This window comes from Photinus pyralis, unplaced genomic scaffold, assembly GCF_008802855.1.
Source record: "Photinus pyralis isolate 1611_PpyrPB1 unplaced genomic scaffold, Ppyr1.3 Ppyr1.4_LG1, whole genome shotgun sequence".
Classification (NCBI taxonomy): Eukaryota; Metazoa; Arthropoda; class Insecta; order Coleoptera; family Lampyridae; genus Photinus; species Photinus pyralis.
In genome coordinates, this window is record NW_022170249.1 from 10,325,046 (window position 1) to 10,469,224 (window position 144,179).

The 144,179-nt window shown below is 35.9% G+C and overlaps 2 protein-coding genes and 1 long non-coding RNA gene across 3 annotated transcripts in view; 1 reads left to right on the top strand and 2 right to left on the bottom strand.

The window, feature by feature from the left end:
• Positions 1-11,169: 11,169 nt before the first annotated feature.
• On the bottom strand, positions 11,170-12,463 carry LOC116160690 (metaxin-1 homolog). The gene is made up of 7 exons (XM_031473953.1): positions 12,331-12,463; positions 12,190-12,276; positions 12,009-12,146; positions 11,865-11,965; positions 11,653-11,815; positions 11,372-11,606; positions 11,170-11,323 (listed from the first exon to the last, which is right to left on the bottom strand). Exons 1-7 carry the CDS (start codon positions 12,361-12,363, stop codon positions 11,181-11,183), a joined length of 900 nt encoding a protein of 299 aa, XP_031329813.1. The 5' UTR covers positions 12,364-12,463; the 3' UTR covers positions 11,170-11,180.
• Positions 12,464-16,695: 4,232 nt separating this feature from the next.
• Positions 16,696-111,783, top strand: LOC116159535. The gene is made up of 4 exons (XR_004143003.1): positions 16,696-16,816; positions 53,865-53,901; positions 81,421-81,459; positions 111,746-111,783. It is a non-coding gene; the product is annotated as an uncharacterized LOC116159535 (long non-coding RNA).
• A 32,207-nt stretch (positions 111,784-143,990) lies between these two features.
• The window catches only part of LOC116158915 (probable chitinase 10), a 3,292-nt gene continuing 3,103 nt past the window's right edge, over positions 143,991-144,179 (bottom strand). The window contains exon 8 of the mRNA XM_031471784.1: positions 143,991-144,179. This exon is cut by the window's right edge and continues 177 nt beyond it. The gene's annotated coding sequence lies outside the window, so the exon portion shown is untranslated.

The window sequence follows — 144,179 nt, forward strand, 5'->3', positions numbered from 1 at the left end:
CATAATGCGAGTATATGCTACCAAGCGAATAGACAACGAATTTTCAAAAACTAATTTCAGATTCGTGATTTTCATGTTCTCCATACAAAATTTCGTCAAAATCAGAATTTTTAGCGCATCCCCATTTAGGGGTACGCCCTCTCGTGGTATCAACTTTGACAAATTTTTTGCAAAATCAGAAAAGCATATCCCGAAACCTACTCAAAGACGTGCCACTAATCTTTCTAACTCTTATGGTTGCTGAGCAAAAAAAGAAGAAATGCACCACTTTTTTGAGGGTGGCTCTCAAACGAAACACGTACCCTCGGTTTATTTGGAAACAGTGCTTGTTTTGATCTCCTCTACCACCCAATTTTCTTGTATGTAATATCCTGTATATGAGCATTTCAAGGGTTTAAAACAATTCCTAAAATTCAATTCAATTAAATTTTCGCTTCTAAAAAGTCTCCAAGTGACGCAGATGTGGATATAGGCAAAGACTGAATAGGGTAATGCCTAGGGTGTCAAGGAGAGGGATTTCGAATGGAATTAATTTCTTCATAAACCGTTTTGAGGCACCCAATATTTGGACTTCAAGAGAGATGCTATTTCTGCAAGCACTCTGTCATCTCATATTATGTACACGATAACTCTGCAGGTGTTGAGTGTAGATTCTGTGGATTACTAAAAGTCGGTTTCAGTTAGATCTGAAGTGCTGAACATTAAAGTTTTTCAAAAAGAAATAAAATGAAACTTTACTGTGATTGGTTATATAATTCCTATTAACCTTAGAAATCCTATCAACAACAAAAAGCATGACTAAGATCTTGGAGAATGTAAGAAATTTTTGGAAGCTCTTGGAATATTGAAACCGAGAACCCTAAAACCATAGGAAGTGTATAAATACTGCGTCTTTCAGAATCAAATGAAATCTCAAGGTTCCTAGAAGTCATGGTAATTTGAAGAATTGCAACAAACCAAGGAATTTTGGGATTATTGGGCAACATGGGAATTTCTGCAACTCTTTAACTCTTTGGAATACTACGAATCTGAGAAATATTGCAAAGTACAAATTAGTTGTACTTTTAATGTTAAATACTGTTGTGTAATAATGCTGAAGATAAGAGCGAACCACCCTGTAGTGAAAAATGTACGTATTGTCAACGTAATTTCCGGTTCACCATTAAATAGCAGTCGAGACATTCTGTATAACTCTCGCCAGGAAAGATTGCCGGTCATAGCAGACCTTGTGTCGATTTATATCTTTGTTTTTATTAAGATGCGAGCGACTTCTGGAATAGGATCGTGCTAATGTTGAACAAAAAGTCTTTTCGTTCAACATTGATACGATACTATCCCGAAAGTCGCTCACATCTTTAGAAAAACATAGATTGTAGATCGGGATCAAGTGTTCTGTGACCAGCAATCTTTCCTGGCGAGTTATATGTAAAATGCTTTAATTTATTCGATACTACCTGGCGGAATTTCGATCAAAAAGACAAAGAATTGGAAAATTTGTTAAATTTTCACTTTAATGTTTTTTGTAATTGTAAAATTAGAAATTGTTTGTCATTTAATTGTATTTGTTGTACTTAGTGAGTAGGTACCATAAATCTTATAACGCATAATTAAGGGAATCATAATTTCGACGTAAGGTAAAAGTTTTAACTAGCCATGTTTTATAAAGGAGTTATCGGACAAACTAATTGGATTTATTTACTAACAACGCCACGTATTAGATAACGAAGACAATACGAGTGATGAAGCGGTGTTTCAAGAAACGCCGGAGAATGGAACGGATGCGTGGAGGTTGCTTCACGGACGACGTCTCGCCGTAATGCCGTTTTCGGGTCGATTGAAAAAGCGTATGTCACTGTTGCACTAAATTATTACGGGTTAGTTTTGCGCATAGGTTCATAATTGATGGGACAAAGTCATTGTCCAGTTTTTGATCAAGTGTTTGTTAATTAAAAATCTTATCATCTGATCAGCCATGATAATTATTGGTCTAACTTCATCCAAACAGTTATTGAATTACCCAAGTTATGTGTATTTTAGAACCTATTTTAGAATCCTCTTACTATAGCAAAATTTTCTAGGAATCCCCTTGCATTCTTCTCGGAATCCTCTCACATTATTTTAGAATCCATCTAGGGCGTCCCTTTCAAGTCTAAGTAGATTGGACTACGAGAATAGTTCCCCATAGCCCGTGAATTTTGCCTGTGTTCCTGATCGTCAAGTATGGTTAAAATCATTCAAGCAGTGATCCGATGATATCAGCCGGTGTTTTTTTCTGGCAGGGTCGGTAAAAAACGCAAAATTTGCAATGGGTATACGCATGGTTCAGACTAGGATTTAAACTAAGGAAACGAATGTTACAGTACGCAGTGGATGCAAACGAATACAAAGCTGCACCTACTCTGTTGGAAAAAAATTTGATTGGCATTAATTGCTCCCCCTCCCCTTTTCGCTTGAAAGAAATTTTTAAGTTCAGTAACAGTTTACAAATTTACGGTAGATTGTGTGTAAATATAAACTTTTCCTCTTGCAAAGACAAGGGTGTGCGTACGTGTAGCTACGGGCGTTACCTCAAAAAAATATGTCGAGCTTTTTACACGAAAAATTCATTTTCACATTAAAATCATCTGTAAACAAAATATATTTGTATAAGTACTTCCCATTAAAGCAATCAACTTTATTTAAAAGCAGTTCCTGTAAATAAACATAAAGTTAACGTTTTCGTGCTCATAAAGTCATAACGATATCTTCCGCATCATTTCACTCGTAACACTGTTCAATGGAGTCACCATTTAACACTTAATTTGCAAATTTGTATTTAAATTAAAACTGACTCTGACGCAGAAGGACCTCGAATGCGACAGCATTTATTAGGGCATCAAAAACGTTCCGTTGTTTCGTGTATGCGGGGGTTCCGCTCGGATACGCATTTAGCCGGAACAAATTAATATTCCTCCTTCTGCGCTTACATTAATGTTTAAGCAAAGAAGGCGCCTACGATATGGCATGGCCCTAATAGGAAGTGTTGAAACATATTCTTGCGCGAATCGTGAAGATTGAGGTTCAACGACACGCATAATCCATGGATGGATAGAGTGGACGTCCAACATGAATTATGCATAGTGTATTTAACGTGATTTTGTTTTATCTGCTTATACTGACCTTCTGCGCTTACATTAATGTTTAAGCAAAGAAGGCGCCTACGATATGGCATGGCCCTAATAGGAAGTGTTGAAACATATTCTTGCGCGAATCGTGAAGATTGAGGTTCAACGACACGCATAATCCATGGATGGATAGAGTGGACGTCCAACATGAATTATGCATAGTGTATTTAACGTGATTTTGTTTTATCTGCTTATACTGACATACATTTATTTATTAATATCCTGCATCGCATTGATTTTTGCTGGACCATAAATTCATTCGCCAACTTGGATTTTTCGTCCTTCACGCAGTACGCAGTAGTAAAAAATTCAATTACACCGAAAAACGAGTTATTAATCAAATTCGTTCTCATAATGCCAAACAAAGCCGAACAAGAGCGCATACATCCTCGAATCTCTTACATCTTTTCATTCATATAAATATGTATAATAATACACATAACAACAAGCGGTACATTTCGCGTTCTGAAGCAATCGTACAGTTCCCGTTTATACATTTTTAAGTGTTTGTTGTTCTTTTTGTTTACATTTCTTTGCAACTCAATTTCACTCTAAATAGCGCGCCTTATTGTTAGTTACGTCACAGTTTTATATGGTAATTTGTTTCATTCTTTTATTGTAATGACTGTTTTCGGGATCCTGGCCAATTTAGCCATGGTAAATAATACAGCAGATATCGTTTACGAAAATGGAAATAGGCTTCCCGCCAAGAGGTCTATAGTGGCGTTTTACAAGACAACATAGGAGGACCTTGATAAACAGAGGAACTCAAAAGGCGTATCTGGCACTTGATGGGAAAAAATATGGCGTACGTTAAACTCTTATATGTTAAGTGTTACGTTACTGTAAACTATATAGGGTTGGTACCTACTCAATAAGGTATACGGGAGTGCTTTTCTTACTAAGGGAAGCAGTTTATTAAATGGGGTAATTGATGGTTAGATCTGGGATGGAAAAATCTACTGTAATATTTGCCATACCTACATTTGAAACGTTCCTCTGTAATCTACGCGTATGGTCATAACTCATAATATAATATTCGGTAACTCACCGGGAGGGGAGGGGGGGCAACTATACGTGTAAATTAATCCTGATTAATAGTACCAACACAAGTAAACTCTTCCAAGTCCAGCTCGAATGAAAATTTGAATGGGCTCTCTATCAACGTATTTCAGGATGTGGATATCATTGATTTTGTGGTCACCTACCACCAACGAAATTCGTTGTCCAATATTCGAGGGAAATTGAGTTTTTCATTGATCGATTGTTTGCTATTCGATTATCAAATTATCGATTAATCGCAATAGTAGAGTTATAGATTTATTACTCTGACTCTGTCATTTTACTAAAAACTAGTTGTCAGGTCAACTCTTGACTTGACTTTCCGACTATGTACTTTTAATAGTCATTGCAATTATCTTTGGTCATAGTATAACATCTAGAAAATGCCCTCTAACGCCTTTATTTTGAACCCGACGCAAAAAGTGTACAAGCCTTTTTTGTAGATCTCATCAAGAGACATCTTTTTTGTAATTAATAACAATTAACAGTTTTTTTAATTTTTTAAAAAATTTTGTTCAAGCCGTTATGGCTCTTTTAAACTTTTGTCACCCTCAACAACCATCAAGATGGTTACCGATCAAAACCAAAATAGGACGTTTTCGATTCCCCATGCACCCCAAATTTCGTACAAATCGGTTCAGGGATTTTTAGTTATCGTGTATCGTCACAAGAAATGAACCACCTACACACACACACACACACCCTCTCTCCCACACACAAACTTTTTTGGCAGAGGCGGATCCAGACTTCGATTTTGGGGGGGTCATGGAGTGATTTTTGTGACTGGGTGGGGAGTGGTGTGCACATCAGAATATTAAAAAGAAAAACATTTTTACTGCATATAAGAACAATATATTTATATTACAAATTCAGCTCGCCTTCTGGAGCTTTTCACTAGTGGTGTGCACATCAGAATATTAAAAAAAAAAACATTTTTACTGCATATAAGAACAATATATTTGTTCATACAGTTTACAGTGTCTACTTTAATACTTTAGACGGGTTCGCCGGCACCGGCGGCAGTTTTCTTTTACTGGAATCGAAAATTTGCACAGTATACATATTTTTGTATGTATAAAAATAAAATAGGAATTGAAAAATCTTCCTTACGTTGTCGCCGCCCTTTAGGCTTTAAGTCGGCCGCCTGCGTGGATTACACGCATCGCCCCACAAAATATTTGTTATCGGCTGTTTAATTATACATAATTTTAATAAAAATCAGAAATTTCGAGAATAAATAAATCAAACAATAGTTTTTAATCGATAATCATCTTAGAGTCTTATGGCCGTTTGCACCAACAAATTTAAGCAGAGCTTAGTTAGCTTAAGCATCACTTAAAATCCATGGCAGGATTATTGGAGACAATTGTTGCCATGGATTTTAAGCTATACTTAAGCTAAGTTCAACTTAAATTTGTTGGTGCAAACGGTCATTAGATTTTTAGATGGACAATATTTTCCATTAATTTCTTATAATTTAATTCCACAATAAAGAAAGGTTAATGTTTAAGAGGGGGTCATGACCCCCCCCCCCCTTGGATCCGCCACTGTTTTTTGGGGCCTGTGTGCTTTAAAACGTTCAGAAAACGCTATATTGGCGTATCGAAAATTTATCACGATTACAATACTTTCCTTTATACATACTTGGTATGTAGTCGGAATGTAAATAAAAAGCTCTAAAACGTTTCTTACGCTCCATTATAAATCCTTAAGGGTAACTACTCCTTGTCCACAGCCCCTTCGTTGTCGTGCCTACTGTAAAATAAAGACAAATGCATGTGACATACAAAAGTTTGCTTGTAATTGACATGTGCAGCATTGAATTTTCTCTAAATAGTTTAGGACTAGGTACTAAAATTTATGAGAAAAGCGGCTCTTTTTTTAAATCTTGTATATTCGAAGCGAAAACATTATATCTAAATTAATAAATAACTTCAAAGAGCAAAATGATGTTCTTGTTAGATAAAATAAGGACCTCCTTCTAAGCTTATGAAATCTTTCCGTATTTGTAGGTACTTAACATGCATAATACATACGGCCGGAGCATTCTTTTATTAGCAATATCGAGGAAATTCCACAAATACAGAGGATTACTTGTTACTTTTTATTTTGTGTACATATTATTAATAAATGTTGTAACAAATTTGCAATCTTTATACAAAGAGATTTATAGGATTTGAGACATACTCAAATAGATTTGAAGTCATTATATTTTTGCCTCGATGGGGGAAACTTTAAAATGATAAACGAAAAAACGAAAGCTCTCCAATATATCCACGTTAAATTAAAAATATTCCTCTTTTCGTTAAACTTTTGGTGACAATGATGTACCTATTCCATTTCCATCAACTCAAAGTATTATTCGCGAAAGGCAAATAATCCTTGCGACAGCTCTATGAAAATAGCAGAAGATTTCAGCATCTGAAGTCTCCGAACATACCGGTAGGAAAAAATATGGCCGATATGGAGCATTATGGCCATAAAGTCACTGCAAGAAAAATTGTAAGAAACTGTACACTCTGATGGCCTCTAGCGGCAAAATAAATTACTATTGTAAATGAAACCTATAATACTCAACGAACTACACCTAAACTAAACGGATTTACATAGGAAATACATATACGGCGCGGCGTAAGAATATCGAATATAAATTTAGAATTTTAAATTGTTAAGAAAAGAACTTTACAATATCCATATTTAAAAAATGGAAGCAGTAATTTTAAAAACGGAGACGAAGAAAGAATTTCATCCTAGATCAGATATTGGAGTTAGAATGTTCAAAAAAAAAAATTACAACATCGGAAAAGGAAACCGACCTAAGGGCCTTAATTCCATAACCCAATCTATTAATAGTTACTGAGAAAAAATAGGAGAAACGCAAATTAGGGACAAGAACTATATTCTAAACCGGAGCGTTTATCCCTTATATTTAATACTTTTGTACTTTTCTCGGATTTGTTTGGCGAAGGGGCCAAGTAAATGCCTTCTTGCTGATTAAAATGATGAAAGAATACGTCAAAGGCTTTTACGAATAAGTAGTGTTTCTAGCTGGACAATAGAACGGACTTTTTCTATTTGTGGTAACGCTCTAAAATAAGAAATTATCCAATACCAGCTTTTTTTAAATAGAAACAATACGTGCAGTAAAATTACATACACCATTCATTAGTTATAAAACTCAATTGTAGGTGAAAATTGTTTCCGAAACACTTTATGCCGCCGATTCCTCTGCTATTTATTGTATTGCTAATGCGAGACGGAATCGTAAATGAAATGAATAAAATGGCGCACTACTGTCCAATAAAATTGATTTGCTTAAAACAAAACGAAATTCGGCGTGATTTAATAATGGGTTAACCTATAGCGTAGTAAATATATAGCGGTATATAAAAGCCCGTAGACTTAGTTTTTGATTGCCGCACGTACGCAAACAACATAAATGGAAATTATCCGTTGTGAATCGACGTTGCTTGAAGTTGGCGCCGCCACCCAAGGACTAAGACAAGTGACAGTCTAATTGTTTGCGGGGTTTCAATTACTCACCCCATAATTAGGCGTCAAACTGTGAACGGAATTAAATTATTTGTCCGGTTTCCAATTCTCCTCGATCAAAATAAGCCTGCAAATACCAAACGGTAGTTAGTTAGGCTTCCTACAAAGATAATGTTTTACCTAATGTTGTTTCAGCTTAGAAATTTCCCACTGTGCACATGCATATGCAATTAATTATAATTTCGGTCGACCAGATGAAATTACTAAATTGCTGTTTGTAGTACACTCTTTCTAATTAAACTGACGAAAAACAAAAGTCCCTGCGCTTTTTCATTCGACCAATATTTCTCGTTGTCCGGTTACATGTGTACTTCATATGTATCTAATCAATACTAAATGCATTAAAACGTATTTTAATCCGCTCTTGTTTACAAATCGAGAGAATATTTTTCTATACAATAGGAACCTTCTCTTAATGTTCGAGTTATCATTCAAACACAGGTAAATTTAGTAACGCTCAGAGAGGGATGCTGCCATATTTAGGCGATAATTAGTTTCGCGTTAAGAGCTAGGAAAAATTCTAGTACCTATTTATTTTTATCACAAAAGCAAAGAGAAATATTAATTATTATTAGAAAGCGGCAGATATCTTTATTTGGTTTCTTTTCCGAATTCTTCTACGGTTTCCATAAAGCGAGCAATTAACGGTTTCCATCTTTTTTGCTACGTTGGAGTATGTATGAATTTAAGGAATGCTACTTTCATTTGATATAGGTAGCATTCTCGGCTTTTCATTTATTAATTTACCAATTTAGATCGTTTACTGCGTAGTAGCTTTTCCACCGAAATAGCTTTCTTTTATTTGCGCAAAAATTTTCCATTCACTCCTTTCATTACATCGAAAAACCTTTTTTATTTGATTAATACTTAATATTTTAGTAAAAATAAACAGACACAGTTTCATATTTCGATAAAATTAGACCATGGAAATGAGGTTTGTGCTAATAACGTCCTTATTTGGGTCAACTACTTTTAAAACGGGAATACATTTAATCTTTCAGTTGGAATCACTTTTATCCCCGAATCATTCTATTTGTTTCATTTGAGCAATGCAAAAAGCATCTTGAAAAGTTGAGTTTTACAGCCACGGTCACGTTGTTGGAAACTTTTATCTAGGTCGTAATTTGGGTTCGATTAAACACAAGACATTTCCAGACAAAATAAATTTGTATGACAAACATCAATCAAATCTGAAATAAAAATAAGCACTCAGGGCCAGATAACACATGTACCACGCAACAAGCAATCCATTATACCAATTAAATTTAAATAAAATATTTATTACCTTAAGCTCAATAGTCCTTATCATCCGGTCATGATTGCGCTTTTCAACAAATAGAAGCTCTAACACAAAAACTAGCTGATGATACCTCGAATCTTCACTTCTTTGACTTCACATACGATTTAGACGACACTGACTTAGATATTTGTACAATAATAGTATTCGCTCTTTGATGGTGGAAATACTCCCTTTAACTGGAATGCATTAAATAAAGGCTCCTTTTCAGCGACAAACGCTCGATAACCAAACCACTTCTACTATACTTCTCCGTAAACTTTATAGAGCATGTTTCGACTTTTTTGGGGAATTGGGAAATCCGTACCCCTGCTTGGCTCTATAGCGGAGGTAGTGCAGGACTCCCGCCCACTAAAACCCTTCTACTGTTTTTTCCATCTCCAACCCGCCAACTTCAGGTTGGGTGGTGTTGGGTGAAATTACTTACCCTATTCCACTTGCAAGTTATCAATTTGTGACACTGGAATTCATTTGTTTTTTATTGTCACGGCCTACTCCGGTGCATAGGCTTGTGAAAAATATTAAATAACCTAAAAATTAAGGGCGTTTAGGGACTGGGCATCCCTTATAAAAATTAGAATACATAGCTATACACAGTTGTGGCACTTTGACATTCGGAAACTTCAATGAACATCCTGTATCACTAAATCCAACTCTCTCATTATTAAAGTGTAGTCATTTACTCAATTAAAATTATTACTCAAAAGTAAACTTCAAAAACAAAGTGGCTACGATTTGCCAAAGTAAAGCTTGCTTATCGAGAATTGTTCGGAAAAAATTAATGAAGGTGGCAACATTGAAATAAATAGTTGTGGCGGTTATTTTTTTTACTTGAGCTAGGAAAGACCGGGGTACTGTTTCCCGGAAACAAACTATTTCGGAAATTCTCCAAAAAGGCGAAAAAATGCTTGGTTTTTCTAGATAAGGAGGGTCGTACTGTTTGCTTATATTTATGTACGCACATCATATTTTCCTGTACTGGCTAGCGAGATGTAGGAGGTAAACAGTACTAGTGTAATTGTAAAAGGTATCAGAAAACTGAACGCACATTATTAATCAGTCCTTGGGCAGTACTAAAGCCAGTTTGGCGTAGCCGTTTAAGACTCGGACTCTAACCCCACCGGTTATGAGTTCGAATCCACAACGTGCCAGTTTTTAGTGGTACAGAGCATCTCTTGACTACCATGCTTCGGACGGCATGTAAGCGACGGTCCCGGCAGTGATACCACGGTACTAAATAGTACTGTTGCTTGCTTACTTATATCCTGGTTATCAATTTCCCGTGTACTGACTAGCGGCATTTGGACGGTAGTCAGTACAAGGCAATCCTTAAAAGTATCAAAAAACCGTTGTGTATATATACAGTACCCAAGACGTACTAACTAGTACCATTATATTTATAAACGTTTCGTTTATAAATACAATGCTAGTACTGTTATATTATTGGTATATTAATGTGCTGGTTATCGACGTTCTTAATAGGTAGCAATTTTTCTTTTGTCATCTTAAGATACATACCCAAATTGTGCTACAAAGTACTGATGTACTGGCGCGAACCGGCTATAGTGTACAGGCTACCTTCACGCACAGCGATTATGTTGTGTTTTAACACTTCAATTCAAACATATGTCAATTTGACATCATTGCGGCGAGTAACAAAGATAGCTTTATGGAAGAATAACGCGAAATAGTAAGAGAGACATTCACTCCATAAGACCACAATATACTGCATCTGGAGGTACGACTAGTCTAAATTTCATTAAATCGACCCGCCACATATAAGATATTAGCTTTTAAAATGAGAGGATTCTCCAATAGTTAAGTTGGACTACACAGCCAGGAGGTCGGGTGTTCGAACCTGAGTTGAGGTGAATTTTTCATCTGTGGCAGAGATGGGCATTACCTTAGACCAGTTTCGAGCATTCTGCCGGCTACTGCGAATTAGGTTTTCCTGCAGCTTTCCTAATTCGTAAGGTAAATACCGGAGTAGGAACAACTCAAGACCTTCTGCAGGGACACCTCTAACAAGCATTATTCGAGTCACTCTGTAATTGGGCGAAAGTCTATTGAGTGGGGCCAATAAATAAATAGTAGTATTAGGCAATTTAGTCTTTTTTTAATTTGAAAATTCCATTGGTATGGGCATATAAGGCCATTAATATTGTCACGCACATCCCGAAAATAATCAAACACTTGGTTGACACACGATCGTATGGAGCATACACTGGATCCACATACTGGAATTGATCTAAAAATACGCGCTTGCATGCCATATTTAATAGAGAGCTCTACCTACATGAAGTGTTGGGAAAATATTCCTTTGTAATGCGGTGAACATAATTTACCAGCCATTTATGCCTATAAATAAATTGTTGCAGCTTGGGATTTTGGAGCGGCATGTTCATCGCTATAACCAGGTAACTATACACAATCGCATCTAGTGATGTTGGTATATTTTTGTATAAAAATTTACGATCATCCTTCAGCAGATAGTCGAAATCTCCCAAGCAAACTGCCGCACCCTCGTATTTCTGCAAAGTACACGAAATTAATCAGAATGGTTAGACTGTACCATACCGATGACATAAACGTGTCTGCCTCACTTGTGCGCTTTACTAGATTGAACTCATTTTGCGCCAGCTTCCTTTTCTGGTGAAGGTATAATAAGTTGAAAGGAAACGGTATAACACGGGTAAACCAGGTTTCAATTGCGTGCGTAAAGTTAGTTTCATGTATCCAACTGGAAAAGTCAGTAGATCATGATATAATAAAATTCAGAAAGAGCTAACCAATCAAAATAAAATGGACCACCAAAATGTTGCATAAAATATTGCTTGTACGCTCGTAATTTCCTTCGCTGTCGCGCATTCAGTAGTGATTCCTCATGGCACTAAAAAAGCAGTTTTCCAGTTTGAATTGCCGTGTCCGCCTACCAGTTGGAAAACATAGTCTAATATTTTTTCCTTGTCGACAATGAGCAAATTCCTCTCCTCAATACTAGGAATATCAACGAGAAAGGGAAAGAAGGCAGGGACGATTTTCACGGGAACTTTGTGCATTTTACAGACCGTCTGTAAACAAATTTAGAACCCACTGGATGCTAATGCAACTCACCAGAACAATAAGCGATGTTGGATCTACCGAAGGTGCACCGTAATCGCCGGGCCATACACGAATTGTAATCGGAGGTCTCGTGTAACTCTGCGAGTTAATTGATTAATGATGTGTAAATAATGCAGCTAAACGTAGACATACCGTTGGATATTCTGGATCATTACCGAGATACATTGTTATTTGCGAACGATAACAATTTAACAAGGAAATTAAATCTATAATAACATCTTTGCTAAAACCGTGTTGACATTTATGATGTTCGCGACTACAGCTTAATAGGTGCACCTGTGACGTTGTGAGAACAGCCTCCTTTGGACTTATAAGGGCAATAAGAAAAACTGCGTCCCAATTCTTTGTCGTCTGTAACTTTTCATCAGGAAATGTCTTGCGGCCCTAAGAACTGCTATTCAAAATAGAAGTGCGCCTGGGCTCTTTCGAAATAACAATGTGCACAAACGCCAATAGTGTAACGGACAGTTACAAATTATCGATGATTCGCCGTGTATATTCTTCTTATCCTTCATTTCTTAATGTCGACGTCGCGTCGGTGTGAAGTATTTTGGAACTTACCTTAATTTTACTTTCATACTTCCAACTAGCTCAGGTAAGTAACAAATACTAATCAAAATTTGGGTAAGATATTACTACCGAAATTGAAACTGTAATACGTACACCTAGAGGAATTACGCAATTTTCATAATTCGGTGTACGTTTGAATTTCAGAACCTTTTTATTTCTGTGAGTAAAGATTAGTGTCTGTAATAATTACGATTGCAAAAGATTACATTAATTAGAATACATTAATTTTAACTAAACACACAAAGAAAATAATTAAAATTACGATGAACCTAAGAAGAAACCTAAACCTAAGATATCTAAACAATTCTAATATTTGAAAATACTTTAGCATTTCAGCCCCCGGGTTAAATTCGAGCGTCGTAAATAAATTGTCATTAATTCTCGCGCCAAATGACCGCGAGTTTTAAAATACGTACGCCGTTGGATGTAATTCGTAAAAGGAATATAGTCTTTTACCATATGAATGAAGTCTCTTGATTCAGGGAAAGTTTGTTGAACTCGTTTCGGTCGAAATCGAACCTTGGAATTTTTTTCTGAGCAAATTATTGACGTCGTAGAAGGCCACCCTCTGGTTGTTTGGAATTCTGCCACCCTCCTCCGCGGTCAGTCTCCTTGGATCGGACTCCAGCAACTTGATTTCTATTTAAATCATCGCCGTTCCTTTTTTAAATTTGGAAGTAAACGCTAGAGATTAAACAATTCGCAAGCGATGAACAAAACGCGTGCTTTAGCCGTTGGTCTTTTCAAACTGAGCAGTTCGTGAACCCTTTTAAAAACTGGGCGTTACTGCGATCTCAATTTTAGGAAACTTTCCACCAGATATATTTACACGTAAAATGGTGACCCAATTTCTTTCGCGCTGAGCGATACTGTTAGCTGGTAATAGACCGAAAATGCACTTGCTTTGGTTTACACTTTGACTGGGCATTATTGACCTAAACGACAATAGTTTTAGGCACCTTTTAAAATATTTTGTTGTAGTGGTGCGCGTTAAAAACAGTTATAACAGTTAAAATATTATTTTGAACCCTTTGAAGCAGATCCCTAGTGATATTGGTGGTTTCTTCTAATCATTTATTGTTTCTGGATTTGTTTCATACACTCTAATTTTTGCATACCCCCAAAAGAAAAAAATCGAGTGGTGTAAAATCGGGAAAGCGTTTCTGGTGAAACTGGACTAGGGCTTCAATTTAAAAGTTTTGGGGTTATTACCTTCCAACAAAAGTCCCTAGTGTATAAAAGTTCTAAACTATCTAAAATGCAATTTTTACGACCCGTTATCTCTCCCTTTTTTCATTCTGAAATGTTCAGATTTTTCTTATAGCTCCGTCCCGGAAACCTTGTATAACTACGTATTTATACAGTGTGTCTCAGGTAGAACGCACAACATAGGAAAATGGCAATGTGCTTTTTCACGAAGGTACCATGAAACATTTGAAATTAGAATTCAGCGTACTACTCCAATCTCTTTTTAGCATCAGACAAATCACGTACGTTGAACGCTAACTTCAAATAAATATCAAAGGCTTCGTGGATCCGGGAAAAATACGCTAACTCTGTTTCCCTATTGAATGCACCATTCAACCTGGGACACCGAGGATATTATACTGCCTGAAGTGTAAGTACAAGAATTTCTCTCCATTTGTTTTAAAAGGGGAAAACTTTAAGTAGCGAATATTTTAGAAATCCCGATAGACATCGAGGCGCCGTAAAAGATTAGTCATCAGCGATGAGAAACGAATATGCGAATGTATCCGTTTGTATTTACGGTGGTAATAATGTGACGCATTCTCTCCGGGAAATATGACGTGTTTTGTTCGAGAACATTCTAGAATTAATACTCGTTCAAAAACGTTCGAAAAACAGGGGCGTATGCTATATAAGCAAATCGAATTGTCTTTTAGTCAGTTCCAATTTCAACGCCGAAGTATTAAATAGTTATAAAGTGTGTATAATTAAGCGATAAATTCCATTCCATGTTTTGAGAATGTGTTTCTTTAATAATTACTTTCAAAATAAGGTGAAACTCGACCTCCTACAAAAACTGTAGTTATGTTATTATGTACACTGATGGTTCAGAGGTTTCAATTATCGGAGTAGTATACTGGGTCTCCATCTATGAGCGAGCTAGACTGCTACGTATCTTGTCTCGCGCCCCTGCCTTACGATACGTTGATCTTTTATGAACATTTTTGATTTTTCAGATAATGTTTTGTTCACGCCTTTTTTGCGCCCCTAAAATTCCGGCGCCCTAAGTCCTGGCTTTGTCGGCTTCTAGGTTAATACGCCTCTGACAGTAGCAGTAACACTTTTTCTTACTACTTTTTCTGCCTCTTGTTACACTTGTGAAAACTGGCACATTAATTGGTATCAATATATATGAAAATTTTAATGTAATATCCGATTTCGGAACAAAATTATTGCAAAACTCGTCAGTAAAGTAACACTAGTTGCCACCTCGGAAATTTAAATACAGGTCGGTCGCGAGTGAGGGCTTCAATATATTCTCGCCAGTAATATGTCATTTTTCTGATTTTTATGTAGGTAAATAACTATTACTGTGAATTGAATTTCGCGAAACGAACTCTGTTTACAGCAAAACAAGCAATATCTAAAGACCTAAAGTTACTCAACGTTGAAGAATCGAGTGTGGGTTGGGCATTGTGAAGTGAGCCTTGCCAATTTTGCACGTTTTTTAATATCTATCGCTTTGCAAAACAAACCGTTTTTTTTTGTCAAAACAATCAATTTAACGATTCTGTAATTAAAAATCTCTTTTGGGTCGGGCTGGTGTGAAGTAGACCTGTCGACATTTCATTTAACTGTACAGAGGATTTCGCTAAACAAACGCTGATTACAACAAAATAAACAATAACTAAACTCACGAAATGGAAGAATGTTATTCAGCTTTGAAAAATCAAATGTGGGCAATGTGAAGTTAGCCCCGCCTATTTTACAAATTTTGTAATAGCTATTGCATTGCGAAACAAACGATTTTTTTTGTCAAAACAATCAATAACTAACAAAAAACAAACAATATTACCTATTGAGCGAGGCTAACTTAACTGACATAATAAAAAACGAATATAAATAATTTGTTTAAACATTGACAAATTAGTCTTTTGAATTCGTCCTTTTTGATGCAACCCCACTTTAAAAATCGGTTTTCCGGTGGAAATCAGCGGGTCGAAATTCTAATTTTGTGCGGGTACAAATTAGTCTTTAATTAGTCCTAAATTATAGGCATTATTTTACTCGCCTCTGAATATGAATCCGTTGAATTGAAAATATTTTAGCTCAAAAGGGCGCATTCAATAGTTATAAATCACATGTACAAATTTGTAGAAATTTAGTCGCATTTCCCATCATCAACTTGGACACCTTGATTGAGATTGTTGATTGAGCAAGGTGCCCTAATGCAACTTCTTATCGCTTAAGATTAGATGGGCATTCCGAAGGGGATGCATAAACGGTAAATTTGGAGTGCTTTGAAACGATCAAATCTAAAGAAACAGAGAGTTGCAAAACTTTTCTATGCTCTTCTATCATGGCAAAATTAGAGTTTTTAGGGGATGAATTTATAGTGAGTAGATTTTTCTCTTTATTTTAACTTTTGCACCTCTCTCGGATAAAACTTCTATTTTCAAAGGCAATTTCCGGAGTAGTCGAACCCAATTATAAGATTACAAATGCTTATTGACGTACATTCTACATTCAACAGCCATCTAATACATAAATTCCGAATAAATCAGTTGTAAGCAGAATAATAAAAACAGGCTCTTGTAATTCCACTAGAGCCGATGTAGAACTCTAAATACACCGTCCACATCTGTACAATAGGTGGTGCTACCAGCAGCAAAAAGGCATTCATCGGGGTCGAAGCAGCTGTTTAGGAGGGGCGAATGCACTGTGATGTACCAACCATAGCGGTAATAAGCAGAACTCGTAGTGCGAGATGATAGGTTACAATTAAATTTATTCGTGCTGTGAATTTTCTTCGTTTATGCTAGTCTGACAACGATTAGCTTCTTTAACCTACCCTTTCTAGGTAAGTACAACGATTTAAATGCAAAATCACCCCAACTTTCTGTTATGAATTGTTAAAATAACATCTGCACTAAAGATGTTGCGAGCCGGTTTGTAATAACGTGAGGGTTTGCTGTACTTTCTGTTGCTCGTGCTTCATTGTCAAATGCAACCCCTCATCTATTAATACAAATCTTAAAGTTCGCAAACTCTGTTTGTTTGTTTACCTTTTTTGTTTATATTTACAAATTTAAATTCCGCATTTGTGTATATGTTAATTAGACCGCGTTGTCTCCCTTTAAATCTGCATGCACCGGTCGTTTACCATGTAATTAATGCAATGTCCCCTAATTAGATTACGATCGCCCCCTTTGAATATGCCCGAAATCTTAAAACAATCTGTTCCTTTTGTTATGCAATCGAGAATATTAATTGAATCGAATGGAAATAATGGTATCGTCAATAGTCCCAATTAAATTTATCTTCTTATGAATAACTTCTTAAGATAACTGCCAGTGTAATGTTCTGTTCTAAGGCTATTGTGATCTATTTCTGGTGATCGTATGCGTCACACGTTTCTGCTGCGTCTGAAAAACCTTGCTCTTTCGACTTTTTGTCATACCTATAGGTAGAAGACGAGTGCGGAATATTTTGTTTTCGAATTGCAAAAACGGCACATTTAAATATAGAAAATACATTTTTCCATTTTTGACGAATGAGGGCTTGATTTCGGGGTTCTGGACTTCATCAGATGATTTGACATTGTGAGTATGACGAATGAGGGTGTTCACTCTGTTCGCCAACTGTGTAAACTGTCAACACCAAATGACAAAGTGCCCATATCAATTACGCATATCGATAAAAAATCCCAAGACGTTCAGTTTGGTATAACACATATCATCAACATATAAACAAACAATTACATCTCCGGCAATCTTCGTAGGGTTGCCATCCGTCCGGATTTCCCCGGATTTGTCTTAGTTTAGGGGGCGTCCGGGGAGCGTCCGGGCGGGTTTTCAATGGTAGTCCGGGTTTTGAGGTACTGAGTGGGTGAATTAAAAATCTTTTTCTACAATCGATATCCAAAGTAGGCATTTGCGCTCGTATTTGACAACGCAAACGTCATCTTTTTCGAGGAATGTCACTTTGTCGCTTATAAGCGACAAAATAGAAAAAACGCTCGCTCTCCCAATTATTAACTATAAATCAAATATGCATTGCTCAGAGTATCCAACGAGTAAATGACATCTTTCATTTGGGCATAAGATTAAAATGATTTGAGTGAAAAATTTAAATTTTTGGAAATATGTGAACTGCTCGATTGTAGAAAAAACCTTGTGTGTAATTCGAGCGCAAATTGATTGTCGATTTCAAGAGATTGCCGCGCTCCTTCGTCGCGCGTCAACTGTCTCTTTCAATCGACAATTACTGCTTTCCATTTGAGTGCGTGAAGCTCTGGTGCAGTTCGTTCGGAGCAGCTCGTTTTGCAAGTTGTTCATTTTTAACACATTTGAATTGACATTCACAGTACGTAAATAACCACAAAAGTGTTACAAGCCCCAAGCAAATAGGTGGTGCATGAGGGGACAAGGGAAATCCAATTTCGGGCGAGTCAGAGCTCGAAGCTTTCTTAAAAGGAACACAGGGCATCGTGCACGGTACACCTTAGAGCTCCTCTTTCACTCAAATGGAAAGCAGTAAAAATATCATTTTGCGCTCTTAATACACAAATAGCTATTCTGTCAAAATGTAAGCCAACAAGATAAACTTTCAAGCGCAAAACAGCTTTGATAACAATTTTTTAAAACACTGAATGCTCATTTATAGGTACTCGAAGTTATTGAAAATTGCGTAATACTTTTTTGCATTCCTGCTCATAATGAACGCTGAAAGAATATTTTCACTAGTGCCACAACAGTGGACAAAATAAAGGAATTTATTGAATATTGAAACAGTCTCGTCATTGATAAAAATAAAGTACAATTTCAAAGATTATAATTGTGTAAATTTTTATAAATTTCTTTTAAGTAAGGAAGATTTTAAAAATGAAAGACGGGTAAATAGTGAAAACCTGAATTGTAAATAGTTCCCTAAACATTTTATTTTACTAAAAGACCAAATTTTTGTTTCATTTAAAAATTATTGTTATTAGCTTCTTATAACTTGTGTTTGATTTTGTTAAAAAAGTATATTAGGTATTGCTTCATTTAAGGAATTTAAAAATGTAGATAAGCCGCTGCTGAGTGCTGATTCCTAACAGTTAAAGAAGATTTTGTTTCGTGATAGAGTACGCCTTGTTTTATTTAGAAAAATTAATTGTTTGTTTTATTTCTTTAGAAAATATTTTTTATCAAATTCAGTTGATATGTCCGGGTTTGTAATCCCTAAATTCGGGGTTTCCACGCTTCCTGTCCTAGGTGGTAGTTTTGAGATGGCAGCCCTACTTGTAGTGCAGCGACGCTAACAATGATTCCAGATATAAAACAACGATTTCAAGTATCCGCGGGTATTGCTTATGTGTAAATACCCAAAAATGAAACTTAAATAAATAATTCATAATTTTATTAACGAAAATTACAATTTGTAAAATGGCAACTTGTAAATCAACCCATGCCTATTTTCGGTTTCATGCTTTTTGAAAAACCATGTCCTTGAAAGGAGCGAAACAAACATTATATAAATATTATTCTTGATAGTTGTACCTACTTATCTTGCAAAATTTTAGCGATTCTATTCCATTGGGTTTTAATTACTCCCTCTCTGTAATCTGAACCGTCCATTTTCTTCATATTGTATCCAAAATCTTGCATATTAGCGAGTTGCTGTTTTGAAGTAGTTCCAGTAAGTACATAGTTTTTCCGCACAGAAAGATTCGAACTGATTTCATGTTGAACTATTCGCTTTTTTTGTATTGGAAGGCGAATTTAGAATTATCAATGTTTTCTTCAATAACTTCAAGAGATTCACTCTCGAAAATTTCGGTGGTATCAATTCTTTACCTACTTTGGCTGCTTTTTATCAATATCAAATACACCTTTGTCACCCATCACCAAAATTATGACATTAGCAATGACAGTTTCCAAATTATTTTTGTTACCATAGCATAGGGATTGTAGTACCAACGCAACGTTCCTGTGGTAACTTGTTAACCAGCGATTTTTTGAAAGAACGCGTTCTCTAACTCAATACATATTAAGTGTTTCAGTTTCGGAAGTACGAAAAATAATGTATATACCTTGCGACTGAAGTAGTGGTCTTAATTCCTCAGGTAAATTATGGCCCTCCCTTCGGTCTGGCCATAAACTTTACCTTCGGGATTAAAAGCACTACTTCAGTCCTGCGGTATATAATATACTATTATTCATTTTTAACAACAATTGACGGATAACTCACTTCTATTCTTTCGTTTCTACGTCTAGATATAAGCCTACTACGTTGAGGTATTGCAATAACAAGATGCAGTGCCAATAATAAGATCACAAAACAAGATGACAACGAGGATAAGAAAATAAATGTGAACTTTCGTCGGGCACGCCAAATCCCAGATCTCAGTATTTCGCTCGTGCACTGCGTGCACTCGCGAAATATTCAGGTATTTGGCGTGCATTTGGGATATAATATAATAATTGAATATTCTACCAAAAGTATTTCCATGGGTTACTGATCTGATCTGATCTGATCATTTTTATGCAGAGACTTGCTATAACTAGACCGCGCGTAACGTAGATTTTACTATAAACGCCTGTTGTCAAGATAGGATAGGCAACCAACTGTTCATCACGGGGCGGACGTACGATTTGCAGCTTGCTTTAGCATATGTTTATTCTAAATTTTAGTAGCAAAAAAAGATAACATATAACTGTTTTAATCGAATTTATTGGTATTTTATTTGGACTTAATTGGTATATAACTGCCTTACTCTAGTCCTAATTTGATTTATATGTGTATTTTGGTGGTGAACACGTATCGGAAAATATACTTTTAAAACCAAAGATGTAAGTAGTGAGATATGATTATTTAGCGGATTTTGATTCAATATATGCCTATCCAAAAACCCAAATGGGCTGTAACTGTTATTTATTTTTCTTAGACTGCTGATAACCATTTTGTTTACAACGCGGTGTGGTGTGGATTGAATGAAAAACCTGAACACAGCAATTTGGCAAATTTGTAATGCATCGCTTAATACGTGCAACAATCCTCCACGATTTTTTCTAGTTAAAAGCTTTGAATGACTCTCTGATGCGAATATCGCATCTGCACATATGGAACATTTAACAGACTTAGCTATTTTTCTTGTAACAAAACCTGAAATATACTTAGTACCAGTAAGTACTTAGTTACGTCTATACCTAATATTCAAATAGGTACTGCCGTTGTCTTGCTGGTAAAGGATGTCGAATAATAGTTCTACGTTATTTTAAGTGAATGGGAAAGTCGAAAACGCTCGGTATTGCATTATTGTTTAACACCTTTCTAAAATCGGCTTCATTCCCCGCAAATGCACTATGGTGGGAGTAAATTTTTCTCTTCGAATGGCTCTGATCCATTGGCCCTTTAAACTTTTATCCGTTGAAAATCTGCATATTATTTAAAATTTTATAGACAGTGTACATGTTGATACGTACGAGTTAACCTAAGTTTATTGGTTTATTCTCAACAGAAATTTATCTGTTTACTAATTCGAGGTCATCACGAGAATGATTAATGAACGGAACATCTAAAATAACAGCTTATTTCATTATATTGCACATCATCTCTGCGATTTTTGCCCCGCGGTGCATTGTGTGTTGCATACTGTGTCGACAACACCTTAGATACGTTAAGCGCAGTCTATTATAGCAAGTCTCTGTTTTTATGTTTGTTATTATGGTACTCGCTTCGGTGGTACATATACTAAAATACCCCCCTGTGGGCTTGGGGGTAGAATTGACCCACTCCCGCCCTGGAGGTCGTAGAAGGCGACCAATGGGACAGGAGGCGGCTAGTCCGACCGTGTCCTGAAATACCCTTAATCTGTTCCAATTCCTATAACTCCATCCTTTAAACCTACCTCGATTATCCTGTCTACTAATCCCGAAATCCTAAGGTGGAGTGTGCTGAGAGGATGAATGGCTCTGAGTTAGTGAGTCGCTAGCACTCACGCAAGCGGAGTTTTCCGAAACTTACGTGCTTGGCGAGCATGCGGGCCCTAGCTGGTTCTCTCACCTAAAAGGCGTGTGGTCTCTGCGACAAAGGGACGTAAATGGCGATGTCGGTATAACCATTATTGGATAATGTATCCCAGGTGGGTAGAGACGTAGTCTCACAATCTCACACCAGTTCGCTGGTCAGCCCCGAGGATTCTGGGAGGGGCATCCAGAGATCGCCACTTTTGACCACGTTGGGCAATCGTGGTGAAACAGCCCTTTCAGCAGGTGGCGATGCTGCGCCTGCTGTGGACTGGCGACAGCGACCAGATAATGCTACCAATGAGAAGGAGGTGGATACGCCCCGGTTCTTGGTAGTTAGAAGGAAGGAGGGTGACTTTGCAACTGTAAATCTCTTCCTCATAAGTAAAGTATTATACGGCATAGTAGGAAATGTTAAAGAGGTTAAAAAGGTGAAGGTAGAGCTATTGGTCGAGACTGTTTCAAATAAACAGTCGCGACAACTGATTAAATGTACGCGTTTCAGTGATTTCGAGGTTGAGGTAACACCTCATGGAATCCTTAATACGTCGAAAGGAGTAGTATTTTGTCGCGATTTGTTAAATTGCTCCATTGAGGAGATAAAGGACAATTTAAGAAGTGTGGTAGAAGTAAGGCGGATTAGGACACGGAGGGAGGGAATATTTCTAGACACTGCAAACCATGTACTTACCTTTAACACTCCGAGGCGACCACGGACAATCCAAGCGGCGTTTGACCCCCTACAGGTGCGTCCATATATTCCAAACCCGCTTAGATGTTTTAACTGCCAGAGATTTGGACATTCTGCAGTTAACTGTAAATACGAAAGGAGGTGTGTATGCGGGAAACCTGTACATGAGGGCACTGCTTGTGAAAAACCGATTGAATGCCCGAATTGCAAAGGGCCGCATAAGGCGGTCACCAAAACATGTCCGGTTTTCAAATTAGAAATGAAAATCCAGGAGGTTAAAGTAGTGCAGAGACTGTCTTACACCCGGAAGCTAAAAAGAATGTGGGCACTCCAACAGCTCCCACTTCCTCCTTTGCACAGATGGTGTCCAGACCGGTTGCGGCTCCCGAACCTGTTAAAAATATTGACCCTGAAATAAGAGCAATTATTAAAGAAGAAATGGGATCGCTCATGCAAATTCTTGCCGCTAAAATCGAACAATATCTTCGAGCTGTCTTCGGAAAGCCTGTAACTAAGCGGCGATGAGAAATTCTATTCTGGTGATTGAATCAACTTGTACTTCTGAAGCAGACATGGAGACGGAAACTCGAGGAGCAAAGCGGAAAACATCGCTGCCTCGAACTCGGTCCAGAGAGTCGAGTATTACATCTCTGGATGAGGAGACGGTGGCAGAAGCTAAGCAGGGTAAGAAAAAGAAGGGATGGCCCAAAGGCAAGCCGAGACTGCCCCGTTCATCGGCGGACAGTTCGAAAGGGGCTTGCGCCAACTGATCTGTGATAATCGCTGTGATACGTATATGTTACTTGTTAATTATTTATTTGTAATAGTCCTATATACACTGTTATTTGTTACTTATTTACATGTTATTTGTTCAAGTGTGATTGTCTCTATTTTGAAACTACAATGGATAAAACAAATACTATTCAGTGGAATTGTCGAGGACTAGCTCATAATTTGAATGAACTAAAGCTGATCATCCAAAAGTACGATCCAGTTTGTATAGCTCTCCAGGAAACACACCTAAAAGTAAGACATACATTTAACATGAAAGGTTTTACTCTATTAAGGAAGGATTTCTACTCACCTGAAAGGGCATGTGGCGGAGTAGCATTTGCAATCCGCACAGGCATTCCGTATAAAAGGTTACAGATAAATACCCAATATCAGGTTGTAGCAATACAACTTGAAATGAGCAGAAGCTTTGCGCTGTGTAACATTTATCTACCCAATACAAACTATGATGTAGGAGAAATTGGAAGAATCACTACTGAACTACCCAAACCGTTTATCCTTGTTGGTGATTTTAATTCCCACCACACTGTTTGGGGATCAATTTCAAGTGATGCCCGTGGTAAAGAATTACTAGACCTTATCGAAGATAAAAGCCTCAGCATTTTAAATAACAATACCGACTTTCTTTAACATAAGGTCAGGTACTTTTGATGCTATAGATTTGTCTATATGTTCGCCCTCATTCCACACTAACCTAAAATGGGAAGTGGAAAGTGATTTGTACAATAGTGACTATTTCCCAATAATTATTACCGTACGAGGTAATAATCCCGCGATTAAGTCTGCGGTTAAATTTAAAATCCAAAAAGCTAACTGGGAAAAATTTGTTACCCACCTTGTAGTCCCGAATGAGGAGCAAGTTTGTCTTAAAAGTCTTACATCTGCTATTTTGGATGCAGCGGAGGCTAGTATACCAAAATCCAAAGGTCGCAAAAGGACTAAAATGGTTCCATGGTGGTCTCCTGAAGTAGGAGAAAAAATTGACACTTTAAGGTAATAAGATTTGCTTTAATTAATTGTCTATCGATCGCCTGTTTGCGTGGAACAATGCCCTGAGTACATATTTATCTTTCAGTCTGCTTGATTTATGTCAAATAAATTTGTTTCATCTGTAAATGGTTGGTTTTGTTATTAATCTAGCCCGAATCACTACTCAGATAAGAGTTTTCATGTTCATTTTTTTTAATTTTGTTAGTTCCAATGTTAATTCCAATGTAGTATTCTTGCTCGTATTTATATCTTTACGCCAACTAGGTATCTTCTTTGTAATCCATAGTTTAGATGTAAATTATTCCTGTAGTAAATTTGTTATTATCTTAGTATAGATTTCTTATTACTTTAGTTCTTTGTGTCGCCGTCCGAGGTCGTGCAGTTTTCTTTTTAATTTCTTTCGAAGCACGCACCTCTTTGTACAAAACGAGATTCGATCATTACTTGTAGAAGAACATGCACGCCATTATTGTTACTCGACCATTTTTGTGTGCCTTTTCATTATGATTTTGATTGGTGCTGATAAGTTTAGTGAAGTTTGGAGATTAACGATCGTGTAAATTGTCCCTATATATCTGATTTTACTTACGCCACTTGCTGCGCTACGAAGAATATACTTATCGAGACCCGATCTAATTGCCGATTACTTTTGTGTCTACGTTACTTTCTGATTACTACGCGAATCCATTGTTAGTTTGATTACATTGTATCCATCAAATTAGCTGTGTTATACCTATATTAGTGTCTTACATTGTAAATTAGTTTTTGAAGTTACCAAGACTTTATCCGAGCCCCATATCTGAAATTTTTACTCCGAAGGATTGGCTCATATTATCTTGTTGATGTTTTGAATTGATTAGATCAATAGAAATTTAATTATTTGTGCATCTTGCATTTATACGGACGTAATAATCCGGAGTCGATCAATTTTGTTTTTGCTAGTGTAAAATCTTTCGAATTATTGATTTTTTCTGAGTATTAATTACAGATTAATATCCTATTGCCTCTATGTCAGACGTTAGCATTGCTTACGCAATATTTTATGTGACGCGCTATTCATCACCCCTTTTATTTGTTTATTGTGTTGTTTTCTGTTACAGAAAAAGCTGAACGCGCGTCGGGGTAAATAACGGGGTTCTCGTAGACTAACCAAAACGAAGCAAAAGGAAATATAGTAATACTAAACGGGATAGGCGTCACTTTGTCCGACTTAGTCCTTAGTAAATTTCAAAAGAGAAAAGAGAAACTTACCGAACAGGGGAATAAGGCAAACTAAGAGATCTTTGTTCTGGTCTCGATAAACGAAAGAAATAAAGTAATTGACAGGGTAGAACATGAACAATAATGATCACAATCGAGGGTAATTTAATAAATCATCTCAAACTATTACAAATAGGACACCGAGACGAGTAGGACACTGTAATATCTAGATCTGAAATGTCATTATTTAAATTGAACTAAACTTTTAGCAAAAAGGAATCAACTCGTAGTCAGGGAAATTATCAATGTCAAAACAGGCTTCCGCAGAAAACAACGGAAATATAAATTTTATATGACTTTCACACAAATGTAGTAATTACAATTCGATTGTATCGAAAACCAAAATGTGATCAACCTTTATATCAAGGAGTCGTCGGAAGTAAAAAGATTACCTTTGAAACTCTGGTTTTAACAATCTTTAGAGCTCAGAAGGGCGCTTTTCTGCCTTATCTGTAACAGAAACACAAACAATAAAAGATGGACAGTGAATAGCGCGGCACATAAATATTGCGATAGCATTGCCTAACGTTCGACACTAAGCGTACTCGGTTACTGAAACCGTAATTAATATTCAATAAGAGTAAACAATTCGAATGACTTTACACTCAAAGCAAAATTTTGATCGATAACGAATCGTCCGTTAAAAAGCATAAACGTCGTCGTAAACAAAATGCCTAATTTGATTTACTCCACACGAACGCTAAGTAACCACAATCTCTCATAATTACATATGCATAACCCTGAAAGTAAATGGATTTAAGCTTAACGAAAAAGTAAAAATTATGTAAATTTTACAATTTCGCTCCTGTTAAATTTACTAAGTTTTTTTTCCTCATCCCACAGCTGAGTAATCAACGATTTTCTACTTTTAAGTTAAACATCCCTCCAAAATCCGTGTCAACAAAAAAGAATACTCAAGATAAGAGTTCTCTAGGGGATTACAACGACGTGTTTAAAAAATGTTACCAAATTAACAGTGTTGTGCATGAATTACAGCCTGCGTGCCCTAAGGGATTTTCCACTAATTAATGTCATATTTTTAAGTCGATACGAACGCCAAGTATTTAGAGGAAGAATTTACACGCGTTTAATTTTTTTTTTTTAATATTGCGGGATAAAATTTTAATTTCACTGTCAAATTGGTAGCGTTTCATTTCGCTCTTCCGTTGGGAATCACTACGACTTTATTACGGAAGCAGTTTGGGTAAGCTCATAAGAGATTGCTTTTTGTGAAAATAAAAATATGTCGAGAAAGTGCACAAATTAGTAACAACTTTTTTAGTTATAGTAAAGAGTCTTAGAGTCTTGAGTTTTAGATCATCATTTCAATTTAGGTATTATGAACGTACTCGCTTCTGAATTAAACTGAAAGAATTTTGAGCAAAAGTCAATCTGATAATCTTACAAACTGAAAGTAGCATAAAGGATATGAATATCATTTAAATGATCATCACGTCTAAATATTATTTGTATGTCCCTAAATGTCGGGTGCACACCGAAGCAAATTAGTAGTGCCTGTTTAATTTAAGTAGGTGGTCATTGTTTTCGAAAGTGTGTGCCGCAAAAATAAAACAAATGAATTATTAAAAAAATAAATCATTCTTGGAAGGTTATTGAAACAATTATCAGAAGTGTCCTAGGGATCCTTCAGAAGATCTCCTTTGAAGCAGTTCTGTCGTAATTGTTTGGAAATTTGTTCATCACGAATAAGCACAGAATTGGTTTACTTCATCGGAATGTGTTATTTTGGTGTCTATTTTTCCATTTTAGAATTGTTTTTAATTGATTAATTTCTTGTTTGAATTTTGTTATTTGTGTAAATTTGTTTATTTAAATTGTAAAACGTGAAAATTGCGTTGTGTAAGATTAAGATATATCTGACCGAGTGCATTTAGTGCCATTTCGATAAGGAATGGTATAATCGGACAAAGGTTTTTTTAAGACGCGCGTGTGTTTGGCGCTGATAACCCGTAATTTTATAATGGAAGAGGGAACAACTCAAGTGCTCCTCCTACTTCCGCCAATTTCAAATGCTACACCAATAAGGAGCTCTCTTCCATAAGCAATTAAAAACAGTTGTAAAATGGAAAAATAACAAATTCCGAATAAGTATACCATTCTGTGCTTCTTCGTAATGAAATCCTCCAGATTTAAATTAGATTAAAACATTCGAGTATACAGGGTCTTCCGTATTATTTCAACCTAAATAACGCCCGCCTGACGTTTACACAAAAATATTTAACCCTCCAGATAGATAGTGTCTTAATTTGAACATTCCGAATTTCTAGAGCTTTTGTAGAAATTTCAATATTTGGACAGAGTACCTACCTAAAGCATTTTTGAAGAATCTGTAAACAATTGATTGTTATGATGGTTTAGTGGAAGTGGTGTTCTGATGAATACGAAATTAAAGAGAAAACGGGGCTTGTTGGACAAAGGCGGCTGTCTCGCCATACGCTGTGCACCTCGCAACGGGAAAAAGAGCGTGTACGTTTCCGGACGCCAATTTTGTCAAGTAATTGCCCGTTTCTGAGAGAGCGAAGGATTGCTGAGAAAAGAAGTTTTTTTATTTCTCTTAATTAAAGTTTCTTTATTAGCTATTCAGTTAAATCATTTTTCAGACCGGGTATTCGTTACAGATTCTTAGAGAAATATAACAACAAAATATGCATTAGGTACCTACATATTTCCGGAAAGCTTTTCAGATAATGTAGCCATTTTTCACAGATTCTTTAACGATTCTTTAAATGTTCTGTAGATTGTTATATGTTCTTCACAAGTTTTTTAGCAAATATCTTCGTTCTTCAGGCATTCATTGTTCAAGGCTCCTGAGAAGCTTGCTAAATGTTGTACAGAGGTATTAACTAGGTAAAGACTCCTAACATATTTATCAACAATTCTTTAAGAGATAATGAGTTTCTTCAAAGATTATTCAGAACTTCTTTAGAGGTTGCTACAAACCTTTACAGATTATCCACATTTAGTCATGCCTCAGGGAATCTTCAAATAATTGTCAGAATTTCTCCAAAGATATACCTCTAATAATTTTATCAAATCATAGGAGACTCTTCATATATTTTTCTGAAATTGTTTAGAACCTGCTGTAAGGTTCAGCAAAGATTCTTAGGAATTCCTTTACATATAATTCTTCACAAATTTCTAAACACTATAGATACCGAGATTCTTAGACGACCTTCAAAATTTGAGATAACCTCTGACACTATTGGTGCGATACGTAAGGTGTTCTTGTTTTATTTATTTATTTATTTATTTATTTTATTTATTTGCCTTTATTTTTGAGTGGGCGGGGTTTCAGCCAAGGCTGCTCTACCAACCCAACCCACTATACATTTACAAATATCCATGCTCGAACCCGGATTCGAACCAGAGACCCTTAGTACCATAGCCCAGCTTCAACTGAACTGCGCCACACGAGCCGGCTCGCAGCAGATCTTCCATGAATCAATGTGAAAAACATTGTTGCAGAAATTAAGGGTTTGGGTCTTTGAATAGTCTCTGAGAATGTTTAATAGGTAATTGAAGAAGCTAGTGGAGAACGTTTAAGAAAACTCTTTAGCAGGTCCCTTTGGTGGTTCCTCTCACTCTTCGGAGTCTACATGTGTTGAAAATTTTGAATATTTCCTTCCTACTGATTTCTATTTCTGAAAAATTTCTGAAGCATTTCTTCAAATTCTGAAATACTTCGACAATTTCCAAAATGTATATTCATTCAAGTATTCTAACATTTTTTACACATTTTTGATATATTTTCAAAATTTTCCACACATTTTCCAAACATAGCTAAAACATTTTCAATATGTCTACAAGAGACTAAGATATATTAGCCCTACAATAAATATAATGCTTCTACATCATACGAGTACGGAAATAGAGATAATAGTGTATGTACAATGTATAATGCACGTGATTATATAAAATAGAGTTAGGTAGCGAAGTTAAATTGTCTTAAATGTTTATTCACATCCTATTGTAGTCGTGATTATTATATTTATGTCTGCCTTCATTGAAAGTCATGGAAAGTAGGTAGGTAGGACGCTGCATTGGGATGTAAAACAGGGACATAACAATTTATTAAATACACTGAAAAAAATTATAGGAATTTTCCAATCGTTGTGCTGTAAAAATTGCAGTTTAAATTAGGGAATTAAATAACTATTGTAACATAGTATGTAAAATGAAAATGCATATTAGTATTACATGGCATAATACATAAAACTATATTACTTGGTAAATTTACACTGGAAATATGAAAAACCGCATAAGTGAATATTAAAATTACATTGCGGAATACGTAGAAAGAATAATTACTAAGATATATTAGCCATGTGTAATATTAATGTCTATTGTCTAGATACTTAAAAACGAAGGCAGTGCCATTATTACTTTGCTGGTGTGTAGTTTTGGCTGAGGCGCTGATGTCATTTATCCCGTATGGGTCTATAAGTTACAATAGTGTGAGTTAATCTAGTGCAACTTATCTGCAATTCTGAAGGTACTAAGTACGTATTTTAATTATGTTTATCTGTAACAATTGTAAATTTAAGGGCAGAGCGGGCCTGCAAGATAAATACCTTGATAGCAAACTTTGGTTCTGTTTGCACCTTTGAAACACTACTGCACTATAGTTATCATGCATTTTTTTCGATGTTGGTGCTTCCATAAAGAAAACAGAATTATGTCTAGTGTTCATGAAGTTGAGACTTTCTTTTCCTTTACTTTTAAGTATAATCGAGAGTATAATGTTTTTTTTATATTACAGAGGTTATGTAATATGTTTACATTTTAATAAAAAAAATTTACAATTTCACTATTTTTGCTTTTATTTTTTTGCGTGCAAGGTGTCTAATGAGGATTCCAATAGTAATATGGTCTTGAAAACCTATCCAAAGGATTTTTGGAAGTGGTTTGACAATTCTGTTATATATGTTACGTTTTTTGCATCAATTTGTACACATATCATATTCCATAATATCATACGTAACATATTCTAGCGGAAATACTGTAATACAGCATAATAGGAACATGAAACCTACCCAAAAAAGATATGGATTGTTTTGTGATATCCTCTGGAAAATTTATAAGCTCCTTGGAATATGCAATAATAAAAATTAGAACTTTCCTAAATCAATCATGAATTAATCTGTGAATATTCATGGTAAATTACGTTACGTATTACAGTAAAATTAATTTACAGATCGTTAGGTATTTACGCAGAACTTTACGTTGGTTATAAATAGCCAACGTAAAGTTATGGAATATTACATAAACGTTTTTTACCGTGTAGGCAGGTAGTAGATAAGTTTGGTAAATTTAGTCACTATAAAGAGGCTCATTAAAACAAAAGTATAATATTCAATATATGGCCACATATTTTTCGGTATTGACTGATTCTTTACACTCTGGCACAGTGAACGTTTATTTTTCTATCCTGAAAATACGCGTATATAATTATATCTCCCATAGTCCGTATTTCGATTCTATTCAAATAAATGCACATTTATAAAGTGGCGGTAGTGGCAGCTATCTCAATGCACATCAAATATACATAGAGCTGAACACCTGGAAATCCACCCTTCGGTACGCATAACAGACAGAGGGCTATGTCAATACTGAGTCGAACAGCTTTCTACAAGAAAGGAAGTGGGGTAAGAGAATTATTTAATAGATACTAGATCAATTGTATAATTTAGTGTTATTTCATTGACTAAAAAAGGGGAAATATCTATGAATTTAAGAAAAATTAAAAGGTGTTTAGACGTAAACTAATTTAATCGAAAATACGGAAACCAGTTTAACTAGAGAACAATAGTAAACGGTTATTGTGCGTTTTTGTGTTGGTGAAGGGAATGCTTTCAAAACGACCTACGTCCCTTTGGAGATCCTCCTTGCCAATTATCGTCAATTATTCCATACGAAGGGTTGCTGGCATGCCACATTTTACGAAACTAGATATCGGGAGAAGAGATTCATTAAACTTTCGTTGCATGGTTGTCTATCTACAACATTTATAAAGACGTAAATTATGGTAATTGGTCGTTTGGTAGTGACAAATTTTGACAATATAATAATAGAATGAAATAGCAGTCGGGACATCCTGTATGTAAAACAATTCAATTTATTTAATAGGACCTGGAGGGATTTACTCACAGAATTGGAAAATTCGTTAAATGTTCGTCTAATGTTAGTCTTTGTTTTTAATTGTAAATTTAGTAATTATTTAAGTCATGCAAGATTATTCGTTGTACTTAGTGAGTTACATAAATTTTAGACCGCATGAATAGGGGAATATTTAAACATAACTTCGATGTAAGATAAAAGTTTGATCTGGACAGATGTTTTGTAAAGTAGATTCACATGGTTAATGTAGGTAGAATTTCACAAGTCGGTAGGTAATATAAAAACTCCATTTATCGCATGACGCGCCAAAACCAAGCCTTAATAAACCGATACAACGAAATATCGAAGGATCCTCAGTATTACAATAACTTTTAACGATAATTTATTTTAATGTTACAAAATACATCAAATTCATGTCTTGGCCATTGAGATAATGCTCTTAATCTTGTTTTGATCAAAATCCATGTGGTCGCCAAAAATAGATCAAATTCATGTTTTGATCATTGAGATAATGCTCTTGGTCTTTTTCCCAACGTTCTTGGTGCATAAATAACGATTTTGACATGTTTTGATCAAAATTCATGTGGTCGCCAAAAATAGATCAAATTCATGTTTTGGTCATTGAGATGATGCTCTTAGTCTTTTTCCCAACGATGTTGGTGCATAAATAACGATTTTGACATGTTTTGATCAAAATCCATGTGGTCGCCAGAAATGCATCAAATTTATGTCTTGAGCATTGAGATAATGCCCCTAGTCTTTTTCTCGACGATCTTGGTGCATAAATAACGATTTTGATTATTTTGATCAAAACCCATATGGCAATAATTTAACATTTTTGAATCACACACATGCGGTTATCAAATGTGCACGTGATGTACTCTTGCTGCATCAAGATAATGCGTTTGAAACCTTTTAAAACTCTAAATTCATGTATAAAGTGTAATTTTTGCTACATTTTGCTCTAAAACTTTCGACCTATACCACAGAGAAGAGTTATATTAAAGTATTACACATCTAAGAGTCATAGGGAATAATCTAGCGGAAGTCCCAACCCGATACATGACCTAGGGAATGAAATATGTTGATTTCTATTATATTGAGCCCGTAGTTTTTCCTGTTCCCGATTCACTTGAACTCCTATAACTTTTGTTCCTATTGAACCAGCTTCCTGAAAATCAATAGCGTCCGTCCTTAATGTCCAAAGAACCCGTACACCAAATTTCAACTCAATCGGCCACTTTTAAAAAGAGTTAGAGCGCACACGGACGGACGGACGGACGGACGACAATACAAAACTATAAAGGATCTGAGGATCCTTAATAAGAAGGCGGGTCCAAATAAAAATGGAATATCATCGACGTACTCCATGGATCGTAAGTAAAATCCAGGTAGATCAACGTAAAAGGTAATTCAAAAGAGGTAACGATGAGAACTCAAAAACTTTGAGTGAAGGTAAAAGCCCTCGTATTGTTCAAATGCAAAATACAGATCCGTAAAAACGTTTCAATGGATCCACCACAGACATCAAAGAGAGAAAGAGAAACTACTCCAAAGATAAATGTGGTAAAGCCAAAAGACTAAACCTTTGTTCAGGTAGACGCGAAGTCAGAAAAGTAACGAAAAATTTGCATCTAATCAATATGAAAACAGAACCAACATAAGGGGAAAGAAATAAGACTGGGCGAGCAAGATAAACTGTAAGAAGAAAGAGTAGCATTAAATGTAGGGAGGTAGAAAGCGTGCATAGCAACAAGACAAAGAAGTAAGCAAAGGAAATCTAACACTCGAACGGCCTCTAACGGTAAAACAAAGAACTATCTATAGGTTATAAGAAATCTACACTAAGATAATAACAAATTAATCAATTGTGTATCAATTTGAAGTACTATTGGGGATCCAGGTAAAGTTTAATTTTCAATGTTTGATTTTACAAATTTCTTTTAATCTGAATGTTAATTTCAGTAGCGATTTCATGGGAATTTTGCGGACTTTGATTAAGGCCTTCGTAGCTTCAATGTTAAGATTTTTGTTTGTGTCAGAACCCAGTCATACTCTGAGAGGAATTTTAAAAAGAGGAGGAAATAATGGTAATTTGAGCTAGTTAGGTAGGTGTTTGTTGGGTGGTATTTGCACCGCGTTCCATTTCACGCAGCAATAGCTACCCACCAAAACTGAGCAGACTATTCAAATAAATACTTTTTGGAATATTCGGATGTGTGAACCTCGTAACACAACATGCGTTTTAAAATAGATGGAAACATCTGTAGATGCGCTTTTCTATTTATAGCCGCGTTACCTCCAGACCATTGGACGACCTTCTCGATCTGAATCATCATAGACACGTTGCCAGACTGGACAATGTTGCCTAGTGTGGTCAGATTTTAATTTCCTCAACTATTAAATGTATTCAAAATTGTTTGAGTTAGCAAATTTAAATGATCTAACAAGTCTGAAGAATGATAATTTTATCTTCCATTTTGGATCACGTGGTAACGGTTTCAGATAATTTGCAAAAAATCTTGTTAGTAATGTCGGTAGGGTAGTCGTTTTCGTCTCAACTTTGGAAAAAGTTTGTCAAGCGGGCATCCTTGTCACTATACATGGCCCATGGGACAGTTAAGTAATTAATCTTGTACTCTGCGATCGCCAACACAAACTTCATGGCCAGCAAAGCAATCATTTTTATATTAATTCGAGCCAATGAAACATATTGCAAACATTCGCCCGAAATTAGAATGTCAAGAGCGAAAATTTCTTTCAGCTTCTGCGGAAGTTCTGAAGTGGTCTGTTTCCCATTTATCAGCGTCGTAGCAAAAAAAAGTGTAGGAAGGTCACTGAAATGTTTGGCAGTGATTTCAGTTTGATGCAGTTTGCTAATTATAAAAACTGTAAATGTGTTAATTGTTGCCAAAAATTAGTCGATTTCGCCACAATTATAGGTTATGCAATTCACTCATCCTTCTCATTTGGGTCACTAAATGTGAAATTTTCGCATTTCTTCGTTGTGTAACTTGCAATTACACGCCATTGACCGTAAGAATGTCACTTATTTGTCATCATTAGCATTACGGCACATTTTTCTTTGGAATTACGCAATCCGAAATGTAAAAATCGTAAGCTCGACCCGCATAAACGAATCGGGTGTCTTGCCTAAATAAAGGCAATAGCGGGGATTCTTTTCGTATAAATAAGGAGTTTCGGCGAATAAGAAGGGTTGGAGTTACTTGGAAAATGTAAACGAAACCTATTTAAAGCACTGCCTGAATGAATTACAGCGAAAAGGGATTCGATAAGTGAAATTCGTTCCGACATATTTCCAAGACGTAATTCTAATATTCCCCCAAAAGAAAATGGTAATTTCAACCCGGTGCAACTGTATAATCGATTTTATAAAAACGACGTCTCGACGAGTTAAATGAAATCGAACATTTTGCTTGAAACTGAAGAGTCACGTCAGTGGGAGGAAAATTTCCTTTTCATCATCTTGTTTCAAGAGTTTAAATTGACGTGTTGTTAGTCTGCCATTTTCACCTTCTCTGCTTTCTTAAATGGCAACATGAGCCATCGTTCTAAGTTTAAAAATAATACTTAAATTAATGATCCATTACGTTTAATAGAGTCAATATATTGGGTAACTTCCGTGTGACGAGATCTTTAATGCATTTTTGTTTGAAATTTACACTACACATTCTTCTTTTGACGTGTGCATCCCCCGCTTTGCTTGATGCAAATTCGTTTGCGGAAGCTTATTGCAGTGAGACCAATTCAACTTTCATCTAATAACGGAGCAGTTGGTCCGTATTCCTGACACTGACACTTAATTACAATATATGGAACGTTGACCGCTTGTAGCGACGAATTTATTGTGTGCTAAAAATATTAATTTGTGTTTCGTACAATATGTGATCTCCCTCCTTGTTCAATATTGCCTGGAAGCTCGTTCGTTGAATTTACGAAATACCAAATCGATCGCTTTTTTCTTAAGCAAAGGTGGAATTATTTATGCTCCCAAAGTAATAAACACGAATTAGTCTAACGTGAATGATTGTAAATGAAAACCATTATTCCAAAGTAAACCACTTCGGTATCTTATAGATTATGTATGGCTGCTAAAGTTAACCATTTGTTTGCCTAGTTTCTGCTGAACGGTTCATCGAGGAAAAAAACTAAATAGTGGGGTCTGTACGAAACTTTAAGTACTTTCATTTTGAATAGGAAGGTTACTTTCGAAAAGTTGATAGTTTTCCAGTTGTAAGCACAAAACTGCCAAAAAAATATCTTTTTCAACTTCTTTTGTATTTTTTTCAATGTTGTGTCATGAAATTTTGTTAGCAAACCTCAGATTCGGATTCAGCACCCTAAAAAACATATAGAATCAAAGAAATCAAAACTACCCCACAACTTTACTGGTAAAAATACAATTTAACTGGATTATCTACCGTAGTTAAACAAATTGTTTGTATCTCCCATTTGTTTCACCCTAATCATTCTCCTTAACTATACATACAAAAAGGAAAGGTAACACCTTTATTCATTATTACTGCCTGTGATAATTGTGAGATCTCGCAAGCTAAAGCATATGAAGCAGTCTGACACATAATAACTTAAATCATTGATTGTTATCCGTTTATCGTTCCTACCTAGCCTTCATCCCGTTTTCCTTCCCTAGATTATTTCCTTCAAAAAAAAAACAAACCAAACAGTTTGCATTTATTATCCAAGTCATTTGATTTATTTTGTATTTTCAAGAAATTTCCCAGGCGAGATTAAAGATTTTTTTATGCTCCTCTTAGTTTGTATTTCTTATTTTCCCCCTCTTTTTTTATAGCCTTAGCTTCCTCGACAACCACTGTTTTCTAATTTTTGGGCACGGCTCCCTAACAAGGAAACAAACGTTAGTGGCACCTAAAATTTTACCAGCTCTTACCAACGTATCTAGGCTCTCCGTGAGCAGCCGTGGTTAGAGCTATTAGTTCTTTTTTTAGGTTTCTTTTGTCCCCTTTTAGTTCGTGTCCTTGACCACGTTACAGACCGATAATTAATTTAAAAAAAGAAGAAAAAAATAATATGATTTGCCTGTTCTTCCCTACAACCGCTTAGAAATTATAGCACCGGCAAAAATGGATAACTTCATAAAAAATCAAAAAATAAACAAATACTGCCGATGTGGGTAATAAAAAAAAACAAACAAAAGGCAGAAAAGTCAGTATTTTTCAGTGTTTTATATTTTTTGGTCATAGCATCCGTAAGCCGATCGCTCGAATTCTTAAAATTTTGAGTGTTGGGAGCCCACCATCATAATTGGGCCGTAAAAGATGAATTTTTCCTCCACCACTTGACCATTAGTTTTCTTTTGCCAAAAATATTCATTTCAATTTTGGTTTCCTTTAGATTCTTCGGTTTCAACGATTTCTTCCACTTCCGTTCCGCGATTTCTTATCTTCGTCCCTTCGTTTCCACGGACTCACAATAACCTGTCAGAACTGATACTGTTGCTGTTGCTTTCCAAAAGCCAACACAAGGATGATTTCCATAGAGTCTTTTGAGGCTCGTCGAACCGTTGATTTCTGATGACACTTGGCATACGGAACTAAAATTCTACAGATCGTTGTTTGACTTGATGGTCTCATGCTTATCCGTAAAATGGATGACTTCGACGAAAACTTCCTCTGAAATTTCGTTCAAAACTACCGGGTTATGATTTTCTGGAGTAGATAAATCTAGTGTGTTATCTTCGTGGTCATAGTAGTAATATGAAACCTCTTAACACAGTTTATATTTGTCCAACGCTCTGTGGTGATGTTGGCAACGTTAATATTTAGTTCCTCGCGGAGCGCTTGGCATCTGTGACCGCACACACTCTACACACTCCTTGATTTCGTCATTTGTCAAAAATGTATTAAGGTGATTCGGTTGGCACTCTCGGAATCTGTTTTCAGTGCGCCATTTCTCTAGGGAACACAAATTTTCCTAACAATTCTGTCATTGTTTTGTTGATTTTGCATGATTTCTTGAATGCTAAAATTAACAGTGGTGGAAAATGTCGACGTTAAAGATCTTGTGGCCCGGAATAATTGCTCATATGGTTGCGAGCTGTAGAACCACGGAACAAACATGTCACTGTTTAAATTTACGTCATCCCTGAAGAGATTGTTCAAAAGAATTAATATACTTATCATTTAAAATGTTTTCGCGTACATAAATCACATTTGACACGCACAAATTTTAAATAACCGTTAATTTCGGGAGGTTTTCTTAAAGAATTCCAGGGATTTCCCAAGTCTTCCTGGAAATTCCCGAGCCTTCCCAAAGAATTCCTCGGAATCCCCGGAGACTTCCCAAAGAATGCCTGGGAATTCCCAAGACTTCCTAGAGCATTCCCAAAGAATTACCCAAACTTATACACCGAATTCCCAGCGAAGTCAACCCCTCGCTTTTTATTTACGTACGAAGTAATGGCATCATGACTGTGAGTATTTGAAGAATGAAGGGCAAAATCAACAATTAAAGCAGAATAATAACTTCCAGAAAAGTAAAGTTACTCAATATATGGATTGAGAAAACAATAAATAAACCCCTAAAGAGTGTCTAAAAAAGCGACAGAGCACCTCGGTGTGACCCTATGGGGTCATTGGATTTGACACATTTTCAATTGGCTTGTTACATGTGGTATATTATGTTAACTGTGCAAAGTTTGACCGCCCTGTCAGCGAAAATTTAATCAAGGAGCGAATATTTTGCAGACGAACATTTCGGGTGCAATGTGGATATTTAGAATTGGATTATCCAAGAGCGCATTTTCTTAAGAACAGTGCTTCAAGGAAGGAACTTTTCTAGTAAGCGTGTATTCCGGGGTAGGGTAAATCTTACGGAAGAGGGAGGTGAGTTTTCTTTAATACAAACTACTAAAAGCTTTAGAGTTGAGTGCAAAACACTCAAATTCCTGGCGAGGAGAATTCCGAAGGGAGTTCATTTTGCTTGAAGGTGAACTTTCTGTGAACGATTTTGGAGAAGACGAGTACCCCTTAAGCGAATATTCTTAGACACATATCCCGGGAGCGAATTTAAATGAGAGAAGTTTCGAATTTGCTCGAGGGGTTTATCGGAGGGCAAATATTCTAATGGGAAAATGTTTTTAAACGGGTTGATCGAACGGAAGGGTAAGATTTACTATTTGGCTATGGTACCAAGAATATCTCAAGGTTTGTTTTCTATGTAGCAGTTCCCCGAGTTCAAGTTTCGATCCCTCCCAAAGAGTTTGCTTTTATTGTAAATCAAGGTCGTTATGCATTGTTGATTTCGTTCATTTGAAATGATTTCCATTAAAAATCTATAAGGAAGAATCCGTTATGTTAATTGATGGTCGCACGTGAGCAAAATAATAATTCACTTTAATTTTAATTGTTTTCGATAATATTAGAGAAGAACTTTTAACATACGCGAAGTACTTGCTAAGGTAAAGAATTTAGAATGAATTTCGTGAGCTCTTGAAATTTCCCGAAAATCGCACCTATCAGAATCTTTCAAAAAGTAGTTCTAAAGAAATGTCACGCTCTCCGTATAATAAATTAATGTCAAAATTTCTTTCCTGAGTGCTAGCCTCATAAGTAAATTTGTATCTGGAATATTCGCCCCCGAAAGATTCGGCGTTAGAAGATTCACTTCCGAAATAGTTTTTGGGCATATTCTTCATAGTCAGAGCAAATTCTCAGTCAATATTAAGTATTGCTATTTATGTGTATTTTTTCCCATCTCCATAAGGTACCAAATTTATTGCTGTGGGCAATGGCTAAGCCCGAGGCTAAGCCACCACAAAACATCTGATCAACCTTGATCACTTTCAGTAACTCCAAGGAATTATTTAAACTAACACCAAGCGTACATTTGGGCACGAATATCAAATTCAATATGCGAACTCTAATCCTGAAATTTCGGGTTCGATGAAACACAAGATTGTTAATAATAATAATAATAATAAATGCCTTTATTCACTAGGAATGGGCGAGGTTCAGCAATGACATGTATGCCATGTGCTGCTCTTCCACCTAACCCGATATAACATATAGAAATTAATATTGATATGGCCACAGATAAAACATAAACATGTAAAAAATTAAAGAAAGAATATCTCCAGTGAACACTAAGGTACATAATTATTTATATACATATAGGTACACGTTTCATACACGCATAATCATATACAGGGTGGTGACTTGCGTCACGCATCATAGGGATTTCAATGTAAAATTCATAACATGCGATTATTGGCTCCCCAAATTATTTTAGAGCAAAAATGTATTAAGGTTTTTTGTAGAAAAAAATTTTTTACGTCAATAAACCCTATTAGTTTTCAATTTTTTACATAATAAAGACGGAAAATTGGAAAAATAAAACCCGCATCTTTTTCAATAATCTGCGATGCCATGGAATTTTCTAAAACAAAAAGATATCCAGTTATCAATTAGCAGCAGTTCGAAATGGATTTTATGATCGACTTGGTTACTGTCTTGCAGTTAATGGTGACTTATTCGAACATTTATTGTAAATTGTTATGTTAGGAAACCATTTTTAGTAATTTGATCTTTCTTTATGTTGAATTCGCTGTTCTAAATACATATAATACTTTTTGAATTGATTTGCTTTATAGCAGACATTCCATGGCATGACGGATATTGTAGTTTTTGTATTATAAAATTCCATGGCATCACAGATTATTGAAAAAGATGCGGGGGTTATTTTCCCAATTTTCTGTCTTCATTATGTAAAAAATTGGAAACTAACGCGGTTGATTGACGTAAAAAATTGTTGTCTATAAAAAACCTTAATACATTTTTGCTCTAAAATAATTTGGGGAGCCAATAATGGCATGTTATGAATTTTACATTGAAATCCCTATGATGCGCGACGCAAGTCACCACCCTGTATAGGTAGGTATATTATTGTATATTATTGGAATTAATGGGACACGAAAACAAGCAAAGATTCAACTGAAGGGAGCAATTAAGTGCATAAAAAATTAATTTTTATATAAGAAATGCATTCTCAGCCTTTTTTTAAAATTAACTTGGCTTAATGTTTTAAAATCAGATGGTATCTTGTTATACAGATGTGCAATTTGGTAACTAAAGGATCTCTTGAAAAATTCATGTTTGTGCGACGGAGAAGTTAATATTCCTCTGTAACGTAAATTCAGATGATGTACATCTGTCCTGAAAGTTATTTTTTTATATAAGTATGCTGGACAAGCATCTTTTATAATTTTGTGATACAAACAAGCAGCATGGAATATCCTGCGATCATTCATGCTTAACCATTTCACCGTTTCCAACGTATGCGAAATGTGACTGTATTTCCTGATTCCAAAAATTAATCTTAAACAAGCATTTTGCAAGATTTGAATTTTTTTTATTTCTATGCTTTTTAATGACGGACCATACCCAACATCACAATAATCTAAGCTCGACAGGACCAAAGATTCGCACAGTAACACTTTAGTCTTTATATTTAAAATATCGCGATTAATATAAATAGCTTTTAAAGCAGCATAACCCCGTTGGATGTTTTTTGATATTTGCTGAGTGAATCGCAGTTCACTATCTATAATTACACCGAGATTTTTAGCAGATCTTTGAATTACTAGTTTATGACCACCTACATATATATTCGTTTGAGCAGACAAAATCTCCAAATCACTAGAATTTGCAAATAACATAACAACTGATTTTCTCATGTTTATGTTGAGGCAATGGTTTGTAGATGTTTCAAAAATGTGTTGTAGGTCACTGACAAATAAAATAAACATTTATTCGCGCTATATACAAATCTAAAGGAGAGAGAAAGGCTTTCAGGTCCTGTTTACAGAATCCACGCATGCAAGTGATCGATAGGCAATTAATTAAAGAGATGCTAATTACTCACAGTTTTTAATAATCCAAAAATGTGGTCGAGGTAGTGCTATTTATGGACATTTGAATAAGAATCATTAAGAACAATTCTTCAGGAGTGGAGGTTCTCATAGTAGGTAAGCCATATTGCCCAGGAAAGCGAGTTTTCTTGGGGACGAACTTTATAGACCTAAATTTTGTGACGAGAGAAGTACAAAGCAGTCGACAGTTTTCTCCAGATCAGCCTTTTTAGGTTGTACTTTTCAAGTTCGTGGCGAGGAGTTCCCATGGAGGCGCATTTTCCTTGGAAGCTTGCTTTCTGGAAACGTATTTTGCAAAAGGCGACTAGGCAATTGGAAACAATCTGGTCATAGTTTACAAAATAAAATGCCTAAGAAGAACTATAAAAATATAAATATAAAACACAGTTCGTGAGAAGCCAAAACAATGTTTCACGGAGGATAAGTATATTTTCACAATTTCTAGGAAGACTCCTAAGCGAGTTTTCAATATTTCTACCAAGATTACTTAGAACATTTCAATAAAATTTCTTGGGAAACTTCTAGGAAGTGTAAACAAATTTCCTAAAATTGTTTGTGTGTTTTCAAAAGGAGTCTTTCCAATCTCTATGATGATTTCTGAACAATTTGTAATAAAGATTGTTAATAACATTTCATGTTCTCAACCTTCTCCGCACCTTCTGCTTTGATTCGAAAGCCAAGTAGAATTATTTATGCTCATAAAGTAACAAACACGAACATGTAAATGAAAACCCTTATTTGAAATATCCCACTTCAGTGTATAGATTATGTATCCTTCCGCTAAAGTTAACATCTGTTTGCCTAGTGTCTGATGGTTTTCTGTATCTGTCCGTTGATTTTCTGCATTTGAAATGAGCGAGTAGCTACATTATCCATTAAAAATTTATAAAACAAGATAGATTGCAAATGGAGTGCACCCATAAGAGTGTTCCGCCGTTATGTAAGCCAGCAGCTCCACTTAAAAAGAGATTTTAACGAAATGGACGGAGCCATTAAATTCACACTACAGTAATAAATCAGCACTAAACAAGCACTTTATTAGTTGTTACATTTTAATTTGAAGGTGATGCCATTGCATATTTTGTAACCCCACCTCCCAAATAACTTTTACATAGCACCGCCATTGTAAGTTATGCCTTTTTTCCCATTTTGAAAACCAGGATTTTTCTCGGGAGTTTTTCAATCTAGTTGCTCCAATCTGAGTTTACTGTTTTACTAGTTCAGAGCTAATCGACTAACAAAACTCCTGCAACTAATTTCGAGGAGTTGAATACCTGAGCCTCATACATTCATGGTGGTCTCATCCGTAGCGAAAATCTTTCTAAAGTCCCCAGATCTTGTTGAGAAAGTCGCATTTGTTCCATTGAGAATGAATGCTTCCATCCAAAAATTCACTTTACTAAATCTTTTTTGAATAATCCACGATGTTCGTAAACAATATTTTGTACTTTTGTTATGACTTTAGTCAGGTTTTACTTGAACAGTATTCTAGAAATCTCGATAGACATCGAATCGCCATAAACACGGTTACAATTGAAACGAAAGCGGATATAAGTTTCCGGGAAATATGACGTGCTTGTTCGAGAACATTCTAGAATATTCGGTAGCGTTCGAGAACTTTCGACAGAGGGGCGCTTACTATATAAACAAATCGAATTGTGCTTCACCCAGTTCTAACAGCGTTGCCGTAAAATAGTTCGCGTTATAAATTAATCGTTTTCACAGATGTTATAAATTTATTGTTAATTAATTGTAAATAAATAACGTGATTAAATTTACGTTACACCAAAGGTTACACTATATTAAAATTGAGTCCTATATTTTCTATTTGCGGTTTTGTACCTTACACCATTCTCAACCCCTTATTCTCGACAATTCTTTACAGAATCGAGTCGCCCATAATTTGATTTTGTATGTATAAAAAGAAAACTCTCGTACCTAATCTATTGAGAATAAAGAAATCCAGCGTTGTGTGAAAATTGTAGTTTTGTGGATATTGAATTAGTCACCAATAGCAACGGGGTTTATTCGGAAAAATTTTCACATTATGATTTTGCACGATTTTCAGAAGAAATTATTGATTCGTCTACATACAGAATCACTCTGTATTTCAAATAATGATCTGCATGTTACATTCTAAAAAGAATCCCTCAAAATTTAATATTCCAGTTATTGTTTGTTTTTGCTTTTTACTCAATAATGAAAAGCATTTCCTATAAATCCAGTTCAATGTGGACGGAATGTGCTTCATGCTCTCTGTTTAAATTCAAATTACTGTTGACGTACGAGTCAGAAGGGTACTTACCTTTTAGTGTTCCGGCTCTTTTGCATATTTTCGCAAATTATTCTCCCGGAACAATTTATTTTCAGCGTTAGGAGAAGACTGTAGGGCATTTCCTTTGTTTTATAAGCGTAAAACGTCTACTCTACCTGAATACTTACTTGACTTACGGCTTTGTGAATGCACTGCATTAATTTCAAAACAACAAAACTTTTATACAATAAATTGTATAAACGGGACGCCCAGCTTTGCAACATTATCTAATTGTCGATGTATCGTTTACATAACGTGCGTTATTTTAATTTGGAAACTTTCGTGAAACCCGGAAAGAAATTCGTTTATTTTAAAAGTTTGTATGTGAGTTTTGCACGCAAACTGCGTATCTACATAGGGGTCGAATGGGGATTTCTTTTTATTACAAAACCTTAGGGAATAAAACAAATTATGGGCTATTTTTCAAGATTAATCTTTCTATTTTAACCGTGTAATCTTTACTAATATACTCAAAATGCAAAGAATTAGTTCGATTGTTTCCGTCGCAAGTTGCTAATAAACCAGCAAATATTACCTATCGTGTACCTACGTATTACACAGGGTCGCTATTAAATATGGAACCAAAGCTTTCACGCTCATACCGTTTGAGATATAGACATGAAAATTAGAACGCTCCTTTGAAATTATTTTACATTTATCTCCTTGATTCCTTCTCGTAACTGTTTTTGCCCTTTTCTCTAATTTGGTTATGTACCTATATTGGAAAAATGTCTGTCATTATTTTTTTAATTTATTATACAGGCGTTGTACAGGTTCTGATACTTTACCATATGGTTTTTAGTGCACTTTCACGCCCTTGATGTCTGTCTGTCTGTCTGTTTGAGTCACAAAGGATCGGGAACTACAGCACTTACAGACTTGGTATTGGGGTCATTCGATCGGAAATGAAAAATTATTTCATGTTTGTATTCTGGTTAACGCATGAAATGTCCATAAGGGCTATCAAAATCGAAAAAACAAATTTGGAAGTGCACTCTCCGCCTCTTGCTCACAAGTGGCTTACCGAATTTTTTCTTACAGTTTATCTATCACTTATTTACCTCCCATTAATTTGATCAATATACAGTTGCTAACAGAATTAATGATACTCGCACAATAACTCAAGTGATACAAGGAAAAAGACAAATGAGCCATGCTTGTGGTGCCAAATTCACAACTGCTTTACATATTTACGTTACGGTAGCGTGATCTAATTTGCATGCCTACAGTTGAGGTCGAGGTTGAGGTATTATACAGAGTGGTTAATAAAGATGAAACCAAAGCGCTGGTGTAAAAACGATTGGGAGATATCGGTTTGAAAGTTTTATGACTTAAATAACCACTTTTACCACTTACTTACATTTTAACACTCAACTGTAGTTTAAAAAAAAGGTGCCGCTAAATGCGTTCCACAATTTATAGGGCCATTCCGAATTTATGAAGTATCCAACAGTTGGGCTGAAAAGTTCGTAGGCTGACACATAGGTGGTGTTACTAAAATCAAATCCATAATATGATTTTTATTTTAGTACTACCTACCTTCAAACGATACGTGTATAAATTTTACAGCTGTTGGGCAATTGGTTCGTGAATTATAACATTGTGAGTGAAGTGACTTTTATTATTGTAAAAAAATTGATAAAAAAGAATTTCGTGTGTTAATAAAGCATTGCTGTCTTGTGAAAAAAAACTGTTGAAAATAGAGCCTGGTTTGATAAACTTTATTCGAACTCTGCACCAGGAAAATCAACTGTTGAGAAGTGGTTTGCTAAATTAAACGGAGATATGAGCACCGAAGACGCTGCACGCAGTGGACAGCCGATAGAGGCAGTTACGGACGAAAACATAAAAAAAATTGTAGTAGTAGAGGGATGAAAAAGGAGCATATTTTCTAATTTAATTGTCGAGTTGTAAATCCTAATGGTCGTCCCAGGAAAAGATACCGAGATAAAATTCGGTCGGGGATTATCGTATATCTCAAACCATAAAAGGTAGATAAAATGGAGTTGTACTCCGGAAAAAAAGATCGAAATCGGTTCAGTTTGTCCGGAGATATTCTTGGTGTAGTGGGGAAAGTTTGTTTGGTTGCTGGGAGTCAAAAGACTTTTTTTTTCAATGGGTTTTTTGTTTAACTGAACTGGTACACCCCTGGAAGTCTGATTTTTTTCGGGTTACATCCGTTTTAGCGTGGGTCTAGTATTACATTTCTTACGTTGCATCCATATAACGTACGCGTGGAAATCGCATCATAGACGGTTTTTTGTAACTGCGTGGCTTTGCGAAAACGAATGTGATTGGTTAAAAAGAGGCCACTAACCAATAGAAAATTTAGGCATCGCCAATTATAAGTTAATTTCCCTTGTTGGCGTGAAAAACTTATACAGTAATTAAAAGACGGGATCATTTAGAGTTGAAAAAGTAGAGATGGAATCTCTCAGCCAGATAGATTGTACGATTTTAAGCAAATAAAAGGGAGTCTAATTTTGTTCAATGTGAAACATTTTGAATTAACCATTTTATTTCCGAAGGTATCTTGTAAAAAAGTGCCACGATAGTCTTTGGGAATGAACCTTATGGGGAATAGAATACCCCACAGTGTTGTGTAGGAAGTTCATAGGGGAGTTGTGGAAAAAATAACATTAAATTCTTATTTTCTGAAAAGTATACTACGCAGAAACGAAGAGCTGTAGATTACTGTAAAAAAATTGCCATGTAACTCTTCGAAAATGAACCTTATGGGGAAGAATGTAGCTCTGGGGGTGTGTCATACCTCCCAGTGTTGTGTAGGAAGTTCCTAGGTAGTTGTAGAAAAAGGAACATTACATTTTTATGCAGAATCGAAGAGCTGTAGATTACTTGTAAAAAAATGTCATGAAAGTCCTTTGGAAATGAACCTTATGGGGAAGAGTGTAGCTCTGAAGAGTGTGTCACACCTCCCAGTGTTGTGTAGGAAGTTCCTGGGTAGTTGTAGAAAAGAAAATTTCTATTTTCTGGGAAGTATTCTATGAAGGAAGGAAGATCCGATGGGCAAATGACAATTTTAAGAAAGTTTGAATTTTGAAAAAGATCCCAGGTCTCAACAGTGTCTCTAAATCTCAGAACCTACACTCCGAAAAATAATCGAAATATTGAAAAGTAAGCAAACGTTCAAGAAGGCGTGTTACCTTAAATAGGAACAGATCCAACAGTGGCAAGGGTTATAAGAACTTAGAGAAGAGAAATCTTGAATTCAGGAATTCAGGACCAAGTGGAAATGTCATGATCAGGAAGGCTATGTTTTTAAAAAGAAAGTTTATATAATAAATCTGATTCAAAAGACCCATAAGATAGGTACTTAATCCCTGTTTTAAATACAAATACGAAAGGTTTATTATCGAGCCCTTCATCCCTTTGTAACAATTTGTTAACAACCGAATATCAATTTATCAGCATGCCCTCATATTGTCCTTATTTAATTAATTTTGGTTGATTCGCCTAAAGTGTTTTTTGACTCATTTTCCAATCATAAGGGTGGTTCGGGAAATGTGAAATTTTCCGTGAAAAAAATACATATACGTTGAATTATTAATCGGAGAACGAGAAGTGCGTTTTTTAACCTACCCAAAAGATTAATTATGTACTAAACCGTACGAGGAAATTTAAACCTAAATAAATAGACTTCATTTGAATAAAAAAATAAATGTGCTGATCGAACTCATTCTTCATTACGTGATAAAAGATGTAGTGTAAAAAGAATTTGTAAAAAATTTAATGAAAAAGCTGTGAGTAATTAGTGTTAAAGGGTTCAGCCAATCTGTAAATTTCTGATACTAAAAGTAATTTGACCCTATTGCCTATTGCATTTGGCATTAATTCACGATTCGTTTTGTTCAAGAATTTAAATTTCAATACATACAATTTGCCTAAATTCAAAAGTTTATTTTCTTGCTGATCTTATCTGGTAAACAATTGAGATCAAAAATGGTTTAGGTTTTTACATTTGTATTGTTTCAAATTTGAGAAATTAGGATATTTGCTATTTGCCATTTCAATTTATGTTACGTAAACTGATTCTAACAAAAGTATACATATTTGTAAAAATATCATTGTGCATTGTGGAAATATTTGAATTGTTTATAAAAAAAAACTAGTAAAGAATAAGCTATCTGACGGCATACAATAATTCATTTTATTTTGGTACAGTTTTAGTTCTAAATTCGAAAACGTTGTGAAACAAAGGGAAGTTTCATCTCTTTATTGCAACAAACCCCGATGCAGTAGCTATCGACTAAAATATCTGTATAAAGGAACTATTAATTTGGTGTTTCATTAATAGCCCAAGGAAACGCCAACTCGTCCAGTTCGAACATCGAATCCAGACTTTTCATTACCAATGGCTTATCAAACAATAATTTTATCGCCACTGCCGAAAATTTTAGTCAAGCTTACCTGAAAGCCGTATTGTTTAATACAATGACGTCAGGCTTATTGTCTCAAACCTTGTGAATTCGAGCATTCTCTAATAAACAATTTAATGGAAATTTTATTTAATTCAAATACACTTCATCAGGAGTTATCTTAATGAACACGGTTTTGCTTTTGACTTCCTCGTACAATGAATTTTGTTTACGGCTCCAGTACAATTCGAAGCATCTTGGGGAGGATGAAAACATTTTTAGGGAAACCTCCTATCTGCTTTTATTTATATTTACCTTTGAAGCGGATTTAGTTATTCGATATGCTTTCATTTCGCTTTTTAGGTACGTACATTTCTTTGCTTTAATATACTTTCCCCCATTTATCAGGCATACACGATTTCCATCTGAATCTCTTTTGGAATTATACCTACTTCATCATACAGAGCTATACAATGCAATGCGATTCAGCGACTTCTGTATAGGTACAACTGCTGTATCGCGAACAGCTTTTGAATTTCGAGTATCAGGAAATCGACGATCAAAGCATCATACGTTTTTTTAATATTTAAAGTGCATGCTGACACGTATTTGTTTCATTAAATTTGTTCATTGTCTTTGTGCAATAAATACGTGTTTTGTATGTTTTCATAAATATTTATGATTTATGTAAATTGTCTACGTAATTCACAGCGTTTAATGATCATAAACATCAAAGCTACCTTGTCGTAGGTCGCGGTTAATATTGAAGTTATTTTAGGACTATCTCATTTTTAGTATGTACACAAAATAAAAAATTCAGAGGTTCAACGCCAAAAGTTACTGCAAAACGAAAGTCATAAGTAATCATTATGCATACTTCTCACAAAATATTTACCTTAATTTACTACGTTTACGTTTCACATTCTTATTTCCGGGAAATTAAGGAACATTTGTCTACGATATTAAACGAATAAAGATTAGAAATGCGACACTTTGTTATGCAAGTCATAAATTTCACCTCATTACGAAAATTTTGTTCTTAAATGAACAGTCCTGCTTAGGGGACAATAAACCTCCCAACAATTTGCTTCACAACGTATGCCGTTAGAAAATAAAAACTTTAGTACTTAAATATTTAACTAAAAAAGACTTAACCTTTTTTGGTGCCTGGCCGAAGTATAGGTCATCATTATGGAACATTCTACAGGTAACTACTTTGTGATCTTGAGACTTCCAACAATGAAAGCTGATTCAAGCTGTGTCTAAGAATGTAGGGATGAGAATTATTCCTTGTTTCAGACAACAGGACATAAAATAAAACAAGTTAAAAAGTCATTATGCAGACATAAACGAGGAGAGCGTATTTTCCTCCTAATAATATTAATGCTAGGACTGGGAAAAAATACCGGTAGGCACGGGATTCTTACCCCATTCTCTTTCAAGTGAGCCGCCTATCGTCGAAGTCTATACAGTTTAATGAAAGATAGTGGAGCGTATACAAATACATAAAAATTTTGAAATGGGCATTTTTACTTTTATTCGAAGTGTCTAATATGAAACATTTTCCAAATTATTTCATAAAATAGCATTGCACATTCTCTACACTAGAAATTCCATTGAATGCCTTCATAAATAAAACATACAGCATGCGTCAACAGTAATTTCGAAACCGGTATTAGTTTTAGTTTCATTCAGCTGCTTTCATAAATAAGAAATTTGCCATTGCGCATGCGCAAAACCAAATTTTAAAACTGGTGTTAGATTTGTCTCTATTCCAAATGCCTATGTATAAAATTTCATTTAAATGCTTTCATAAATAAAAAACTTCAATCTGCACATATTTACTATTGGGTAAACCGGGCAACTAATTATGGGAAATTAAACTATTTACGCAAATGGCAATTGAATACGGCGTTAGCATATGTCGCGTTACAATCGATTGCAAATAGTTTCAATTACGGTTCGCATAATTTCGAATAATTACTGATCGTTTTGCGAGAATGTATGAAATATCTGGCCGACCTCAGGAAATTTCTATGTGGCGTAATTACGGTATGGATCTCAAAAACAAAGCGTGCTCAAACTTTTACGCTGCCTCTAACAAACTTTGTTCCGATGTATAAAGTCTTGCCAGGTAAATATTTTAGTTTGTTTAAGTTCATTAATGATCTACATAAGCGCGCATTGAAACTTTTCGTAACCTTTTATGCGAAATAACTTCAAGACGAGAAAAAAGTTAATGTTGATTTCTTTGTTCAAGCCTTGCGCCCACAAATCACTGATTTTTAAATCCCCGTGTAAATAGGAGACTAGGAATTGCATTAAGTAGCCATAACGTATGGAGAACCACCAACGCCTAAAGGATTACACAAGAATGAGAGGAAATAATGCATTGAATGAGCTCCAATATACTTCGCTATACAACCCTTCATAATACAAAAATTCATAGCAAAGGTCTGCATCAAAAGAGCACAATCATGCATGGCAATAAAATTGTTTGCCCTAATGTAAAACAAGGTAGAGTCTCATTGGGTTGCAATGTTATTAACCGGGTGGAATCATCCCTTTCAGAGCTGAGTAAGAATGTGCTCTTTCCCTTGCGATGAACTTTGGTAGGAAGTCCGCGCACAATTCGCATGAAAATTAAACAATATTATTAGAATCACAATTAATATTTAATTAAAAGAAAAAGAAAATTTACAAATGATTGGAATTAAATCACACCAGCGGGCGAAAGTAGCGGCAGTCGGCGGCAACCTGGATATGATGTCGGCGAAATGAACGGACGGACTCGAGCCTTGCTTCTGGCGGTTTCGCAGTACAGAATTCGGCGGGCGTTTACCTCCAGGGAAGCAACTAAAACACAATTATGGCACACGGACACGGTAGCGATTGCCCTAAACTAAAGGGAACGCAAGCAACAAAGCATAGATTAATTAGCTGCAGGTATGGAAAACCAAATGCAGGAAAGGTAAAACAATACTCCCCTTATGTGGAGCTTGTGGGACTTATGGGGGCTTGTAATGAAATCACTCACGGCCTGTTCGAATACGATTCACTGTAACTCATTTAATTGGGTACTGTTAATTACACTTACTTAATTTGCCGGATTAAAATTTTCAAATTCGGCAGCCCAGTAATGGTCATTGTTACCTGGAATTTCGGGTCAATCGCAAAAGGTCTGCGATAATGAAATAAACTGTGCAGCCCTAATGCTCATGGGAAACTAAAATCGATTATTCATGAACAAAGGGAAATGAAATGAAAATATTAATTTCTCCACTGCTTCCCCATGCCGAGGTCTGTCGGATGCTACTAAAATAATTTACAAATCTCAACGAGAACAATTATAAAACTGATCAATTAGGTACGGAAACTAATTTCCTTATCAGCAGTTAAGTACACCACTTAACAAATTAAAACGGATACTTCTACCTTTATCTCCAACTCCTAAAAGAAAGAAATAGTTTCGGAACAACACTTTTTGTAAAGAACTAGCACCTCTATATACGGGATGTTCAATAAAGCTGGGAGCGGTCGTCTATGTACGGTGTGTCCATAAATTCCGGTATGAAAACTGAGTGCTCCGTTACACCCTTTCCTTTTATGTAAATATATACGGAGTACTCTGAAATTCAAGTCAATTTATGTAATGGAAAGACAAAATAACAGCAATAGATTCTTGAACTTATAAGCACGATTGCTGAAGATCTTAAATTTCTAATTAAAAAGAAATTAAATATTAGGAATGATGTTGGAATATCATTTTTACAAAATCACCACACTGTCTCTTCGGCACTTCTTTATACAAGGTGTAACAATTAAGTATATAAAAAATAAATTGGAGAAGAAGTTAAAACAAAATCGTTATTTTTATTTTGAAAAACCCCCAGGTACAAAATTTGGTAGAGGGTGCAATTTTTTCGCACACACAGCATATTGTGGTGGCGTATGCTCTAAAACCTACCCGCTAGCATCGCGCTATTGTCAATGCTTATCGGTGAAAAAAATGAAAGAAGAAACTCGAATTTTAGTACTTTGGGACCCTTCATGGTATTCTAATGAAAGGTCTCATCGAAATAAATTGGGTTGTACAAACTATAACTTTTTAGGGCGACTCTTTTTCGAGATCAGTTGGTGATGGGGTCGGGGAGGGGGGGGGGTCTTAGAAATTAATTTCATGGTATTCTAATTAAGGGGCTCAACGAAAGGAACCGTTTTATACCAATTACTGCTCTTCATTCTGTCCTCTTATCAAAAGACGGTGTTGGTGGGGGGAGTTGAACTGATTTTATCCTTCATGGTACTCTAAGGTCTTAACGAAAAGAATTTCTTTCTACCACCCATAGCTCCCTCTTCAACCCCTTTTCACGTGATCGGATATATTCGCTTTTATCTCCAGAACGGATTGTCGGAAGGGGGTACACAAAAGGGTGATTGGGACGTTTGGAAGAAAATGTCAAAACATTAAGAGCGAATATCTCGAAAACGGTTTGTTGGAGGAATGTGACTCTCACAGACAAAATCTGCAGAAAGGGGTGCGAAGGATTTTTAGTGTACGCCAGGCGGTCTTTAAATGTATGTGTGTCTCCTCCCCTTATAACCCAACCATTTTCTAAGATATTTCGATTTTAAAAATGCGCACTTCGCAGGTGTTGAGTTCGGATCCCACAACTTGTCAGTTTTTAGTGGTATAGAACATCTCCTGACCACCGAACTACCTTTTTTGTTTGGAGCTAAAAAACTAATTCCAATTTTTTCACACCGACAGTCATAATTCCCATTTTGCCAACTGTGAATGGTCCCTTCTTTAATTACTGAGTGACAACTGGCGAATTGGCTTCAGAATGTCGATGTCTAATTTCTCATTGGTTAGTGTCTTTCTTCCTACCAATCCTAAATGACTTTGAAAATCATTAATCAATCCCATCTCTTTTCCAAACTAAGCTGACTCAAAGATTCCACGGTGAGTTTATCCCATAATGAGTTAAGAAACGTAACTTTACCTATTAAACAGGACGGATTCGATCTAACCTGCAGACTTCAAGGCGCTTCCAATCCATTAAAGGACAAAATCCCAACTTTATAAAATGACGCACATCCCATTGACCATCAAAATGATTACCAAGAATAATATTTCTGTCTGTAAAAAAACTTAACGTATTATATTATACGAATTATGGATTGATTTACGAAGTCACAAGAATAAGCATACTAGGATTAAGATTAAGCAAGCGATTCGTATCACTTAATTAAGATGGTCGTCGATTAATGTGGTAATTTTCACGCAAGTCTCGAGCACCCCTTCCTAGTTACCCTTACGAGATGGCAATGTTGTGACAAACTAGAAATCTTTACTTATTTTCAGCAGAACTAAAACATCTACCTAACTGTTTTCTTTTTGTTTCAGTTAGTGCGTGGTTGTGGATTCCATTTCGAAACATCTGGTAAGTTAGTAGTATTTATGATTTTATAAACAGTTCATGGATAGATGTAGCACAGGACGTCTACCAATTATTTCCAAGTCACTGTTTTTTTTGTTACTAAGTAGGTACATAATAAACCATTTGACTTAATCTGTGCATCGAATTAATATCAATGGTCACCATTTTATTAACGTACCACAGACATGGGGTGGAGTTAGTTGATCCTCCACCACTCAGAAAATAAATTTTGATGTCCAATGTGTCAAATACATTTTTTTTTTGAGATTGTAATTTGGAGACTAAAGAAACACTCAGTCCTCCAAAATTGTCGCTAGTTTTTAGAAGGAAACTAACAATATTGTAAACCGTATCCAATAGATTAATTCAATTCATTGCTATTTGAGGCTAATTCATGTGAAATCCGTTCAAAATTCATAAAGAGCGAAGAGGAATTTAGGGGAAATAATGTAATGTGGAATGGAAGTAGATTAAGAAGAGGAATTGAAAATGATCTTAAGGGGAATTTAATTAAAATTGTTTAGTAATGGAAGTATGAGCAGTACTTCAGAAAAAGTTATTGGAAGAATTTATGCGGATTGCCAAAGGATATTAAGAAAATCTCAGGAACGGTTCAAGCGAATGTAAGCATGTGAGTGTTCGACAAAAATCTATGAGGAATTATTTAAGAGGTCTTCCGAAGGGTGCCCGGAAGAATTAAAGAATTTGGAAAAAATTTAAGCCGTATCTTTTTCCTGAAGAATTCAACATTAATTTGTTGTGATTCAAGATTTTCAAAATTCAAGGAAAGTTGGGGAGTAAATATATAAATAATAATATAGCATTTTAGATGTAAACGTAAATTGAGAAAGATCTAAAAGAAAATTCAAGAGAAAGCAATATCATGAGGTGTTCATGAAGATTAATTGGGAAAAATTCAGTAAGAATTGCAATAGGTAACCATAAGAAGGAATTCGGATTTCAAAAGGAATTCAAAAAGAACTTTAATAATAATTTTAAGCACTTAGTCCAAGAGATTTCAAAAGAGTAGATATTCAATTCTTCCTAATTGTTAAAGAATCCAAAAGGAATTTGGGAGACGCTTATGTGGCCTATTTTAATTCATTCCTTGTCTTCAGTTGATTTTTGAAAAAATACGCTATTATATTCGTTATGGCTGGTTGGCTGGCTGTCCGGATGAGATCTCGGCAATTGCAATAGCTAGAGACTTCACATGTTCACTAAAAGCTTTCTGCTATAGTGTAGATGTGCAGGCTCTAGTCTATTTTGAGTTAGATTACACGTGAGAACGATAATTTTATTTGCTAATCTTTGCTGATCTGTATCATCCCAAATGCGCTTTGACCATGCATATAGTAATTTACAACTTGTTTACTGTACGGTGACGTGGTGTTTCCTTCTTATTTTGTCAATAAATAATACCATTGCAGTGACTCATGTTCTTTCTACGACATGAAAATCCTAAAGGATGTGGAAACACAAGAACGCTTAATGGGTATGTTTAGCATGGATCTATATTTAAAATCTCAGTGGCGCATGAAAATAGAAGATTAAATTTGGTCTTTAAATAGATGAATTCAAAGCACAACTGGTAGGGGCAATAAAAAATGAAACGGAATTTTATTTCCACGTTAATTCAAGGTAACTGAAAATGTATGTTTGGAGTGAGCAGGTGTAGGTAGACGCAATAAAAGCGACGCCTGCCATTTTCGTGAGTGTCGTCCTTGTTATTTCCTCATAGCAATGGAACTACGGGTATGCATTCAGTATATTCGAGGAGGAAACGGCACGCGCATTTTAATAAGGACCGTTATGACGCCACCGGATATGCATTTGTACTGTAATACAATGTCAATTTATAACAATAAAAGTAGTTGAAAGTGTGCTTCATTTGAAGAGTGCCAGACAATGACAGTATTTCGAAGCTTCTCTGTCTCAATCTCCTGAAATATTGATTTGTTAGACTTTACAAATCCGGAGTGTTGAGAAACTTTCAAAAGTGCATTTATTAACTATTTTCAGTTTCTCGCCGTAGTTGAGACAATATAGTATAAAATATGAAAACCAAAACCAATGCTAAACTATTTGGATTTTCCCCCAATCCCAAAATAACACAATAAAACTGACGAAGTTGTTTTTATGCCTTACAAGATTACCTTTAATCGGGGCGAAAACTGCAGTGTCGCTAATGCAAACAAAGAAGTACTTTTCCAAGGGAAATGAAAGCGCGAGCACGTCCGTAACAAAACTTGCAGTGAAAAAATCCCACACTTTGAGGAACAGTAATTTAGAAAGCACACACAAAATTAATTACTACTTCAAGACTGAAAGCTTTGGAAAAAGCACGCCAAACAAATTTATGGAATTGAGTCAAGACTGGCAAAGCCTCTTGTATAAAATTACGTTTTAGTATTTGGAAAATATGTTTCTTTACTTTGTAAGCAATTTCCTACTTGGATCAGCTCAAGATGTCTTTTACCATACAAAAATTGGTGAGTAATTTATCTCCACAGTACACTGCACGTCTTTCGTAATTTCATGTTTGAAGCCCACACGAACTGCAATCCGCAAAGGAGTAAAACAGAATTATAAAACAGTAGGAGCTGAACTGAAACTGAAACTTTTTCAGCGCAGAATATTTTAAAAACGGACATGTACACTCCAGGCTTGTTTTTTCAACGTTGTTGTGATCGATAAATCGTGTTACTGCCGGTTTCCTATTTCTACAAGCTACTATATTTAACTTACGGATTGCTTCATGTTTTCCGTTCTGAATTTATGTGCTCAAATATATTACTAATGGTGGGTTGTACATTTTGTTGCAGGTGGAAGTTCCTTCGCCACACACATCTAGATTATTCTAATAGTGATATTAATTATAATATGAAGTTTGTCAAAAGTATTACGTTGGGTTCCGTGCGTGGGGAAAGTCTAACGAATTGAAATGTAATTTTGATAAGAATAATAAATAGTAAATTATTTGGTGTAGAGAAGACGCGTCTGCGTTTAGTCGCCGAACGACACTTTTCCTTTCGCAGGCAGGAAAAGGAAAAGTAAAATCTGCTCTAGCGATAATGCCAAACTTTGGGATTGTGTAATAATAGGTGTGTAATAGACTCCCCCCTCTGGCTGCTAACGACCGATGAGAAGCCCCGATCCATGAATCCAATTGCCAGAGAATAACAATTATGGATGATGGCAATTAAAATTCCATGCGTTCTCAACTAATGCCTCAGCTGTTTGTTCAAACGAAGTTCACTTTGTTACGGCTCACAAAAGAAGATGAAAATGAAAGTGGACAATCGCCATTCCGCTTTTCACTTATAAATTACTCGATTCGCGGCTTCTCCCCCTGCTCGGTGACGAAAATGGCGCATAGCACACGGTGCAGAAGAAATGTCTCTCTTTTACTCACGGCTTGGTAACTTTGAGGGTTATTTGGGTAATTGACCTTTTCACAATCTCTGGAGACCGTTGTAGCAACGGAAGGCTCTCTCCATTGTCTCCGAACCTCGAAGGGCACTTGGAGAAAGATTCCCTCGGCCGCTTGGTGGATTGGTCTTGTGTACGGATCTGTTTGATTAGGAGCTGAAGCTGGTCCATCATGAACATAACTGTGGTTCTATCTCCCTTCTTTCTCTTCGCTTTTGTTACCGTTTCTTCACCGTTTTGGCTGTTTCGTCTGGGGCCATTTGTGATTTCGATATTTCTCGAATCTGGTCATATGGAAATTCCTTGTTTTGTCAGCATTTTTTTGTTTTTTCTCTTAGGTAACCAACATTTTTGTAAGGTAAATCTATCTACTTTTCTAATGTTAATTTTTTATTAGAGTTCTTTTTATTTTAATTAAAAGGTTACTATTTTAGTTATAAGAAACACTACTTGCTTAATTATTAGCTTTAAGATTGTCCTGTAATTGGAAAGTTAATTTAATAATAATAATAATAATAGTATTTTATTCCATAGACAAACTAGTTTGTGTGGAAATTGTCAACAAATATTTAAATTACGAGTAGGTACTACATTGAATATTATATAGGTAAAAAACAAATTACACATTAAATAGCGACAAACAAGTTACCTTAACCAGTAAAATATTCACTTATATCATAGTGACATTTGTCAACTAGAAACAAATATAATTTTTCTTTAAAGATTGATAATTGCCTACAGTTACGTATTATGTAAGGTAAATGGTTATAGATCTTAATTCCCAGATTGGAGGGTGAATTGATTCCAATTTTTGTCTTAGTGAAATGTGGTCGAAGATTATCATTACCTCGGATATTGTATTGATGTATATCCTTACTTTTAACCATCTTGTTAGAGTTGACATAAATATATTGACAGATTTCAAATATATACAATCCAATACAATTTCTGTTGGACATGTATTAAATATGATTATGATTCATGGTATTTTAATGAATGGTCTCATCAAAAGGAAATGGTTTTCACAAGCGATAACTGTCATCCGCTATTTCTCTTCGAAATCAATTAGGGTGGAGGGGGACTGAAAATGGTTTTATCTTTCATGGTACTCTAATTAAAGGTTTCAACGAAAGGAACTGTTTTCTACCAACTATCATCGCCCTTTTTTCTTCTTGCCCCTTATAGCACAGTGTTGAACGAGAATATGGCAGAAAGGAATGTCGACATATCTATTGATGACGAGATTGATGATGTCAAAATTTCAAGTGCGAATCTCTCGAGAATGAATTGTCGAAGGAGGGTATTGACAAAAAGAAAATGGAACGCCTGGACGAGCACATCTATTGATGGTATCGTTAAGACGGATATTTTTTCAAAAATTATACTGGCGATGACACCTGGGTGTACCGCTGAGATTCTTCAACCAAACATGATTCAATGCAAAAAAAGCGAAAACGCAGTATTCGGCGGGAAATGGTTTTCTGGGTGTGTAAGAAGAATCTGTTGAGTGAGTACCTACACTAGAATTAACGGCGATGTTTATAAAGAGACTATTGACATATTCCTAGAGAAAAGACCTAAGATTTTTATCCCAACATTGACTATTGTTATTATTGACAATTACAGGTTGCGCAAGGCTCAAAAATCTCTACAAGAATGTGGTTTCCACATAATCCGGCGACTACTTTGTCCCCGAGTAGGAAAAACACTTCCCGAGGTGAAATATTTGCTTCTGATGAAGACCTGAAAGCTGCTGTACCTTTATTGAAGAGCTACCAAAATAATTGTTTGAAGTATCTACAATTACATTTATTAAGAAGTAGACATAGGGATTTACGTGTATTGCTTTCTCTATAACCAGATCTTTATTTGTTTTATGAAGTTATTTTGGTTGCATAAAGTCCGACGCCCTTCAAAAGGATTTTGTGTTTTAAAAGTAGACATAGGGAAAAACAATACACAAAAGTCCCTATGTACACTTCTTAATAAATATCACTGTATATTCTAGAAACTGTTGAATCGGTGTGTAGAAGTTGAAGCATATGGATACATCAATTTTTCATATCTAGGTAGATTAAGAAATGTAAACTATTCTGGAATCTTATCTGGATTACATCAATATAAATCAGGGCGAGACCTAGGGCAATAAGTTTCTAATTACACAGCGTAGGATAAACGGTCAGATTTAACGTTACAATTTTTAATGAGTATACAGGGCCTCAACCCGTAAAGTTTTTTTTACTCGATGACTTCATTAGCTGCGTTTTCATTTGCAACTCAATTGACACCACTTAGCGATTCCGCACTCCTATTTAGAGAATGTAAATTTACTTTTTTGATGCAGTTCGCTCGTCTTTGACGAACGTGATGCGGTGTTCTTTACGTGGTAAACGATTCACTCGGCGCGAGGCACCGAGTAGGAAATTAAATTTCCCTGCAATCATAAGCTGCATATGGGTTAATGTTATTATCACGTGTTTGTTTTTAAATGAGTGCGCCTTACATAAACTGCAAATTTCTGTGCTAAAATTATAAAACAAAAACTGTTGCTTCCTGAAAGCAAGCTAAATATACGGAGATTTTTATGAACTGAATTGACATTGAGTTTTATAAATAGGAAATATAACCGAAATAGACAAGCGGTTGGTTTTCAGGATAGTTTCCATTGTTTTCTCTTGGATACTGAAAACGAGGATAATACAGCAATGAACGTAATGCAATTTCAGCTTCCAAACTCTATTATGCCAAACATAATGGTTTAGCTTTAGTGGCTCTGCAGTTGTTCGCAGTAGCAATCCTAAACGTTACCAAAACTAGACAAAAGTGCAACACGGTTTTACCTGAAGTACCTGCTAAAATTTTAATCGAGGTCTGAAAGGTGTCAAAAAGTTCAAACTGAATCGGTACAAAGTTAATAGTGCTTGTGATCTATGTAAATGACACTTGGTATGATGTCATATATTTTTGCAGCATAGATGCGTAACCGAAGGGTTCTGATGGTTTTGGAATATATTTATGTAAGCATTTATGAATAACTTATCGATTTCATTCTCTATTAAACACAACTTATATCCGCACGAAAACGATTCTGCTTCTGTTTAGGATTACTTCACCGTTGGACGTGAAGGTAATAACAGTATTATTTCATAATGAAACACAAATGTTTTGGATTTATTAACATATCACAAAATACTAGCTTGATTTGCATCTTACCTATTGCTGGGATATCTTTCCGAAGAGAGAAATATAGTATTTTACATTATTAGCCAGGTAAGTGAGTTTTTACTGGCGATAGGAGAAGTTGACTGGCGAGCCGTCAGGCGAGCCTGTCATCTAGAGCCAGTAAAAACTATTACCTGGCGTATAATGTACAATATTTTATTTGTTACTCATTTGTAAACAATAGTAAACGTAATGTAACGTTATTTATTAATTCGGGTTCGATTTATATCAATATTTATTAAACAGAACTAAAACACTATAAAATCCGAACAATTTATATCGATTATTTATATCACTCACACTTCGCAATTTATATTTCCGCGCTCGATGTTTACGTACTCGTTCGGTAGTAGACTGCCGCGATGTTCGGTCCGCAACCATTTATACACGCAAGCAATGTAAGTCCAGAACATCCGCGTACATTCTCGAATATTCCTACACAAATCCCGCGCGCGTAGAAAATTCCAGAGCGCCAAAGGCGACGTCATGTCTGGAGCGTTTCCGTTACAGTAAATAATTAGTTCTTAAATTGATCTCGAAGTAATGTCTAAAATATCATGTTATCCATGTAACAGAGACTTCGCATTAATTCTTGCCAATGAAATTACTAGATTACTAACTTATAAAATTTTTACACGTCAGCTGTCAGTTTTACAAGTCAGTAGCGTTTAAAGATGACGTTTACCCGTTTGCGTTTTGTCTTGTTAATCAACGTTTACCACTGAGTAACAAATAATAGTATTTTACATTATTAGCCAGGTAAGTGAGTTTTTACTGGCGATAGGAGAAGTTGACTGGCGAGCCTGTCATCTCCTAGAGCCAGTAAAAACTATTACCTGGCGTATAATGTACAATATTTTATTTGTTACTCATTTGTAAACGTAAATAATTAGTTCTTAAATTGATCTTGAAGAAATGTCTAAAATATCATGTTATCCATGTAACAGAGACTTCGCATTAATTCTGGCCAATGAAATTACTAGATTACTAACTTGTAAAATTTTTACAGGTCTGCTGTCAGTTTTACAAGTCAGTAGCGTTTACCCGTTTGCGTTTTGTCTTGTTAATCAACGTTTACAACTGAGTAACAAATAAATATATTTACTAGTATGATGCTTATCCCCAGACACAGTACTTAAAATAAAACATTATTATCAAGAAACAATTGATGGTTGTGGAGTTCTGCATGATCCACCTATAACTGATATCGTTCTTTCAGGATTGATTTAAGGGAGGTTGAAAGATATTCTGAAACATTCGAATTAGCTTGGTGAGGGATGTTTATTTGTCACCGTTGCTGGAAGTATGCTGTACAAGGAATTCTTCTCTTTTTTGTCTACTGCTTCTGCTTGGTCATTGGAGATTTCCATCTGTACTGTTGGATCAATGTAGCCTTTTATTCAAATTCTGTTTCTAGCGCCAAATTTGAACTCTTAAGATTGGATACCATCAGCAGCACAATGAAGAGTTCTTCATGTACTGTCCAGTCTTAATTCTTCAATTGTTTTACAATGAAGGAACAGATTTCATGATGATGGGAATTGCTTAGGAAACCCCGAGCATGACACGAGTCCACGACATGGGGGGAGGGTTTGTCCTCGCCTTTTGCTGAATTTTATATTAAAACCAGTTTTTCAACGTATAGATTAATTTCATTTTCGAGATCACAAAAGTAAATGAATTATTTAAACAAATTTTGAATACAGCTAGCATAACTCTGGACACGAATATGAAATTTAACACGAGAACTGTAATCTGGGTAGCTCTTTCGGTTCGATTAAACACATAGCTAGTTGATTGACAACGACAAAGATGTCAGTAAACAAAAAAATCGAACAAATAATCTGAAACAAGTATAAATTGTGCACAACTCTTGTGCAAATAAATCGCATTTTTTAAAACCGAAATAGCTTAGTAAATGGTTGCGTTATAAGGTAGTATCTAGTATGGTGTATTTATCGATTTTTCCTTTTTTGTTAAATGATTAATGGGGAGACTTCACCAATCGCCCTTTGTGAGTAACATACTCCGACAACCTATTCTTGAGATATGAGGAATTATTTATATCCGATCACGATAAGGAGTCTAGGCAGACTAGAAGGAGGCTATGGTTGGTAGAAATTAATTTCTTTCGTTGAGACTTTTCATTAGAGTAACAGTTCCTTTTGTTGAGACCTTGAATTGGAATACCATGAAAGATAACAGTAATTTCTGCTGCCTGCGTTCTCCCCCCGCGCAGGAAAGTACAAACCGATTCATCAGTTTCAGATTGGTTAAAATGATTTGCAAATTGGTATTGTACATTGACGCTGCGCCACATAGTTTCCACAACCTTTTCCAGAAGTCGTGAAAGAAAGAAGTTACGAAAATGTGAACATAGTGCATATTTTTATTATTAACAAAAATGTGTTTCCATTAGCTTATATCTAAAATATCAGATTAACATCTACTCTGACGTCAACCATTTATTTATTTTATTGAGTTCTTTTCGTCTAAATTAGGTTAGTTTACACTGGATGTGGTGCATTTTTTCCACTCCTTTTCCGACAACATTCGCTTTGATCTATAATAAAAGGCGGTTATTTAATTGAACTTTGTCGTACAGTTTTCGCACACATGATGTAAAGCACGTCATTTCTTTCGAAACATTTTCCAAGCGTATTACACATCAACAGTTGTAATGAATTTATGGAACTTTGTTTAGAGGTGATGAAGAAATGTCCATTGTTTTGTAATTATTGGGACAGTTAGGGACGAAGGGCCTATGATACTGAATTCCACCAGATGTTAATCCAAGATAATTTGGAATCTAGTGTTAGTTACAGGTACTTCACTTCATACGTCCACTGAAGGTAAGTTTTTAATCTCGGCAGGATTCTGCTGTTTACTTTCTCCTTATAAATGGTACTATTGTTCGTATTCGTATATTTTGATTAGGTACAATTAGAAACTGTTTAGGAATATAGAACTATAAGAAACTTGTTGACTTGATATCCCGGCTCCTACAACATTCTGACGGGACTGCCTTTATGCCGTTTGCTGTACTTTCTTTGCGATTTGTGCTAGATTGTCTAATCCCTCTATCTATCTATTTACAAGGGGAGTCCAACTAGGCACACAAAAGGCCCATTGTGCTTACCCCCTTTCCTTCGCAACTAGTTTAAAGGCCCGTTCTCCTCATTAAAGGATAGCGCCTTGTTTAGCCCAAGTTGCTTCGCCCTCCTCGGTTCCAGATAACTATCTGACCGTGTGATTGATCGCACGCTCAGTAGCTTTCTCTGCCTCGCCTAACCTGTACGTTGGCTTCTATACAAACCCAATGTTGTGCAGGTTATAACTGACCATCCAGTGTCCCATGAAAACCCCGATGATCGTCCTCTGTTCAGTATTTGCCTAGAACTGACAGGTCCCTCGCTGCATAAATGTATATTGAATTTCCCAAAAGTCCCGGAAAGGAGCTATAAGTTTCAAACGAGTTAATTTGGATTCTGAATTACGATAGGAGGGTGGACAGGGTGCAAGTGTACACTAGGCCTCAAACGAGTGAAGAACAACATTTTAAAATTTCGGGGTCAATCATTTTAGTTGGTTTAAAACTTTCATACACTGGGGAGTTTTTTAGAGGGTGATAATTTACAAACCCTGTCGGGTTATTAGGTTATTGGAAAGATAATTAAAAATCCAACACATCTCCAAAAATCATTTTTAATTTTAATTTTACTGCTATAGTTTTCAAGATAGTTCGTTTTTTTGAATTCGATAGCTTATAGCTCTGGCACCTGAACCAAGAAAAACCTTGACCATGCGCAATATCATTGATTTATTAATATATTTTCTTGAAATTTTAAACACTTTCACTTCTATTAAAGGAAAACATATCGCATATAGTAACAATCAGATTTGTGCATGCACAGATTGCGCAATGCTTTCTTATTTATATAAATATTTCTTTGAAATATTAACCATAGATGCCTTTAGTAAAAAAAACACAGTGCACATAGCTATTGCCTTTTGGGAAGCATTGGATCAATGCATGGAAAATGCGCCGAGTTACTCGCCTTCGTCCTGACTAAGCTTGGATTTGGCGTAGCAGTCTCTGTAGGAGATTATTGCCTCCTCCAGTTGGTTAGTTTTGGAAAGTAGTGTTTTCCTGGTGATAGAATTTGCCATTCTCTCGCCTTTTTTGGCTTGACAGAAGTTCGGTTGAATCGAAAAGACGATAAATTGACCTTGGAATTGTTCTGTGTGTCTTTTCTTTCGTATTCCATCGAATTTGTAATATCCCTAGAACAAAAAATCATTAGTAGTAAGAACTCTAGGTTCTTCGCAACTATAATACATTTTCCAGGTTTATTGTGATTATAAAAAACGTACTCCGAATTCGAACATTCTACCCTGAGTACAAGAAACTTTATATTTGACGCCTATAATAAACCATCTTAAAAAGTTACAAAATCAGAAGGCAATAAATGTCGTAATTTTGTAATTGAGTCGTTTTTCATTCTTTATGTGCAGCGATTTTAGTAATATTGCCAAAAGTAAACTACTGTACATCACGCTTCCGCGCAATTTAACTGTGATGTATACATCCCCAATGGCTCCAAACGATTTACTTAAACCGACAAATATAAAACCCAATAAATCACGTAGATTGCCAACAAATTTTAGGGATACCTAGTATTATCGAAAAAGTAAAAAATAAAGATGAAGTGGCGTCCTAAATTCCGACGTTTTTAAATTGTTTACGTACCGAACTTCAAACAGCACTTGAGTACTGGTCGGATATGAACCCCTCGAGCCCTTTCATATTCTCCATCTCGCATATATAAGCCTGAAATATTACGTTTCTTAAAAAACCGATCTCTACTCGCCCGTATATTTCGTATGCAATAAAAAGTAACGTTGTCAAAAACAAATTTCTTTACACATAATCAATCACATGCCACCCTTATATTTACACATTCTAAACGCACATGGTCTATACTGCAAGACAGCCAGTATTGGATGTTTATTTTTTATCATGGTACCATTTTAGTAAGCTGTCAACCGGCTGTGATTGTGTAGGAACTTTTTGGTTTACTCTAATGTAATTTGTAATTATTTTTATCCAAAATCGTCTTTCTGTCAGGAAATTTAAGTTTCCGTGACAGAGGCAGAGCAGACTACATTTCCTGCCGCTTGTCTACCCGCCGTACCGTCACTTTACCGGCCGCATTTGTGACATTTCCAAATGTCTATTATGACTCCTGTCATCACTGACAGATTGACGGTAATCAAAAGTTCTATATAAAAATTGAAATTTTATATTAAAATACGATTTCGGGTAAAATTTAATACAAAACTCGTCAGTGAAATAACATTACCTATAATGTAATGTAATATATCATTTTGCTCACTGTATTATATACGAAATGATAGATACAAATAAATTTCGGAAAATCACTTTGAAAGATTTCCGATTTAGCCTGAATGGGGGAAACATACGTTATTCGTTTTTCTAATACACGTACGAATTAAATTAATCCAAAAGAGGGTGGTCTTTAAAATTGATGAGAATTATATCTAACGACGCTGCGGGCTGTGAAATGAGCATTTTAATTGTGGCGGTCTTCCAAATTTGAAATGCGGTCGGCATTAAAACTCCACTCACCGATTTCAAGCATACAGAAAACAGCGCGATTTTTCACTTTTATCGCAAAGTACTTCTATACCTTGGGGGCAAATTTCCATTGTATTTGAGAAAGGAGGGTTGCCAATATATTTTAAACGTAACAAAAGAACAACACTGCGATCTATGGAAAAAGCTTTCAGTGTTATACAATGAAACACATACATGTATCAGTATTTCAGATTAACGTCGAAGATGAGTAAGTTAATTTGCAATGCTAACGTATTCAAATAGTGATCAATTTGCTTTACAAATTTATGACAAAATTATGCATTGTTATTTGAATATTGCTCTACCACTTAGATGCTTTGGTATCGATTTAGCCTTAAACTTCCCTAACAGTCTGTAATAGTTATAATTAATGGACACGAAATTTGGGGAGGGAACAGTAGGTAATCTGTTTGCACTTCGTGCAAAATTTAAAGCTGAATCATAATAAAGCATAGGCTTATCGATTTTGGAGATTATTTCTACCACCAGCACAACCAATAAAAAACAGTAACACATATCATATCCAACTATATATTGTAACGGAAATGCTCCAGACATGACGTCGCCTTTGGCGCTCTGGAATTTTCTAGACGCGCGATGGTGGGGATGTTTGCAGCGTGTCTGGTAAATGCGAGAATGTTCTGGACTTACATTGCTTGCGTGTATAAATGGTTGCGGACCGAACATCGCGGCAGTTAGTCTACTACCGAACGAGTACGTAAACATTGAGCGCGAAAGTCTGATTCTTGCTCTGAGAGGAGATGCTCTGGATGTGTTGCGGACCATCCCCGAGGATCAACAGAACTTCCAACAAATAGTAGCGCGACTCGAAATGCGATATGGCGATAAACACCTTCAGCAAGTTTACTATGCCCAAGTCAAGAACCGAATGCAGAAACCTGGAGAAAGTTTGCAGGAACTTGAAGCGGACATCGCTAGACTGATTCGATTGGCATACCCTACGGCACCGGAGAGCTTTCTTGATCAACTGGCTGTACAAACATTTATCGATGCCGTTCGTGATGGAGATGCCCAGCAGGCTTTGAGACGGGCTAGGCACGACAAAATTGAGAAAGCTTTGGCCCGTGCGTTAGAATTCCAAGCCGCCAAGAAAGCTAGTCATGGAAGTGCGCGAGTACGTATGGTGGAACCTCGCAGTGACAGCCGGGTAAGAACAATCGAAGAGGAAGGTGGCTCTGGAAGTTTTGAAGAAAAGGTCAGTAAAGTAGTGGAAGAAAAGATCAATAAAGCAATACAGTCACTGGCAAAGAAACGTGAACCACGGCGAGATTGGACACGTTCGCCGCAACTGCCAAAAACCATTACAGCAGTCGGAAAACTAAGAAAGGTCGACAGGAAGGGGCTATCGTCGACCTGCAGAAACAAAGCCCCGATCTTCACTGTAAACATTTCGTCGTCTGGAAAAGTTCTGAGTTTGTACATCGACGGCCGAGTTAATGGAGAAGACAGATCCTTGCTAGTAGACACAGGTGCAACAAGAACTATTGCAAGACCAGAGTTATTGAAGAATCATTCTCGGATCTCATCTTCGACCGTGCAGTTAGAAACAGCAACTGGTGAAAGAATAAAAACGCACGGAGAAATACAAATGTCTGTCACCATCGGAAAGACCACCATCAATCACCAGGTGCTAATTGCTGATATTTCTGATCAATTCATCTTGGGGATGGATCTTCTTAAGAAACTCGGAGCTGTGTTAGACGTGAAAAAGGGCGTGTTAAAGGTCGGCGATGAAGAACTCCCTTTCCATGAAGACAAAGAAGATGTCATCCGCCTGTTAACCACTCATGACGTCATTATACCCGGACTTAGTGAAAAAATTATAATGACCACTTTAGATGGATATTGTCACCAGGGAAGCCTACGGATAGTCGAAGCACTAAACCAAAAGGAATTTCTAGTGGCTAGGGCTCTGGTAAAAGTTCAAAATGGCGTTCCGATTCGAATTATGAATTTGAAAGATAGTCCTGTTAAGCTAAGCAAACGAACTGCAGTTGGACAGTGTGTGCCCATCTCGGCTATTCGCTCTGTGAAATCGGAAAATCTATCTAAAGGAAAGTATCCAAGAGAGCTGATAGATATGGTCATTAAAAACACTCCAGATTTGGACAATAGACAACGACAAAAGGTGAAAAATATGCTTGTGGAATTCCGGGATGTGTTCGCGGTAAACGACCAGGACAAGGGAAAGACAAGCATAGTCACCCATAAAATAAATACTGGCAATTCCCAAACGATTAGACAACAGCCAAGGCGACTCCCCTTGGCTAAACGAGACGAAGCTGAGGAGATTATCAGAGACATGAGAAAACAAGGTGTCATCGAGCCATCGAATAGTCCTTGGTCATCACCGATAGTGCTTGTAAAGAAGAAGGATGGCTCCACAAGATTTTGCGTTGACTACCGTCTATTAAATTCGGTCACCAAGAAAGATAGCTATCCACTGCCAAGAATAGACGACACTTTGGACACTCTATCCGGAGCCCAATGGTTTTCCACACTCGACCTAAAGAGTGGTTATTGGCAAGTGGGGATGGAATCGACAGACCGAGGGAAGACCGCGTTTTCTATAGGCTCTGGACTTTGGCAATTCACAGTAATGCCTTTCGGATTGTGTAATGCCCCCGCGACGTTTGAGAGACTTATGGAAGCAGTTCTAAGGGGACTAACGTGGCAGACATGTCTGGTATATTTGGATGATGTAATTGTCGTAGGAAAAACTTTTGAAGAACACCTAAAGAACCTGAGAGAGGTGTTTGGACGATTACGAGAGGCCAATTTAAAACTAAGTCCCAAGAAATGCTTTATGTTCCAAAAAGAAGTTAAATATTTGGGGCACATCGTATCTCGTGATGGTGTTACAGCTGACCCAGAGAAGATTATAGCGATTCAAGAGTGGCCGATTCCTGAGAACAAGCACGAGATTTGAAGTTTCCTCGGTTTGTGCACCTATTATAGACGATTCGTGAAAGGATTTGCCAACATTGCCAAACCATTAATAAAGTTGACAGAAGAAGGCAATGAGTACGAATGGAGTGAAGACTGTCAAAGAGCTTTCGAACATCTCCGGCAAGCTCTTACTAGCGCACCTATCCTTGGCTACCCCAGAAATGAAGGAAAGTTTGTGCTAGATACCGATGCCAGTAACACCGCCATTGGAGCTGTTCTCTCTCAATTGCAAGACGGACAGGAAAGAGTCATTGCCTATTTCAGCAAAGTACTGTCAAAACCCGAGAGGAATTATTGTGTGACTAGGCGAGAGCTCCTGGTTGTGGTAAAGGCATGCGAACATTTCCATAAGTACCTTTACGGCCGCAAGTTCCTGATAAGGACAGATCATGCAGCGCTAAAGTGGCTCTTGCAGTTCCGAAGCCCAGAAGGACAGGTGGCAAGATGGTTAGAACGTCTTCAGGAATATGACTACGACATTGAACACGGGGCTGGAAAAGTTCACAATAATGCAGACGCTTTGTCAAGAAGACCGTGCAAGGACAACTGCACACATTGTTCTAAAATAGAAGACAAGATTGGCCATCTGCGACGAACAACTGTAGAGAGTGAGGAATGGAAGCCAAGCGAAATCAAAACGGCCCAAGAAAATGACCCAAGTATAAAAACTGTTCTGAATTGGATGCGCCACGGACAAAGACCAGGCTGGCAAGACATTAGTGCCACAAGTCCTGAAGTAAAGAGTTATTGGGGCCAATGGAATAGCCTGACTCTGAAAGACAACCTGTTGTATAGGACCCTTGAAAGTGAAGATGGCACCGAATCGACGCTGCAATTAGTAGTACCTAGAAGCAAAGTGTCGGAAGTATTGCGAAAATTGCATGACGGCGCTTCCGGAGGACACTTTGGTATTACGAAAACGTTGCAAAGGGTACGTGAGCGATTCTATTGGGTCAACCGTAAAGAAGATGTCCGGCGATGGTGTCAAAAATGTGAGTTATGTGCTACTGGAAACGGACCAGTTTCCAAGAAGAAGGCACCCATGAGGCAGTATAACGTTGGTAGTCCGATGGAACGAGTTGCTATCGATATCGCAGGACCGTTTCCCGAGACAGATGGCGGAAATAAATATATCCTAGTCGCTATGGATTATTTCACAAAGTGGACTGAAGCTTACGCCATTCCAAACCAAGAGGCAGCAACAGTTGCAGAAGTGTTGGTAAAGGAGTTCTTTACACGTTTTGGTGTTCCTATAGAAATCCATTCAGACCAAGGAAGGAACTTTGAATCGGCTTTGTTCCAAGATGTTTGTCGATTGGTAGGAGCCAATAAAACCAGAACAACACCTTTGCATCCTCAGTCAGATGGAATGGTTGAGAGAATGAATCGAACGATGGGTAAATATCTTTCAAAAGTCGTGGCAGAACATCAGAAAAATTGGGACCAGTACCTCCACCTGTTCCTTATGGCATATCGATCAGCCGTCAACGAGACCACGGGTCAGACTCCTGCCTGCCTTATGTTGGGTCGTGAACTACGCCTTCCATGTGATCTCGAGTTTGGGCGTAAACCCCATGAAGAATATGTCGCAGGTGAAAATTATGTTGACCAACTAAAGGCGAAGATGAACGATATTCACGACTTGGCTAGAAGTCATATTCAGATTGCCAGCGATCGCATGAAAAATCAATACAACCTCCGCTCGGCCAATGAAACTTTTGAAGCTGGAGATCTGGTATGGCTGCACAATCCACAGAGGCGAAGAGGTCTTTCTCCCAAGCTACAAAGACAATGGGAAGGTCCGTATGAGGTGATCAAGAAAATAAATGACGTGATATATCGTATCAGAATGAACCACCGGAAACCGAAAGTTGTCCACATTAATCGACTCGCACGGTATGCCGGATCCAACAACAACGAAGAAGTTAGAGGTATTCGAGAAGAGGAACGCAGCTTTGGGATCGAGCCAAACTTTAACGATTTTATGTCAAATTACGGCCAGCGGAAGAAAGCTCGATTTGGCGTTACTCAGGAAATTTATCAAAATATTTTTGAGCTTCCGGTTAACGTTTCCATCGCCCATTGTGTCGCCGAAGACCTTCGCATGAGTAGAGGTATAGCTTCCGTATTCCGGAAAAGATTTGGAAGAATGGACGAGTTGTTAAAGCAAAGACCACGAGTGGGTAAAGTACTGCGCTTAGAAGATAGTCAACGCTCTTTGTTCTACTTGGTTTCAAAGAAAACGTCAGAAGGCAAACCCAGCTATGAAAACCTCTGGTCTGCTTTAAAAAGCTTAAGGAAACTCATGGCATACTATGACATAAATAGCTTGGCGATCCCGAAGATTGGATGTGGTTTAGATGGGTTGGACTGGAAAATAGTGCGAACCATGATCGAAGTGATTTTTAGAAACACTAGCGTTCGAATTACAGTATGCTGCTTCAACCCACAGGGGACGACCCTCCGCAAAACTGTGGACTGTTACTTTTTCAAGAAAGGTGTTTGTCGAGCAGGCTCTGACTGCAGATTCCGACACGAGGCATTAAAAAGTAATACTAACGCAGTTTCTGAACGAGACGTCCAGAATTAAGAAGGGGGCAGTGTAACGGAAATGCTCCAGACATGACGTCGCCTTTGGCGCTCTGGAATTTTCTAGACGCGCGATGGTGGGGATGTTTGCAGCGTGTCTGGTAAATGCGAGAATGTTCTGGACTTACATTGCTTGCGTGTATAAATGGTTGCGGACCGAACATCGCGGCAGTTAGTCTACTACCGAACGAGTACGTAAACATTGAGCGCGAAAGTCTGATATAAATTGCGAAGTGTGTGTGATATAAATAATCGATATAAATTGTACGGTTTTTATAGTGTTTTAGTTTTGTTTAATAAATATTGATATAAATCGAACCCGAATTTATAAATCACGTTACAATATATTCCGAGTTATTCAATTTGAGTGGCACCATCATTTACACTGGAAATAAGGCGTTGTGTTACGGCTGAACGTTTTGAACCAACTTCAATTTATTGTAAATTTTGTCCAAGTGACAAGATTTAAACTTAATAGTCGATGGATGAATGAAATTGATGTTGCGAGAGAGTGAGTTCTCTACTCAAGTATTTCTTACGTGGTATTTGGCATGAAAAAGCCGATACTTCTGAGGTCGATCGAATACTGGTGTAAGTTTTATACTTACATTCAAACTTGTAGTAACCATAAACAGAAGCGATCCAACTGTCCTGTAATTTGCAGCATGGGAGCAATTTTTGTTGTTCTATCCAAAGTTCGTATCATAAATGCTAAATTTACACCGTAAAAGTTTTGAGTGTGCCAACCAAGTCGGGATAAAGCTACACGAACTTAATTTACGTTAACGAAAAATGGCAATCCAACTTTATAAACGACGGATTACTGATTGTGCTAACGAGGAGTCATGTGCTAACTATCATTCATGTCATCAATTTAATCTCGTTAACCCCTTTCCGGAAAATACGGGTAGCAGTGACATTAGGGATCTTAAATAACTTTTTTGTCGTTCATTTATGAAGGTTCTGTTTACCAATGTTCTTGTTTCGGCACTTCCAGCTAATTTGCTGCGATTACACTCTATTAGGGTCTACTTTTTTAGGTTATACAGAATGATTATATTGATCGTAATTATGGTACAATTCGAGGTACAAGTTGTATTGGAAACATTAATTCAAATTAAATATGCTGTTTTTCTCCAAACCTGGTGCTGTCATTGCGATTCATGGTCTAATTTTATACCTAGTAGAAGTATTTTATCCTACGCGAAAAAGTGTCACATTATGTTACTAATATCACAATTTCTAATTTTCGAAGCCGATTTTGATGATACAGTTGATCCATTTTTGTACAGACATACCATATTCACAATGCATTTTATACAAAATTTACCTACTGAAAAAGGCAAATAAATATAATTTCTGGCATGTTGTGATTACAAACACACGAATCGCTCGACTTTAATTTGATCTCGTTCATTTACTCGTTCCCCACAGAGACTAAAGATCAATCTTAAGCACCGAAAGGAATGGGGGAACCGCAACTGCAAACAAAACATTTAATAAGACATGCAAACCCCGTTGAGTGCAGCGGCTGTAGTCATTATCGCGACCCCCAATTCCCGTATTATTTTTTCATTATACTTTTTTTTTAATAGGAAATTTATTCGAAACTTTTCGCTTGGGCTTTTAAATTCAATTTCGCGAGAAACCGCTGTTGGGCTTCTCAAACTTTGCTAAATTTTTGTACACGACTTTTTTTAATACCTACCTGTAAATGTTTGCGTTAATATTATTTGTTCCAAAATCAGCAATAACATGCATCCTATATACATAACTGTACAAGAACTGATAATAGATGGCACTGAAAGCGGATCAGAGGCGTAACATTGAATCAAATAGTATACACATAAGCTTCGAAATTTAAAAGAGTGAAAACAATAATGAAAGAAGAAGCGTTTAGATTGTGAGAAGAAAGATAAAATTATAAGAAAAGGGTAAGAATCGAAAAAAGCGAAGAAATCACAAGAAGAGATTTAAGAAAATGGGCACGCCTATGAGACGAAATTCAAAACAAAATAAACAAATTCCTAACCTAAAAATCAAAATAAATAACGCAAAACTAAACTAAAAATCGACCTGTAACAGCCTTCATTGGCCAACTCGTCCCCCTCTTATCTTTCGTAGCCCTCTTTATAAGAGGCTTAAAGGAAACTGTTCACAAAAATTTAGTGAATGAACGATCTGTTAAAATAAAGCTAATAACCTTATTAACGGAAACTCCATTTTCATTCATAATATACATTAGTTAATTACACATTCGCAATATTTAGAATTTAGATAACATTTCATTAATTACCTTTGCTTGTGCAAACAAACAACTATTAAAAAATAATACCCCATTAATCAAATTCAAAATCGAAATTTGCATATTTATTTAAAGCACGTAATGATAAAAACCTGTTAGTCCTGCCTGGATAAAAAGAAATGCAGAGATCTAACAATAAATTTAACTTGGTTTATATCAATCACCCACATTGCTATGGTTTATATTTGTTATGAGGCGCAAGTTTGATACGTTAAAAGAGAATTACACGTCCTTATATACTTCTACTTAAAAACATTCAAAATGTTACGTACGTATGTCAACAATCTCTTAAAACTGTAATAAATTCTTTTTTCAAACACGTTTTTATTGTAACAAAATTCATTGAAATTCCATTTGTGTAATGCATTTCACTATTTTTTTTGAGTACCTTAAAACCCAAATTTCAATTACTTCATCTATTAGAATTACTATAGTGAACGCAACGAAAGAACCGTACGTGAAATTACCTGATAACAAGCACTTAGAATGGCTTCCTAGGCAATACAATCACGCGATCTCTTCTATGCGGTCGTTTTATTCTACGAACTCCTTCAAGTTAACCGACTTATTACGTTGGGGAATATTTGGTTTGTCCCTCTCATATACCGTTAAAAGTTCTTTCAAAAGAAAAGTTTATTGCTTAATCAATACTAGAAACGTACAGTTCTTCTGTTCTAAAATTTATTAGAAATGGGAAGCGATTAGTTTAATCTACGTGATCTGCTGCCATTAATTTCTTTTTGCATGACGCCCGAATGTGTATAGAGGTTAATTATTGATTGTGTGGTATTAACATTGCTCTAATTTAAGCAGATTTCGAAGGATTTGTCATGTGTAGGTATCGATAGTGACACTCGCTAATTGTAGTTATGCAATCGCCATTAGACTAGGGAGTTCACGGCGAGTGAATCCGATCCAATCCAATTTCATAGCATAATTTTTGATCAAAAGTTGGTAATTAGTAGGTAATAGTAAATTACCATGTAGTCGATCTTCCTTATAATTATGTATGAGGGTTTAGTTCTGGGGGATAACATTGTATACGTGCCGTTAACTAACTAATTAATTACGTTTTAATATGTGAATAGTGCTTTTCAGTGATACAAATGATTATAATTGCATTTTCTGTCTATTTGAATGAGTTCCGTCTTTTTGAATTGGTTCTGAAAAACAGCTTAATCCAAGAAGCTAGGCAGTTTCTGGATCCCAAAAATATGATTTTATTCCAATTGATTCGCGCATGCGCAAGAACTCATTTGAAGGTTTCCTTTACTATAATCTAATCTAAACAAACCCTTCCAAACAAAAACAAAATTAACTTCAATCTCATTAAATTTCACGACGTTCATAAATGTTCAACTAAATGTAATGCAAAAATGTGGTGTAGGTTCAATTTTATAAGAATATTCCAATCAAAATTTTATTTTAGAGAGTTCTTCTGGTACATTTACAATCAATGATTAATTATGACACTGGTTCGTAAAGAAATTTAATCATTTGATGTGACAAATAAAAATAGATAGGCCTGATCTCGTAAAATTAATATTGTTGTAGCTAAAGGTGTTGAATCCGAACAAGCTCGGCACAGCCTGCTTCCATTGACAACGATATGGAAAGGGTAAAAAGCGTATTCAGGACAAAATTTACACCGTTGAATATTTCGTCGCTCAAAATACGAAGAAGAAATATTATTGGAGATTTGGAAATGAATGTGCGTTTTTGGGCCGTACTTAAGCAACCCACGTACCGAATTTCTCTCTTATTTCTCATGATTCGGGGAATTATCTCTTGCCGCATTTACAGGTGTAACTAAATAACACTAATTAAGAAGACGAAATATGATATAAATACCAGACATCTCGACTCGAAAGGTTTCCGATACCCATTAAGAAACAACACTCCATTCAAATTAAACAACGCGGCTAAGATAAGCGTCATTTCCATCACGGTTGACAAATTTATATGGAAAAGCAATTCAAAGGCTAATTTCGATACTCTGTAATTCCTATAACATGCAATGCCTAAAGTGTTCTACTCTTAGAAGTCCCCAAAAACATTTAAATGCAAATTTATAGCTACCGGTACGTATTTTAAGTTGCAACCCCATTGTAAATATGAGTGGTACAAAATTTTATTCCTACGGTAGAGAATAAATGCAAAATAACGGAATTAACAGGTTTGCTAATTTTCTTAGTCGGCGTGTAACAGTTGCAACTTTACGAACCTTATGTCTTTTCTTTTGGTTTCTGTCGTGCAAAAAGGTCGTAATATGCAAACATAAGGTCCTAATAGGTTGTTAAGTAGTTTACCATTCAACGTATAGATGCTGTAGTATGGTACTGGCGCTAAAGACTGCTTTTATAAGAAAAAAATGCTTGTGTCAAAGAAGTTTCATTATTTTATATTGAGAATGTTTTTACTCGAGTTACTGCGTATTAAAAGTGGGTCCCTCGGTTTCTCTTCATATATGGGACTGTTATTAAAGTGAACATCTTTGCCTGTTAGTATACCCAAGGCAGGTATCTATAACGACATCTCAATAGCTGTAATCTGATCATTATCCACAATCTAATAGCATAAATAACACCCATTCTCATGTAATTTTAGGATTCTCCCTCGGGGCTTCTTTTAGTACCTGCGTGATTGATCGACACGGGTGACGTTTGCTATTATGACTAAATTCGTACGCAGAATATCAAAACTGTCGGTTTTTCACCCCGCTCTCCCTACTGACTTTACCTCAATAACGAAATAAGAACACAGCGGTCTCTTAATCTCAATTTCTCCGACGCTAAAACGTACATCCGGGGCTCCTTCCAGGTACAGTCCAACCGTATTGATTATTATGTCATAATATACAGCCTAGATTACTCAATGGATTATTGTTTTATGGGTTTTATTTTTCGTTTCGCAACTTGGCGTATACTTTACAATTACATTTTAAAAAGCGAAGACCCTGTGTCAAAATGAAACTTCAATTAACCGTAATTCCTGCAGCTTTATCTTCCGTTTGAATTATGGCAACCGCCGCTTAAACCGGAAGGTCTAAGTAAATTTGTTTATAATGGAGGACTAATAGTCGATAGTCCGAGGCATTGTTGACGTAGGTATGAAATCCGATTGTTCCGACTCTTTAATTGTTAAGGGTTTGGAGAAATACAAACTTTAAACTCGCGGTGACTATAATACAATGAAATGGAAAGGTTTTATGTTGTGTAGTTGGGAAACTTCAAAGTTAATGAAATACGCAACGCAGATTTGATTTACTACGAGACCGGCAACTTGATGAGTTCTCAACTATTTAGCGCGAGGGGTGAATTTTTTCGGAAGAGGATATTTGTGTTGATACCTAATTAGATTTGGTACCGTCGTGTTTTGGACTATAAAAGCTTTCATTCATATTTGAGTAAATATTTACGCGTGGAATATGAAAACGTGTCCAGAAGATCGCAATCTCTCATTAAAGAATGACCGGAGCTGTTACTACTTTAAAGATTTTACCTTAGCATTTACGAAATAAACGAACCTTATCTCTTCGAGATTTCGAGTTTACGCAAGAAGTTATTTGGAATTACTCCTGTATTCAGTCTATCGGTAGGCTACGATTCAGTGGTAAAATAGGGTAGACCGTTTGTCCATATTATTTTTAAGGTGTATAATGTTGTATGTCAAATGTATATAAAATTTAGTTGATATCCATTTTCGCCAACGCAATATTGGTTATTGGTCCTTTGATATATTTGAATAGCTCCCATCAATAAGTGACCGATGCTCCTAAAACGGAAATGAGTTGTAAAAGAACGTGTTTTCCAATACCCCTGAAAAATGTCATGAAAGCAGTAGAGTTGGTAATTCTTAGGTCTACTTTACAAGACAAATGGAATCAAGTATCTGACCATATATCTAAGTGTGTTCTGGAAAAGCAAATCGGGTTCTTGAACCGAGTTCTGAGGAATTTTCCTTGGAATTCCCAATTTCCCAATCAAAATATGCGTTCTTGTTCTCAGTTGAGACGTGTTTAGGGATTGCGAATAACTACACTTTTAGGTAGAGTTACGGCTTTCATTAAATTATTGGTTATGCCTATTTGAGCTTGAGATCTCATACAGCGGTAGTTCATTCTGGTCATTTGATTTTCTTAACTTCGTTGCACTTACCAATAGTTGAGCGCCACTCAATTTCTATCTTAACTCCCTGTATGAAATTGAAAAGATACGAGAGTAGTAATAACAGTGAAAATCAATTTAGGTACCAAAAGAAATATTGACACCAAATGACAAACAGAAAAATTGTATCCACAAGTGGATAGTTTATCACACAAAATACTAAATACTCCCCCATATACTCAAAATTATAACTTACGTTCCTAACAAATCATAGTAACTTCAATGTACAATTGATCCAAATCAAGAATGATCGATTAGCAAACTAATTACTGAATCTGAAAACAACTATTCAGAAATTAATAAATTGATATTTCGTGCAAAAATTTGCACCAAGTAATCTGCTTCTATACAAGGTACGGTACTTGATTGAACAAACCCTTTATAAGGAAGTGGTGGTTTTAAATTCGATCATAACTTAACCGACATGTCAAAGATACTGAGTAGGCTCGCAAGTAATGGTGGGCTTAATCCAAGGTTACCAATCTCGTATGTCGAACAAGATTTGTATCAAATATACTTATCCGGAATTTACACTGCTTCTTAAAATTCAAACCCTAAAAGAAGCAGAGCATCTCTTTGATAACCTAAAAATTTACATACCTCTTAAATAAGAGGAATAATTGTAGATGAAGCAGCAATTGTCGATGGAAATTGTATTATACAAATTATATCTAAAACCGAAACAAGATACACTCTGAGTAAACGAAATGCACATAGCGGTACTTATGATAAGAAAGAAAGAACGCAAATTAAATCCTCCCTAGGAATATATAGGTGACATTCGTCCAAAAATACTTCGGAATCCCCAAATTATGAATCCAATCGCCAGAGATCAATACATATGGATGATGGCAATTAAAATTCCATGCGTTCTATCTCACGCTTTCAGCTGGTTGGCTTTAAAGTGTATTTTGTTACGGCGTATGAAGAAAAAGGAAGATGAAAATCAACACGCACTAATCAAAGCGGTGTTCCGCTGGTGGGAGGAGTAGGGAGTCCAATTAACATGCATGGTACTACTCAGTCGGTGCCGTGTCAGTAGTTCCGATCTGGTGGACTGTGGAAAACAACACATTTGCGTATGCTTCATTTGTGCATAAATTGCACGTTTTTGCAACATCCTGTGACCTACAAGATAACATGACTTCAGCACTTGTGTCTGTCTGGATTTCTAGCTATCGCTGTCAAAGCCCGGACCGTGGCGCGTGGTGTTGTAACAGCGACATGGATTTGCCTTTAAACTGTAGACTTGGATCTCCTTTAGAATAATTTGCTGTAATTAGCAGATTATTTATAATAGTGAACTGTACACTCCGTAATTTATCATGGAGTTTTCCATCAAAGGTAACGTCGGGATTAACTTGATTCGTGCCCCTAAAAGAATTCCTCTGAACGCCGCAAACAATCACGTATGAATAGCCAGTTGAATTTCTCAGCATTCGAGGAGGACAATGACAATTGTGTTCTAGTCAGGTCGACCGACCTAATGCACATACAATACAATACGTGGGTGGATGAGATCCACACATACTTAGACCTCACATTCGGACCCTTTGTACTACCTCACTGACTAGAGTCGTCTGGACCTAAGGATGTTGGAAGGGGAAACCCAATATATCAGTTCAATACTATGTAACGCGGGGTCCGCAAGGCAATGAAAAGGAGGCCAGGTGAGAATAAATGAATTAAACGTAAAGCTGAAAGGAGAATGGAAAATAAACTGGAAAAGAATTCGGGTCTCTGGTATAACTCATGAATTAATAATTTGGCCGAAATAAGTGTTGTCGGTAATGCAACGGAAGACGTTTCTGGTCGGTAAGTAATCTGACAAAAATTGTTTACGGTCTGGAGTACACAGGATTACGTTTCGAGCCTGGAACAAAAAAAATCAAAGGTAACCCCTTCGTTGATGTCATAAAACGTACATACATATTAAATAAGAAGGGTAATTATAGATGAATCCAATAATCGTCGATGGAAATAACGGGCGATCAAAAATGAGTTGTTGTCGAGTCGCCTTTGGAAGTTCAAGTTAAATACGATTTCCCATGTAAACGAAAGGTAACTCGACAACGACTCATTTTTGATCGCACAGTATCAGCCGAAACATAAAGAAAGATACACTTCAAGTACATAAAATGAAAATGGCGTACTTACGAAGAAGCAAAAAAACACAATTATATCTTCTATATATGGAGTTAAAGGTGAATCCGTCCAATACTGCGGAATCTCCCAATTAAATGAATTAAATTGCCAAAGATTAATAAAATATGGATGGCGGCAATTAAAAGTCGACGCGTGTGAAGTTCAGCACACGCAAGTGCTACTCCTCCACTTAACCTCAAATATTTAAAATTATACATTTATACTCCAAGCTTCGGGCACAAAAAAGTGTATGTTCGATGAATTCCCGACTCCTCACGCCAGAGCAGAGACTGGCAATGAAAGAAGTTTATAACTAGCAATTGTGCGCCCTAGCAAACTATTTTTCGCGGGTTGTCATTGGCGGCGAAAACGCGGATGTTTCACTCGGACCCTCATAAATCAAAAATCAATACACTGCGACCCACGAAAACTGGGTTTTCTTGGGAGTGGAGAAAAAACAAAAACCCAACTTTCGTCTGGAAAATTGATGGCGGCCATTTTTTAGGACTGTGAGGGAATTTTGCTTGTTAAATACTTGGCAAAAGAAACCACGTCAAGTTTATGAAGGCACGACCTGAACTCAGGGCGGTCAAACCATTTTCAAATAACTATCGTACCCGAACGCTTCACAGAAATACCGCATCCTATAACCTCATGTTTAGCACCATGGCACTTATTTCAAACAAATGATTTTTTGTTTGGATGGAATTAAACAACTGGAGAAATGCCAGAACTAACGTAGTTGGTACGGTTTCTTCGATTCATATTAATTAGGCATGACTGATACCGTCTTGGTTCGGTTTATTCCCACAAACACGATAAATTTGATATCACCAATCACTTTCTGACATTCCGTCTAAGGCATTATTCATCGGGTTATCACAAAACGCATTGCGAAGGTCAAGACTTGCGCAATCGAGTCTGTTGTCGCGCTATGTTTGAAGAAGTAGGAAGTACATTTTAGTTTTGATAACTATTTAGTGTGTGTTTATCAATACATACAACATTTTCATTTGGGTTTTGTGTATTTTCAGTGACTGGGGAATATCGAAACAACGGAGGGATTAGGTGTGGTAAGTACAACACAATTCTTAATAGATTTTAAGTTGCATTTGATTCTTTAAATTCATATCAAGCGTAACTCTTTGGTTTCAAAAATCTCAATTGACCTCCACTCAACACTTGCTTCTTTTAGAGTGAATATACGTCCTGACTTTCAATGTTGTTTAGATACATGGGTACATCAAAATTTCACTCGTATAATTAGGTTCAAATAGCTATTGTGTATTAAGAGTGCAATATGATATATTGTCGATTGAAAGAGACAGTTGACGCGCGACGAAGGAGCGCGGCAACCTCTTGAAATCGACAATCAATTTGCGCTCGAATTACACACAAGATTTTTTCTACAATTGAGCAGTTCACATATTTCCAAAAATTGGCACCAACATTTCATCAGTCCAAGAAAAACGAAAAAAACTAAAACATTGTGTGAAGTGGGGAAGCCCATGACTATTTAAAAAGAAAACTAATACGATCGTTAGTGCTGTTTTGTGCTCAAAGATTACGATTCCAACGTTTTTTGTTTCCAAGAAAAACAAAAAAAAACTAAAATATTGTGTCAAGTTGACCAAATTTATGACTGGTTGTTAAAAAAAACACAATTAGCAGCGTCGAGTCACATTGTAATTCTGGATTGTAATTATACTTTATGAACAATAATTTATACGTATTCGTACATAGTAATCCACGGCAGATAATTATTGCTGCAGTCATGTTACGTCATGATAAATTTAATTGTAAAACTGGATCTTTCTCAAAATAAACCGCATAAAGTATTAGAAAACATTGAAAGACTGTATCTATCGATCTTGTTTGAGCAGATATTCGAATTCGGGATATGGTCGTTTATCAGTTTTCTTAACCAAAGTCAATACATAGCTGTAAGAAACAGGGTTTACATTGATAGTCAAAATTTTTATCCAGATCTATCCAAACATTCCTAGATAATGTAAACCATAGAATCGCTTGTTTTTCTTTATGTTTTTGAAGTTTTAGAACAGTCATCTGAACTAAACTCCAGGAATATTTTTTTATATTACCAATTATTAATGGATCAATGACACTTTTTCAAATAGTGCATACGGGGTAACTTTCCCGTTTGCTGCAACCTCGGCTGCAACTATACTAGTTTACAGTCGTCATACAGTTCCCATTCTCCATTTACTCGTTTGCAGAATGCTGTATAATGACGAATGTTGTTATTGTCCAATGGAGAAATAAAATTCCATTGTACATACTTCTTAAGTGAAATGTAAAACCTAAGAAATCTGTAGATGGGGGAATATCTTTTAAAGATATTGCGTTTTGGTTGGAGTCATAATTTGTGATTGGAAAATTGACAACAATATGTCCAAATTGCCTCTGAAATTGCCTCTATTCTTCATAAATCTATTCTGTTTATTGGATGGGGGTCTCAAAAACCGTAAGAGATACAAGGTCGCTTAAATGAGCCAAGAATTGCAGAATTTTATGTAGATTAAGTTCTCCTTTCAGAGTTTCTTGTAGTTCTAAGTTTGTAGAGCTAGCGTTCATTTATTTTCAAAGATATCAAACAATACTTTTAACAGACCCTTAGCAATTTTTTCTCAGCTTTCTGACGGTCCCTAGAATAAAATTTTTATTACTTGTGAGTTTTGAGTAAATTATATCAACTTTCTTATTTCTTATGGACGACTAACGTTTACATCATTATACATAATACAAAATCTTGCTTTACATTCATACTTTTAGACGTAAATTTAAAAGAAACCGCGATAATCATGATTACCTTACCAGAAAAGGACACCATATGTATTTACCGAGACACTAAATTTAAAAAATCAGTGCATTACGCAGGATGTTACCTCTACAACGCGCTGGCAGCTGATATAAAGCAGATTCAGGACTCAAAACTTTTCAAAAAGACGCTGAAAGATTACCTCGTTTCGAAATGCTGCTACACAATTGAGGAGTTTCTTCTTCTTTCAGAAACGTAGTATTTGTTGTAATGAGTTAATTTCTAAATTGTTGTTGGTCTATCTATGTCTCATTCGTGTTCTGTCGTTATTTTATATATACTATATGTATTTGTACTGACTTGCCTCACCTATCTAATAGCTAAAAAGGTTAAAATATATTATTATTAGCTAAAAAGGTTAAAATATATTATTATTATTATTATTATTATATTATTATTATTGGAGTTATGTCGATTTAGTATTTTATTTGGGAATCAATCTGGCTTTTTTGCCTCGAAGTTTACAAAGTATTTCTTATGGCAATAATTCCATTGCTGTGTGGATGGTGGTTAAACGAATGAATTTCCCAAAATTTTATGTGATCTAATATTGACTACCATATCATATTATACAATCGTAACTTGTTAATGGGCACTCCTCCGACACTCCGTTCTGCGGATATTTGCACTGAAAGTTTTGACATCACCATTAGATGTGTCTCCTCCAGACGTTCCACTTGCCTTTTATGAGTATCCTCTTCCGACACTTCCTTTTCAAGATATTCGCTTCGACTTCACCAATAAATATGTATAGAAATGTATATGGAATTTTATTTCTCCATTGGACAATAACAACATTCGACTTCTTTAGGAACAGCGAAAGAATTTGAGATACTGTTTGTCTATAGCACTAACGCCGTGTGCGTTCGTTATTGCGATAAATAAAAGTTGAGTGTGAAGTTGGCCCCGCCCGGGTTTTTTTTATTTTTTTTTTTATTTATTGTCCCTCTTTCTCATATAATGTAGCAGCACTAACGATAAGCTTGGAGCACTAACTGTCGACACATTTATCTCAAATTATTTCGGGCCAAATGGATATCATTGCTTCAGGGACAGATCACCTGAAATCATACAAAATCATTGCGTGAACATCTTCACGAGTAAAATGCATAGGTATTTTGATTATTAATCAATTTGCAGAAATTTTCGGAGCAACCTATCTATAGGCATGGCATTAATTAGCGTTGGGCAAAAAAATCGATTAATCGATTATAATCAAACGATAATCGATAATCGGGTTTGATTATTCTATTAAATTAATCGATTAATCGATTATTTGATTAATCGATTAATCGATTAATATTTGATTAATCGGATTTATTTGATTAATCGATTATTTGATTAATCGGTTATTTGATTAATCGATTGTTTGATTAATCAATTATTAAGTAAATTTTAATTGATTATTATTAGCTGGATCATCAGTTTACGCAAAAAGGAGCACTCACAGCTCACAAGTATTATTTTATTTTATAGCAGATGTTAAAACGTCACTTTAAGCAGCTAAAATGAATTAAGATTGTAGGTATCATCAAAACTAAAGCACACCTCATCTGAGAGTAAGCTGCCTAATCATTTATTTTTATTTATTTATTTTTATTTTTGACTTTCATTTTCAAATGGGCAGGGTTTCAGCCAAGGCTGTTCTACCAACCAACCCACTATGCATTTGCAAATATCCATGCCCGAACCCGGATTCGAACCAGGGACACTTTGTTGATTATTGATTAATCGATCTGCCTAATAATGAACGATTTGATGAAAAGAGTAATGGAATTATTTTTTATTTTTATTATTAAATAATTAACGTATTAATGCATACAAACAGATATTTATCACTCCTTGTATGTGACAATCGACTTTTGATTAAACGATTAGGTGATTAATCGATTATTTGATTAATCGATGATTTGATTAATCGATTATTTGAGTAAACGATTATTTGATTAATCGATTATTTGATTAATCGATTAATCAGTGTAATCGATTATTTTTCATAATCGATTATCGATTATTCAAATCCGTAATCGCCCAGCCCTAGCATTAATAAGAGCGTGTTACCACCAAAAGACGCCCGGTCGTAAAAGTTGGTGGTTATTAGGAATAGAAAAATATGCCACCGCCCTAAAACCTAAAGTGTATGTATTCCACTGGAAAACCTCTATTTAATAATAGTCCAATACGATCAATATGCGATTTTTCACATACTGGACGTCGTTACTCATTAATATTGGTTTACGTGTACCAGTAAATGAAAATTAGCCACGAAAATTTTGAGAGATGAAGGAATTTTGTTCGTGTAGTAAATTTAAATATAAAATGAAATGTGGTACGGTAAAGTATATTCAACATCTATTTTTCATCCCTGTCCTCTCATATTTTACGGACAACCATTTTGCAACCCTTTCGAGTCGAATACCTAAATCGTTAGAATTGAAAGTGAAACTACTGCTGCTATAGTGTTTGAACCGTGCACCATTTTAATCGGTAATATTGCCCTGTTTTCAGCACTAAAAATAACTTAATTGCCAATTTAAGCATATTCTCGCTAATTACGTGAACGCGCGGTTTAATTTATATAAATCCGATCTCCAGTCGTAATTGCAGTCGCTTTTACTTTGAAGAAGCAATTGCAGTTCTAAATATGTTTCAGTTCGCGAAAATTAATTTTATAACGCCATAAGGTTCAAAAGTTAGCAATTGCTATGAACTGCAGGAGTGGCCGGGGGAGACAAACAATCAGAACTTAACGGTGCAAGTAACATCCGGTATTGCCTTTTATACAACAGCGGTTCTTAAAATTAGATTACTAGTAGTCTCAAACTACTTGAGAAGAAATACCGAACCTTTCTTTACACGGCGTATGTAATGCGCCAGTGCATTGCAGTGCAACGCGATGCGCCAAGAATGTTAAAATAGTTCTTTTTAACTTTATCGGTAAAAGCCACTTCATATCGTCGATTTATTGCTTTTATCAAACCAATTGAGCAAGTTAAGGTTATCCCCTCGTTCATTTATTATTATTAAAGGCGCCCAATTGATAGTCTCGTGTCTATTACTTCAATTGCAAATGACACTAACCTATTATGGAGCAAACTAAAATGAATTATGCGCAAGGTACATGATTCGTCAATTTGTAAACATACGACAATGGCCAGCGTATTTTTGGGGTGAGAAAAACATATATAGACCCTTATTTCGAAAAACTTGAATTGCCTCACCCGTTGTAACAGAAATTCCTTTTACATTAATTATTTAGTGACTAGAAATAAGGGTGAAATAAATGACAAATATCCCTACAAACACTTTTATTCCACACATTTCCGCAGGTCATCGGCACACCAAACTGAAAATAACCACCTCCACCCGATGTATAATATGCACTTCATAAGTTCATGACTAACTTGCATGGGTTATATTGTATTTCGTTGATTGATTATGTTTAAAATGTTCACTATCAATTTTATAAATGCGCATTTTGATATCAACTAGGATATCAAGTAATTTACTAACAAAGCTCAGCTTTATTTTGTACTTCTAGTCATTTCTTTTGACAGATGCACCGCATCAACTATTTCTGTTTTATTAATTGATTACGTTTAACAAGTTCATTATCGACCCTATAAATGCACATGCAAGTATACATTTTGTTTCAATTTGTCGGCAGTATAGCCAAAATTCTGTGAAAATATTAAAATGTCGTTTTAGGTTGTAAAGCCTCCTACAGCTCGATCCACGTCCCCATCGCCGCCGATGACTCGCCCATGTTGGTTTCGTGAATTATTATAAACAAAAGCGATATTAAAATACGCATACAATTGAATTATTCAATATAAATCAAAAGATATTACCATTGCAATATGGTAGATTCAAACGGAATGTAATTAACAAAATGCCTGACTACATTTCACATTTCACTTATATGATTCAATTGCGTCGAGTCTGTACGTTTTTAGTAGCGATCTACTAATTGAATGACCAAATTGCACCTTATTTTATTGACTCCCCTCTCGAGCGCTTTGTTTACAAGTTAAGTATCCATTTCGTTGATTTATTGCTCCCTAGAACTATAATGGATCGGGTCCCAGCATTTTTAGTTTATACAATCGGTCACGTATTCAAGTTTTGTTAATGTGACAAGCTACGACAATTGATAGCATCGAAACTGCGTCAAATAAATATCCGTTTACGAGGTGGCCCATATTAATGTTTAGGATAGGTCTTGTAACGCTCATTTAGAAATATTAATTTAGATATATTGCTATATGATGTTAAAATATGCACAACCTTATACCAATTTTAATGTATTAAGGACCGATCACTTCAGTATCTATTGTAACTTGTAAGTTATTTTTATATTAGTTATTTCAGCTGATATTCTTGTTTTGTTAACAACCTACTATAGTAACTCATATTTCCAGTTATTGTTTTAAATACTATTATGTATTTCGAGCGCATTTTCCAAAAGGAATTGTCCGCACTTTGTCGGTCTGTTCAGCTACTCGTCCTCCTATTAAACTTTTTCGTTTTGGTAGATTGTGAAAATGTCGAAAATCTATTGGTCAGCTACCATAATGTACCACCACATCTTAAATTACTTACAGTTTTTTCTAATAGTTGGTTGGTTGGTTAGCTTACTTCTGCACAGATTATAAAAAAATTACGTCTACAATATAACAAATCGCGTTAACTGTCCATAATTTAGTGTAAACAGATGTACACGCTTTTTTTACCGACGCGAAAACTCAAGCCAGCAGTGTCTTGTTAGAAAATATAAAAGTGGTAACGTCGACATTTTATTCATAAACATCCTGTAGTATGTGTTGTAAAATTCCTCCGTTGGATGTCGCCGTTGGCCCCATCCTTTAAAATTAAATCTCTTTTCAATCTCCCACCTGTTTTGTGCTTCCGTTTTGTTGATAGCAAGTTTTATTTTTCTGTCTTACTGGTGTCGTTAATCGTTGTAGGGTGAAAACCCTGTGATATTTACGCTACCTGATACAGCACTTGCGTGCATGCATTCGGTCGATAGATCGGATCATCTCCGAGCTTGCCGTCCGATTCAAGTGGAAGTTTCCTATAAGGGCCGTCGCCAGGTAAATCCTTGCCGACCTTATTTGGAAACCAGAGAGGCAATATTCTATTCCGTTTAAGTAAACTAGGGCCCGCGTTATATGCACTTCCTGTAATTCCTATACCTGCACCTGGTAGCCTTGATCAGAATCCGTGCGTGTATTAAATAACTATAATTACAGCTAAAGGCCAATTCACACCATTTGTTCAGGTCACGCTCCGCTGAAGCCGCGGCAAAATAACATGCTATTTCAATAGGATTATTCATGTTCATAAGAAATACACGCTGCAATAATTGACCGCGCCGTGATCTAACCTAACCGTGACGTGATCGATAATGTGAATGTGAAATAACGCCGTTTAGCGACAACCCAGTACCGGCTCCGTTTCAACAGGGATGCATCAACAGTTGCATAACATATAAGTTAACTTACTTAATTGTATAGTCTTAAATTATTCCGAATTTCGATCTCTTGCCAGTCGGTTGGAGTTATCCGAAGGCAGAACCCCGGTAGGCCTGCAGTCTACATCCTACATTAAAGCATCTTATCTAAATTGAACAATTTACAGAAGCTATAAAGTTAAACCGAAAAATTTCTAAGAAGAACAAATACGGAAATACATATTCAAGTAAAACCAACTCTGTGTTTAATTCGTAAAAAACCGACCAAATTTGCATAATAAATTGAAATAATACCACATACAGGGTACCCCGCTATTATTCTATAAACCGAAATACCGTCTACATGACGTTGTTTACACAACAATATGTAATTTTGTAGGAAATTTCAACTTTATTTATCGTAACTATGTTCTTCCGAGGGGGAACTGGTGCAGTGGACCAAAAAAAGTTCACATATATGATTATCCCTTTTCGCGTGGCATGCCACATATAATATGTTCAAAATATGACAGTTTCATCTGGATTGACACATAATCGGTATATTGGATGATAATAACTGGACATCCTCGGCATACAGAGTGACATGCAAAAACGGTGACATAAAATACTTCCTTAACGCCTTTATATATTATGTGTTGCCAATGCTAGACAGCCCTCAATTTACAATACTCAAAGCTCTTATTTCTCGCCAATCCAAACTTGATCAAAGGAGCACGCCTTGTAACTTTTCAATTATCTTTCACTTTATAACTTAACGTTATTTTCCGACTTAATCAAATCACGACGTACTTTTGCCTCTTCCTTCTGCACAATAAACCTGCCAATGTACTACGGTCGCACGAGGGAAAATTTACATATTTCCTAATCCTAAAATTCAAATGCCGACCGAATACGAATACTATAATGATTACAGTAGAACATTTCGAAGCTCCTTTCTTTATGAATGCATCATCGCATCCCAGTCTGACGTCTCTCATAACTCCATTACAAAGGCTCGTCTTTTAGCTTTGGATTGAATTATACCATTTGGCATGCGGGCTTTGCAATATCGAGTAACATGCATTCAAAGCTGCACAGAAGAAATTATTATAGAAAAGGAAAAATGTATTTATAAAATAAACATGGGGAAAGTTCCGCGAGCTTACCTTCCATTTATGGATTAATCTTACCGTAAAAGGTCCTTTTACGATTAAATGGTTTAAAAGTCCATCAATAAAGTTTATAACCCAATATTACAAATTTATACCGTTTTCGATACTTTCAGAGCTTCGGGTTGGGTTATAGGCTGTTCGAGAGGAATCGTTGCTGCAAGTTTCGATTTAATTAAATTTAAATTGACATATTTTCCTACAATCATGCGTTTCACAATTATTCCTATTTAAAGCTCGCATGGATATATATACACCAATGAGTTATACTGTTTAGTTTTGAAAAAAATTGTTTATTCACAATTTATTTTATGGTGTAAGGGTGTTTCCTTAAATACTAGAGACAACAAGAAAACGCGGATTCTAGTTTTGCGGCGGTTGAAGAGCGTTTAAATTTGGTTACGCTAAATTTCAGGCAGTCAGCCCTATTTGTTTTGTTGAAGACGTACAGTTTCGTCATTTTTATTCTCTTCATAGTAAAAGTTAAAAGCGTCTACCGTCCGAACAGCAACCGAAAATTTGTCATTGTATTCATTACGCCAATATTGTTCGCCATCGAATCTAATGATGTGTTATAAAGCAAAGTTTAGAAGCTATCAACATTTATTTATTTTATGATTTTATTTATTTTGGCTTTATTTTTGAATGGGTGAGGTTTCAGCCAAGGCTGCTCTACCAATCCAACCCACTATATATACATTTACAAATATCCATGCCCAAACCCGAATTCGAACCAGGGCCCCTTAGCACCACAGTCCAGCTTTAACTGAACTGAGCCACACGGGCCGGCGAATTTGTGTGCAAGTTAAGTGCGCCCAGTATCTCAAACATTGCACGACCAGATTATTTGGGTTATTAGGAAAAAACTGTACGTAACTTTAAGATTTCTTGAGTCGGGGTCCAAACAAGCTTTGTAAGCTTTTCTTTCTTTCAGGGATTTTGTTTTATTTCTTTCATGTTTCGGAATATGTTTGTCATTTTCAGTCAATTATTTGTGTGTTTATTCGAATCTATTGTGCGACCGGGATAGAGTTTTCATGGCAGATTCGCAGATTTTTCTTTTCGTGCCCAAGAATTATGTCAGGTATTGAAATGAAAATTTGTGTAGTTAATTCTATGGAATTGTGTTCACTTGTGTTCATTAATCTTCAATAAACTTCACAAAAAAACTTCACTTCTTGACTTCACATAACTAAGATAGCTACACTTAACTTCATTAGACAACTATATATAAAACACTATTTTTAGAAAATTACTATTTACACTCTTCACTTCAGCTTTTAACTTCACTGTTCATTTAACGGTTATATCTTCTTTTTTCTTCCACTTGATACGATTACATCTGGTTTCATTAACGGGGTTTCAAATATTTTTTCTTTCTTGAAATTCTTCCAAATTTTCTTCAAATCCTTGTCATCATAACTAATTTTCATCGTTATTGTTCCTCTCTTATTATCCTGTGCTGTATTTTCCATACTAATTTACTAGTTATCATTTCTTCACTAATCTCTTCATTCATCTAATCCATTTCTTCAACTTCTCCATAAATGTTCGTCTTCTTTTCCTTTGCCTTCAGTTTATCTCCTCTAATAATCTTCACTTCTTAATCTAAATTTTTGTTAACGTCTTGTAATATCACGCTTTTTATCTTTCTTCAAATATTCTTGCACTAAACTGGCTATTTCATTTTTTTAGTGTTTTGTTAAGTTTCACATTAAATTCTTGTGCTCTCAACCTTTTAAAATTTTTCTCGTTGCTTAGTAATTGTAACTTCTTCTGACTGATTCTTATCTTCCTCTGTTTTAAATCTTCGATTAAATTATTTCAAATTTTCTTTTTCTTTATGCTTAGCTTCTTTAATTTCTTGAATTTTGATTGGTTTACTACTATTTCTTTTTATTTTCTTTAAATGTTTCCTTTCCTGATTTTTCTTCTAATTTGTTCATAATAATTTTGAATGCCATAAATTAAATTTATTTTCTCCTTACTTCTTCGGATCTTCTGAGGGACTCTCCTTCGTAGTTTTCCTAATTTTCCCCTGCACTTCTTCAGACCAGTATTGCTTGATAAAATCTTGCTTGAACATTTCCATCGACCAAGGCTTTGGCATTGCCTTCCACCATTTCCTTAGCGTCTTTAAAGCTCTTAAAAAGACTAATAAACGCAAACTTCTGTATATCAAATTGACACAAAGAAAAACTTATGGTATCCGTTTATGGCGATTTTTGCAAATTGTTTTAAAATTCATTTATGTGTATATACACATGTAATAACTAATAATACTGAATCGGTGTGCGGTAAATTCGCCCCGGAAGACTCGCCCCGGTAAATTCGCCCCCGAAAATTCGCCCCCGGAATATTCGCCCCCGGAGTATTCGCCCCCAACAAATTCGCCCCCGGAATATTCGCCCCGACAAATTCGCCCCCGGAATATTCGCCCCAACAAATTCGCCCCCGTAGCATTCGCCCCATAACCCTCGGAAGTAATAGGTTTGGTTTAAATTAATTAAATAAATGTTTGCAAAAATTATGATATTTGGAACTCAATACGGCGACACTGATAACTCGAAATTGTTCATATTCAATCGTCTCTTACCTGTAAAAGGCTGATTCAACGGTTCAACATCAACCGTATGTTTACAATACATTTTACACCAAAATGCGTTTACAAAGGAGTTTAATTACTTATGGATGTATTGAAATATTTATGAACTATTTATAGATGTATTGAAATGTATTTGGCATCAATGTATAAACAAAGGATGATTCTTTATTTAGACTTACATTTGAAAATTGATCCAGATTTGATGTAATTTTGCGTTTAAAAACACCAACATTGATAAAATTTCCTGAAGTATCAAATCATAATTAAAATAGTCTAAAAAAATCTAACTTGAAACATCACAGTTCTTTAAAATATAAAAAAAGTTTGCTTTATATATTTGTTAGTTAAGTAGCATATTAGTCTGCTACGGTCTGCTTGAGATCAAAAAATGTTGAACGATGACCGTTTACCAAAAATTTAGACCTTAAAAAGACAATGAATTTAATTTAGTATACAGGGTGGGTAACGGATCATAGGGATTTCAATGTAAAATTCATAACATGCGATTATTGGCTCCCCAAATTATTTTAAAGTAAAAATGTAATAGTTTTTTGTAGAAAAATTGTTTTTACCCCATTCAACCGTATTAGTTTTCAATTTTTTTCATATAAAGACGGAAAATTGGAAAAATAAAACCAGCACCTTTTTCAATAATCTGCGATGCCATGGAAGTCTATAAAACAAAAATATCGGCCGAAAACAGTTGTACAAAGACAGTGATTATAGTCGTTTTTTTTGGTAACTCATCTCTTAAGTTGGCAGTTACTAGTTAGTACAAGTAGGTACTTCGTTGGGTACTTCCATGTTTGAACTTCAAAATGTCAGTCTTACTACGCTGCCAACCTAAAACTTAACGGCATAAAAAGTGTTCCCAACATAAAACATGTTAGTTCTAATGTTCCCTATAGTTTCTGATAATGATTTTTTTTAATTAAATTAAAGCACCGAAATAGAAAAAATAGTATGAAAAACGCGTGTTACAATGCTTTATTGTAATACTCCTATCCTGCGGACACTCGTGGCTACGCTTCGCGTCGCCACTCGTGCCACAAGATAGTCGTATTACAATAGGTCGCATTGTAACACTTGTCTTTCAATATACTATTATGATCGACTTGGTTACTGTCTTATCTTGCAGATGACTTATTCGAATATTTATTGTAAATTTTTATATTAGGAAACCGTTTGGTCTTTCTTTATGTTGAATTCGCTGTTCTAAATATAACACTTTTTGATAGAATTTGATATTTTGTTTTATAGCAGACATTCCATGGCATGACGGATATTGGTGTAGTTTTTGTATTATAAAATTCCATGGCATCACAGATTATTGAAGAAGACAGGGGTTTTATTTTTCCAATTTTCCGTCTTTATTATGCAAAAAATTGAAAACTAATACGGTTGATTGACGTAAAATTTTTCTTATTATACATTGAAATCAGCTTATTTACACCTGTATTAGAAATAATGGTATCTGGCCTTTTCCAGGCTAGCGCACGGAAAAACTTTTCCCGATCCCTTTGATTCTTTCCGTGCGCTGAATATAAATACCCAAAATATTGCTTTAAAATACAAATTTACAGGGAAGTAAACTAATTTTCAGAAAATCTATATGCGTTGTAATGTTTCTTATGTAAGTATTTTGCGTTTTAATTCGTAGATGTTTGAATATTTAGATAAACTTCTTTGAGAATTTGTGACATTTTTTGACGTTTCGTCAACCTTATCTGAAATAAACTAATTAAACAAATCGCCTTTGACATGATTTGAGAGTAACCATGAAAACGCATGTTCTATAACTGTTACAAAATAAAAATGTTAGCGAGTTTGTTGTTTTTTATGTTATCGATTTAAAAGAAGTATAATAAAAAATATCGTTCATTACACGACACACGTCCAGAAATGCTTTTTCCGTGCTTGCATGACTTCCCGTGTTCGGCTACGCCTCACATGGGAAATTGCCACGCGCGCACGGAAAAAGCCTGCTTTCCGGACTCCTAATGAAATATACTATTTTTTCTACAAAAAACCTTAATACATTTTTGCTCTAAAATAATTTGGGGAGCCAATAATCGCGCATGTTATGAATTTTACATTGAAATCCCTATGATGCGTTACGCAAGTCACCACCCTGTATACTTTGTGTCCTACTATTATGTATAAAAATGACAATACAGACACGTTTTTATTACTGATGCCAGAAGAGCCAAAATATAACAAATAGGAACATAAAAAGTTTCAAAACAAATACACCACCAATGACCAAACAAGCCATCAAACGTTCTGTTGGGAAGAAATTAAGAAGCTAACAACTCAGTCAATCAAAATGTCCTTTTGTAATACAAGAGTTAAGGTAGATTTTCCATATGTCATGTCTGAAAAAATGTCATGATGAATACAGGATTTATTTCCTTTGGATGTCAAATCCTTTGCAAATCTCCCTTACTTTATTCAACCTTATCTTAATTACCTATTCGTATTTTAGTTAACAGGTATTTGAGTGCTATTATTCTACCCCCTTTATGTAGGTATAGGTACACAGTTATTACAAAAAAAATTAAAATTAAACAAAATTCATTTTATGAACTGCTGGCCCTGTTACCTCCGAGGATTAATAAATCTTATGAGGCGAATCCTACGGGAGCGGAATCGCCGGGGTCGAATCTTCCAGGAGCATATTGTCGGGGGCGAACTTGCCGGAGGCGAATCTTTCTGGGGCGAATCTTACGGGGGCGAATTTACTTGGGGGCGAGTTTTCTTGGGGGCGAATTTACCGGGGCGAATTTTCGGGGGCGAATCATCCTACAATCACTGAATCATATCCATTGTGTGAGCTGAACAAATATGTTATGTTGTAAATGTTATTACCCGATCGCGTATACCTTGAACTACGGGCAGATGCAGAAAGCATGACATCTTTTAGAGATTATAATTAAATTATAATTAAATAATTGTTGTCTTGTTCCACGTTACTATCTACAAGATACTACAATAAAACGAATAAGTAATCGACCCTTTTGTATTTACAAAGTCTTTGCGTGTGACGGTGTCGAGAGAATTGATTGTGGTATCTGAACGAAGTAAATATTTTCGTTTCAATGAGACACGTAAGTTACTGATTTTCGATAACAATTTATCTCCCCCAGATGCATCTTTGTTCTTTAAACATGAGAAAGTTCATATAAACAATTGTTCAACACCGTATTGTGTGCTTCAACTTGAAAGTCGGTATCTTGTACAAATAAATGTAGCGATCATTCTTGTTATACGAGTATCAATGAAAGTCGCATGAATCCGATTTTATCGCCCATGATGGCGCCGTTATGCTACAATACCTAAATCGAAGAAGGTTTGGTACATAACAGATAACATTCCGTCAAATTCTCTTTTACTATCCCATTCTTTATTAAGCAACAAAATCGATAACTGGAGTACCTACTATTGTGGAAATATGTGCAAATTCCACGAAGCAAATACACACAATTCCACGCGAATTTCAAATTTGCAAACCACTATTTTAAGCACAACTCGCACATAGTGCGCCATTACATCTATCCTGGTGTCTGGATAATCACAATAAATATGCTAGCAAAGCTGCACGACGTCGTTTTATTAATACATTTTGATGATCGCGTAGTGGCAGTAAAAAGTGGCGTTGAGCGACGATATTATATTTTATAGGATTGCATATAAAAAGAAGTAAGAAATGAACTATGGAATATATTCGAGTTGTAAAACTGACGTTCTAGGAGTAGTTCCTCGTAAAGCTTTAAGCTTCATGTAAAAAACTGGTTGCAAGTAAACTTTGGGAAACTAACAGCATGGATTCTACGCTTCGTTTGAAATTTTTCCACGTCTGTTACTCGTGCAGAATTTCCTTTGATATTAGAATCCTTAGAATACAAGACGAAATATCTTACCCTTCCTTTAATGCACAATATTATGTCTGCAATTATTAAACTGTAGGATAGAATAATAATATCTAAACAGTCTTACTCGCAAGTTCACTTATTACTTTTGATTTATGAGAATAAGTTGCTAAAAATTTGATAAAGGCAGACAGGGTTTACAACTGACAGATGGCACCCGCTGTCTTTCCTATGCTTCTTTATTAATTTCGGAATTTTGATAGTTTTGTTAGGGCTTGCTTTTAACTTACTTAAATAAATCTAGTTAAATTTATCCGATATTCGTCGATACTGTTCATTTAATTACCCGCTTTATTTATTACAACTCATTAACAATACGTTTATAACACCAATTTCCACCAATGTAACCAATAAGAATCCTGACGGATCGATATGTCGACGGAACATGTAAAGCCACCCTAAGGTTCATATAATGGCGATACTGTGCATAATAAAAATAAAATTTATTACGAAGAGAAAATGTTTTTCAAGTAGATTTCTAGAAAGGCTCTTAAGCTCCGCAGGAATAAGGGAATTAAAAGTTTTTAAATGATTATCACAAAAAATATGTTCATTACAATTCGGACGTACCAAAACGCATTCAAAGGGAGCAACAACCAAATAACCTCTGAACCTCTGAACTCGGGGATCGAAACTTCTTCGAGCTCAGAAGGGTGCTTCCTGCCAATAATTTGAATCAGATAAAACACAATACCAAAAAAAGGGAGAGATACAGCGGAATATAAATGCAAGACAAATAAACGTTTGGCACGTCGTGTAATTCGAATACGAAAAACCGTGTAAAAGAATAATTCAATTTACGTTAGATAGCAAAAGCAAAATTTTGACGTCGTAACGTAACTTCAAAAACTTTAAATTGCATTTACAATGCTAAATATCTTTATTAAAAAAACTAATCTGAATAATTGAAACATAAATGAAATAACATGAATACATCTTCGGAGCGACAAAAGTAACGTAGTGTCGTTGATCAAAGGAGTGTCGTAAGGTATATAGAAGCAATCGAACATTTAGCAATAATGTCGAAATGATATCAGTAATAGTTGCAGTTAATAGGAACAATATTCAGGACTTCAAAAATAATGTAGCAGTATATGACTGTAGCAAATATCACGTGATGTCTTCTAAAATTCTAAAAATTAAAAAGAAATATTATAATATCCAATACAAATCACTTTTCAGGTAGACATAGGTCAAGTAAAGGCGTATTAAACTTGACACACAAATGAACACCACGAGAGCAAAATCTTCTCAAAAGAAAACAACTCGCACGTGAAAAATTAAAGGATCAAGATAGATTGAGAAATACAGAAAGGTACAGTGACTTTATAGAGACAGTGGCGACAATAGGAGTTCGGCCGCCATTTTGCGTCAAAAAGTTGGCAACACACAATACTCGTACGCATGTGTGGCATACGCCGCAATATATTAGGGAGCAGTCAAAATACCGGCGCTGCGCGCTGTGGTTGCGTTACACATATTACGGCATGAACGACTATTTTCTAAACGTTTTCTTGCAGGTGAAGGAAATGAAAAGACAGTAATATCAAGAAGAACGGATTATTACACTTATTAAATAAAACACAAAATTCCTCTCCAATCAATTTATTACAAAATAATTGGTCTAAGCAAAACACGTATAATTATATATATGGTCCAGATTTCATCAACTGCTTTCTGAAAACCATCCTTTCAATTGAACGTCTTATTCTGCCTCGTCAACATAATCTCTTCGCTGAATCCAACTCATAGAAATTGTTCGATGGGCTATTGCATTGCGAGTCGAATATGGTATTGCGTTTCACAACAATATCCTCAATTGCTGCCACATTGTCACACATATTAGGTTCCGCCACATTCGTTTTCAGCTATTTTTCGATGCCTTTGTCCTCCAATGCTAAATGCACGCGGAAATACAATTAGATACTGAATTCACGGCCATCGACACAAAATTTTCATCGTCTGCCTCTGGCATTTGACCGCAGAAATCGCTAATGTCAGGCTGTCATCTGTCATGATACTATTTTTTGTAGGAATATGGCACCTGTACTTCAAATGTGTCAAACAGTGACGTTTATAGAAGCGCGGGAATGCGCGTGAGCATATCTATTACCGGAAACACGTGAAATTTGACGCAAAATGGCGGCCGTTTTCAACGACCAATCAAAAATTAGACACTATTGTCGCCACTGTCTCTATAGTCACTGTATTTAGGTATAAAGTCACTAGATACAGAAAGTACCGCAATCATCCGCCATTTTTGGGCAAATTTGCTGCCAACTTAAAAAAATTGACAAATAAAATCTGAAGACCTGTCATTTTTTATAACCTAACTTCATAGTACTGTCATGTTTTATAAAAATATATACAGATATCTCCAAACAGGTGGAACAATCCCTAACATTAAAATTACTAGAATCTGGTAACTTCCGCCATTTTTGGGCAAAAATCATGCGTTCTCTCTCTAACACACGAGCCCAATGGATTGCGGTACTTTCTATATTTAGTGACTTTACAGAAAGGTACATTCAGGTGACCTCTAGCGGGAGAATAAGAAAAACTAACAAGTGAAAACTTAACCAACAAAACTAACTACAACAAACTTGAATGAGAAATATACAGATGGCGTAACGGGTAGTCAATAAATGCAAATTTGAAACTGAAAAAAATGTTACATGATAAGAAGGTTCTTAAAAGTTTCCTGAAACCATTTTTCTACGAATATTTGCAGGGAAATTAACTAAGAATATTTCCAAGTGCTAAAAAGGTTCCTTAGACCAAAGTAGTATTTCTAAGAATTTCTGGGAAGGTAATTTTTAGAAAGGCATTTCTAAAATTCTTTAGGAGTTTTTGATAGTTGTGGAAAGTTGCGGGTGACTTCCGACATAGGACCGTATCAATGTTGAACGAAATTGACACGGGAGATTCTCAAAGACCAATGCATGATTTTCAATCACTCATCAAAGGCTAGCAAAATTGGAAATGAGAAGATTCATTGACAAATTACCAAAGTTTAAATTTCCAACGCAGATTTTTAGTTTGCAGCCCTTTTGTCTGACTGTTTAGTTGTTGGTGCCTAATCACTCCTATCGCACTTCTTGCGTGAATGCTTAAGGTCTTTCTAACATTTGCAAAAGAGAGTAGGTATTAAGAGTTACTTTCGTTTCCTTTTTGTTTTATATAATACCAAGAAACGGAAAAGCTAAAATGCACAATACGATAATTTACATTCTCTCCCAGGTTGTAAAACGACGTGTACAACCACCACGTATTCTCTCTTGAATATCAAATAGAAGTAATTACTCTTCGTGCGTGTGCCTTTCTTTTTATTGTTTTATGACAAGGCCTTATCTAAAAAGCATGTTTAAATTGGTGGGTAGGTGGACAGTAAAATGTGAATTTAATATTAGTTATTCAATAATAATGTCAATGAACGATGATGATTTAGGTGCCATTTATCGGTTCTAGCACTCCTGAACACTCGCGAGGGTATATAGCTCGAAAGTAATTTCATTGTGGGGTTTGATATTTCAGTCATAAATACATCTTGGAAAAACTGTCACAATTGTTAAGGAAAATGGCACAATTTACCGGTAAATCTGTATCAAATCACGTTTTGAAGACACTGTGGCTGCAAAGACTACCAACCAACGTGCCAGTTGTTTTGTCAGACCAAACCGTACTAACCGACAAAATTCCGGGAGAAGAATTGTACCAATGATTACCTAATACCCGCTGCTAGTGGAAGTTCTGCGATTGAAGATATAAAGCAACCAGTGAATATGCTCACCGACTCAGGTGAAGAAAAATTTATGATAACAAGCATCTATTAAATCAACAGTAAATAAACAAAATCAATTACCAACACTATTTTCAATAAAGACGATTTATTATTATTATTATTATTATTACTTATTTAATGGTACAATTAAAAAAAGAATTACCGGAATTCTTAAACAAACGCACTTACACCCCAAAGCAACCTTATAGTACATTCTGCCGCCCCAGCTAAAACTTCCGCAACTTTCCTTTTCTCGCTTATGGAAAGCAAACCCATAATCTCTTTTACGCACGACCAATAGCGAGACTTTGTCCTTGTGCAAACTGAATCGTGCTCTTCCCGATAAACCATTTCCAGTGGCGTCCACTTTAATGAAATGCATAAAAGCGGGAACGATAAAATTCAAAAACTGTCAGATGTGTTACATCACATAACATTGTGACATTACGCTTTAATCTGCAGACAGGAAATCTCTACCTATTTGTTTAGCAATTGTGCACCAGAACGGGCTGAAACGAAAACTATTCATCATTAGCTGAATTGGATGTTTAACCTTTTCATTGTCCAGAGTTGTCATTTGAGTATAGTCTAAATATTACCCCAACATATAATAAATCAAAACCCTTTCGCTGTATTCTAACAATAAATGAAGTAAGCATAGATTTGTTGTTTGAAAGATTGTATTGTGGCTGCGGATATATTGGCGAACAAGAGAAAATTGAAGATACAAGATAACGTAAAGCCTTTGTACATGGTCCTGTAAAAATGCCTCGACATGACACTACCACTAAAACTTTGTATCACAATAAAATTGCAAACGGCGGCATAGACATTTTATGTTAGATAAAAGTAAGGATGTAAAAGTGGATCACTCAGAGTTCCAGCAAGCAAGTTCTCTTTCTCGAGTAATTTTTTCCGTCTCTCTATTTACAACCTCCGTTTACGTGACATTTTGCTTTTACAGCATACCAAAATCGCGAGATTATATTTGATTGACTGAAATGAAAGATAAATATTCCGGGTTAGAATAAATCTTGCAACTCTGCACTCGCGTGGTTGAAACTACACAGTAGGTGTGAAGACAGTAATGAAATGACTAGGGAATGTTCTTTCTTGTATTGTCATATTCCTACCAAAGATAATATTATGTTTGTTCCTAGTTTTCAGTCTTGGGAAATCTTACCGCTTTTTCGTGTTTTCACAGACAGAAGTTCTTTGTTTTTCTGGGGTTTTTAATTTTCCACCAAAGAATGTGTCACAAGTAGGGCACCTGAATTTGTCTTAATTGGACGGCCAATCACATGCATGGTCATTTTATACTGAATCAAAGAGTTTAATCTGAAAAATGATATAAATTCAATGGTTGTACGATTGACGCTCTTAGTGCAACACACTACAGTGGGAAGCGCTTATGTCCTCCACTCTGTTTCATGTGCCTGTCTGTGTACGATAAAACCTTTCTCACCTGGTTTTGGATTTACGACCGTTCCACACTGTTTAGCGCATTTGCTAAATGTCAACTTTCTTACTATTGTAGAGATATTTTTTGAAGTACTGATCAATTCATGGAAAATGGGCTAAAGTTCGAAATCTTTTTTTCATTTTTTTTATTATAAGCAATTGTGAGTGCTTTATATTTTTAAGTGTTTGATTACTGTATCGACTTCTTTCTATACTCATTTTGTTTCGGTATTATTTTCTCGTACCGTAATGCTTCTTTTTTATTGAAATACCATTGTCCTTCACCGTTTAGAGGTTTCTCTAAAAACATTTGCCACCGTGCCAATATCTCAGTGCCGTTCTGTCATTACCGAGCACTACAAACGCTACTGAAATATATTTATGGAAATTAAGGGAAATAAGCGAAAAGTATAACGATTTCCAGCCGTACCTGCCACATTACTAGATGTCTACAATGACTCCTGTCATCACTGACAGATTGACATTAGTCAAAAGTTCTATATGAAAATTAAAATTGTATATTAAAATACGGTTTCGGGTAAAACACCCGACCTCCGACTATATAGCCCAATGCTCTACCACTGCAAATCCATAGCATTCTTGGTCATCATGTTACAGTTTCCACGTAAAATGAAATCGGTGAGTAAATAAAATTTTTTGACGTCTCTGATGTGGTCATCAAAAAAGTCGCAAATCCACTTCTTGGATACCGAACTAAAGGGTTTAGTCGTTTTTCAAATGAAATCGGTGTATAAATAACTTAGTCAAAATACATGAAGATTCATTTAAAGAATACGTTTGGGTATGGGTTGATCATGTATAGGAGCGATTAGTGCTAATGCACTTGCGACTAAAAAAGACTATCTGGAAAATTTCTGTAGTAGCTGAACTCTTCTCCTGAACCCCATGTTGGAAGGGGGAGAATCACGTTCTGCCGGTTTTCATTTGATAAAGACAGACGAACAAAGCGCGGACAATAGCGCATTTTTTTCAGATTTGTTTGAAATGCACTAAAAACTAAATATGCCTTATATCACCTGTACCTGTACAATTATAATTTTGCAGTTTGCAACCTAATCATGCTATTGTAATACAGATGTCACCATATTCGTTCTGATGATTCAACCTTGGAAAACAACACAGAAAAAGTTATTATAAAATTAACGGTTTTTTGCGATACCTTATCGATATGTAGACGTGACTCCACCTTCAGTAAAATCTTGTCGGGGGCAACCACATCGCCTTTGTCGGTACCGGCTTCTGATCGATGTCCCGTTCCTCCGCAATTCGCATTTGAGTACATTTCGCTAAAAACCCTCCACAAAACAGTACTTAATTTTTGGGGGACTTCTCATAGCTCGAGCTTCTATTAGCGACATGAGAAAGAGATACCGCGATTCGAGGTTTAAGAAACTTTTGGGGGCCCAAAGTCGAGTATACCTCAAATAAACGCGCCTTGCTAAAGGTGGTTAATTTCGTCACTAGGAAAAAAAAACAAAATTCCGTTATGCAGAAGTTTTACAATCTTATAAATATATTTCCGACTACACAATTTTAAAATAATCCGACTAACACTGTACGAGAAGATAGGAAAATATTGAAAAATGACCACGTTAGTATAACAAGCTCAGGGATTGGCGCCCAGATGTTTCCGACTCCAAATCATGTAGCCCTAAAGTTGTTAAATTTTCGGCTTGCTAGCATACGTACACCTTACTCTTCAAGTAACCTCACAGAAAAAAAGTCCGGTGCCGCCAAATCACCCTAATCGCGCCACGGGAACTTACTCTGCAAAAACTTAATAGTAGCGACTGTGGTGTGGCAAGGTGCGCCGTCTTGTTGAAAATCGAAGTTCTCCAGACCATGTTTACGCATTTCCGGACAAACAAAGTGCGCCAACATCCAACGATAGCATGGTATGGTGGGGAATGACGTGTGGGTTCTCTGTTCTCCAAATTCTACAGTTTTGTTTATTTACCCCACCAAAGAGTGTAAAATGAGTTCGTCCGTCATTAAAATTCTGTCCCAAAAGTTAGGCTCGGCATCGATCATCTTTGTGATGGAGTTCGTATATTCAACGACGCAACGCGGCTTGTCCGTTTGCAACAATCGTTGGATAAGTTGCATTTTGTATGGAAAAAGATGGAGATCTTCCTTTATATTTCTTCTTAGAGTAGTGTAGTCAAGTTGTCGGAATTTTGTCCAAACTTCTGAAAAAATTATATACAAATGTTTTTTAGCGGGAAAGTACTTAAAATATGGTCTTAAATGACATACTAAAAGTCCCGTAGATTCTGGTAATGGCAAGTTGCAAAAAAATGGCCGCCATTTTGATTTTTTCAAATTAATGCCTGTATCTCAAAAACTATTAAGTTTACGGATAAATTTCAAAAGAAATTTATTTTTTTAAATGAAAAAATACATCGACTAATATAGTTTTGACACCCCTCTCTCAACTTATATTCAAATGCACAAAAAATATTAACAGTTATTAATAAAAAAAAAATCTGATTGTAGTATTTAGTTAATTACTTTAATGTCATAGCCGGAGTGGAAAAGGAATGTGATTGGATTTTATATATACGATCAGTGGTACCCACCTACATGCGTGCTTACAAAATTTCAACTATTTATACTAGTAGGTAGTTGAATTTCTTGAATATTCAATTTCACACCCCATTTCGCTTAGTCTAATAACAATAACACCGGCGATAACGCATACCTTGAGACCCTTCTATGTGTAAGTTGAATACAACCCTATAATTAAATCCTTCTATGCATTAAAAGTTGGAATCTCAACATTGATAACTGATAAGGGTGGTATTTGAAATCCTTTTGCATCAGTTAAACACTAACTGTAAAATGTGTTCAAAGGTCAAACATACTCCCCGCCTTAAAAGGGACAACTTTCAAAAGTAACAACCGAAATACACTTCACTGTTCTTTTATAGCAAGAGGACAGTGATGTTGGAGACTGTTCGACGAAGTGTCTTCACGGATTCCACTCCGGTGACAGTGACATCATCAGAACCAGGGTCAAGAAACTAACTCATTGTCGATAATTGTTTCTCTTTGTTAAGAACTAACGAGGCCAATTGGATTGGATGATTGTTAGTTCTCCCTCTGATCGATTCTGAAGTTCGGAGTTAAGGTTTTTAACCGGTGAAGACGGAACAATATTCGTAATAGAGTAATTTAAGGTTGTAAATATTTGTTGTATCTATAGAAAATAAACGGAGGTATAACTGTCTAGACGGAGTTTAATGTTTTTAACATCGTTAACTAAAACCCAATTAAGGGCAGTTTAATTTGAATCGCAAGATTAATGTGGATCATTATCTGCACCCACGGGGGGTTGTTACAGACGGATTACATTTGTTTTTCCTCATGAACTCACAGTAAGTTTTACTATACCGAGTGGTGACTTGAACAACGCACCATATCACATCAAGTGTATTTTTGCATTTTACAAAAAAGTTTTCTCTTGACTTTTCATCATAAACCTCATAATTTTTGAGATATTTGCAATAAAATGACAAAAACAAAATGGCGGCCGATTTTCGCAACTTGCCATAGTCCTTTTTGATGGGACTTTTACTATGTTGTTTAAGAAGTTATTCCTGGTACGTTTCCATTAAAAAATGCTTGTATATAATTTTTTCAACCTTGACGTCTAACTTTCCTACACTAGAGTGGGTTCCACTCACATTCAGTTCCTGAGAACGGCGGCGATACGACAAACTTCGATTTTCCGCAACACTCTCTTTAACCGCTTCAACAATTTCATTGGAACGTCGCGGACGCTGTCGAATGGGACGCTGGCGAGTAGTGACAGACCCTTATTCAAAGATTGACCAAATTATGAATTATCTTGCCGGCAGGCGCCGTATGTTTCCCATACTTCTTACGATAAGCACGCAATTTTCACAGTTGAAAGATTGTTTTCAATGTACAGCGCTACAATTTCAGCCCGTTGTTTCGGCATGAATTGATACATGACTAAAATAGCATAAGACGTTTCAGACACTTGCTCATCTGTCAAAATCGACCGAGACTAGGACCGAGATGTGGCGGAACTAGTCAATGTTAAAATAAGGAAGGTCTAGATGGCTCAATCTTTATTTGACAATAGATACATGAAAATACTTGCATATAATTCGTGGGGGACAAAAAGAGTAGGTACACTTAAATTTGAGGATGTACATGAACATTTTGCAGAAGAATAACCTCGTCTATAGCTGCATTTAGTCAATTCTTCGATTGCTTCATAAACTGCTGGCTTGGTACCCATATTTTTGAAGTGAAATTTAGGTACAGTTTTTCAATGATTTGTAAAAAAATAATCAACTCAAAAAAATGGGCAACTCAAAAATTATTGTTACAATTCCTTCTTCCAATGTCTTGCCTTGCAATTGTTTGTTGTAAGTCAACAACGCGGTCTATGAACTGGTATAATTAAAGATTCTGATGTAGAGGGTTACGGTAATTGGGGGGGGGGGATCGTCCCTTTTTTAGTCAAAAATATTTTATAATAGAGTTCTCTGTTGACTGAGCATCTTTTTGAGTAAAATACCCAGTGTTTTGGTGAAATCAAATCATCCTCAAAGGCATTGTTTGTCAGATGTAAAAATGTTAATCAACTTTGCGGTTTTATTTTAGTGGTTAGAACGGCGATAGAACAAAAGTTAATATACCTAATCGATAGAGAATTTACCTAGGTAACTAAACTAAATTTTGATTTATTTTAATTGAAATACAAAAACCTGCGCTCTGATGCCAATCTCAACTGCTTGGAGGTGTTTGAAATTACTTCTTTTTGCACCCTAAAATTCATTTGAAAGATTAACGCGCTGATGTGTAATAATTAATGCGCTGATATTCTGCTGATCACTGTACCATAAAACCGCAGATCTTGAGATATCAAGAAGATAATCGATTATCGTGCTCATTTTCTGTGCTTGAGGTAGGAAAAGGAACATAGCGCGAACGGAGCATTAGTGACTATTTGCGGTGAGATCGATTTGTGGAATTAGTAGGGCAGCTGAGTAGATCTAATCCTCTGTACATACCACCGTGATCCCCTTTTTACAGCGAAACTCCTCACCAAATAAATGTTACTTGTACCACTCGGCAAGAAAGAGAGTAGGTAATATTGAATTTATGAGACAAAATGGCAGAGATTGCGTAGTGAACTGTGCAGATTTAGACAGTTAATGAATAATTTTAGACACCCTTACAATTTATTTAGCAATGGGGTTAGGGCGAATCAATAACCTATACCATTCGATCGCCCCCTCTTAATTATCCATTCGGAAAGAAATTTTCGACGGCGTTAATTACACCTACAAACATTGCGGTACATTCTAACGCTCGTGTCGCTAATGTCTTAATTTAATCTGCGCCTCTTTAAAACGGTATTAATTGCTTCCGCGAAGATTTTGTACATCAGTTTGTGTGCAGGACGCATGAAAATTTAGATTAAATAAACTGATGCGGTGCGTTTGAAGATTTTTACGAAATTTTTGGTAAACGTTGGGATCACCGGGGGCGGTTATCTTTCTCTAGCAGCTTGTGGGAAACAATAATCGCATGTCAGGTTTGTAAGCTGTAAGCTATTAATCAACGGTAAAACATGAACTGTATAATATTTGTTTGCTTCATAACTTTGCAGGCGTATCCCTGGCGCGAATACTCGTGTACAATAGTGAAATAGTTGAAATAGCTTTCTCCAAGTTATGAGTTAAGCATTAAGCTGCTCCAACAATAAAGCTGCTTAAATTTTATTTGATTTTTCTTCAACTTCCTATTTTATTGTGTTATAACGATTTTTATGAGAGTCTAAACAAACTTTGACATCGCTAACGGAACATACCAGACTGTCTAAACGTGAAAAGAAAACGTCTTAAACAGCCATATAATAGGTATACCATAGACTAAAAAAATTAGTCCATGGGTATACTAAATACCGCTCGTGAAAAAACTCAAGGGAAATAAAACATTACATTACAAGGCTTCTAGTGGTACTAAACGTAATAAAAAGAACAATGCATTATTCATTAAACTTTGTTGTAATAAATCCGGGGTTGGTAACTCGTATGAAACAAGTTTCATCGATCCAGTCACATTTTCGAAATGGAAAGATGAAATGATAGCTTTCTCGCAAAAATAAACCAGAAAGCTAAGAAAGAGGTCTGATAAATAATTGTGATAAGAAATGTTGAATCAAAATTCTGTACCTCGCTTTCATTTTCGATAGATTCATCGCCCTTTGACATTTGATGACTTGTTGGAATTACATTTTACTCATTTACCAAAAAAAATTCCGAGACCCACTCATTGGAAAAGTGTCTCTTCAAACCTTCGCCCGATTTGTAAAGTGCGATTGGAAATCGGTTTTGCTATCATTAGAGCGGAGTTCAGTTCATCGCCATAATTTACGATATAATGACGCCCTTCTTTAAATAGTCACGTTTACAGTATATATCCGGCGTTGTTTAATGAACTAATAAACATTATTTCTTTGGCAATATGTACTAAATATCTGTAATTATGCAAGCTAACGAAAGATATGCTTTCGTGAATGGGTGCCATCCTTTTTTTATCGAATGCAAGTTTTGGTAGCACCTGGTGCAAGATAAATAAGTCATTAGTTATCACATCACTTAATGATGTTTGGTTTATAACATTTAATTTAAAATACTGTTTCTCATAAGCGCCTTATTGTTCTCTTAGTTTCATCTCACAAATACTCTTCTGACCTCTGTCGCATGTGAAGTTAGTCGCTCATTAGTTTTGGAGGGCCTCCCTAGAGATCCTGGTGAGTCTTAGAAAGAGAATGAAATCAATTTTAAGAATATGATGGGCCAACGTCATTCGGCTCTTCCCCATTGCGTCAAAAGTGAAAGACCCTTGCACCCATCTGTGCAGAATCGCGCCGCATACGTGCTATCCACATTAATGAAACAGTTCACATTTTACTTTCTCATTAAGGACCACCCTAAATACAATGGTTCTAAAATTCGTGTTTTCCAAACTATTGAGGGAGTCTCCAGAACTTATTACGTGCACTTTGAGCACACGCAACAAAATTAAATTCAGTTAAGCACTGTAAGTTCACGCAAAGTAGATGGGTCAGGGTGGTTAATTCGTCAGCTACTCAAAAATAAATAAGTAAACTTGGTATGCCGCCACTTACGGGTGTCGCTCACTAGAACGAAGCGCGCCGAAGTCGGAGCTAACAACATTCGAATCGTAACCGGTTACCTTTCCGAGCTCAGAAGGACGCTGTCTGCCAATAATCTGCAATCATATAAAACCTAAATACGAAAAGAGAGAGAGGTTCCTAAATACTGATAATAATATAATAGATTTATTATATAAGACGATAACGGGGTATTTTAACCATTGAGTAAAAAATGTTAATTCACAAGTGGCGTAGCTACGAGAGAATTAACTTTCACGAGATGGTTAGTTTCCCTTTATCGTCGTGTTTAATACAAAACTTTATTTTATAGCAGAAGCTTCTACCAACTCTGAATTTAATTTAGACGTAAAAAATAGCAAGCATAGGTTCTGTCGTCGCGGTCGTTTCCATGATAACAGCATTGTCATATGTTCTGCACGTCACCTTATATCGTGCTCCGCGTCCCATTTGAAATAAGAATGACAGTAATCATTAGAATGCGTAATCATCTGTTTCACTTTATCTATCCTTGCGGTTAAAGTGATCACAGTTAAAGAGCGACTTATCCTACTCATTTAAATCTATTAAAATGTTAATTTAACATCTGCTATAAAATAAATACCTTTAAAGGTACTTGAATGGTTTTTGCAAGCTGGTAGGGCGGCTTTAAAACCCTCTTTACGTCTCACAAAGTTTTTTAAATGCTCAACTCTTAAATCAAAGTAAGAATGTCAAGGATTTTAAAGACTATTTGAATCCATTTGTGGTGGTCCTACGCTCTTGATGCCTGAAATTATTGAAGGCGCTTCAAGGAGTTTTAAAGGCTGGTTAATAATTTTGGCCCAGTCAATCTACTACTAAATCGTCGTCAAATAAAAATAATTAACTTAGTTTTGAAATTTGACCAAAATGTTCTTTGGACATTCCTCTTCATATCCAACAACCCCCTATGTAGGAGATACACAACATGCCTCCATTTTGTTTTTTCAATTTTTCTTCAATATCTCGAAAACTATCAACTTTTTCATAACCACTTATATTTACAAAATGAAAGCTCAATAAATTTCCTACAGTTTTTTCTAGCATTAACCATTTGGGAGATATATGTAATGTATAGATGTATAAGTATAGTGTATAACCAGAACGTCCAGGAAGTCTAGTTTCCCCACCATGACGCTTTTCCCCTCCTAAAGTCGTGTAGAGTAAGAGGGTTTACCATCTGATCCAGTTCTAGATGGGGAGCCCTTTGGATCCAAAGGGATAGGGGTGGAAAGAGGAGTCGTCAGCGCTGCAACCGATGTGTTTCCAGAGGATGCATTTAAAGCTTCAGAGGCCACATATAGAGCACTTAAAGAAGTGCCACTACCTGGCCAATCGCACCAACCCAAAAATGTTAATAACTCTCCACAACCAGACCCTTCTAGTGCCAGAACTCGATCCCCTTCATTTCTTGACATGACAACCAAACAATCTTCTACTGTTTCCAGTGGGATAGAAAACTTATACCATTCACCCAGTGATGTTATACCTCTACCTAAAGCAAAGGAAGAAAGAGCCCCGAAAAGAAAAGCAAAAAGGGGAAAAACCATGGTACTCTCTACAACTATCAAGAACTAAACGCAACAGTGGATAAATCTCAAATAACAAATTCAAAGAAGAAACAAGTTAAACGCGATTTACCGAAAAACATACAAATAACGATAGATTAAAGCTCATCGGAAAGTTCAGTTAATTTAGAGTTTGAAGATTATTCAAACGATTCTAGCGATAGTTAATTCGAATTTTGCCCTCAGCAGAAGAAATTCAATCTTGAAGAAGTTGACACTAAAATCCTGAAGCCAGGTGATTTTTTATTAACAGAATTGATATCTGACAAGATGACAAAAAAGAAATTCGTTGCTCAAATAACAAGCATTCAAGAGGCCACACAACCTAAAATTTGTGTGTCATTTTTGCGACAATATCGGCAAACCGTGAACATGTATGTCTTTTCTGACGTGAAAGATTTAAGTGAAGTGTTAGAAAAAGAAATTTTGGGAAAACCTAAAGCCGAGTCTTTAAGATATCAAAAAATAAAGATCGAATTAGGTACTATAATTTTATATGGTTCCGTAAGAGAAACAATAAATCCCAATTCTTTGAATTGCTTAAGATGGAATCCCGAAAACTTTTTTTGAGTTTAACAAATTTGAAATTCCCAGATTATTTGCTTTCCTAGATTTTGAAATGCTAAAGCGCCGATTTTAGATTTGCCCCATTACATCTAGTTTCTCTGTCCGGCTGCGTGTCCGTGACAGTGTTTAAGATGTGGTGCTTTTTGCATTCCGTTAAATATCTGAGCCAAGGAGAACGTTGACGTAATTCTCAATTCTTCAACCTCAACACAAATCCACCCAATTATTATTTTCCAAATTAAATATTAAAGTAGGTATCTTAGGGTTTCGAGGAGCGTCTTATGCAAGACGTAAGGGTGCAAGTGATTTGCAAAAAGCAAAACGAATTTTCGTTTTAAGCTAAGGCAGGTACCATACTTTTAATGCGGTGCAAATTTGGCTAGTTTTATTTTATTTATTTTATTTTTTATTTTGCCTTTATTTTTGAGTGGGCGGGGTTTCAGCCAAGGCTGCTCTATCAGCCCAACCCACTATACATTTAGAAATATCCATCCCCGAACCCGGATTCGAACCAGGGACCCTTAGCACCATAGTTCAGCTTTAACTGAACTGCGCCACACGGGCCGGCATGAATTTTGATTTCAGTTCCCTAGTTGTAAAAGATATTAATCAATTTTTTTATTTCTTACTTCAACTATTTCTTTATTGTTTTTTTGGAATGTCTAATATTTTTTTATTTTTCTTCACATTTTCTATCTTTGTAAAATTGGCTGTTACTGTAATTCTAGTTGGAAGTGATTAAGTAATTGAATATTTGTTTCAGGCGAGCAATTGCGACAAACGACTGCGTTGTAAGGTAAGATTTTGAATTTCTTTAGTTGAGGAGTAATCAGAAGATAAAGTACACTTTTATCGTTGTCACACACTGGTACATTAGGCTTACGTTTGTAAAATTTGTAGTCGACTTTTCATGCTCAAGAAACCTCCAAGAACGTTCTTCGAATTTCTTCAGCCTTTTTAGTTTCCTACATACCGCACTTTCAATACATCCTCTAACGGGCTGTGTAATAAACGCTTGCATCAACCATTGGCCCGTTATGACCACTATCAGCTAGCGCAATATGTAGTGTCTCCCCCTAGTAGTCAGCAAAACCATGGAAGTTGCACGGCATCGTGGTGCAGCTAGCATTGGCATAAAACCCTTCCTTCTCCAAGCCCAGGGCAATGTTTAAGCCAAGGGTTTATTTGAACATAGTCAATGACGCTAGAAATTGATAAATAAATTCAGAATGGACCTTGAAATAATAATTTCAAAAAGTCTGCAAGCGCACTGTGCAATTATAAATTTCTGTGTAGAGGTGCCACGTGGAGGAGTTTATTCTGAATCGTTTCTCTTTCTAACGCTAAAACTGCAACCGTTTTCGATCGTCTTGCAAATTCTAGCCTCATGAAAAACTGTCATGAGCAAGGCAGTGATTTTATGCAAATGCATGTTTTAAATTAATAATATGCCATGTGTGTGCTTTTGGATCTGGGCTGATCAACTTGAATAGAGTTCAAATAATCCAATTAATATTTGCATATTTTGCATATTTCAGTGCCCTTGTGCATAAAATATTATCAAGAGCATATTCAAGCATTTTTGATCCCTGTGTAGTTATTTCTAAAGCATTTTTGTCTCTGGCCTATTATAAAATTGCAAAGCAAGAAACTTTTGCGCTTTCCTGTTCATAAGTCGACGCCACGGGTTTTGTGCATCTTAGTGAGTCATAAAGTTTTTCTTTGGAGTTTTACGAAGCAGTACCTACTTGGTAGCATTTTCCTTCTCGTTGGTATCAAAGGGTAGTGTAAGTTGAAATTAATTAGTTTTTAGTTATATTTTGTGCATTATTTTTTTTTGAAAATTATACTATGAAGTTGTTGCAACCTGTTGTTTTAAATACCAAAATTTGTGGAAAAATTGTGCATTTTAAAAGAACATGATGCATATTTGGTGCATAATTATCACTATTTTTGTGCATATATATGCGCATATTTCTACATGTTGAAGTGCATATTATTCCTTGCCTTGGTCATGAGCATAATATCACAATACGTATAATATTAACGTGTTCGACCCCGAAATTTTCTACCTTTTTATTAACATAATAAAAATGATTAGGAATATAAAATCGTCCAAAATCATTTTTCATAGAACGAAGTAGGACCTCTTGAAAAGAGTCGCTGTCACACGCCGTTCGAGGGTTTATAATGGGGTTGGGACATAATGGAGAAAATGATTCGTAAAGGAATCTACATAATATTGTTTTTCCTTAGTAAAAACGGCATAAGAGCTCCAATAACGACTTCTGGAAGTACTTTTCAAACAGATAATGGCCTTTAAGTGCATCATTAACAAGAATCGCCGAGTTCATTGTCAAAATGATGGTTTAAAAAATTAATTCCATTTCTAATACTCCGAAGTTCACTTTCAAGCAGCGCATAAAGTTAATTTTGTTCGCTTGAATTGTAAGTGATCCATTATTTGTGTTATAAATAACACGGGGTTACAATGTTTAATTGTAGATAAATAAGGATTAAGCTCTGCAAACTTCGAATAGCATTTGGAAATTGCTTTGCAGTCCATTTATTCACCGGTGAATATCATTTTAGTAACTATAGGAGATTATCGTCAACAAAGCATTCAAGAATGTTGGCTTTCATTTCAGTCGAAGAAGGTTGTTACGTGTCCATCGGAAACAGGCCACGAAATAGTAACTACTTATGTCGAAAATAGTAATAATAAACAAATCGGTACGTGGAACTTGAGGTCCTATAACAAAATTCAAATGAAAAAAAATGTCTTAAGACAAGGGAACCCTCGTCAAGAAAATTAAGAATAAAAAATGTTGTGTGAAGGCGAAAAATACATCTTTAGAGTCCAATAAACGGAACCCTCTTCTACCACATCAAAACGTATGCATACAATACTGATTGAAAAATTGAAGTTGAGGTATGCAAACGTTCCAGCGAAAATTCAATCATTTTGGATGCTGATACTAAATAAAAGACATGACAGAAAATGTTGTCACATATCGATGAAAACCAAAACAATAAACCTCGTCGATGTCCGTCCCCCACAACTAAATGCCGGCCCTTGTTGCGCAGTTGAGTTGAAGCTCGACTGCGGTACTAAGGCTCCCTGGTTCGAATCCGGGTGCGGGCATTTGTAAATGTATAGTGAGTTGGGTTCGTAGAGCAGCCTTGACTGAAACCTCGCACAATCAAAAATGACAACCAAAAATCAATAAATAAATTGTACGCACAAGAAGAGACAAGGAAGAAATTCATTCGAACAAAATTTCTTCGACTCAACTTTCTGAATAATAAGCGTCATAAGTACTCATAACATGCTCGTTACACTATCAAAGGAGATGTGCGTGAATGTTAAATTGGAATTAATAAAACAATTGAGCACTACTAAGTAAGTACCATGGTGTATACAGGGTCATTCTTGACGAGCGTCAGTTAGAAAGATATGGGAAACCTTTGAAAATTAAGCTGAACTGATAAGTCCTTTAAAGGTTTTGGCACATGATGAATTGAACTAAAATATTTTCAAAATGGCGCCACTTCCGGAAATACCGGAAGTAGCCATCAACTTGGTTATTTTAAATAGGGACCCCCTACTTTTTTCTACATTTTCGGATTCTACGTCGAATTTGGAGTACAACGATACCCCATAGTTAACTCTTTGCTCCAAGGGCTTCGCCGATATTCAAGTTTTTGTGTCAAAAATTGAATTTGCAGGGTTAACTTTAAAAATTTATTATTCGAAAACGGTGAGAGGTATTGCAAAACAGTTTTCAATGCTTTATTAAGGAAAGATCAAATTTTCTTATGGTATGCGTAACCGTCTAAAAAAGTGAGACTACGTCACTTTTTCAAAGCTCTCAACTTTTAAACTTTTAAATATCCGTAACTCCATTTTTCAAATGGCAACCCCCATTTTGTTCTTCACCCTTGTTTTCCTTTTTCCCAGACCTTTAATTTGATACAAAATGTCAAAAGCTGCTTCAAACGGTTTCCGAGATATTCCATGTTTTAGTTACTTCTTGTGGAAAGTTGATAAAAAAATTAAATCGCTTGATGTTATTCTTTTGTTTTTATTATGATAATGTTTAAACGTCAAATTTTCGCTGCTTTTCCTGTCAGCTATTCGATTACATTCACCGTGTATTAATATTAAATTCAAAAAATCTTCATTAGTGTAACCCAAACGAGCCATTATTGACGAGAAGTATAAGTTCAAGCAACAAAAATTTGACGTTTAAACATTATCATAATAAAAACAAAAGATAACATCAAGCGACTTAATTTTTTTATCAACTTTCCACAAGAAGTAACTAAAGCATGAAATATCTCGGAAACCGTGTGAAGCAGCTTTTGATATTTTGCATCAAATTAAAGGTCTGGGAAAAAGGAAAACAAGGGTGAAGAACAAAATGGGGGGTGCCATTTGAAAAAATGGAGTTACGGATATTTAAAAGTTTAAAAGTTAAGAGCTTTGAAAAAGTGACGTAGTCTCACTTTTTTAGACTCTTACGCATACCATAAGAAAATTCGATCTTTCCTTAATAAAGCATTGAGAACTATTTTGCAATATCTCTCACCGTTTTCGAATAATAAATTTTTAAAGTTATCCCTGCAAATTCAATTTTTGACACAAAAACTTGAATATCGGCGAAGCCCTTGGGGCAAAGAGTCAACTATCGGGGTATCGTTGTACTCAAAATTCGACGTAGAATCCGAAAATGTAGAAAAAATAGGGGGTCCCTATTTAAAATAACAAAGTTGATGGCTACTTCCGGTATTTCCGGAAGTGGCGCCATTTTGAAAATATTTTAGTTCATTCATCATGTGCCAAAACCTTTAAAGGACTTATCAGTTCAGCTTAATTTTCAAAGGTTTTCCATATCTTTCTAACTGACGCTCGTCAAGAATGACCCTGTATGTATAATAAAGACTATACACCACAGTATCTGCGACTTTTCCTTCACTTACCGACCACATGATGCGGCACCGTTGTCTCTTGGACATGAACGAAACTTGTAACTTTGTACACATATAGGAAAACATAAACCTTTCCAATATTAAAAAGGCAAGGTTGCCTCAATCGCTGTATCGCTGTAAGAGACAGGCAAGTATTAAAATCGCCACATAATAGCCACATTGTCATACAACTGCTAAAATCTAGTTGACAATTGCTCCATTCATTAATAGTATATTATTCAACGCGCATATAATGATAGTTGTTAATCAGGCCGATGTAGTGTACGATACGACCTGTAGGCGAGTGTCATAATCTTCATCCAAGTAACAGCTATTATATGCGAGTAGAATACTATACTTACTTTATTTAATTACAAGGGTAGAGAAAGTGAAACAAATGATTGCGCATTCTAATGACATTTATCATTCTTATTAAAAATGAGACACGGAACACGAAATAAAATGAAGTTCAGAACTGTTCCAATAGACCAAGCTTGCTATTTTTGACGTCATAAATTCAGAATTTTCGGAAGTTTTACATTGATATGTATATGATTTCTCCGGTAAAATAAAGTTTTGTGTTATACACGACAATAAAGGGAAACTATAACCATCCAGTAGGGATGTAGTATGGCCCATTATTTACTGGTATCATTGTTATGCAGTAACTTGATGTATTATACACAACAGTCGTGGGAAATTTTTAGAGCATTAAGAGCATTTACGAGCCTTCAAATTTCTGTAAGACCATTCACCCAAGAGTTTCTCAACGGCGTTCGTGCCCCTTTGCTGGTCTCTGATAAGGCTTTAATAGCTTTTGAGTTTTTAAAGGTTTGTAGCGATCAGTTTCTAACAACTCTAAAATTTCCAAGAGTATAAAATAGTCTCTCGCAGGCTCTAGGTCTTGTAAAAATCTCCAAAGGATTTTATGAACCTACGAGGGGCTCCAAGGATTTCCTAAAGCCTTTTAAAGTGTTTGAACGTCTTTAAGAGCCTTGTGTTTAAAACCTTTAAGAGCTACTAGGAACCCTTAAAAGTCTTTTTATGTGTCCTTTAGATACCTTGAAGAGGCTTTAAGGATCTCCAACAGTATTCAAGAGCTTCTTAGAGCCCTAAAAGTCTTCAAATGTCTTCCAGAAGCGTTTAGAATCTTTGAAATATTATTTGTTTAAAAGCTGAGCTTTTGCGAGTGATGTTTGAAATCCTCCAAATACATTTAGTTATATTTCAATGCCAGAACACAATAGTTAATGTTAAAGTACAATTGTGACCAACTCTTGTGCATATAAAGCGCATTTTGAGACTTTTCATTGGAATACCATGTAGAATAATACGAGTTTCTAGCCCCCCCCCCCCTTTTTCCAAAAGGCAAGGAATTATAACCAATTACGATAATAGGTCGTGGAGGAAACCCATAATTGGTAGAAGTAGATTCCTTTCGTTGAGATCTTTCCCCCCCCCTACTCCGCCCCATTTTCAAAAGTTTTATATGGCACCACTAGAGATTGGTTGTTTCATGTAAAAGTTATACACGTTTTACTTCAGAAACAGCATTTTGGGAAATAATGGAGGTGGGCTCCCTTAAGCCCACAAAATTTGAAGTCCGTCTGGCACGCCTTCAAGATATAAAGGTACCTATTGCGAAACATTCCAGGCCTCTAGGAGATTTCCCCCTAAAAATAGAATGGTTAAAAACCGTAGAAAGACGGAAGGGCAAAACGCAAACACTGGCACATTTTTTTTCTAATTCTTAAAAAGTGCGCTAAAAATACTAGAAGAAATAAATTAATTTATGGTAGGAACCGATTGAATTGAATCTTAAAAGGAAAGTAATAAGATCCAGAAATGAGAAAACGCAAAGACGAAGGGAGATACAGTTATGAACAAGAAACGGTGGAGCTGGATAGAGGGAGACTAGAGGCACAAGGAGAAGAAGAGGAGGAGTGGAATAATATAAGTGAGAGTATGGAAAAATAAATGACTGAAAGGGAGGGGAGAGAAAAAAGAGGAGTGGTGGAACAGGGAGTGCACAGAACTACAAAAGAGAGAAATAGAAATGGCGGAGAAAGAACAAACAGGAGAAATAAAGGAAAAAGAGGTGAGAGATAAAAAAGTGCAAACGAGAATGTAAAGAAAAAAAGATGGAGAAATAGAAAGAATGCAAAGAGCAAATCGGGGAAATAAAAACAGAGAAGTATTTTTTGAAGGTAATAAACAGAGGACAAGATGGAGGGAAATGCAATTAAAGTAATATGATCAAGGTACTACAATGAAAGTAGAATGAGGAGGCCGAGGAGGAGGCTATGGAAGAGGTAGGAAGAGAGGAGGCCGAAGGAGATGTGGTAAGAGAGGAGCTCAGGCAGCAACTAAAAAGGCTGCAGTTGAAAGCGACAGGGAGAGACGAGAAATGAAGCTTGGATTTTCGCAACAGATATGGTCAAGGAAAGGATAAGGAATCTAGTAAACAAAGTATGGAAAGCAGGGAGTTTGCCCGAATAATGGAAGGTAAGTATAGTGCCGATTTTCAAAGACTATATGGAAAATTATAGGGGAATCACGATAATGACGAAGGCGTATAGAATCTGTGCAATGGTAATGAAGGAAAAATGAGAAAGAAATACAGAGGGGAACGATCGACTGTATCTATGTATATATTATACAGATTGATGGCAAAGCTATTGTAATTGCCGAGATCTCAGTCGGATAGCCAGTCAGCCATACAAAAATGCGCTAAAAAGTGACCAGAATTTTGTTTTGTTTAGCCAACTAAAAATACTGAGGGGCGTTAGTAGTGTTGCATAACTGCCAGTAATCCATTAATAAAAATTGAGGCGCTTTTATAGTTATTAATGAATAATCGTTTATGAACGTCATAATGAAACGCGTGTAACGTTAAATTCACGAGGCGTAGTCGAGTGTTTTTAGTTACACAAGTTTCATTAATAACGTTCATATAGAATGTGTATCATTCAAAATTTAATCTACGACGGCTCAAATAGATTTCATTCGCATTTTTGTGTTATCTAAACGTTTTCGTAAATTATAATTCAAAATTATCAAGTGTCCATACTAGTGGATGTCATGGTAATCACGTTTGTCAAATTTGACGTTTGCTGCTAAATACTAAATCTGTCATAATGATATCGTCGTGCATTAATTAATTTACTAACAGTGCGTGTGATTGATTTTATCATTTTTTTTGTCTATGTGCTTAACATTGAATTTATCGGTGTCGTAACCCGCTTCATATTGCTACAAACGTTTTTATGTATCAACGGGCTTAGCTCAGTTAATTTCTGTACCCATCCAACTATCGTAAACCGATGGTCGCTGGTTCAAATCTGAGTTCCAGAACCTACATCCAGTATTTGCCGCATGCAGAGTAACAAACTACCATTATTCTGCTCACTGCTTACTGGTATAGAAACCGTCGTGTCTAATCCTTCCGATCATTAGCCTTCAATCTATGATTGGTGTGGGAACAGCACGATACAACTTTTTTGTACTTATTTAAACTAATGTGTGTAATTGGTGGTGATGAACTTGCGCTATTTCTTAGAGACGCTCTCGTCAAGCGATTCATTACATGTTAAATACCGCAGTATAAATACCCAAATGACATCAGACGACCGCAGTTATTGGTGGCAAACGAATTAATTCTAATAAAAAACGATACCGGTCGTTGCTATTTTTGTTTTTGTGATTTATTATACACTGCAATTTTTAATAACAGCGGAATTTATGAATCATTTACTACTGCTGGTTTTATGTTATTCAAGTTTTTAGACACTACGTTACTCATAACGTATTGGTCCTTTTTTTAACTGATCTAATTGAGGCTTTTTCATTTGCGTGTATCATCCATAACAAGGAAGGTTTTTATACCGAGCGGTTCATATGTATGGAATAATTTCATTTTCAGCGGTCGATTTTTATTTTTAATTTGACAATTTATAGTATGAAAATTTACATTACCCCCCTCAACTTCTATGAATCCTCGAAAATTTTAAAATAAAAGAGGGTCTGATGGCATATTCTTTAAAAGGGATTTCATACCTCCACTCATACAATATACAGTCTAAGGGATCCGTTAACTTAGGCTCCACCAATTTATATTTCGGGCTTCTTGAAAATATTTAAAAAATCCTTCCTAGAAAATTGTCTAAAGCCGGGTAATTTCAACAATCTTTCTACGGAATTTTGATCTTTTACGCAACTCCCCTCTAAGGCAGTACATTACAACCACTTATCTCCTAGTCAGAAAGCAATACCTTTTTTTTAAGGACATGTTAATTTCTTTGTACTTCAAATGTCGATTACAACCCCTTATCCCATCGGTCACTGAATGGAGATTTTACAGTAAGTAGATTGGGTAATACCTTTTTTGCCTGCTTTTTTGTGAGTGCACGATGTAATTTTTGCACTTCAACGCCTCACTCCTCGGCCAATTGATGGCGATTATATTGTATGTAAATGGGGCGATGATCATTCGTTTGAATCTAGCATGAAAGTGATAACTTTTTTCTAAAGAGCTAATTTCTTTGTACTTTAAGGGTTGATTTCAACCCCTCTGCGGTCTGCCAATGGATGGCGACTTTATCGTAAGTAGATGGGGTGATTACCTGGCTCTCGGTCCGAGGCTAGTTAAAAAGTGATATCCTTTTTTAAGATGAAATTAATTTTTTTATACTTTAAGAATTGATTACCAGCCCTCATCTCATCGACTAGTGGATGGCGATTTTATTGAAGTGGATGGGGTGATTAAATATCGAGTTTAGTCAGAAAGTGATAATTTTTTTAAGGGCATGTTATATGAATTCTTTGTACAGGGTGGCCTATTAATAAACATTTTTTCCTAAAATATACCTACCCAACAAGCATGCATCGCAATCTTGTATATGAATTTTGCATCAGTTTGATCCAGTAAATATTGCTCTTAGTTCATAAAATATGAGCGGGGGGGGGGGGGGGGGGGGGGTACGTAGAACATTTCATTACGGAATTATTGATCTTATTGGAAAGATTTCTCTTCGTGTAATTAGATTTGACATTAATAGAGTCGTTTTAGTAAATGTGATGAGTGATAGAGGGCGCGGTATGACATGAATATACCCTAAACTTTGCATGTTTGAATTCATAGCATATTTATGACTGAAATTGAAGCTGCTGTTCTCTCTACTGTATCGAATCTGATGGCAGATACAGTTTGAACATTTACGTTAGTTCTAATTATTGTTTCTTTTATTATTTAATTGGAAGTTTGATTTACAGTTTGATTAATTTATTTGTTGTTCGCAAAGTTTAAAATAACTTATAGTCAGTGTTCATTTTGAACTTCCACGGTCTCATTCACTGTGACGTAATTATCGCTTGTTATTCGTTCTTTTGTTTCAAAGTCATCTTGGATGAATATAAATATTGCGTATTAAATTTGTGAATGTGCGTATTTTCAGCATATCTCTGCTTAGATAACAGATATCAAAATTTTTACAGCTTTAGGTACACTTTTACAGTTATTTTCACTGTTTCATCTTAGTTGATAATATCATATAGGTACTTAACAATTATATCATTCCATCTGAAATTTTCAAGAAACCCAGTCAAGTTTATGTGGACGTCAAACCGCGCCCTCTACCACTCATCACATTTACTAGAAAGACTTTATTAATATGAAATCGGATTGCACCAATGTGTCTTTCCAATAAGGCCAATTATGTGAAAATCGGTTAACCTAAACCGACCTAAACCTAAGTTACACTCAATTCCTTAAGGACATGTTCCTTTACCCCCACCCCCCATCTTTTTATGAAGTATAGCTAGAGCAATATTTGTTGCAATAAAATGATTCAACATTCATACAAGATTGCGCTGCATTTACTTTTTATGCATGTTTGTTGGGTATATTTTAGAACATCATTTTTCTGCTTAAACATGAATATTACGCCCCCTTGCGACAAACGGAAAAATTTAAAAATAATTTCTAGCGATTTCTCTTGGCAGTTTTTATTAACAAAATCTTTTCCACTAAGCTGTGCAATTAAACGTTACATAGATATGACCTTTGACCTATATTAATAGGGTACCCTGTACAGTGTACATTATACTTAATTGGCGGATACAACCCCTTATCCCATCGGTCACTGGATGGAGATTTTAGTTTTACAGTAAGTAGATGGGTTACCAGTCGTTTGGGTCTAGTCATAAAGTGATATCTTTTTCTGAAATTATGAGATTAATTTATTTTAACTTGAGGTGTTGACCCGGAACTCCTCACCTTTGCGGCCAGTTAATGAAGATTTTATTGACCGATTACCAATTGTTTCAGTCTAGTCAGAAAGAGGGTATAAAATTAATTTCTTGTATTGTCGTTTATAGACGTTTAATCCTATTCGAAATGGAAGTACGCACAAAAATTCACGCTTTTCGACACATGCCGTTATTTATTTTGCTATAAATGCTTTACACAGAAAGAGCTCGAATGATTTAGATGCTTTTTTGTATCAGAAACCCACCCCCCCTTGAAACGCCCTTTGAATTTTCAACTTAGCATCACATTTACATAAACACTCGCAGATTGTAAAATTTGGGTATTGTAGTTTATTAAAACCATTCGTTACTTGACTTGACGGTTTGCAATTAATGGCGGTATTAATTCAACCCTCTCCCGGCAAGTAAATTACGCGATCTTTCTTTCATTTTTAGGCGTACGAAGTATTTTTTTCTTCTCGCGCGTTTGGATGCGACTTACAACGGTTAATAATAAACCAAGTAATTACTTCGGCTGATTTTGTGTTCCGGGTATATATAAATTGGTGTTTTGTTAAACAATTATATTGTTTATTTTGTAACGTCAATCATGATGTATTTCTGTTTCGATTATGTGAACGTAAAAGTGTGTCACGACATCGGCCGATCGCCAATGTTTAGAAACGTGTTTCATCAAATAAAATGACGTGACCGTACGGACGAGTGGTTAGAATGGTTGAATCCTGATTTGATATCTGAGGTTCGAACCCCACTGTGGGAATTTTAAAAATAAAAAATTGTACCAGTGCTTCGCATACAGTATGCTCTATTAGTAATTCTGTTCAGTGTGCACTGGAAGATAAAATCTTGTCTTTATCCTACTTATCATGTGGACGCAATTGCGTGGTGAGTGTGGAAGGACTCGATACATTTTGCATACAGCTTTTGTGAAAGATGGGTTTTAATTTGAGAGACTCTAGGGTAGTTACTTGAGTTTTACTGTACTTTATTCTTTGTAGATTATATACCCTCGTAAAAATATTTGCATTTTTTCTGTACACGCGCTGTTTTACCTTTAAATTTTATCTAAAAATCACGAGAACGCGAATTGAAATCTGCGTGTTACACATCTTTTGGGGATTCTGAAAACCAATTAAATTGTCTAATGCAGTTCTTTAATTTCGTTACAGAAGAGAATGTGAGTTCGGGGATACAAATGTTTCGGAGCAAAGCTATTTGTGATTATACTACATTTTGAAAAAAAGTATCTATCCATTTAATTTTTTGTACATATTCTCTCTAAATAGGTAAATACGTTAAGGTGTTTTTATAGATTCTTTTTCTTTTATGCAAATTTCATTATTCCTCGAGATTTTCGTGCTCTGAGTTCTTTAAACTTGTAACGAATTTTATAAATTTCCTTTCTCTATTCAATACTTGAGGACTTTTCAGTACTTAATTTTTACAACCCTCAAATTAGTTGTTATGGCTACAAAGATAACTTTTTACTGCACTTTTTTATTGGAAGCTGCCACTTACTATGATCATAGTTACTGCTAAAAGCTAACGTTTTTCTTCAATCCGTTTTTCAAATGAAATCGCTCGATTTCCTTATGTAATAATGCTTCTTTAAGCAGACAGTAGGTTGCAGGCTTGACAACCATTGTAACTGTTTGGCAATTTTCACTTTCAACACAGGAAATGCATGTGGAGCAATTTCACGAAGTTCACCAAATTCTCATTTGGTGAAATTGCTATGCCATGGAAAGGTTATTCTGAAGTAGTTATGTTATCGTATGCACCAACCGCAAAAAGGCCGTGAAGCAAGTTTGAGGTACGTTCTTTTTCAGCTTTTTGCAGCTATTCGCTGCTATCTCTCTAATTCTGTCTGGAGATATTGAAAGGCGTCTTTCATGCATGCTTTTAATTATTGTCTATTTGGTGTTCTTCCAAATACAAATACAAACAACTTATGAGCAATGTTTCGCAGTGGTTGAACACTATTAGGTAATGCGCTGATAGTCAAATCGGATTGTTACTCTACTTGTTTTTTTCTGCTGGAATGTCCCATGCAGTTTACTCTACACTCGAACGTGCACTTGTGGGGATACACTTGCAAGTTGTTAAACATTCTCTCTTTTATGGGTTTTATTGCCTTTCTAATCTACTTAATGAATCTTTCACATGTAACAGCATCAGCATCAAGGTTGTCAAAATGAAAATATGTGCACTCTAGGAGCTGTATGTACTTATGCCTAAAAGTTGAGGTTTTCTCTCAAGTATCTGGGTTGTATGTGTATTTGAAAAGTCCGTACGTTTCACACTCAGAATATTTGCTAGGCTGTTTGTTGTAAAAAAAGTCTTCAGATCATTGAATACAATGTTAGGGTCTTCCGACGCAGATGCGTGGATTTACTTTCCATTTGCGCTTTGTCCGTCTGGACGCACTTCGACGGTTTTGGCGTACTTTTAGGCAATTGCGCTGGAGTCCTGATCTTAATTGCTATGTCACTGGTATGGCGTTGGTTTCCGCCTTCGCACTTTGTCATGACGAACTGTGTTTAAATTATATTGTTTAAGAGACCTTTTTGGTCAATTTTTTCGTTTGTAACGTAGTTGTCCTTACTGATGTTTTAATTCTTATGTTATTTTCCCGTAAGTATTTAAAATTAAATTACGATCACAGTCTTAACCTTAAAATTTCAGCATGCACCTAATTCTAAGGTTAGATTTGTTCAATATGTAACTACTCGTTCTACCATTTAGGTAACCATAGAATGTTAGCCCTTAATTTTAAAGGTTTGTACTATTATTTTATCTCTTTGTTTGTTAAACTAAACTTATAGCCAGAAGATGACGGTAACGTCGAAACTAGTCGCAACTATTTATTCCACAATTTAATCAATAAATTTAGACGCATGGGGAAGGTTTTTAGTTTTTAATTCCACCCTATTTTCTTCTGTTCCAAGATTTTAAAAGACAGTACATATCATAACCCACACGTGTTAGATCCAGCGAAGGGGAAGGCCATGGACGCATTATTATTATTATTATTAGTGTTACTCTAATTTGTATAACGTTCAAGTTTTCATCGTTTTTTATTTCGAACTAAATACAACTGTCCTGAAAATTTCATCAAAATTGACTATACGAACGGAGAATGTGCTCTTCCTATTTCCCGATAGTTTTAAAAGTATCAATTGCCCGTTCGAGAAGTAGGTAACAAAAACGATCAGTAGATTCAGGTCCATATATAATTTTAGGTTTCTCATCATTCTCTTGCACCCCAGGATGCCGTGTTTTTAGAAATTACTCGACTGTGTGTGTGTAGGATAAAACCAACATTGTGGAGTAATAATATTATGAAATAAAATAGGCCTTTGTTTCTGTTTTCAGAATAAAATGTAATACATTTACCTTGTTTTGTTGTATTGTACCTACTAATGTACTATTTAATAATAGTGATAATTGAAAATGTATTCCTATATCCCCCACAGAAAATACAGACAGATAGGTTCTTATAAAGCTTGTTCCACAACTCTCCCCTAAGCAGTGATCCATTATCCACAGCATTAACACTTTTGTAATTCCTTTCTTTTAAATGCGCATTTTGTGCCTTGCTGATGAATGGTATGAATAGGTTTTTATGTCGTTTGTACAACGAGTTTTGCCAAGGTGAACTAAATCTAAGAGACCCTTAGAGACATCAAATAAAAGAATCGCGTAGCTTGCGAGTGAAATTTAAATTATTTTGTAATAATGATGAATAATCACGAGAAAATGTGTTATCACAGTGTCCAGCGTTAATGAAGTTTGATGTTTCATACACCAACCGCAATCTATGCGATGTGTAAACGGATATAAATGAACGCATTATGTAAGCTGTAATTAATGCTTTCATAAAATTCATTTGGGGTGATAAGGTCATGTTCCTGTTCGATATTCCATGGAGAAGAGTCATATTTCTAGTAAATTGTCACAATTTTTCTATTCTGACGTAATTAAGCAAATTGATCTAGTTGTTTTTTGAGGTCACAAATTATTAAAACCAATTTTAGTGTGTACACTACAGTTTTCCACGAAACATATTTCCCACGAATGGCTGCAGGCGAATTAAAGGAGCGGAAAATTTCTCAATAGAAATTGTTAGTAAGCCTCCAAACGATGTTAGCGATTTATCATATTTTTTAGAGATTATTGTACTGTTTCTGTTGGCGACTTCCAAAGTGTCACTTGTGAAGTGTATAAATTGTTAATCGATACAGTACAGACTACAGCCTATATTTCAGATTACTTTATTTATCTACCCTAAAAAATAGTGATTTCCTCCACTGCAGGGTTCTTTCAGTTCCGTAATATCCTACGTGGGAAGCGTCTTGGTAGTTTCGAATAAGCTGAATTCGCTCCTCCTGTGATTCTTCTTCCTTTTGCCCGTATGGAAATCGATAGAAGATTCCTTGCGACATTAAGCAACCCTTTGTTTTGATGATAGTGGTTGCGTTCTGAGAGCGGGTTTTCAAAATGCTCTTATTATTTTTTGGAGCGCCGTTTCTTGTTCCGGTCCCAATATCGCATTATTTTGGCGAAATCATGGTACGAAGATTCTGCACCACGAGTACTCTTATGAAGGACATATTATAAGATGGTTGACGTTTTTTTTTTGTACCGGAAGTTCGACGATGGCGGCGGTTTTCGCAGGATCGGCGCTGATACCTGTTGGAGTGATGATGTGCCCGAGGTGCTTAACTTGTTCGCGCGCGAAGTGGCATTTTTCCCTTCTTTCCTTCAAGTGGCTTGCTTTAAGCGGGTGAAGACGGATGGATGTAGTACCAGGGGAGTCTTGTCTCTGTTCGTATGTGGGACTACTATCTGCCAATATCCAGCCTGTATTTACATCACGGGCCGCGTGTGGCTTGTAAAAGATCATCAATCCGTGGGAGTGGGTAACTGTCTGGAATGATATACCTACTTCCGTTTGGTTTCGGAACCATGACGACAGGTGAGACCCAGGGTGACAAGTCCATGAACTTGGCAGGCCCACTACAGCGGACCATGGTTCTGTTTACTCATATCGTTAGTGTTCCGTTAGTGCACGTTAGTGCCGCTGAAGAAATCGTTAGTGCACAAAAGGAAACTTACTATTTTTAAAAAATATTTGTGGGCCTGCTAACTTCATGCCAGCAGACCCATTTGAGAAAATCGATTCAATCTTTACACTAGTTAAACTAGCAGTGTTAGTGCCGCCAATATAAACGTTAGTGCTCAAAGTGTACCAGCTCAAAACGTTGTAAAAAGGGGTCTGCTAATTTCATGCAGCAGACGCACATTTGTCAAATTGGCCCTGTCCTAATGCGAATTTGAGGCGGTTTGGGCTCCTTCCGAATATGTTCTGGCATCAATACGTTCGATCGATCGATTCTCCTTGGGAGCGTTTTCGGGATCTTAGGCAGCTTAGAAATTTTAAAAATCTTGCTGAAGGTTGCCCTGGAAATCTTCGTGAAAATCTTATGGATTTCCTACTGGACAGAAGTTCGCAATAAAATCATCTCTAGAGTTGTGATCGAATTCCGAGGGTGAATTATTTCTACTAATTAGATACCCTTTTCCAGTATGAGAAAAAAAAACTCTTTGCTTAACGTTTTATATACGAGAGCGTTTTTGCAAATTTTCTACCTAACAAGAAGGAAACCCAAAGTTTGTTTGCAGAAAACGATGCTACTGCCAAGACCCGCAATTGTTGCGCAACAGCGCAATTTCGCCGTAAGTTCGGTCGACCTTACTTTAACCTTTCTATAACGTTCAATCGAGCTTTTCTAAACCTCACCTTTAAGGTGGTCTCTTTTGCCATCTAATTAAAACGTCTTCATAGTCCCAAAAATAGTTGCCATCAATTTTCTGAGGCTTTAGCCTTTTTTGGGGGCGGGGAGCTCTTATCGACCCACTGCATTGATCGCTGTTTTGTGGAAGGTCCCAAGTTTTGTCGGCTGTGAAAATCTGCGAAAAAGTGTCATCGTTCGCCAAAAAATCCATGTGATCCTGACAAATTTCTTTCCTCGCCGTTTTATGCAGACACTTTTTGTCATACTCAAATCTCGTGTATAATGTTTAATGTTGTATTTTCAGACATTCCAGCATTTTTTTGGAAGCACTGGGGCCGAAATTGTTTTAATCGTAGAGGTTCAAAATTCCTTAGATGTGAAACAAATCATTGTGCATTCCAATGACATCTATCCTTCTCATTAAAGATGGGATGCGAAGCAATATTGTTTCCATTGAAACGACGGGAGAACCTAAGCTTGTGATTTTGGACGTCTAAATTAACTACCTACAGAAAGTTAATTTACTTGATGGTGAAAACATCCCTTTATAGTCTTGTATAATATATGAGTATTATACCATTGTCCGCCATAAACCACTGCTGCAGATTTCAAAAAGCTTTAAAGATGTTAAACTGATGCTTCCAAGTGTAATTATTTTGAAATCTTCCAATGTAACAGGCGCTTATAACTCTTTCAAGGTTTTTAAGGGGGTTTAATAATTTTTAGTTTTTTAAACTTAAATAGCTTTTAAAACCCTTTACGAACTATACTTACTTACTATACCCAAGTGCGCTGCCAACAGTTTCTCAGCACTTTTAAAAAATTTTAAGCTATTGGTTCTCAAAGACTTTCAAGAATCTGTGTAACGGACTAGTTACATTTGCATGTGTTGAAGACCCCACTTGCATAAAATAAAATTGAATCTCTACAATTTACCCATGGCTAGCTCAATAATAAAAATTGTTTGTTTATACCTCTTACTTGTGGAAGTCCGGCCTTGTATCTCCTTCTAAGATCTGAATTTGAAAGGCTAATTTTCTGGTTCGATGGAACTCTATTAAATACGCATATGACAGTTGATATATTCAATATTAATAAACGCAAAAGCGATCAAGTTCCATTTTTCTTTAAGTTCGTGTATACAACATATCGGTTTGTGTCATAAAAAGAAATATAAAAAAATGTAATGCCTCTTTCGTGATCGTCCCTGCGAAATTTCAGTCGGAGATTTTATCTTTACCAAATAATGAAGTACTGATACATTCTCTTCTAGAAGTATACAACTTCTTCTCAATGCTAAACAAAATTTCAATTCAACCAAATGAACGGCAACACTGAAATTAAATGAAAATAAAATTCCCAATCACTGAAACAAAATAACCAAAATCCTTTTCTTGTATCTGATGCTTATCAATGAATGAAATACAATACATAATCTTTTTATACAAATCGTTCTCATAGGTCGATTTCTTCAGGGATATCGAAGTTAATTTAAATAAAATCAATATGCAAATTCCTAAAAATAACCGACCCCTAATTTATACAATGCAAAAAATTCAAAGCAACTTACGGTAACTGACGAGGATGGGATTCCTTTCAGGTTACAATAATTGATCCTCTTTCTCTCCCCGAATAAATGCCGCTTCTTTTCAAAAATTTGGAAATAGGCGGCTGCAATGGCAGCGTTAACAACAAACCAGCTCTAATTTTATTGTGAAATTAATACACGATGTAACGTACGCACAAACCCCTTCCTACCACAACCCACATTACACGGCATCATCCCTTACATCGCACGAAGGACCACCTCAAACACGCGCCAAAACGTAACTCGCGACGCGCACCGCAAAGGTGGCGCTACGAGAGATACTCATCTGTCGTACTCTACGGTAGGGGGTTAAGAATCCACCCACGCACCAGAACAATCAATCAACACCAGTGCTCTGCATCAAGCGCAAGCTAGAACTTAGTCACGGGTAACGCCTTGTACATCGAGCGTGTAGTTGATCCGACCACCCGTGCATTGTGCGTGTGTGTGTGCGTAATACGTGAGATAACCCAACAGCGCTTTTATAGTGCTGGAAATCAAACTCTTTTAGGTTAGGTGTATATATATCTATATTAGTGTACATAGTTAAGTGTGTACCCCGACAAAGTTCGGATAATAAATTTATACATACCCAACAACGATAAATAAATAACTGGAATAAAACGCCAAGGTTCCGCGGTGTTGATATTAAATTTTGTGCCCAATTATTTAAGCTCTATGGTGTGAGTAAATGCATCAATTAATTGCCTTTGAAGTTTCCTGCCGAATGATATGTATAAAATATTATTTATCGCACAAAGTACTTGTCTTACGAAACTTTGATAAAACAAATTTTAACTCGCCGTTACCGATGACGATGTGAACGAAGAAAAACTTCAGGCTCTTACGAGTTTTTTTAAAATTCAGTACAGTTAATTTTTTTTGGGAAGAGCGCGTCTCCAATTGGAAAATGTTCCCTCGCGTAAATTTTTATACTCGTAAATGAATGACCTTGTTACAAATTAGTCTAACTTCCACAATTTAATGTAAAATTGAACCTTTATCTCACTAACAAATAAAGTGTAGGTCATGCACATGGCGTCATAGTGTAAGAATAGAACACTATGATGGCGCATACCAAACTCAAATAATAAAATTCATTACTTTCATTATGTAAATTAGAAAAATAAACTCATACCTACCTACACTCTGATTTTAGAAAAATGTAGTATTTGAAAATCTTCGTCGTAATTTACAGAAAACGCGACGCTAACGATAGGGTATCGGTAATACATAAAACATCACAGGACTCTTATCTGGTCTAAAATGTATATATACATATATATTATAATCCCATATATATATATATAGGATGTCAATCGAGAGGAGGTACATGATCAGGTGTATTTTTAATATACATCAAAGGTACATACAATGTAAGTGATAGTCCTGGTATATTTTAGATTAAAAATGCGTATATTTTATACTTTGTGTACCTAAACACATCACATCCAAAAGTATATTTATAGAATATCCATACTGGACTTAAAATTAGGAATGTACATAGTACATACATAACATGTACAGGATATTCCCTGTACATTATGTATTTAAAAGGGACATATATAAGATATCGAGTACTATGGGGCTTATGAGTTATTTACGCACTTGAATAATGAATAGCCTTTAAAAGACAGGGCATTTGCGCTTCTCTAACGAGTGAGAATCATCACCACATACAACACTAGAGCATAAAATAGTGTTGCAACTTGCAAGTCGTCATTACCAATAAGTATTTTTCATGAAATTATTACATTAATTTAAAGCGAGCTCAGTAAAAATTTACCTATTTGTTACCCAGTGTTTGCTGTGTCATTAATTCATTATCATGCACCCTTAGAGAAATCACAAGAAAAATCGTCGGTCGTACTCTAGAGAAAATCTTAAGTACGTATCACGGTATAAAAGCGGAATGAAAATAATATAATGAAAAGAGTTTCTCGGTCTCTTCATTAGCGTCGAATTAGAAAACGAAAGACTGTAGAATTACTAACAGGGACTACAAAGGAAGGTCTTAAATTAAGGAACCTTCTATTAAAAATTTCTCGCAATCTTTTCGAAACAAGCTAAACTAAGTTTAAGCTTTAAATCTACGTTGGAATACCTAGAAGATAAAAGCTCGCACAAAGTTTAAGCACCCATTAATAACTTAAGTTTAAGTACAGACATAAAAGATTAAGGTTTATTGTAAACAATAAAACTATTTCGCAAAAAAGAAAACGGCAATGCTACATTTCAAAAGCGAGCTACAATCCCAAGGATTAGAGGCGTCTCCTGGGAAAATCTATTACGCTTATAACCAGGCGTTGGAGACAATAATGAATTTTACAATTTATAACGATGTAAAAGCTCGTTTATCGTTGTAGATCTCAATTTGTAGGAAATCGTGCGCACTTAAAATATTAATGAGAACATGTGCTGCAGGGCGAACGAAATGATATGCAAACGCTTAAAATTACACGACTATGTAAGCATACAAATTTACTTTAAAGATAATCGAGGATGGCAAATGTGTTTGCAGGGTATCTATTTTATATCCCTTGTCTTTATAAATGCCCAACACTTTTCTTACAATTGACAGAATTCAATTAAGCAAGGTTAAAAAGGGACATGCCAGATTACTGCTGACTTTAATATAATTCTCCCGACTCCATTTCTTCGTTTAAGAATTTCCTAATAACCTTTCTAGCCATTCGTTTTATCGACGTTTGAAAAAGTTAAAAAAGTTTTTCCCAAAGTTACTTTACTAACGGCCTTTTGTGTGTACCTATATCGATATGACCCTATTTCCCAACGTTTTTAAAGTTTCGTTGACAACAAATTTCGATATAGTAATGTATTCAGAAAAGGGGCGACTAAAACTTCTGAAGAGGCGAGACTTTACCACGCACAAATTCTTTGTGTACATAATACGCAAAGTAAGTTCTCATAACACAGACACGCTACGAAGCCCTTCGAGAATGATACATAAAAGTAAGCGAAATGTATTTCATTCGTTTGTCTAGAAAAGTTGCAGAACGTAAAAATCACACGCACTTTTTGGAAATGACGTTTTCGTTTCGTTCAAGACCAAAAAACAACGGTGGCGCATCATGTGATGACCGTACCGTACTCCTTTAATAGTATTACGAGCATGTTACGACGCTTATTATTTAGAAGATGGCGTAAGAGAGAACAAGAGTTATTTGTTTTACATATGGCGTGATAAGGTTATCATTTCCAAAGTCTCCTTTACAATTCGTACTTCTTTCGCTTACCTCGGAAATTTATCGAAAATGTACGCGTTGTTATCGCCAGACATACTGTTATTCATGTTCGCTATGAAGCGGTACATGTGTAAATCTGAAATTTAAAAAAAAATCAAATGCAGTAAGTTTGCGCTATACTTTTCTTTCGAATAAAGTACAAGGGTTGCACAACATTTATATTATCCTCTGGTGGCGTGTTGTACAGCGCACAGGCGCGTTTCACAGTAGATAGCGATACGTAGTAGGTTTTTTCACTTATAGTTGTATAAGAGGTTTGTATTTTACCGAGTAAATTTGGGTTGTTTAATGAAAATCTGTTGCCCATCAATTAGGCTAGAAGAACTGTCAACCTTCGGTGTCCCATTTTTATTAGTTGTCAGTTGTTCTCGTCTAATTACTAAAGGAAACAGATTTTCATCAACACAAATTTACTCGGTTTAAATACAAACCTCGGGTTGTAATTCGGCAGGACAATTTAACGAACAAGAAATTCACTAAACGAATCAAACGTCAAACTAGTCATTGGAACGGATAATGTGATAATCTGATCATTGATTAGAAAATGAATATTATGAAAAAACCACGTTTGCACCTCCAGATGCAGTATGGTGCTTATGGACATACACTACATGCTTGCCAAACTTACTAACAAAGGGCAATGACAGCACACGATTTTGTTGTTTTAATACTTTAATTCAATCATAATGCCAGTTTGGTTGTTTAACTGTAAGCTTAAAGGCCTGCTTTTAAAGGCAAGACAACGGTCCAAAAATCCTCTGGTAACTTTTTAAAACTGAAGATCTCATGAACTCAAAAGTCTTACACAAGCTCGTAGAGCGTCGATAAAGGATGGATGGATGGATTAGCTTCTAAAAGCTTCTGGGATAGCTCTTTGGAAGTCTTTGGGGTTCTTGAAAGCTCTTGAACACTGTCTATTACGGGTTTTTCAAAACCCAAAACAGATTTTAAAGACTTAAGGGCGTAAATAAGCGTATACTTCCCGACCCTTTAAAACGTATTAAGGAGACACTAAACGCCAAATGCAGGTTCTCCAAGTCTAGAAGATCTTTGGAGTCTTCGATGACCCTTGAAAGATGGCGGACTCTAAGAGTTGTCCCGACACAGTTCAGTTGCCACCATGCGTGGGAACAGTGAAGTGAAGAGCGGCGTTTTTGCCGTTGAGGCCGACTTTTCGAGGTGATATTCTGTCATCGCAACCCAGCGCTCCTTTCGGAATCGCTTTAATTTAGCCCATTGACCCGTGTCCCGGACCGGAAATCAATTCTTATGGGGGTCACTATGTTTGACAGGTTTCCGATGGGGAATAAGGATGACAACTGGACTGCGGCTTATGCGATTTTTTATACATGATTTAGATTGTCGCTATAAATATGGTACCTATACAAAGGGAAAAACAATATTTTGGAGAATTGCTCTAAAGGATTCATTCTTCTTGCATTATATAGTGTACATTTTGACTGTATGTCAGGTAACCTTTAAGTGTTTATGTGTAAAGATCCCCCTCATCTAGCAAGAAAATAAACATTGCTAAATATAGCATGTTACTACCTTATAACCCAACATCGGTTTAAAAAATGCGTTTTATCTGCACAAGAACGATATTTTAGGGCATAAAAGCATCCGAATTCGGGTTTCAGAACTTTTCATTAGGCTTTTAGCGTAGCATTATGTAACACTAAAAGCCTGATGATGGGTTCTAAATCACGAAATCGAGAACTAATGGTGTTTCAGATGAAAGACACAGGTACATCCACATGAATAGTCTTTTTTCCGAAAAAATTAGTCACCTCAGACTAAAAACTAAAAAAGATTTATCAGCGCGTGCGCAATCTATTTATAGGTACGTGATTTTAATTCTATAAAAAACCTTTTCAGTTAAAATTTCAAAAAAAATTGTCCACAAATAAAAAGTTTGTGTTGCGCATGTGCAAACCATTTTTTTTGACATATTTCAATTTGATTTTATTCGAAGCACCTTAAAGAAAAGAAAAATTCATTCATAAATAAAAAAAAGTTGGGTCTGCGCATGCGCAATTCATTTTTGGTAACACGTGCATAGCATACCCGGCGAACCTCTATCAATGACAGTCCTGTTTTTCCCGATTTCTATATACAGAGAAACAGACAATTTTTATAGAAACCTTCGCGGGTATACGTACAACAATTTCCCAAAGTTTTATCACAATCGGATGAACGGTTTAAACAGGCATACGAGACATACAGACAGACACATTCATTTTTATTTATATCAATAAAAAAGCAATAAGGAATAACCATGGCTGCCAGCAGAATCAATTTTCTTTTTTTTTCTCTATCATTGCATTCCACCGCAATCAAATTGCGATTTAGATTAAAAATTTGGATATCTATCGTCTAAAATGATCGCTAAAATCTGAGGTTTTTGTTTTAGTTTTCGCGAACAAAGAAGCAAAATGCAACAAGCGTATAGGATTTATAACCACAATAAGCAGTTGAAAAGTGTGATGAGTGAAACAAATTTTGCGCAGGAAAAATTCATTCTTTGGTGGAATCCTCGATACCATAACGAACCAAATAGCGAAAAAAGTAGAACAATAGCTCATAAGATAAAGATCTAATAGCGACACAGCCGTAGGGCCGGCCGGACAAAGTGGCCACAATAATTTTTAAATCGTTGTGGAAATGCCTTAAAAATGAGATTAAAAGTATAATATTACTTCTTTTTTTATGGAGCACAAAGTGGCAATTTACAACTACAGTTGCACCTTCCTTTCAGAATGTCGTGTCCAGAACTACGAAATCTCGATGTCCAAATCAATTTCTCTTTTTCTCCGTAAGGTGTCTGACATTTTGTACACTTTGATATTTGAGCTTAAACGTTAACCTCTTTTCATCGTAATGTAAGGTGCTCTTCAATTCCCAATTTGAATAGAGAAACGACAAAACGCTGCAAGATACCAAACTTTGTACCATATGCACAACTTTTCCCACGTCCTCAGGATTTTCAATTAGGTCATCAATATCAATATTTTGTTTGTTTCAGTGAAGCTATACTAGTACGCCGAAATTAACTCATAGACGATATAGATCTTGTATCTTAAATAAATATGTCCATTGTCCATAACATAATAGATAATTGTAAAATATTTACTTATGCCGGAAATGCTACAATGTAGACCGAATGATTGATGCATTCCTCGTTGGCCGGAAGTCTACAAATCATAGTCAACGCTGATGTAATCGGATGGCGCGTGACATTAATAATGTAAGAAGCCAGCGTTAAATTTTAAGACGGTTACCTAAATTCATCCTCGGCCCGGGCTCACCCAAGAACCGGGTTACCGGAAATTGAAAATGAAATCCATTACATATTGCAACTGCATTAGTAAAAGCGTAATTATGATAAGGAAAGTTAGTGCAGTAAAGTTTGACAGTTTTAAAACCCCGCTTGGAAGCAAAGTTTTTATGATAAATTAACAAGTTTTTAACTTAATCGAGGGATGAATTTTGTACGAGTCAGTCATACATTAAGAGACGACTTTCTCACATTCAATTCGAGAGCGCCAAACCAAACTTGGTGTTACGTACAACCACCTTTAATTAAAACTTAACACCCCCAACCGATACAATTGTAAGGATCTTAAAAGAAGGAAACGCCGTTCAACAAGTGTGTAACTCACTTCAGACAGAAAAATCGTTAGACTACAAATTATGTGGTGAGTAATTGAAATTTAACCATTTCACTCCCCCAGTACCCAGTAATGGGAAACAATAAGAAAGTAGGTAATTAAAAGCTGAAGGAAAACTAACCGTCACTATTATTAATGTTAGGAAAATGCAAATCGAGACGCGCATTCTTTCTTAAAACTGGTTTTAACAGAAATGCGATTACAGTTAAGTAACGGACTAATATCGAAATCGTTTTAATTGTACTTAATTTTTTTAAGTGCGTCAATTACGTTTAAATCGACTTTAAGTGCGTTGTGATCCAGTTTAAATATATTCGATACATAACAATTCTTATACTTTTATTCATACACTGTACTAAATTATGTTAAATTAGAACTCCTAGTTGCGTAAAACGTTCTAACATTCTGTTTCTCAATTCATCCCTTGTTGTACTAATTAGAAAAGCGGTTTCTTGTGTAGGTATCATGTTTCATTAGAAAGGAAACTCTTACTACTGTAACCGAGAAACTTCGAAATAGATAATGCAAACGTCTTTAAGACGAGCCTTTACTGATTAAGTTATAAATCGGTAGTAATGATTTTGTATTGCACTTCCACAAACCACGCATTTTTTGTGTAAAACAAATTCCTCATTTGTTAAACTAGTTTAAAACTATGTAGTAACTTTTTTTTACGTTGGTAGTATAATTTGTCCAATGACGAACCCGCGTGCTTATCCCAAAGATTGGCTAGTGGGGTGGTGTCGAGCACACGGGCCGTTTCCGTCTCTATGTCCATCAGGTCACGGTGTAGTCTTATCGGTACCTTATGATGGAATCGCTGGATGACAAGTGCATTCGGAAATTAGTAGTCATATAGCTCAAGGGCCTTAGCTTTCAAGGTCATCGGAGGCCTGGACACCATTTTTTATGTTGTGATAATTCCTTTTCAAAGTTACCAAAGGTCAACAACTCCATTGTTTGCAGTGTCATATTTTACTTCCAAGGTCAGTCGGTCAGTACAAGTCAACGCCTCCATTTTGTCATGTCATCTATTTTTATTTTCAAAGTCATAAAAGTTCAATGATCTCATTTTTGTTGCCTTGTTTAATTTTTCACGTTGATAACCTCAATTTCTTCGCGGTGTCATGCTTATTTCAAAGTCATTAGAGTTCAATGACCCCATTTTATGGTATGTTTTAGTTTCAAGGCAATCAAGGGCCTTGGCCCCATTTTGTGTTGTCTTAGTTCACTTTCAAGGTCATCAAAGGTTAGTAACCCCAGTTTTAAGATCATCAGAGTTCAATGACCTAATTGTTGTGGTGTTATATTTCATTTTCAAGGTACAATGGCCTCAATTTTTGTAGTGTCTCATTTCATGTTGAAAGTTATCGAAGGTCAATAACACTTTTTGCGAAATGGCAATGCTAACATCTGACACGGAAAGCTAATCGTATACTAAACCTGTAATTAATACTCGAAATCAATAATTCAAAGGACTACACTAGCAAAAGCAAAATTTTGATCGACCACTGGTTATATATATACTTGCGGTTAAGAACAATATCGAAGTGTAGGTCAACAAACTTCATGTAATTATGTTACAGGTAAAATCAGCTGTTTGGTATTGAAGTAGAATTTTCGCAGCCGGTAATGTAGAAACATACACGCGTCGTTCGTCACTCTGCGAAAATGGCCAATCCAAATAAAAATGCTAAATCATCCACGTACTACGTGGGTCATGCGTCATATCCCAGTAAGTCAACGTAAAAGGTAATCCGAAAGAAATAACTATGAGAAACTTAAAAACTTGAGTGAAGGTTAAACTTGAGCGAAGGTAAAACTTGAGCAAAGTAAAAAAATAATAAGAAAAATACTGTGTAATAATATAACATACCTCGAATTATTTAAATGCAAATCACAGATCCGTAAAACCGTTTCGATGGATCCACCAAGACATCAAATGGGAAGAGAGAACTCCAAATATAATAATGGTAAATCCAAAACAATAAATCCCTTAAACAGGTAGACACGTAGTCAGAAAAGTAATGGTGCATTTACATCTAATCAACTCGACGGCATTTAATAAAGGGGAAATGAAATACAACTGCGCTGACGGGATAAACTTAAAGAAGAAGGGATAGCAACGACCTCGGTCGGCGACACAGATAACTGTGTGAAACCTACACGAGAATAGAGAATTAGGTAAAGAACTGTACTTACTAGAATACCTATCTTAAACCCAGTCGATATACATTACGGTAAGAATAGTAAATATGGGTCACGAAACGAAAAGTTAAATAAATTTCAAGCAGAAAAAAACACGTTACAAGATATTCATAATTTTAAGCGTATATTACCTCAACGCTTCTTTAATTATTTTAAAGAAGGATGCCGTATGGAAGGATTAAGAAAAATATGAAAGGCAAGTACATGGCTAGTTCGGGTGCAATCGGAAATACGACGAATATAACGTTTTTTTCATAGCTGTAATTTGTGTTCTCCGACTGAAAACTATCAAGAATCAAAGAAACCATCCTTAACTCAGTCAACGATTGTTCTTCTAGTATAAAAACAGTCACGTCAATCATCGCATGTAACAAAACTGGTCGTCTGTGAGGTGCACACAAATTATGCTATTTATATTTGCATTGCATCTCTAATCCATGCGAAGAAAAAGTTTTGCAGTGAGCGGCTACCTACGACTGTTTTTATACTAGACGACATATAATGATAATGATTATATAAACCCAACATGAGTCATGGGCGTTTTTAAAAAGACACAAACGAATAAGTTGAATTCGCAAAACTGGGAATCGGGTCAACAACTAATGCGAAAAATGCCACCGATAGTTGAAGTGGCCCAAAAAGGAGTTTGATGGGTATTTGAGAGAAGCGGAAGAACAATTTGAGGGCGAATTGAGGGAATTTGAGGAGAAATGTCCACAAGAAGGTTTCTAAGAAAATTCCCACCTCGATTCTAAAAGGATTTCCATTATAAATTCCGAAGTCTAAAGAAAATCTTAAAAAAATTAAATAAAAAATATCTAGAAGATTCGGAAAACATGTCTAAGGAAATTTCCAATAAGATCTAGAAAGCCTTCAAAAGATTTTTAGAAATACACTCTGTGTACCTAATTCATTTTTATGTAAGGTATTACCAATTTATTTACTTTCTTTAATTTAGTAACGTTACCAATGTTGATACCTTTTCAATAATTTTTACAAGAGTAATCCACTTCCACAAATTATGGATTTTTTCGCGTGCAATAAAAACATTAGATACAATTAATTAAGTAACCGTGCGTATTGGCGTTTCCGTTGTCTATTACAGTGGGATGTCTTAATTGATTAGCCAAACCAATAAAACTTTTTTGCTTTGTTCAAGAGTTTTTCGTTGCTCACGTCTCGCCTCAATTTTCTTATTTATTTGATTCGCCAATAACTTCCTTTGATGCAATATTTAGTGTCTTCATTATGAAGTTGGAAGTATCTGTGCACGTAATAGTTATTTACCTAACAAGTTCGGTAAGTTAATTTTCCCGCATGAGCACTTTGTTTGCAGCACGACCGTAGGGAGTGCTGCATTTAGTGCGAATGCGGGAAAATTCTTTCCGAAAGAGTTAGGTACAATATTTTTTGTAACGAATTGCGTAAAAAAAAGTCAAAATTAATAAAGTTTTGTAAATTAGCTTTTTTTTAATCATGAGTTGGTAACACAATCATATGTTTGGTTGGTAACATAATTTTGTAACTACCCATTGCACTGGTCACATTTAAAACTTCCACATCTTTGGTTAATACATATTTTGCCTTTGCAATGAGTGCTACTACTGGTCACGACATTGCATCGTTTGCACTAAATATCCTTGGAAGTCTTCAATGTTAAGAAATATGCTTTGAAAAGAGTGCTCTTATTGGTCGCGTAAGTGTACTGATCGTATTTAATATTCCCAGAAGACATGTGTGAAGAAATGTGTTCTGAAATTTGATTTATCTTGAGTTGCGTAAATACACTCGTTACATTTAAAATCCTTGGAAGCTTTGTGTGTGTTAATATGTGCTTTCTTAAACTGCATATGCGAATAGTTGCAGAATATCACTGGTCACATTTTAAGACGTTTTAACAATAAATTTTACTTTTTCTTGAGTTTCAATTCTGAAAAATAATTTGATTGCGTTATAAGTTCTTGTTTATATATTTACGTAAAACTTAGTGTACGTCTGTTTCCGATTAATCGCACTAAATACCCTCAACCAACGGTTTAATTGATTTTATAGCAGATGACAGTTAACCATGACATGACGTTTGTTGACTTCAATAAGTACTACCAACCGAAGAACGCGCATAACCCCTTCTCTCCAGCGGAAACTAAAAAACACCGCGATGCGGGAAAGTCGTTTTCCCGTGCATCGAGGATGCTTGGAAACATTATCTTTCCATTCAATGAGTACAAAAAGTATTTCCCGGTGGTGATGCTTCATTATGGAAATTTAGCCTTACCCCTCGTACTGTAGGTGTGGGTATCTCCCACTTTCCCAAAACTGTTTATATTTCTAGCCATGTATATAGATATAATGGAAGTCAGATCCGTAATAATTTTTTTCCATACCTAGTATATAATTTTGTTAGAAAAACGTCTAAAAAATTATCAAAGTCCTCGTGTGAGATCGAAGGGACTTCAGCGCATTTTTGTGTGGCAGATCAGTGTTTTATTAGCCAATATTGACCCCACCATCAATAAGATCTTGCCGAAAGCTACCACGTTCACTTTGTCGGTACCATTTTCTCACTTACCGTTTGAAGTTTTGACTCCACCATCAGTAAGATCTCGTCGGGGGTTACCACATTCCCTTTGTCGATACACAGTTCCGACGTCCCGTTCATTCGTAATTCGTAATTCACATTTTGGTAGATTTCGCTAAAATGCCGGCATAAAATCGTATTCAACTTTTGGGTACTTCACATAGCTCGACCTTCTATTAGTGACACGAGAAAGAGAGACCGCGATTCGCGCTGTAAGAAACTTTTGGGCGCCCAAAGTCGACTACCCCTCGAAGCGCGCCGCGCAAATGGTGGTTTATTTCGCCCCTAGGAAAAAAAAACAAAATTCCGCCACGCAGGAGTTGTGCGCGTTGACAAGATCTTCCCGACGACACCAATTTGAAAACAATCGGAGAAAAACTGTAGAAGAAGAAAGATAAAAACTGAAAAATCTCCAGGTTAGTATAATACGCTCGGGGATGGCGTCCAGATGTCGTCGACTCCAAATCTTGTAGCCCCATCCCTAACATTCTTAATTACACGGCCCCGATAGTTACATGTACACTCCTTGTCTTTTTACAAGCGTTTTTCTACGGGCGCGCATTTACTGCCAGCCAGCCAGCCAGCCAGCCAAAGTGAGATTAAAAGCTACTTTTTACAAAAAAAAATTTTTGCAAAAATGCGCTAAAAATATGTAAACCCATTTTTTTCCCTCCAAGAAATTAGGTTTGAGCAAAGTTCGTTGTATACTCTTTGGTTTGACGGACATTCCTTATGAGCACCAACAATATACAAAATAACTATGAAAAGAGTGTCACATAATATCATAGTGTAATTCTATTCTTTACACTAAGATAATATATAGAAATTGTAGAGAATATCACGGGTTTGACGGTATAAGGCTGTAGTTTAGCTGGTTTAGGTTTAGCACCCTCTTTCATTTTTTAAAAATGTAATTAAATGTTATTGCTGTTGCCGCAAAAATATCAAGAATCCATACCGAAACCGTTATTTGGAGCGATAACACCAATATTTGATTTCTTGAAAGCCTTGTGGCGTTAAGTGAATAGCGCTTGCACCCTACGTAAGAACCGTAACCGAAACCCGGGTTAAATTGTATATTCGATTATTCGAATGCCCAACAAAATATGGAAAATTAATCATTAATAGTAGGACAGTGCAGTGTAGAATAAGGCTAGGAATAAGGGGTGTTGCGAGATTGCTCAGAAATATTCCACTGGATTTTTTAGAAGACCAAAGGATGAGTTTGGTTCTCCTCGACTTCATGACGTTTAAATTAATTCGAGTCAAATTCTAATGTCATTTCCTTTCGACATCATCTTTAAACAAGTTTTAAAAAAGTCTCTGATGATGTGCCATCACTAGATGGCATTTTTGATGTGGCAGATCAGTAGCTTATAAGCTAAGTAAGTGAAGGAATCCTTCACTCAACGGTTGTACACATCTAATCTTGAAACACCGAAAGATCTTCGACATTCTGTTACGAAAATTAAAATTTCGATCGATCCAAACGTTCTTTTGTCAAATTCATAAATTATAGTAATGGCTTTAGGCTTTCTGAGTAATCGATGCACGACTAACTCGATATTACGAGCCTAATGCTGAAAACCCCAAGACTGTACGGTATTTCGTTGTGGAGATCTCGATCAATGTATAAGTAAGCTTAAAAGGCGTCTGAACAGCCGATATTTAATGAAAAAATAAGCGACATTTTGAACAAAAAATGCGTTAAAAAGGGATAAACAATGGAAAAAAGTATTATTGTATTGTTAATTTTTAATACCTAAGAAGTACCACATTGCGGTATAGTTTAAATTTAGGAAACCTAAAGCTTTTTATATTATTGTCTATGACAACATTATTCGAAAATTTCGCCGTGTTTTCATCCTTTCATTTTTATTTATTGCAAAAAGGTTGTCATTCATACCACTATTTCTGTAGTTAATGGAAATCTGAGTTACAGTACGCTGTACTGCGGGGAAGTCAGGTGGTCCGACTCCCTCCTGGCAGTGAAAAAAGCCTACCTACTTCTGTACACTTTTTCTAAATAAGAATATTCCTAGTTATAAGTCTGAATAATAAACGTGTAAACAAATATAGCAAACGAGCTCCTGAGTATGGCTATAGCATGCTCAAAACCAAATTTGAACGTGGAAGATTTGCTTTTATTCTAAGTGCATAATTATGTTAATGTATCAAATTTCATTTAAATGCTTTCATATATAAGAAAATTGGCACTGCGCATGCGCAAAACCAACTTTTGAAACTGGCGTTAGATTTTCAACTTTTGGCATTGGTTAGTATATGGCTAAAGCTATGCCCATATTAAATTTCGTGCAATTCGGTTCATAACGAATGCAGATCTCAAAAGGACCTTCCTTATTGTTTGGCTTACATTGCCAATTCACGAACTCCGATCTAAACATTTTATAAAGCACCTGCAATTTCATCGTAATCGGTCAATTCGTTATCGAGATATCATGCTAACGGACGGACAGGCACCTCAAAATCATAAACTCGCTAGTAGCTCGTTAATAAGGTACAACGGCTTCGTGTGACCTTTCTTTTATAACAAGACACGATTTTTAAGTAAGGGTATAGATTTAGAGTGTTTAAATCTGTGGCAAGGGTATATCAATAATAATGAATGGAAATATAAATATTGTTTATTCATTTCGCTTATTAGGATTGATTTTATTTTTATCGTTATATTTATATTACTATGGCATGTGTACAAACTAGGAGACCATACAGTTTGGTTTCACAAAAACAAAATTATATTGTCAAACGTAACTTCTTAGATGACCAAAATTGAATAACCACCACCACACCCCCAATAGAAAGGTTGCTTAGTACACTGAAGCAACTATT

Coding starts and splice junctions, on each gene's coding strand:
- LOC116160690 (XM_031473953.1), bottom strand. CDS start 12,363: ATGTATCTCGGTAATGATCCAGAATATCCAACG. Junction 12,277..12,330: donor ATGATCCAGAATATCCAACG/GTATGTCTACGT, acceptor ATTAACTCGCAG/AGTTACACGAGACCTCCGAT. Junction 11,324..11,371: donor ATATTTTCCCAACACTTCAT/GTAGGTAGAGCT, acceptor GCGTATTTTTAG/ATCAATTCCAGTATGTGGAT.